Source organism: Myotis daubentonii, chromosome 7 (assembly GCF_963259705.1).
Source record: "Myotis daubentonii chromosome 7, mMyoDau2.1, whole genome shotgun sequence".
In the NCBI taxonomy this organism is placed as follows: domain Eukaryota; kingdom Metazoa; phylum Chordata; class Mammalia; order Chiroptera; family Vespertilionidae; genus Myotis; species Myotis daubentonii.
The window spans coordinates 86,907,107-87,050,070 of record NC_081846.1 but is presented as its reverse complement, the minus strand read 5'-3'; positions in this window follow the sequence as shown (position 1 = coordinate 87,050,070).

Sequence of the window (142,964 nt, the reverse complement as noted above, 5' to 3'; positions counted from 1 at the left end):
AGGCTGTGAGAGACAGAGAGTTACCTACAAAGGATCCCCCATCAGATTATCAAATGATTTCTCAACAGAAACACATCAAGCTAGAAGGGATTGGAAGGAGGTATACAAAGTGATGCAAAGCAAAGGACTGAATCCAAGAATACTCTATCCAGCAAGACTATCAATCAAAATTGAAGGGGAAATCAGGAGCTTCACAAACAAAAGAAGGCTAAGGGAGTTTATCACTACCAAGCCAGCAATGCAAGAAATGCTAAAGGGAATGCTGTAAACAGAGGAAATAAAAAGGGAGGAAGAAACATAGGCATAAAATACAGTAATGGCTACAAACAAGTACCTATCAATAATAACATTAAATGTAAAATGGATTAAATGCTCCAATCAAAAGACATTGAGTGAATGAATGGATAAGAAAACATGACCCATATATACGCTGTCTACAGGAGACCCACCTCAGAACAAGGGACTCACACAGACTGAAAGTGAAGGGATGGAAAAATATCTATCAGGCAAATGTAAATGAAAAAGAAAGTTGGGATAGCAATACTTATATCTGACAAAAATAGACCTCAAAGTGGAGACCATAACAAGAGACAAGAAAGGCCACTTCATAATTCTAATGGGACCAATACAACAAGAGTATATAACTCTGGTAAACATTTATGCACCCAATGCAGGAGCACCCAAATACATAAAAAAAAAAAACTTCTGGAAGATATCAGGGGTGAAATTGACAGCAACACAAAGTAGGAGATTTTAATACCCCATTGACATCACTGGATAAATCCTCTAAACAAAAAATTATCAAAGAAACATCAATCCTAAATGACTCACTAGATCAGATGGACTTAATCAACATCTTTAGAACATTCCACCCCAAAACTACAGAATATACATTCTTCTCAAGCACACATGGGACAGTTTCAAAGATAGACCACATATTGGGACACAGGCAAAGGCTCTCCAAATTCAAGAGGATTGAAATCATATCAAGCATCTTCTCAGATCACAATGGCATAAAATTAGAAATCAACTACAGTAAAAACAATCACAAAAAGTCAAACACTTGGAGGCTGAATAGCATACTATTAAACAATGAGTGGGTTACCAAAGAAATCAAAGAAGAAATAAAAAGCATCCTGGAAGCAAACGACAATGAAAACACAACAATCCAAAATCTTTGGGACACAGTGAAAGCAGTCCTGAGAGAAAAGTTCGTAGCATTACAGACCTACCTCAAAAAACAAGAAAAACTGATAATAAACCATATAACTCTGCAACCTAAAGAATTAGAAAGAGAGCAACAAGAAAAGCCCAGACTGAGCAGAAGGAAGGAAATAATAAAGATCAGAGCGGAAATAAGTGACATAGAGACCAAAAGAAAAAAAAAGATCAATGAAACCAAGAGCTGGTTCTTTGAAAGGATAAAGAAGATTGAGGAACCTCTTGCCAGGCTCACCAAGAAGCAAAGAGAGAAGACCCAAATAAACAAAATCAGAAACGAAAGAGGTGAAATAACAATAGACCCCACAGAAATATGAAGAATCGTAAAAATATACTATGAGCAACTCTACTCCAACAAACTGGTCAACCTAGAAGAAATGGACATATTCCTAAAAAAATACGACCTTCCAAAACTGAACCAGGAGGAATCAAAAAATCTGAATAGGCCTATAACTATGGAGGGAATTGAAGCAGTAATCAAAAATCTTCCAACAAGCAAAAGCCCTGGACCAGATGGCTTCACAGGAGAGTTTTTATAAAACATTCAGAGAAGAAATAAAACCTATCTTCCTCAGACTAGTCCAAAGAATTCAAGAGGAAGGAGCACTTCCAAGCTCTTTCTACAAAGCCAATATTACCCTAGTCCTCAAACCAGATAAAGACAATACAAAGAAAGAGAATTACAGGCCAATATCCCTCATGAACATACATTCCAAAATCCTCAACAAAATTCTAGCAAATCGAATCCAGCAGTACATTAGAAAAATCATACACCATGACCAAGTGGGATTTATTCTGGGAATGCAAGGATGGTACAATATCTGCAAATCAATAAATGTGATGCACCATATAAACAAACTGAGATATAAAAACCATATAATCATACCCATTGGTGCAGTAAAAGCATTTTGACAATATCCAACACCCTTTCTTCTTTCTTTTTTTTAAAAATATATTTTATTGATTCTTTACAGAGAGGAAGGGAGAGGGATAGAGAGTTAGAAACATTGATGAGAGAGAAACATCGATCAGCTGCCTCCTGCACACCTCCCACTGGGGATGTGCCTGCAACCAAGGTACATGCCCTTGACTGGAATCGAACCTGGGACCTTTCAGTCCTCAGGCTGACGTTCTATCCACTGAGCCAAACCAGTCAGGGCCCAACACCCTTTCTTAATAAAAACCCTCAACAAGGTGGGAATAGAAGGATCATACTTCAACATAATAACAGTGATATATGGCAAACCCACAGACAACATCATACTCAATGGGCAAAAACTAAAACCATTTCTACTAAGAACAGAAACAAGACAGGGATGCCCAGTCTCACCACTCCTGTTTGACATAGTACTGGAAGTACTAGCCATTGCGATCAGACAAGAAGAAGAAATAAAAGGCATCCAAACTGGAAAAGGAGAAGTAAAACTGTCCTTATTTGCAGATGACATAATATTGTACATAGAAAACCCCAAAGACTCCATCAAAAAAACTACTAGACTTAATAAATGAATTTGGCATTGTAGCAGGATACAAAATTAACACCCAGAAGTCTATAGCTTTTCTATACACCAACACTGAACTCACAGAAAGAGAAATTTAAAAAGCAATCCCATTTACCATTGCAACAACAACAAAAAATTAAGGTACCTAGGAATAAACTTAACCAAGGAGATAAAGGACCTGTATTCAGAAAATTTCAGAACACTGAAAAAAGAGATAGAGGAAGACATGAACACATGGAAGAATATACCATGTTCATGGTAGAGTCAACATCATTAAAATGTCCATACTACCCAAAGCAATCTATAAATTCAATGCAATCTCCATTAAAATACCAATGGCATACTTCAAAGACCTAGAACAAATTCTCCAAAAATTCATTTGGAATAAAAAAAAAGACCTCAAATAGCTGCAGCAATCTCAAGAAAGAAGAACAATGTTGGAGGGATCACAATACCAGATATACAGCTCTTAGGGCAATGGAAACTAAGGAGAAAATAAACAAATGGGACTACATCAAAATGAAAAGCTTCTGCACAGCAAAAGAAACCATCAACAAAACAAGAAAGCCCACTGCATTGGAGGACATACAGCCAATGTTATCTCCGATAAGAGTTTAATCTCCAACATTTACAGGAAACTCGTACAACTTAACAAAAGGAAGATAACCCAATCAAAAAATGGGCAAAGGACCTAAATAGACACTTTTCGAAAGAGGACATTCAGAAAGCCAAGAGACACATGAAAACATGCTCAAAGTCACTAATCATCCGAGAGATGCAAATCAAAGCAACAACGAGATGCCATCTCACACCTGTCAGAATGGCTATAATCAGCAAATCAACAAACAAGTGCTGGAGAGGATGTGGAGAAAAGGGAACACTCGTGCACTGCTGGTGGGAATGCAGACTCGTGCAGCCACTGTGGAGAACAATATGGAGTTTCCTCAAAATATTAAAAATGGAACTCCCATTTGATCCCAGTAATCCCACTTCTAGGAATATATCCCAAGAAACCAGAAACACCAATCAGAAAGGATATATGCACCCCTATGTTCATAGCAGCACAATTCACCATAGCTAAGATCTAGGAACAGCCTAAGTGCCCATCAGCAGATGAATGGATTAGAAAACTGTGGTACATCTACATAATGGAATACTATACTGCTATAAAAAAGGAGGAGCTCTTACCATTTGTAGCGGCATGGATGGAACTGGAGAGCATTATGCTAAGTGAAATAAGCCTGTCAATGAAGGAAAAATACCACATCATCTCACTCATTTATGGATAATAAAGACCATTATAAACTGATGAACAAAAATAGATACAGAGGCAGAGAAGCATCGAACAGACTGTCAAACTACAACAGGAAGGCTAGGGAGGGTTGGGGGAGTTCAGGTAAGAGATCAACTGAAGGACTTGTGTGCATGCATATAAGCATAACCATGGACACAAGACACTGTGACGGGGGTGAGGGCATGTGCTGGTGGGTAGGGGAGGTTGGGGTTGAAGGTCAATTGGAAAAAAAAGGAAACATATGTACTACTATTTGTAATACTTCAAACAATAAAAAAAATACACCTGCTAACTAGAATGTAATGGGTATATACAGGTCTTTGTGTCTTTAGCCTCAGAGGATATAATAGAAACACCATTTCCCAATGTTTCTGAGATTAGTCTCCCCTTGTGGTCCCTCAGTGTAGGTAGGTATGTGTTTCATTGTAAGGTACTGTGTTCCATTCTGTGTTCCCTCCCATCTGTGTTGATTGGCATGTAGTATTGGCAGGCAGGCCCAGGAGGCCTGGTGCAGAGGAGGCGAAGCTGTGCTCACCTCTGGTCTCTGCCTCTTGCTCACTGTGACCTTGGGCAGTCAGTTATCAGTTACCCAACCTCCTCATCCACAAGATGGATCCTAGAAGAGCCACCCTGGGGACCCGAGGCTGGGAGGGCAGCAGAAGGCACTGCCCATGCCTGTGTTGGTACAATTCCTGACTCGCAGTCCTGCAGGGGCAGGGAGACGGGCCAGAGCCGCACTGCAGCCTGAGGGCACGCTGTCCGAAAGGATGGGAGGACGGGCCCTGGTTCCCCCCGAGCTGGACTCCATGCCAGCCCTGGCGCAGAGCCTCCCTTTCTCAGGAAGGCCAAGTTACCAAAACAGATAAATCAACCTGTCACGAATCTCTCCACTCTCTCAGCCAACTAGCTCAAAGGGGGATTGTTACTGCGGATGAAGAAGGAAACAGCAGACACCTTCGGGAGCTCCTTGCCTGCAGGGACCCCTCCATGCCCCCTGCCCATCCCACCGCGTGTCCCCACTGAGCCCTGCAGTCGGCCAGCCCAGGGGCAATCACCACCTCCTGCCACCGGCTCCTGGGCAGAGCCCAAGCCCAAAGCTGCCTATCTGGGGAGGTGGGGCCCCATCCCAGTGCTGCCTCCGAAACTCAACCCCTGTCTGCGTAGCGGGGGGCCTAAAGCCCTGAGCCGCCACCTCCACACAGAGTGAGGGGCTGGTGGGGAGTAAGTGACCCCCAGGCGAATTCCAGTCAGCATGCCCATCGGAGCCCGAGGGGAGGGGCGGGGGTGACAGAGAGACTGGCCAGGAGGGAACAGGAGCCTCTGGAGACCACCGCTCCCTCCTGTTCCCTAAGTTGCAGAGACTGGGAAGGACCTCTCCCTGGAGGGGACGAGATAGGTTCCTGCGTTCACAGCCAGCTCTGCCCTTAGCAGCTGTGTGACTCTGTGAAAATTACTCAACCTCTCTGTGCGGTGATTTCCTCATCTGCAGGATCTTCCGGGTGGCTTTCGGTGAAGACACTCTAAATTCATCTGTGTGCCATGTGCTTGGCACATCATGACCCTGTCGTAAATACTGCCCTGAGGTGTGGTGTGTGTCCTGGGGCAGGTCTTCTCACTAGCCCTGCCTGCCGCTCTGAAGGCGGGTAGGATGCCCTCACTCTCTAGATGAGGACACCGAGGCCCGGAGAAGGACACAGAGTCTCGGGCATCACAGCTAAGGTCTGCAGCCCTATTTGAAAGTCTTTCTGGTTCTGTGCTCTCTGCAAGCAGGTGAGGGGACAGGAGGCTTGGACACGAGCCCAGTGCCCATGCCAGCTCCCCTCCCCGTGTGGCTAATCACAGCTTTGTCAAAGGAACTGTGACCAGCAGTTGTCCCTGGAGAAGGCGTCGTGGGGAGGGGAGTGGGAAGAAATGAACATGGGATCCATAGATGAGCCCCGAGTCAGGGGAGAGTGTGAGGACCTGAGTGCCAGGCTTGGGGCTTGTGAGCTGCGTTCCAACTGGAGGGTGAGCAAGAGGGAGACCCCCTCCCCGTCCACACTGCCCCCCATGGCCCCGGGAAAGGCAGGAGTGAGCCGGAAGGCATTTGTTCAAAACTGGGAAGAGTGCCCCAAAGCGGCAGAGCGGGAAGCCCTTTGTGGGTGGAGAACCCATGAGTCAGCGGCTGGGGTTCTCGGGAGGCAGGAGGGGGAGCGGCAGGGACACGGCTTGGCCACCTGGAACCCCAGGCAGCGACAGCTGCGCACACATGAAAGCTGACTGCAGAGTGTCATCAGCCAGGGAGTGCCAGCATCACGTCACCAGGGCAAGGGGGGCGTGAGGCGTGGCACATGCCCCTACCTTCCCAGGGGGAAAGCTGGCCACTGCCGGGGACATGAAAGCGCTGTCAGAGGCCCATGAGGCGGCTGTGGGTGGTGACACAGAAGACTCGCTTCTGTTGGTTTTGTGACGACGTGGAAGCCACAGATGTTCGCTCAAGATGAAAGAGAAGAACCACGAGGGTTCTCTGAGCATGACCTCCATCACCTCCCCACATCACCTGTCCTTACCTCCTACTTCTCTCCCCACCCCATCCCAGTGGGGCTGCACCCAAGCCTGGAGGTCAGGGGTCAGGGGTCAGGGGTCACATGAGACGTTGAGCCAATGGTGGAATCTTGGTGGTGGGTGGAGGGAAGAGCAGGTATTATAGGTCAAGGATCATAGTTCAGAGGGGAGGCTATATCAAGGCAAAGATGCGTGACTATTAAAAGCTAGAGGCCAGGCACCGGGCAGTTAGCAGGTGTCAGGGGCAGGCCAGTGGCTGAGGAATGGCAAGGCCTTGAGCAAGGAGCCACCGTTAGCAAGAGGAGAGAAGGGTGAGCTCCCACCAGGAGGGATGCCTTGCCAACAGCTCCTTGAATAGTCTCTCCCCCTTCCCTCTTGCCCCCCCCTCGACCCCCCCCCCCAGCTGCCTTGGGAGTGAGTGTCACTATGAACCGAGGCTCAGAGAAATTAAGTAAATCACCAAAGTTCTCCCAGCTTCCCCGTGGCAGGGCTGAGGGCAGAAGTGGCCTGTCTGGCGGCACAGTGGGAGGCCAGGCCTGCCAGCGAGGATGATGTGTGTCCTGAGAACAGACTCAGAGGCCGAGAGCTCATCTCTGGAGAGGAGAGGCATGACTGAGGTCGGGAATCGTTAAGGCATCTTATCAGAGGAATGTGGAATCCATACCATCATATTCTGGCCCAGGGATTTCCAAAGAAGCTCCAATGAGAATTAATGATGCCCATAACTACTAAGTCCTACTTTAAAGACACATTTTAGAGCTCACCGCTTTAGAATATGGGGCAGGCTGAAATCAGAGAAAAGTTTCAAAGTGAAGCTATGAGGTACTGGAGAACCTGGGGCGTTCCCGTGCACCGTGAAACCCTGAGGGGAGATGCAGGAGGCTGGTCGGGCTTGACGGCTGAGCTGCCGGGAGGATGGGCTGGCTTCGGGACTGGTAGGCTTCTCTTTGAAGGGGACAGCTTCTATTCTGCCTGATGTCTCCTTCTCCATGTAAGCACCCACCTTGCTCAGGGACTACCCTCCTTCGCTCTTAGACGCTGTGGCTCTGTGGGCTGCCCTGCTCCTAGCTGCAGCGTTAAGCTTGCTTTTCCTTGGAGTAGTTCTGAATAGAGTCGATGGAGAGGAGATCCTCGTGCTAACAACTTGAAGTACAGGGGAACCGCGCTCCTGGAACGTCTTCCATCTCAAACACTTCTCTTCTCAGCCTGACAACCCTTTCATGCTGATTCCTATATGATCAGTCACGCGTCTCCCGGTGACAAACGAAGGAGAATGCATGAGCCTGAGTCAGTTCACCACTGTTACAATCTCAGGATATTGTGTTGTGAATATTTTCATGATTTTTTTTTGCTTTTATTGCTGCTTATAGTTATTGTAAAATTTTCATTTTTTACTGTACATTTCCTTTCCTTTTTGTTAAATTTTCATTTACATTACATGTCATTTTGTTTTTAAAGTGTTTGTTTAAAGATTAAACAGCAAAATAGACATGTCCTGTAGATGAGAAAGGTTGAAACAGGGAATCATTTGGGGGTTTGGAACGGATTAATTCAATTTACATTATTTCTAATGGGAAAAGTGATTTGGTTTTTTTTTTTTTATGTTTTTAATTGATTTTATTTATTTTTTTTTTATTTTTATTTTTTTTGTTTTTTTTTTTAATTGCTTAAAGTATTACAAAGGGTATTGGTTTTTGAACAGCCTTCTGGAATGAATTAAGTTAGGGAACTGAGGTCCCACTATAACTAAATAACCTAGAATTGAACAGAAAGAGATTGTAAAGTGACGATGACACCAAGGCTGGGCTCTGGGGGAGCCAGCGCCATGTCGAGAGTAGCCCTATGGAGATGCCATGTGGGGAGACACTGAGGTCTCCACACACAGCTGGGGAGGAATGCGGCCTCCTGCTCACTCTCAGGCACCGTATGAGCTCAGAAGTGGATCCTATGACTCAGACAAAATTTCAAATGACTGGAGTCCCAGCAAATATCTTCATTAAGACCTCATTAAAGACCCAGAACCAAAACCTCCCAGCTAAGCCACTGAAGACTCCTGACCCCAGAAACTGTGTGAGATAATAAATGTTTGTTGTTATAATCCACAAAAAATAAGAAAAAATAAAATAAATATGATTAAAATATTTAAAGAGGCAAAAAAGAAAAAAAATCATAAAATGAGAGACAAATTTGAAAAATAACCAAATAGACCTCAAGAAATAAAAAAAATGTAGTAATTAACATTAACAACTCATTGCATCAGCTAAATAGAGAGAAGTAGGGAGTTGGTAGATACATCTGAGAAAACTTCAACAAAAAGATATAGGGGGGGAAATGTGACAGTGATGTTAAGAGAATGGTGGACAGAATGAAATGGTGCAGATACATATTCTCTCCAGAAAGAGGGAATAGTGAAGAAAGATTGAAGAAACACAGGGAGTTCCAAACAGGCAAAATGGGAGCACCTAGAGTCTAGGACGGTCCTAGACACATCATTTAAAAACTGCAAACAACAGATAGAGACAGAGTAATAAAAAAAGAAATGTTAATTAGGCTGACAGCAGACTTCTCAGTGGCAAAAACTGATGCCAGGAGATGATGGAAAAAAATCATCACAGAACTGAAGAAAACTGAACTGTCAATGTGATCACTGATGTCCAGCTAAACAATTATTGGTAAATGAGGATGAATTAGACAGTTATTAAACAAAAGTTGAATGAGTTTTTACTCATAGTCTCTCACTTAGGAATTAATAAAGGATTTTTTACACTTGATCTTAGCCAAAAGGCCGAGAAGCGATAGGAATTAATAAAGGATTTTTTCAGTAACAAGGAAGTTGAGTCCAGAAGAAGGGGTGTGATAAAAGAAGCAAAGTAAGCAAAGAAATTAGTGAGCATGTTGCTAAGTCCACATAAACACTTACTATTTTTAAAAATAAGATTTGTGGGAGGGGTTTAAAAGTCAGATGGAAGTGAAATACTGTACAGTAATAACATGATAAATGTTCAAAGGTTAATTGAAGTTAAACAATTGTAAACTCTGTTATAGGCTGAAGGATAAAGACACTGATTGGCCTTAGATACTCATGTGAAAGTATAGTGGTTTAACACTAAAATAATAGAAATAGAATGTATAACTTTAAAACAGGTGGAATGGGAGAACAGAGAGAATTCAGCACAACGAAGACAGAGAAACAGAAGGAAAAATAAGCAGAGGAAAAGCAAGTACAGGCAGTCCTCAGGTTACGTGGGACTTGACGTACATCATTTTATGGTTACGCTATCTCCCATTTATTTATATATTAAAAAAAAGCTCCGTCATTTCGACATATGTACGTACATATGTGCTTTATTTTTATTATTATTTATTTACCACAAGTAAAGGTCAGGAATTGTTATCTTTCTTTTAATTTTTTTTTACTGTTTCACTTCATTACTGCTGTGTATGTGCTCCATGTGAGTGACGTAAGTGCTTATGTAGGTGGGTTCCGACTTATGGCGAAAATCGTGTTACATAGCACCGTAGGAACGGATCTCCGACGTAACCTGAGGACCTACTCTATAACTAAAGCACGAGGCCAGATGGTAGAAGTAATTCCAAATAACGCAGTGATCATAACGTGTAAGGAAGTCCCGATGGATGCAGCCTCCAATCTCGTCCTGCCCAAGGGACATCGGCCTTCTGGTCCAGCTGTTTGCATCGCTGTCTGCCCACCGTTACTAGAGGGTCAGTCCCTCCAGGACAGGCGGCCGCACTCGAGTCCGTGGCTCCTGCCCGCTGCAGCAGAGGCTTGTGAAAAAGCACTGGCTTCTCTGAATTAAATGAGCAATGGAAGCTGGGGGCGGGGCCGGGGGGCGGGGTATGGAAATCTCAGGTCTTAGTGAATCACAGCCATGAAGAAGCAAGACACAAGACAGGGAATTCAAATGTTAATAAACACATTAAAAATTCAACTGCAATGGAAATAACAGATAGGCAATTAGAATGAAAGATAACATTTCATCGTTTTGCCTATCAGATTTTAAAATAACAAAACTAAATGTTGGAGTGGGTGCAGAGGCCATTGCATACTCTTCAGGATAGATATGGTTTCATACTTTCTGAAAAGTAGTTGTATTTCCAAAAGTTTATATCACTCAGGGTAGCGTTCATTGTAAGTGTCCACAAGCAGATCAAACTGGCTTAAAAAGAAATGGAAACACCCAGTTAAGCAGGTGTGTGTGTGTGTGTGTGTGTGTGTGTGTGTGTGTGTGTGTGTGTGTGGCTGGCTTCAGGCATGCCTTAATTGGGTGACCTAAGCACAGCAGAACCCACTTTCTCTGTCTATGATGTCACTTTCCTCCCAAGTCTACTCCTTTATGCGCAAAAAATAGTTGCGGCAGTTCCAGACCTTATGTTCTACTATCCCAGGAAAGAGGGATTCTCCCTTTCCTTAGTTCCCCAACGCCCACCTCACCACCCCCCTACCCCCCGCCAGGAAATGCTGCCTCTTGATTCACCAATGTTGCATGTGGTCAATATCTGAACCATAATTATTTTTTAAAAGTGCCAATGGGGAACAATAGATGGTGGGACATAGAATGGGGAGAGCAAAGACAAAGGAACCCGGAAACTGGAATAACTTGGAGTGGATTAACGGGGAGAGCACACACGGGGAACCTCAGCTCCTCTCTTCAGATGGGTCTCCTGCTCCTTCTCCCTCGTCTCTCCCTCCTGGATTCCCAGTTAGAGCCCTGGCATCCTAACCACGTTCCATGTGCCTCTCATGCTCTTTTCCACTTGTCCCATGCTTTCATTTCATTGCGCTTTCCTCTGGATATTTCCATTCATTGTATTTTCAGTTCACTAATTCTCTCTACAGCAGTGCCTAATTAGCTCTCAAATCCACCCGAGGTGCTCTCAATTGTCTCTTTTTTCAGTTTTAGAATTTCGAGTTTTTCATAGATAATGTTCTCTGGTAAAATTTCAACCTTATCTTTATTTCCTGGGGCTTATTGCACGGGAATTTAGAGTCTGTGCCTGCATTCTGCATTTCTTCAGGGCCTCCTGGAGGAACGTGGGCCCAGCTGGAACCGCCGCTCCGGGCTTCTCTCTGCTCAGTCTCGACACCCCAGTTCCTCACTCCTCGGAAGCTCTCTGAAGCCTCTAGCACAGCGGTTCTCAACCTGTGGGTCGCGACCCCTTTGGGGGTCAAACGACCCTTTCACAGGGGTCGCCTAAGACCATCCTGCATATCAGATATTTACATTACGATTCCTAACAGTAGCAACATTACAGTTATGAAGTAGCAACGAAAATAATTTTATGGTTGGGTCACAACATGAGGAACTGTATTTAAAGGACCAGAAGGTTGAGAACCACTGCTCTAGATGCTTCTTTTCTCTCTCTCTCTACTGTGCTGGTGGTTCTCAGCAGGAGTCCGCCATCGCCAGAGTGGAGATCATAATGGACTTCAGAATCCAGTTAGGTGTGTGTTCAAATTTCACGTCCGCCTTTTAATACCTGAATGGCCTTGGGCAAGCTGTTTAATCGTTCTGAGCCCAGTTATCTTCCTGGAAGAAGGAGTGAATACCTGCCCTGCAGGATTGATTTGAGGTTTAGAAGTAATCTATGCAATGTACATAAGAATGTCTGACAGTGGGTAGGTACTCAAGACATTTGGCTTTGTTGTTGTTGATATTCTCAAGGAGTCTGCAGCTCTGGCACTCTGCACGGCTCTGGGGATCCTGTCTGCACAGGGGCCAGGAGGCTTCTAGCAGCTGTGATAAGCGGCTGGCCTGGGGAGCCGTTGGTGGGAACCAAGCCCTCTGGGTTAACATCACTAGGGGTCATGGGGCTTGTCTGGGCCTGGAGTGTGGGGCTGTGAGATACAAAGAGAGCACTTCAATCATAATCAGGGCCGGGAAGGTGAGGCCTCGGAGGCAGTGGGTGAGAGGAGGCTGCGGAGGGAAGGGGAGGGTGGAGGTCAGACTCAGAGACGGGGCCTGGGCTGGGGACAGGCCAGGATGCCGGAAAGGGCTGGGTAGAGGGCACTCGGGAGCTCACTGGGGGTGACATGGGCATTATGTCCTCAGTCACTTGGCTCTGACATTTTCACTCAACCCCTTTAATATTTTGACTCTAAAACTATTTTAATATTTACACTTTAATAGGATTATGCCAACACTGATGAAATCTCATTGTGAAACTATTTTTCAAATACCATGCCAATTTAATTCTAGGTATTTATACAGTATGTTTTTGTTATTTTTTCCCTCTGGTATTTTATTGAAATTATATTCATTAAATAAGATCTTTTCTGTTTAATTTTTATAACAAAATTTTATAAGTAACTCAGAGGTCAGATTTTTGTGCATTTATTTTCACTTCTGCTGCTGTTGCTGCGTGTGTGTGTGTGTGTGTATGTATGTGTGAGTGTGTGTGTATGTGTGTGAGTGTGTGTTTGTGTGTGTGTGTGAATGAGTATGTGTATGTGAGTGTGTGTGTGAGTGTGTGTATGTGTGTATGAGTGTGTGTGGCCATTATTTCTACCAGTCCAATTTCTCTTGGGCATGTCTTGCAGATCTAAACATCACAAGGATGATGATTCTTGCATTAGTTGTTAGTCAGTCATACTTTCCCCCTCAATTGCTGATTTACACCTTGTGTTGTGCTTTGTGCTGATTATTTCTCCTGGTGATATGCCTTATTAATTGTCTAAAAAGCAGTTAGTTATATTTTGTCTTCGTTAATCTTCAGAAACTGGTGAACAATTTTGTGAAATGGAGAAACAAGAGGGGCAGTGAAAGAGGGGAGAGTGAGTGAGGAGGGAAAAGACAGAAAAAGCAAATGGAGGCAGATCCAGAGAAAAGTGGGGAGGGGCCTGAGACAGCCGGGTTCAAGGGCCGGTGAGGTCAGAGAGCCCTGCTTCCCAGAGGACCGCAAGAGCTTTAGCCAGGTGACAGGTCCCAGCCTGGCGTGGGTGGGCACAAGGCGAGCCCCAGTCTTTGTGGAAGACCCAGTGGTCAGGGGTCCTGCATTGAAGTAGAGCTCCGAGGAGTCAGGCTGGTGCTGAGACGAGGAGGGCTGACCACAGGGTGGTGGTGATTCCTGGGCTCCTGAGGCTGCCACCTGAGGCCATGCTCCACCAGGAGGCAGTGCAGCGTAGCAGAAAGAGGGTGGCTTCTGGGAGGCACCTGCCTGTCTCTCATCCTGCTTCCCAGTTACCAGTGAGCACATTGGACAAGTTATTCAGCACCTGTCACTTTGGTTTCCCTCATCTGAAAAGTGGGGACCCTTCCTCAGAGGGCTGCTGTGAGACCTATGCAACACGCACAGGTGAGAACTATGCAACACGCACAGGTGAGAACTATGCAACACGCACAGGTGAGAACTATGCAACACGCACAGGTGAGACCTATGCAACACGCACAGGTGAGACCTATGCAACACGCACAGGTGAGAACTATGTCTATGCAACACGCACGGGTGAGACCTATGCAACACGCACGGGTGAGACCTATGCAACACGCACAGGTGAGAACTATGCAACACGCACAGGTGAGACCTACGCAACACGCACAGGTGAGAGCTACGCAACACGCACAGGTGAGAGCTACGCAACACGCACAGGTGAGACCTATGCAACACGCACGGGTGAGAGCTACGCAACACGCACAGGTGAGACCTATGCAACACGCACGGGTGAGACCTATGCAACACGCACGGGTGAGACCTACGCAACACGCACAGGTGAGACCTACGCAACACGCACAGGTGAGAACTATGCAACACGCACAGGTGAGAACTATGCAACACGCACAGGTGAGAACTATGCAACACGCACAGGTGAGAACTATGCAACACGCACAGGTGGAGTGCTGGCCGCAGGAGACTCCTGCGAGCGGTAGCTCCTATTACTGTTATTCATGTTCCCTGGAAAGGCCGGCCTGGGCCAGGAAACAGATGGAAGCGCGATGTACGGAGAGTCTAATGGAGGCATTTGACAGGGTGTCTGGAAACCACAGGGACCAGTGCAGCAGCCCGAGGCTGGTCACAGAGGCCCTGACCACCCAGTGGCCAGGGGCAAAGAGCAGGAGTCGATGAGGCCTGTGTGCAGAGGACGGCTAGCCTGAGGGGCCTGCTGGCGAAGAGCCCCAGAGAAATAAGCACCCCTATCTCAACCTCCTCTCCCTTCTCCTGCTGGGGCTTCCATGGCCAGAGCAATAGGAAGGCAGAGGGCCGGGGTGCTTTGGGGGCCGGATTGGTTCCTATTCTGGGGCAGAGATGCGGGTGGGCAAAGACCAGGAGTGGACACTGCGTGCGCCTGCCCTTTCTGGACAGAGCGTGTGCCCTGGCCAGGGTCGGGGAGGGAGCCCAGGTCACAGAGCCTGTGGGGAGCGTGGGAAGGCTCATCGATCAGACCGTCTCCAGGGGGATGGGCCTTGGCCATCCGCTTCTCTTGGAAAGTCGGGGGTAATGCACTCTTCCTCTCCAGACTCAGGGTGCAGCCAGAGCCCCTCCCGCGGGCCCTCCGCACTCAGCGCGGAGCATTCAGACAGGAGTTCGCCTGAAACTCACCTTTGCTGTATTCACACAGAAAAACCTTAAAAAGCTAGTCCAGGCCCGGCCAAAGCGGCTCAGTGGTTGAGCATCGACCTATGAGCCAGGAGGTCACAGATTGACTCCCGGTCAGGGCACATGCCCGGGTTGTGGGCTCGGTCCCCAGTGTGGGCTGTGCAAGAGGCAGGCAATCAGTGATTCTCTCTCATCATTGATGATTCTAGCTCTCTCTCCCTTCCTCTCTGCAATCAATAAAAATATATTTTTAAAACAGCTAGTTGATAGTGTAAACACAAATAATTATAATATTCCCAAAGGAGGGAAGAAGAATGTTTAAAGCAGAGCCCGTTTCTGAAAAACAAGAGAATGAAAAACTGTTCTTTTTCATAATAATCACTCCATTCGCCCCTGACGGTGATGCTGGGACAAGGCCGCTCTCACATGGTCCTGTCTGGTCAGGGTCCCCAGCGGGTGATGCCTAGAGCCGTGAACAGGGAGGTGAGTTCCTCGAGGGTGGGAGGCAGGCTCTGTCCATGCCAACGCAGCGGAGGGCCGGGGGCGGGGGCAAGCTGAGGGGGGGCAGCAGTGGGCACACATGGGGAGTCCTCAGGGTCTACAGGTCTGGGTGGAACCTGCATGTCTTGGGGCCTGTGACCCTGCCAAGCTCTTACTTCCCATCTGTGAAGTTGATAAGGTGATACCCCTCTCAGGGGCTTTCTCTAAGGGTTACCAAGAGCCTGTGTGGGTGGCCCTATCACATAGTAGGTCCTCCGTTCCCAATTCCCTTCCCCCACTGCATGCTCCCCAAGGACCCACCCAGGCTCCACATCCTTTGCTTCGCCTGGGCCCTGCCTCAGGGCGGCCAGCCAGGGAGTGCTGGCTGGGAGGCTGGAGGCCGGGAGGTAGGGAGGCTGCCAGCCCCTGTTGTTTGGCTTAGGTCAACCCAGTTCCTCCCAGGCCTTGAGTCCAGCCTCTTATTTCTGCCGCTGACTCACGCGGGCAGTGTCGCTAATGGGAAGAACATGGTGGACTCTGGGACAAGAAAGGCGTCCTTTGAATGCAGCTCTGCCATTTACCTACTAAGAAGCAAGTTTCTTCGCCTTTCCGAGGCTCTGGACAAGCGAGAGGCCAAACCGGCTCTGCAGGTCGTGTCAGGCTCCTGGCCCAGCCCTCGGTCATTGCAGAGACGGGGCAATTGGGGGCGATTATTATTATTGTTTGTGCAGTGTGTTCATACATTTCTAAGTTGGTCAGGATCTGGCTTTGCCTTTTGGATTTCCTCCTTGATGGGAAGTTGCGGACTGTTGGTAGAATCTGCTGATTTGGGGGAGAGGTGATGGCAGCAGGGAAGAGGCGATGGTGGTGAGGGAGACAGGGTGGCTATGACATGGCCACGGTGGCCTGGAAGGGACCCTGGTCTGTCCTGCCCAAGCCCTGCTTCCAGGCAGGGTGCACTGGGCTGCCAGCTCTCCGGAGAACGAGTGTTCCGAGGTCCTGCTCCCGCACCCTCTGTTCCAAAGATGCAAGGGTGGCCCCCAGAGCTGTGTCCTGTCCAAAGGCGCACGGACACCCCACACCCTGACCTCTCTGGGGAAGGGATGAACACTAAAGCTCAATGGCTTGCCCAAGGCACCATGGAAAAAGCGTCCATCATCTTAATGGTACCTTGCAGATGTCTGGCCGACCCGCAGCCTCTTCCTCATGAACCCCCTCCCGGAAACGCTCTATGTGCGCTATTCCTGGCATGTCCTGTGGTACAAAACCGCGGTTCATCTTTTCAAGGAGACATGGGGAGGTTGAAAGTCAAACCCATTGGAACAAACTTGGCTTTGGAGATGAGTCAAGTGCTTATTATGCAAGTCCTGGCTCTCCCCGAGGAGAAGTCAGCATGATGAGCAAAACAGAGTTCGGGGGGATGTGGCGATAAGGATGAAAGGGAACAAGATCTATGCGGTACACGCTGTCTCCGTGGGGAGGCCGTGGCTGCTGGGCAGTCGCCATCTCCTGGAGGAACGCAGTCTCCGCCTCACCTGGGATAACCCAGGTAGGGAGGGGCTGTGCGGCGTCCCTCTGCTCTGAAGAGGCCTGGGGAAGGACTTGGGGTTCAGCTAGGCTTGGTTTGGGAAGGGGGAGGCGCATCCCCCCGCAGGCCCACAGCCACCGACTTCACCCACCAGGGGTGGTGGAGCAGGGGACGCTGTCTGAGGGCGGCTCGGACTGGGCTGCAGCAGCCTCCACTCTTCCTTGCTGGGAACGTGAACTGCTCTGGCCTCAGCTTCTCCATTAGGGCAACAGGGATTAAAGAGAGGTGCCTCCTCCACCTGAAAGGGGAGCTGGAAGCAGAGGTGGTAATGCTGTCTCTTGGCAGAAAATGTGTACCAGCCTTTCAGGGGGGCTGTCTGGGCCATGACCCTGGTGTCCTTTGGGGAAGGAAGGCAGGGCGTCACCAAAGGATGTGGGTGCTGCGGGCCCCCAGGGCCTCTTCCACCTGCAGAAAAAGGAAGATGCTCAAGTGTGTAGCTTTCGGATGTGTGGAGGCCCCAGCATGGCCACTGCGGGCACAGCACCAGGGCGAGGCCAGCATGCCCTGTGCAGGTGCCTGTGGGTGAAGATGATCTGGGATGGAATCTGCGTGTCTTGGGAGATCAGGGGGCGCATTCATTTCCCAGGGGCTGCTGCAGGGGCTTGTGGGAAAAGGAGAGACTGGTCAGGGTCTCCCATCTTTTGAAAAAGGGAGCTCCTGTGCTTTTACGTCCTTCACAGGTCAGTCTTCTTGTGATTTCCACCGGACACAGGCTCCCGAGCTGAGTGAGTTTAAACTGTTCACAAGAGCAGTTTATTAATTTGTCAAGAGCTGGCTGGACTCAGCCGGGTGGTGTTCCCTTGGGGTCTCTCGGGGTTGCAGTGTCGGTGGTGGCCGGAGATGGGGTCACTGGGCAGGTTGTCCAAGGGGCCATCTCACGGCAGGTCTGGCGCCCCCTGGGGAGGCTGGGGCTGGGGGCCCTCCTTCCACATGGCCTCGCTATGCAGGCTCCCCCAGCACGGGCTCGCAGGCACTCCGACCTCTGGCGTGGAGCCTGCTACCTCCAGGTGCGCGGCCCAGAGACCCTGGCAGAGGCTGAAGGCTTCCTGTAACGTAGCCTTGGAAGTCCAGTACCGCTTCCCTCACATTCTATGGCCAAAAGGCCAGCCATGTCCAGCGGGAGGGGCCGAAGGCTGTGCAGTCGGGAGCCATGCTCATTGGAGGCCAGGCCGTCTGGGCGCCTCGCTACTGCAGCCCTGGCTCCCATGCCACCTCCACAGCCCGGAAGCGCTGATGTGGGGCCTTCGCCAGAGACCTGTCTGAGCTGCATAATCAGGCCGAGCAGCATGGGCCGAAGGAAGCCCACCTTCTTGTCTCCGGTTGTTTTTATAGGAGATAAAGGCTCTATTCCCTAGTGACTGCGATGAGAAATGCCTCCCGCTCAGGGTAACCACTCAAGTCCCCACTTCCACCTGCGCTGGGGAGTCAGTCCCACTTCCAGACACACCTTTGATGTGATTTGACAGGACATCCAGGGCCGAGGGTCGCATCAGCTGGTCCCTTGGGCAAATGCACCAGCAGGAGCCAGCCCGTGGGCGAGCAGGGAGAGGCATGGCCGCGGTCGGTCCGCCTCGCAGGATGCGCTCCAGCAGGAGGCTGGCTTCCTGGGTTTATTGCTGAAATTCGGGCTCAGGTAACAGTGAGACTCAGACACTGGAACTTCCGCCAGGGCTGGGAGGGCCCAGCTGGAAACCTAATCCCTGTTTTGCTGTCGCCGTCATATTTCCCAGGAATGTGAAGGGCAGCTACAAACAGCCAGGCATAAACCCCGCTTGGGAAAAGTAGGGCTGCAGGGGGCGTAGTGAGGGGCGCAGTGCCTCTTCCTGGAGGCACCGCGGTGCCTGAGCATCCTCCTCAGGGCCAATGACCTTGCGGGTACACGGAGAACATCTGGGCAGAGCTGCCTCATGCTGCAAACGAAGGTGGCGGCTTCGTGGGGATGTGGCAGGAGTCCAGGGGCAAAGGTGCAGGTTACTTCCCCTCTTACCGAACTGTGTGGAGACCACAGGGAGGCTCCTGGCTCTGAGGGCAGCACTGGCATTTCAGGGTTCCCACCTCATCTCTCATTTCCTGGGGACCCACCCCGTCGCCTCCCACCAGGAGAGGGAGAAGGCCTTAAAGTGCAAGCGCTGTTAGGAAACCAATGAGTGAAGGGAGAGGGTGGGCCGGAGGCAGAAGGTCTCAGAGCCCCATGAAAACAGCTGCCACTTTATCTTGGGAGGGGACCCCAGGGAGCCCTTGAACTTGATGTCATTTCTGTCCTGCATAGGGAGAGGCGCGAGCGAGCGTGTGCGGGGAAAGAGAAATGCCGAGAAAACAGTTAGCCTCTGTTAATATTTGATAGGCAGCCAAAGCACTTTTGTTCCCAAGCCCGGCAAGCTACCCGTGAAAAATAAATTGCTTTTCAAGAACATTCATCACAGCAAGTGGCTCGTTTCCTTGTCCTCAAACAACCCCATTGGTAGGCCCTTTCTCCTGTTAAAACCTTCTCAGATGTGGTAAAATCAATACGAAAACAAAAGGGAGGTGTGTGTGTCTCGGCGGGCGGGGGGGGGGGGGCCCTTGTGGAGAAGGTGGAGGTGAGGGGGAGCCCTGTGGCCAGCGAAGCAGCCAGCACTGGGACCTTGTGATGTGGATGCCCCTTCTGCGAACAGGGTCTTGAGCCCACAGGTGTGATGCTGAAATTCAGGGACAAGTGCACGACCCTCATCCTCTGTGTTTCTCTCAGAGTCCCTGGCCTGTCTCTTGCTCTGAGGGACTCTCCTGACCACACATTTGCAGGAGTGCGCTCCCTCTCCATGGCTCTACACCCATCATTTTGCATATCCCTTACAGCGGGTACCCCAAAATGTAATTATTAATGCATCTGTTCACTGCCTACTCCCCAGCTAGAGGGTCAGATCTGCCAGGGCAGGGACCATGCTGGCTTGCTCGTTGCTGTATTCCTTGGCCCACTAGACACTCTACAAATCCTTGTGGGAATAAGCAAATCCAAAATGTGATGCTTAGGGCGAAAGGTAGCATCCAACTCAGGATATCGCTTTTCTGAGATTGTTTTCAGCAACAAATTCCATGATGAACTGCCAGACCAGCCAGGCCCCAGGGCTTGCGCGATCTCGGTGTGACAGAGGTGAGTTAGCGAGTTTGAGAGGACAGCTTACTACAGGAGGAGGCCACTGGCCTTTGGTTTTACTGTGTGACCTTGAGTAAGTCACATCACCCCCTGAACCCTGGAGTCCTGTTAAATGAGTTAATCCGTACCTTGTGCATTTTCATAGACATAGGGGATGTTGCGGACTGCGTGTATGAGTACCTTCCCCAACCCTACTCCCAAGTTTGTATGCTGAACCCCTAACCTCCAGTTGGTGGTATTAGGACGTAGGATCTTTGGGAGGTAATTAAGTTTATATGAGGTCATGAGGGTGGGGACCCCATGATGACATCAGTGCCCTTAGAAGAAGAGGAGGAAACACCAGACCTCACTCGGTCTCCGTCAAGGTGAGGACACCGCCAGAAGGTGGCCATCTGCAAGCCAGGAGCAGGCCTCACCAGGAACTGAGTCTGCCAGCACCTTGGTCTTGGACTTCCCAGACTCTAGAACAGTGAGAAAGAAACGTCTCTTATTTAAGCCATACAATTTATGGAATGTTATTATGGCAGCTTGAGCTGACTAAAACAGGAATCATGCCTGGTATAGGAATGCAATATATAATGATCACTTTCATTATTATTTTGACAAGTGTAGATCCTCTCAGTACAAATGAAATATTAATAAGGTATCCAGGGATTTCTGAGCACCTAGTCCATGATCCTCTGGAAAGTTCCCAGGGTTTGGGATGTTGGCAGGAGCTCCCCAGGTGAGTTGGGATTACTAGTGCTTTTCTTCTATGAGATCATGTGCTGAGTCAGTACCCAGTCTGAGCGTTGGGCCAAGAGGTCTGCCAGGAGAAGGAGGAACCAGCTGTGAAAATGCAGCAGAGCTTTGGGGTGTGTGTGTGAGAGAGGAGGGGGCATGCAGACAGGTCTGGACCACAGCCTCACTCATGCTGGTTTTTAGTAGAGGGTCCCCCAATAGCTCTACCGCCAGTGACGGCATTTCTTCGGGCGGGCGTGGAGAATAAGAGTATCACTGGACTCATTAACTAGCAACAAGAAGGGTTCCAGTGGGTCTTGGGCACCTAAATAGCATATTTTGGGTTTGCTCATTCAGCCAGTCAGCATGTACTTATTAAATGTCTGCTCTGCAGGAGGACAGGCGAGCAAGCCACATGGTCCCTGCCCTGGTGGAGCTGACACTCTAGTTGGGAGTAGACAGTGCCCCGAGGAGCGAACAGCTCCATACTGGGACATGCACCACAGAGGACATGCAGGAGGACTGATGGAGCGGTGGGAGGAGAGCGGCCTGCAGGTGGATGCAGGGAACCGAGGCCTGAAGGAGAAGCAGCAGCCGAGGCTGACTGTGGGGAAGTACTCGGGGTGTATGAGGAGCAGAAAGGAGGCCGGAAGCGAGGTGGTGGGTGAGGAGGACACAGAGATGGTCCAAGGGGCCCTGAAGCTACTGGGGCCCCGGGGAGGGCTAAGGAAGAAGCTCCGAGGGCCCATTGCAGTCCTGAGCCCCGGCTGCCCCGCCTTCAGACGGGCTCACAGGCGCTCCAAGGGGAGGGCTGGGAGGCCGGAGGGGGGCGTCTCCCAGCTGCCAGGGCCGCCCTCCCATGTTGCCCCAACACCACAGATTATCTTTTCTCCTCGCCCCTTTGTGCACCCAGCACCCGGGCTGCACAGGCCCCACCACCTTGGAACGGGGACACCCTCTTAACTGTACAGTTTGGGGTTGAGAATAGATACTGACAAAACTCCGTCTTTCTTACTAGACAGAAAGGGCTCCTTTTCAGACCCTACTAAGAATAGCCTAGTTTATTCATGCTTTCTGCGCTGGGAAGCAGCCGGGCAGTGACTGGCCTGGTGCCCTGCCTGCGCAGCCATGAAAGCCAAGGCCAGGCCAGGAGAGAGGCTGGGCGTTCAGAGAGGCTGGGCCCAGCCTGGGGTCCACCACCCATCAGCAGCTGGGCCTTCTCACGCTCTCACTGGCTCTCACGGGGCTGGCCCGCCCCTGCACGGCCTGGCAGGTGTGGACGCAAGGGAGGCACCATCTGTAGGACACACCAGGGCCGGGGAAGAGGTCGGGGGCAGGAAAGTGAAGATGCCGCCGCTGACCAGCAGAGAGCTAGGCACCAGGTACGGGTGTGAGGGAGCCCAGTCCGAGTGACAGTTGCATGGACAGACACCTCCCATGTGTACCAGGCTTTCCGTTATTCCATCCAGTCCTTAAATATGCCTGCCAAGTGGGTGTTACAGATGATGAGGAAGGTGATGGCAGACAGTGTAAGGGACGTGCCCAAAGTCACACGGCGAGTCCATTGCAGAGGACGGATTTGATAGCTGTTGTGTGGTTCCAGGTGCTGCACCACCGTGCCACCTGGTGGGGCTGGGTGTGTATCCTAAGGGTTAGGTGGGTGACGACAGCCCGCTGTGCCCTGAGGGTGCACTGAGGTACCAGCACACTGGGGATTACTTGGTCAGCTCCCTCTGACCAAGTAATCCTTCAAACCAGGCTGCTGTTTGAAGACGCAGTGGGGAGGTGGGTCGAGGATGGTGCTCACAGCGATGAAGCCATAGGAATAAAAACTAACCGGAATGGCCTTTGAACTTTGCTATGAGATCAGCTGCTTGGTCACCTCTGACATGGGCACCACATCTTTTTCCCACAGCATTTTACATTTGAAAATCCTTCTACCTCCATGGTCTCACTTAACTACAGAATCAAAACAGCTCTGTAAGGCTGGCACAATTCTAATTTCTCAGAAGGGTAAACTGAGGACTAGTGAAGACTAATGAGTACCATGAGATTGTTTCCTGTGTTGTTTATATCTGACGTATACTTTATATCTTCCATAATTCTCACAGCAGCCCAGGAAGTGGGCAATCATTGTTTGTCTTACTTTTATGGAGGAGGAAACCAGACATCAGAAGAGGTCAAGTAACTTCCTTAAGGTAGCACAGGTGTTTAAGAGCCAGGCTCTACCTGACTCCAAATTTACTCTTTTTCAGTTATTCTACTGTTCCTTCAGATTCTGAGCCAACCCGAAGAATAGGTGGAGGCAGTAGTTACTGAGCCAGAAGGAATGGAAGGATGACAATAATACCTCATGTCCAAACATATCCTTTGTTTCCCCTTCAACTCATATCAGATGGGTGAAACATCACTATTGAAACTCATTTTGTTGAGTTAAACAAAGCCTGAGTCATGACAGTCTTAAAACTCAAGTCTCCCTGTATGGGAGGAAGGCATTAATTCCTTAGCATGATTGAGAGAGAAAATATTTGGATATTCTACTGGAGCTATTCAATGATCTAAAGCATATACTTATTTATATCATTGTCTTGACCATATATTCACATTTGTGCATCTCTTACATAAGGACAGCCCCATGCCAGGTAGCAGGAAAAATCAGACAGCCAGAGAGGATTGCTTTGGGGTAGAATGTATTTAGTGGTAGCAAACCTTTTCTCATGATGCCTTAACTAAAAAAAAAAAATCACCTGGTTAAGCTACATAAATCATATTTTAAAGACACTGGACATCTGTGGAAGAAAGCATGATGAGACTGAAATTCCAGAGATGCAGAGCTCTCCCCAGGTGAGTTGGGATTCCTAGTCCTTTCCTTCTAGGAGGCCATGTGCTGAGTCAGGATCCAGACTGAGTGTGGGGCCAAGAGGTCTACCAGGAGAAGGCGAACCCAGCTGTGAAAATGCAGCAGAGCTTTTGACAGTCATGTGGACTCGCCTGAATGACTAGAGAATAATGGAGCTCCAAACTTTTCTTGTGGAACACTGAGCACGAGGGTAGTATAGGATGCTGGGCCTGGGCTATTAAGGCACAGGTTTTCAGTCCTTGGGAGGAAAAATACAGCTAGAGGAAAAGGCCTTTAAGAGACATCTGGTTAGCATTCTCCTCAAGACCTGCCAGGTATTTTGATTGCGTGTGAAGGGAGGCGAGGAAGCTAAGCTCAGAATCTCAGAAGAGAGGAACTTTCAAGGCTAATGGGGCACAGACCTGCCAATCCTGCACAGACCTGCCAGTCTCACTGTCTCAGAAACTCAGGAGGACCATGCCTGAGAAAGAAGCTGCTAGGAGGAAGCGTCACGAAACATACAACATGTCTCACCCTTATGACATCTCAAGCCAGAGGTGGACTAGCGAACACCAGAGTTCAGCTCCAGCACAGCCCAGTTTCTGATTAACTGAGGTGATCAGCCCTGCAGCTCCTCTGCCTAACAGAAGATAGGGAACGCTCTATGATTCTTTTCTATATAATGTCTGAAACTCAAATTTAAAAAATTATGAGTCATGTGGATAGGTAGGAAAACCTGACCAAGAAGCATTAGGAAAAAATACAATAGAGACAGAATTACAGAGTGTCCTAGTCAGGTAGGGCAGCATAACAAAACACCACAGACTGGGCGGCTACACAGCAGACATTTATTTCCCTCAGTCCTGGAAGCTGGGAAGTCCAAGATCAAAGAGCCAGGAGACTTAGCTCCTGGAGAGAGCCTCCTTCCAGGACTGCAGGTGGCCACCTTCGCACTGTGTCCTCATAGTGTCTCTGGTTCTTATAAGGCACCAATCCTACTATCAGGGCCTATCTTCATGACCTGATCGAAACCTAATTAACTCCCAAAGGCCCCACCTCCAAGATATTGAGGGTTTGGGCTTCAGCATATGAATTTTTTCTTGGGGGGAAGGAGCACAGTCTATACACAGTTTGAAATAAAGAGTTTGACTTCATTTTTGATATTTGAATGCTGACAGCGTTCAAGCCCCATCACTCCCTCTTCCTTTCTGTCTTACACCTGGGCCAGCTCATAAGAAAGCCTAGATGTTCCCTCCATGATTAGTCTCAGCATGAAGTTCCAACTTGCAAGCCCTGGCTCATGCATGGGAACTCTCACCCCAGCCCCATCCTCCAATGACTAAAAAGCCAGTCCCCTTTCTCTGCTCCCTCTAGCAATTTTTAGACCCGCTTGGGAAGCTCCCAGGCTCTCCCCAGAAAGTCTTATATGTGAGGAATAAATCTTTTCATATCTTCTTGGTGTCTGCTTGATGTCATAAGTCTTGTCATTCGAACTAAATTTTGGTTGGAAGTGTTCATCCTACCATTACAATACAGATGATTTAACTATTGAAATTATCAGGCAAGAATTTAAAAATAAATATTACAAAGAGAATGTGAAAAGAATATATAAAGATGCACAAAATAAAAGGAAAGAGAAAATTTCTCCAGAGAATTGGAATCTTTAAAAATTTAAATAGATATTTGAAAACTGAAAAATTTAGTATCTGAAATTAAGATTTCTTTGAGTGAACTTAATGCAATCTAAACACAGCAAATGACAGTATTAGTTAGCAGTACAACATGGGTATAAAAAAGACTCAAACTGAAGCAGAGAAAGAAAATAATGAAAATAACAGATAAGAATCCTAATATATAAAAAGCCAGAGGCCATCACGACCAAAACAACCAGATGGATGACCGAACAGCAGGCTGTGTGGGGCGACCACGCTGGCGGGGGCGGGGGGCACTTGGGGGCGACCAGGCTGGCTGGTAGGAGGAGCAGTAAGGGGTGACCAGGCCAGTGGGGGAGGGGGGGAGTTAGTGTCAACCAGGCCAGCAGGGGGGCAGTTAGGGGTGATCAGGCAGGCAGGCGGGTTAACAGTTAGGAGCCAGTGGTCCTGGATTGTGAGAGGGATGTCTGACTGCCGGTTTAGGCCCAATCCCCAGCAGTTGGACATCCCCTGAGGGGGTCCCAGATTGGAGAGGGTGAAGGCTGGGCTGAGGGGGACCCCCTGCCCTCCTGTGCATGAATTTCATGCACCAGGCCTCTAGTATAAGACATAATGGGACACAGTCATAGGTCTAACAGGTATATAGTTGGATTCTCAGAAAGAAAGGAGGGAGAGAGAATAAGAAGCAATATTTGAAGAAATTAACAGGCAAGATTTTTCAAAATCATATAAAGACTTCAACTCAGAATCATAAGGCTCAGTGAATCCTAAGGAAAAGAAAATCAAATAAAACTATACATCATTGCACATCATAGACAAACTGTGAAAACAAAAGACAATGGGATAATATTAAAAGCAGCTAGGAAAAAGAAAACAAATTACATTCAAAGGAGCAACACTGAGTTATGACTGACTTGTCAGAAACTATGAAATCCAGAAGACAATGGAATGACATTTTTTTAACTGCAGAAAGAAAAGTTCTACACACACTATGCGATTTTTCTTCAAAAATGAAGGCAAGCTATGTTCTTCTCTCCCTTCCATTTTCTTCTTTTCCATTCCTGAACAATTTAGTTCTAAAGCTATTAGGTGGAGCAGAGCAGGTTGTGGTGTGTATGTGTTTATGTGTATGCTACAGAGAATGAAGGAAGCCGGGGGGGGGGGGGGGGGAGGTAGGCCAGAGCAGGATGTAAGAGCTCAGACAGGATAAGAAGGGCATTCTCATGGAGAGCAAACCAGATGTGGAATGCCAGAGGTTGATGAGCAGCGCGTCCCCATTGAGGAATGGAGGTTCAGCTTGGGTAGTCAGAGAGGGAGTTACAAATCTAGAAAAGAAGAAAACTAGAAAAAAAACACCCACCCGCGATGTTGGTTTGGAATAGAATGTACCTGAGTAAATTTCAATATATATAAAATAAATTTATATGTACTATAATACATAATATATATGTATATTTATTACATATAGGCACACATATTCTCCAGGCCTGTTCGCACAGAACAGAGAGGAAATACACATAATTAACAATGAACATATCTCACATTTAGATTTTGGCTTCTAACTACTAGTTTCTAACAAACAAGTCAGGGATCCTTGGAGAATGGCCAATTCCAGGACTGGGGCAGTAAAAGTATAAAATGAGTCTGGAATATCTTGGAACAAAATGCAAGGAAGTGCGCAGACTAAAGGATATAGAAACTGCTCACATTGATCAAATCAGGTACTATCTGAAAATCAAAATAAATAATAACAATGGACTATAACTCTTTGAATAAAATAGGAAACCACAGTCTATACAAATATAAATAAAGACAGATAGATAGTTAAATAATAAGGTTCAATGAGGACCAGGACTATTTACATAGTTTCAAAGTATTTCTCCACAAAATACTTGTTAATTTTAAAGGTGAAAAGAATAACTTAATATTGTTTAAAGGGCTGGCAGACCCCACCTAATCAAATGAGCAAAGGGAATATTACCAGTAATGGCGCAAATTGATATGCACTGCCGTATGGGATGAAATGGGAAGAACTCAGCATCACTTCTGTGATGTTCCTGTGAAAAATGTATAATCCCAATGTAATGCTGACAAATCAGATTATTAGACAAAGACACACTGAGGAACATTCTATGAAATATCTAGGCTGCAATCTCCGAAAGTATCAAGGTCATTAAAGGTTGAGGAGCTGGTCCAGACTGAAGGAGACCAAAAAGGCATGCTACCTCATGACAACCAGAGTTGATTCCTAAAGAATGATTCCCCCTCTAAAGGCATGACTGGGACAATTGGCAGATCTTAAATGGGGTCCTGGATAAGATGGGAGTGAATCGTTCTTGATTTTCTGATTTTGAAGTTTGTGCTGTGGTTATACCAGAGAATACTTTATAGGAAACGTACCCTGAAGAAGTCAGGGGTATGAAAGCACCAGGTTGGCGAAATACTCTCAGATGGTTCAGGAGAAAACAATTCTCTGTATTGGACTTTGCACTTTCCCATAACTTTGGGGTTATTTAAAAACTTGAAAAGGCTACAAATCTTAAAAATGAAGGCAAAGCAAAGACATTGTCACACTAACGAAAGCTGAGAACACCACCAGCAGACCCACCCCACACGAACTGCAAGTGCAGTGGCCCCGAGTGGGAACGCAGACCTGCAGGACCGAATGCAGAGCACCAGGAGGGCAAGGGTGAGGGCAAATGGAAGAGGATGGGCTGAAGCAGCAGAAACTGCTGCTTGTGGGATTGAAGCATGTGCAGAGGTAAAACAAACCAGTACAAAACAGGCCCTAGCTGGTTTGGCTCAGTGGATAGAGCATCGGCCTGCACACTGAAAGGTCCCAGGTTCAATTCTGGTCAGGGCCACCAAAAAAAACAAAAACAAAAACAAAATAGTACAAAATATAGGATGGGTACACATGAATGTGAGCTGTTTTAAGTTCTTCTATTACTTGTGAAATGGTAATGGTATCAATTTAAGGTAGACTCCAAAAGTCGATGCATCTCTGAGTTACCTGCTAAAAATTAATAGAAATATAACTAAAAATTTAACAGAAGAGGTAAAATGAAACACACACACATGAAAAATGAAGGTTAAAAAGAAGACGAGATTGCATTTTAAAAAGAAACAAGGTGGGCCCTGGCTGAGAAGCTCAGTTGGTTAGAGCATTGTCCCAATACACCATAGTTGCTGCTCCATTCCCAGTCAGAGCACATATAAGAATCAACCAATTAATGCATAAATGAATGGAACATCAAATCGATGTTTCTCTCCCCCACCTCTTAAATAAACAAATAAATAAATAGAAACAAGATGGTAGATTTAAACCCTGCTCAACACTCCTATTAAAAGACAATTTTTAGCTACATAAACCAAGAACAATCATGTGGTGTGATGAGTTACACTTTAAGTATAGGACATAGAAAAAAAGTAGAAAGTAAAAAGATGGTAAAAGTTGTATCATACACTCACCAAAAGAAAGGGGTGGCTCTATTAATATCAGATAAAGCCAGAGTACTAATGAGGGTTAAGAGTGAAGTTTCATAGCAATAAAAGGGTTTTTTCAATAGGAAGACATGACAATCGTAAGTTTGTATGTGAACTTCCCAATACACAAAGCAGAAAGTTGACAGAAGAAGAGAGTCAAATAGGCAAATCTGTAATCAGAGTTGGAGATTTTAACAAATCTCTATCAGCAACTGATAGAAAAAGCAGATAAAGAAGTCAGTAAGTATATGGCAAACATGAGCAACAGAATTAGCCACTTTGACCTAATAGACAGTTCTGAGACATTGCACCAGCAACTGGAAACACACATTCTCTCCAAGTGCATATCAGACCGTATGTTGACCATAAAGGATGTCTTAACAAATTCCAAAAGGCGAAATCATGCTGAGTATGATCTCTGACCAAAGTGGAATTAAACTACCAATAAACAAAAGATTATTAGAAACCCCAAATATTTGCACATTAAGCAGAAAATTTGTAAATAACTAATGGGTCAAAGAAGAAATTACACAGGAAATTATAAAATATGTTGAACTGAGTGAAAATAAAAATACTACATAAAAATATCTGAGGTTAATATCCAAAGCAGTGGTTAGAAATAATTCATGGTTTTAAAGACATAGGTGATAAGTAGTTAAACCTAGTTATTTAAATTTCCATCTCAAGAAGTTTCAAAAAAATATTAATTTAAACCCTAGGAAAAAAAGACGGAAGGAAAGAATAAAAATAAGAACCAAAATCAATTAAATATAAAGCAAATATACAACAGATAGCAAAACAAAAAGTTGGATTATTAAAAAGATAATTAGATTGATAAACCCCAAGATAAAAAAGAGATAATATAAGTTACCAATATCAGCAATGAAAAAGATTCCACAGATATTAAAATTTAAAAAGATCCTATATAATAAAAGGGTAATATGCAAATTGACCAAACTGCAGAACAACCAATTGCTATGACACGCACTGACCACCAGGGGATAGACACTCAATGCAGGAGCTGCCCCCTGGTGGTGAGTGCACCCCCACAGAAGGAGCTCTGGTCAGCCAGAAGCCCTGAGCCGGGCTCACAGCTGGCGAGCACAGCAGCGGTGGCGTGAGCCTCTCCCGCCTCTACAGCAGTGCTAAGGATGTCCGACTGATGGCTTAGGCCCGCTCTAGTAAAACAGTCAATAGCCCATTGACATCAGGGAGCAGGCCTAAGCCATCAGTCAGACATCCCCGGAGGGCTCCTAGACTGCGAGAGGGCACAGGCCAGGCTGAGGGACCCCCCCACACCCCCCAGCAAGTGCTCAAATTTTGTGCATCAGGCCTCTAGTATTATTATAAAAACTTTATAGCAAATTTGAACATTTTGATGAAGTTCAATTTATTTATTTTTTTCTTTTGTTACCTATATTTTTGGTATCAAATTGAAATTGTTGCCAAATTGATGGCAAACAGATTTCCCCCTATGTTTTCTTGGAAGATTTTAAAAGCTTTAACTCTTAAGCATAAGTCTTTGATCTATGTTGAGTTAAGTTTTGTGCATGGTGTGAGGTAAGGGTCCAACTTCATTCCTTTGCATGTAGACATCCAGTTTTCCCAGAACCATTTGTTTAAAAGACTCCTCTCCCCATTGAATGATCTTGGCAACCTTGTCAAAAATCCATTGGCTACTTCTGAGAGGGTTTATTTCTGGGCTCTCTATTCTATTCTATTCTGTTCTGTCAGTCTGTATGACTGTCCTTATGCCAGTACCATACGGGTTTAATTACTGTAGCGTTGTACTAAGTTTTGAAATCAGAAAGTGTGAGACCTCCAACCTATTCTTCTTTTTCAAGATTGTTTTGACAATCTAAGGAGGCCTCTTGCAATTCATATGAATATGAATTTGAGGATCAGCTTTTCCATTTCTGTGAAAAAGGCTGTTGAAATTTTGATAGAGGTTGCAGTGCATTTATAAATAGCTTTGGATCATGTATGCAATTTTTGAGATACATAGAATAATATTACCTATTATGTGGAAAGAATAAACACCAAAATCGAGATAATGGTTTTCTCCAAGGGTGAAAGGGTTAAGTTTAGAGAGTGGTGGAAAAAACCTGAGACTTCAATTAAACCTGCAGCGTATTATGTCTTTAAAAAAATTGGAAGCAAACTTTGTTAAAATTATCACTACTGAGCAGGTGGTAAATGGATGTGTGCTATTTTGTTCTCTACACTTTTCTGTAGTTTTCTGTGATTTCTCATTATAGAAAAGAGATGAGATGGGTGTCCTTGACCAGCTGGAAGAGCAGACTTAGTAGGTGAGAAAGAACTGGGGGGTGGGGTGGGGGTGGAGGTGGAGATCAGGGCCCGGGCGCTCAGGCCTTCAGAGTCCCCGTGGGGCTGGAGCTCCAGGTGGCCCCGCCTGAGTGAGGCCCAGGGGGTGGGAGAGAGGAGGCCACCTCCTGGGAGGCTTCTTGCAGCCTTAACTCATCTTTGCCACGCAGCCTCATATAGTCACAGGTTCTGGGGATTAGGACATGGGCCATTTAGGAAGGCGTTTACCCTACCACACATACCAGTAGGGAAATGGACAAAGATTATGAATAATCAATTCGCAAAGTGCAAATAGCATATATATCTATGAAAAGATGGCCCTTTCCCCAATAGTCTTGGAAATGAAAGTCAGGACAGCAATGAGATGCCGTGTTTACCCTCCTGAGGGCCAATGTTACAAAGGTTAAGGCTGTCCAGGCCTGAGGAGGGGCAGGAAGAGGACACATGCCTGCCCGGTGGGGAGCGGGACACTTGGAGGAAAGGGATCAGTAGTCTATCAAGATGAACATGTCCTTACATTCTGACTTAAAGGAATGCATTTCCTTCAGAAATAACACACTGTCACTCCATTAAAAAAATGTCGGTGTGCCAGGCACGGAGGGCGCAGCCACAAACAGGACAGACAAGGTCCTGCTCTCACGGAGCTGGCGTTCTCGTGGGAGAGGCAGACCGCAAAGAAACAAAGAAAGAAGCTAGACAGTACTGGGCTGGGATCAGGGCTGTGCCCTAGTTCCCTGGGGCTGCAGCAACAATTAACCACAACGGGCTGGTGTGGAACAACCACAGTGCTGGGGCCCCGAAGTCCAGAATCCAGGTGTGGGCAGCACCGGCTCCCGGAAGCCCTGAATAAACCGTCCTTCTCAGAGAGGTTAAGGAAGCTGCTCAGAGCCACACCGCAGTCCTCCTCACATCCAGACTGCTTCTTCCTGGAAGCCCTCCCTGACTCCAGAGTCTGTCTCATGGCTCCTGTGCTTGGAGGCCAATCCTCCCCGTCCGTTCCAACTCTACGTGCTCAACAGACCTTTGCTGATGTCTCAGTCCGGGAAGTGGACCGAATCAGAACCTCCATTCTCTGAGAGGCCCAACTAGACCAGAGGAACCTGGGACCCCTGGCTGCAGCGCTGGCTCCCTTTGGCTGCCTGGGGCTGCGGAGCCCTCAGGCCCTGTTTTCCACAGCGTCCCACGGGGCTGGCTCCCACCCCAGGTCTTCATCCACCCAGCAAGCCAGTCCTGCCCGTGTGCGCTGGCAGCCGTCTCCAGAGGCCAGGTCCTCAGCTCTTCAAGGCAACACATCCATGGGGAGCAAACATTGCATCTCCCCCAAACCGTCTTTTTTGTCTTTTAAATATTTCTCTCTTTTTTGCTTTGCCAACACCTCCCCCCGGTCCTCCTCCAGCACAGCCCCCTTCACTGGGTTAGCTAGGAAGGCTTCCTCAGCCTCTCCACCTCCCCCAGCGGCTCTCCCTGCCTCCCCCAGCGGCTCTCCCTGCCTCCCCCAGTGGCTCTCCCTGCCTCCCCCAGGGGCTCTCCCTGCCTCCCCCAGGGGCTCTCCCTGCCTCCCCCAGGGGCTCTCCCTGCCTCCCCCAGCGGCTCTCCCTGCCTCCCCCAGCGGCTCTCCCTGCCTTGGGGCCTCCTCAGGCCCCATGCTCCCCTGCGAGGCCCTCCGCCTTCCCCTTCTCTGTGGACTGCGTGCATGCTCCACGTGGCTGTATGTGTGGCTCACTCGCTGATCCTCCAACTGCGAGGCGGGGAGCCGGCTTTCTAAAGAAGGACAGTGACAGCAGCCGAGACGAGATCATTACTGCTGAGCACCTGCTCGCACACACAGACCCGGTGCCTCGCCCACAAACCCCTGCCAAGGAGCACCTTCCTCCTCAACTTTGCAAGTGAGGCTTGGGGGGTTCAAGTGATCCCCTCAGGGGCCCGCAGTACCTGAGTGGCTGCCTGGATTCAAGCCCTGGGCCTGTCCACTGTGCGAAGCTGAAGCGGGGTCCTCTGTGCGTAGCCTCCCACTCCCCCCTGAGAGGCAGACCTGTTACCATCACTCCCTTTTCACAGAGGAGAAGACTGAGGCTCAGAGAACGGCTAGGCCCACAGGAACCTCCATTTCCCTCTCCCCACGCCCCCCTCTGCTGCCCACTGCTGCAGCGTCCTCTCCCGGCTCCTCTGTTCTTCTGGGAACAAGGACTGGCCTGCGTGCTCCTCCTCCACAGGACTCCATTCTGACAGGCACCATCCTGGGGCCGTGGGGCGGGGTGGGTGCTCTGTCTGTCTCCTGTCCCCTATCCACCATCCCTCATCCACCTCACAGCCGTGCCATTGAGGAACTCACGGTCCAGAGGACAAAGGTGGGCATGCACACATGTGCACACGCATGCACACATACATGTGAACAGTCACAAGTGCACACAGAATAGTCACTATAGACAAGCTTAACACACAGCTGAGGGGCGTGTGTGCTGTGCCCTGAGTCTTTGAACTTGCACCAGCAATAGGGCGTCAGAGAGCTCCTTCAGCAGCCTGTCCAGGCCTCTGGCCAGATGCAGCAGGGGGAGGGGACAGGAGCAGACCGCGGGCAGCGCTCAGGGGCTGAGCTGTCCAGGTTTGGGGGGAGCCGGAGGCCGGGCTGGCCGCAGAGCCCTGGATTCCCGGGGAGAGGCTGGCAAGGAGCGTGCTCAGGAGGAGGCCCCAGCGCCCTTCCCGTGCTCTGTGGCATGGGAAAGGGGCGCCGCATCTCTGGGCTAGGAAGGCCCCTTCTGCAGAGCACACGGTTCAGCAGCTGCGGCCACCAGGGCTCCGGGCTCCCGAGCTCCCCTCCCCATCAGCCACAGTGCAGGGGCCAGGCCGGGCTGGTCCCGGCTTCCCTGCAGCCAGGGGACTCTCCAGCGTCCAGCTTGCTGGACATTCTCCCCCATTGGGGAAGGAGTACCCCTTGTCCCCAGCAGGAGGCCTGAAACTGGGCTGCCTCTCCCCCTTTCCCACACCTTCCCCACGGAAGCAGGATGGAGGTTCTTCCCGAATGGAGGAAGGAGTGCTGGTGCCTGAGTCGCTGTACCGATACCGAGCACTCAGGTTGGAAGGGAGGACCCGAGGGGGAAGCCAGAGGAGAAGCCCAACAGCCTCCCCAATGCCTTTGTCTCCGCTGCGTCTCGGCTCAGAGCCACTGGCTGAGGGAAGGGGGACAGACCCTTCCCCACCCCACCCCCAGGAAGGAGCCCCAACGGAACGGAACGGGGGCATAAAGGTTTGGCTTCAGTTTGCAACCTACCTCTGGTCACCGGAGGGCTCTGGGCCAGCACCCCCCATTGTTCCTGTGCGCCCAGAGGTGGGAACAAGGCAGTTAGTGTGGGGAGAGGGCTGGGTAGGATTGTGCCAAGTCCTGGGGGCTATAATCTAAACTTCCTCAGACTGGGTCAGCAGCTTCTTCTTGAGAATTTAAAAACGTTACCGTGAAAATGCACTTAAGCATGTTCCCGGATCTGTACAGCCCAGTCCCACCAGGAGTTTCAAGGCACTCAAGCGTGTATTTCTTCCCAGTCTGTGGCGCTGGGGTCAAGCAGCGCAGTTCTGATGGTCCTGGGAGCCTGAAGGAAGTGGCAGCCAGATGTCATCCAGGCACAGGGCATGAACACGGCTCCCCGGGAGCTCAGGAAGGCAAAAGCGGGGGAAACTGAGTCACGACATGACAGAACTAAGCTGGGAGAACCTTCTCCTAGCAGCTAGGAGTGTTTCCACATTGTCAGTGGCGATTTCATATCCACCAATCATGTCACCTGCCATCTGGAGGTAACGCTGTCCGTGTCGGGGAGCAGCGAGGCTGGGAGGAAACATGGTGGGCAGTAAGGCCATGTGTTTGGATAGAATCAACGTGTGAAGGAGACTGAGGGTGGTGGCTGGGTTTCTAGGACATCTGAGTCCCAAGGGTCTGACAAAAGGAGGACATTGTTGCTAACAGCAGCCACTGTCGCCTGAGCCTCGGGTGCCAGGCAACCATGCTAACCCTCCAACAACCCAGCAAACACCCCTGCTGCTCCCACTTAGCAGATGAAGATAGTGGGTTCAGAGAGGTTAAGGAAGCTGCTCAAAGCCACACAGCAGTCCTACCCACCCCGGCAGCCAGGAGTCTTCCAACCCCAACTCGGCCATCTCCTCTGGGTTGCTCCTGTCTTGAGTTGGGCAGCCTGCCTCCCGAGACGTCTCGGGGCCCAGGGGAGAAGCAGATGCATGTGCCGCACCTTTGCCTTTGCCAACCTGCCGGGCAGTCCAGCTCGTAATTAGGTAATTAAGTCTTCTAGTAAACACTGGAGAAGTCCAACCTGTTCTTATTTCGTTTCAGGAAAACAAAGTCCCTGCAGCTTTCCAGTAAGTTCAGAGGGTTTCTGGCTCAGTGGTGAGTAAACAGGAAAAGCAGTCTGGTCCTTCCCACATCAGCCACCAAACCAGCAGGTGTTTGTTCTCCAGATGGTTTGGTGAGGGCATTCCGCTCCCTGGGGGCTCTGCTCTGGGAGTCCCGGGCAGGACCTCAGGGTTAGAAATGTCAGCCAGGGTGTTTGCCACTGTCCAGGCTGGGCTCTGCAGGCCAGTGAGGGGCTGCGGCCGGCAGGGCTGGGGGACTCCCGGACTTTCTGGGTCCTCGGTGACCAGCACGCTGATGAACCATGGGAAGGGCTTGTTGAGCAAGCATGTTGAAGCTGCCTCACACAGATACTACCTATTTCGTAACTACCAATTAGTACTTCTAATCCCTTCACTTGCAGGCAGTGGCTTCTGGGGCTCCATTCCTGACTGCTGTCCTCATGCCGGCCGGCTGGGCAGAGCTCTGGGTGCAGGCTGGGCCCCTTGGGAGCACGGGGAGAAATGGGAACGTCCGCACCTGTGTGTGCGGATGTGCGCGCACATGTGTTTGCAGCTGTGAGCCACTCTGCTGCTTTCTTTGGTCTGCAGAGGCCGGAGGGCCACGCAGCGTCTCCCGCACCAGGTGCCCAGGCATCTGTGAGCGAAACTGAGGAAGGCAGGGCGGGGACAGTCAGCCTCTGGAGAATACAATTAAAATCAGCCCAGCTCTGTGGCATGTGCCCGATTGCAAGGATCCTGTCAAGTTCGGCATCTGGGGAGGCGCCATCGTGAGAAACAGACCTAGGAGTTTAAGAAGAGGGGGGGACAAGCTGGCCTGTTCTGAAGATGGAAGCCATGTGGGCGGAGGGGCTGGCCCTGCGCCTCCCTGGTCCCTGAGTGTGAGATTGGCCCCCTGCCTGCGCAGGCTCTGGGTGCTGACGTCTGGGTGTGGTCCATGAGGACTGGCCAATGTCCCCATTGCTGCCGTGCTGTCTACATCTCTCTCGCCTCTCCCTTGTCCCTCTCGGAAGAATGTCTTCACCCCTGAGAGCAGAGGGCATGTGGCTCTGAGCAGTGAGGTCGCGCGCTATGTCCTCGCTGCCGGAGGCCGTGCCCTGCTGTCACCTCCCCCTCTTTGGGAAGGGAGGGCAGCCGTCCGGGAAGCAGAGGTGACGTCATGTGACTGGCATCAGCGGCGGGGCAGCCGACCTGTGGGGGTCCAGGAGGGGTGCTGGCTCCTGAGCAAGTGAGCTCTCTCTGCTGAACAAACATCCTTGGGCTCTGGCCCAGAAAGGCACCAGGAACCCAGGTGGAGAAGTCCAGCCGCACCTGGGAGCCTCCTGGACAGGAAGGGAGTCAGACGTGTAAACATTACAAGCGCTTGCTGCCATGGAGGAAGTAGCTGTGTGACCTGGGGCCGCTTCGCCCGTCTGCCTCAATGACCTCGTCTGTAAGATGAAGATACTAACGTCTCTCCTAGAGTCGTCATGGGGATAGCCTGAGTTAATATCTAATACCTCATTACGGTCAGGCCAGCGTCCTGAAGAAACCAGCGGAGGGCCCACGGGCAGCTGGTAAGGGGCACAGGGAAGGTGCTGCTTCTCAGAGAGGCTGGGCGTTCAGAGGAGTTTGCCAGCGGGGGGCGGGGGAAAGAGCATTCTAGGTCCACTGGCCAAGGCACCAGGAAAGAGCTGTGGAGAGAGAAGAATTCAGTCAAGCTGGCATGGAGAGGGTCGGGCAAGAGAAGTGGCCGGGCCTCATCCAGAACCTTCTGGACACACGGGCCCAGCCCGGGCCAGCTGGTCATCTCTGCCCCACAACAGCGCTGAGTTGGGGCCATTCCTGTGGTCTGGATGCTCTCCGGGATCTTCTTAGACAGACAGCTCCTGCGGCGCAAGCCTGTGCTGACCCTCGGTGGCCTGGCCCTCAGGCTGCACAGGGCCATTGCATTCGGCCTCCGAGAAGTTTGTCAAGCAGATCAGGACCTCACCCTGCCTCTGCTGAGCGCCTCTCCCCCTGCAATGCCCTGCCTATGCCTCCACTTGCCCCAGGCCTTCTAATTCTTGGGGACTCAACTGCCCCTTGCATGAAACCTTCTGAGATGGCTGAGGCTCCCTCTGTCCTAGTGTGTCTCCTTCATTCTACCTGGGCTGGCCTTGCACTTCCTTGTGTGGGCCCTGCGACAGGGCAGAGCTGGGGGGAAGCCTGCAGCCCCGAGGGCCCCGCCAGTGGGTGCTCCGTACCCCCCATCCCACAAAAAGCTTATGGACAGGAAGTGACAGAAGCTGCTGAGGACCTAGTCTAACTCTCCTGGCAGCCAGCAGGCAGCCCAGCATGGCTGTGCATGAGTCCTTGTTCCCATCCTCAGGCACTGGCTGCAGGTGGCTGTGGGCAGTGCTGCGCTGATGCTGGGGCCTGGTGTCCGGGGCACTCAGCCAGCGATCCTGGGCAAATGCCAGGAGGAATGTGCAGAATCCTCCCAACATGTCAACCTCCGACCTGGTCCCGTGCTTCCTGGACACAGTGTTGCATTTTGTCCACAGAGAGGACAACAGCCCTGACGGAAATAGCCGCCCCGAGGCCGAAAACAGCAGCCTCCCACGGCTCGTTTGCTTGCCTCTGATGGACAGGCATGTTTGGGCTGTGAGCGCTGGGTGGTCTCAGGACAAGGCTTTGCCATCTGGTTGCTGTCACGAGGGTGGGAGTGTGTCATCGACCTGTGAGTCAGCGTCTCCTCCTCTCTGCCCTGTCAGTGCTCACAGGGGGGCGTTGGGCCCACCACGTGCTCCCTGCAGCACCCTCCTGCAGAGAGCATGGAAGCAGGGTCCAGCTGGGCAGGCGCACTCCCAATTAGCTAAGGGGGAGTTTCATCGAGGAGGGTCACTATAAAACCGGCCGCTGTTTGTAAGCAAGTTTTATTGAATCCTTAACAACGTGGCAAGCAGATCAAAATAACTTGGTTATTAAAAGATTCCTCCCTCGTTTAAACCTTCCATCCGGAACTCAGTGTAGCTCACTTCACTCTTCCACTCATAACTGGGAGGACCTGAAGCCGGGTGGGAGGGTCTGGCCTCTTCTGACATATCCTCCCTCCCGCCTCCCCCACCCGGACTTCTGGACACGGCTACCCGAATGCAGGGGGCAGGGAGAAGGCCAGAGGGGAGGTTGTCCTAGGATCCTGGCTCCCTGCTGGAGGCTGGAGGCATGGTGTCTGGAGGCTCCCGGGGCAGCAGGGGGCTGGCCTGATCGTTGGCCGCTCTCTTCGAGTCGTGGGTACGTAGTGCCTCTGTGTTTTCACATGTGCGTCCTGGTCACCAGTTCTGAGTGACAGGAGAAGTCCCTTCAGCACAGTGTTCACCAAGGTTTGCTGAGACACTTAGCGAGAAGCTGAGGCAGAGAGCACGGTGCGAGGTTAACTGGATTGTACGGGAAGCTCTTTTCCAAGAACGTTCACACACGCTTTCTCTTTTCATTGTGGCTGCCTGGTAAGGTAAGCGTGAGCGCTAGCATCAGTCCTTTGGGACTGAAGCACTTCTTAGCTTGTCTGAGCTTCCGTTCCCCGATCCTAACATTGGGGGTCATAGAGTCTACTTCATAGGGATGTTGATAGAATTAAATGTGAAAGGTTTGCCAAGTGGAATCCGCAAAATGCTCTGTGGAGGCACCGCCTACCCTACAGAGGGCAGGGCGGCGGCAGCAGCAGGGGGCAGGAGGGGAGGCGAGGCGGCAGAGCCTGGGCTTTGGAGCCAGGCGCCGTTGACTCAAAGCCCAGGCCGTCACTTACTGGCTGTGTGATTTCAGGCAGGTCAACAGACGCCTTCACCACCAGTTCCCTCCTCTACCCAGTGGGTGCAATAGGAGCACTTACGTCGCACCTGCATCCCTTTCGGGTTACGCGGCACTCAGTGGCGGTGCCATCCACCAGTCGCTCCTGACAAAGCCTGCAGTCACCTTTGAAATCGCTTCTCCACACCCACATCCCATCTATCAGCATGTTTTGTCGGTTCTATTTCTAAGCATCTTTCAAACCAGCCGGCTTTGGAGCAGGTGGGGCCCTTCCAGAGACGCGGCCGCCCTGGGGAGCCGGGCAGCTGGAGGCAGCCCTTTTCTCCCCTTGGCTGGCTGATGGAAACCCGGACTCAGGACGGCCTACGCTGAGACGCCAGACAGTTCTTGTAAAATACAGTCCCAAAGTGAACTTCTTCTGCACGAGTCCTGCCCATTTTTGTTCTCCAAGAAGGCCCCCTTTTCACCAGAAATATGTTGGTGAGGGGCATGCTCGCATCTTGGGAAAGGGCCGTGTTGGCTGTTCTCGGAAGGCGGAGATGCAGATCAGAGAGGAGGTGGGTGACCTGACCGGGCACTGATGTCAGGGATGGAGGTCCTGAGGGGCACTTGACCGCCAGAGGCAGTGGGTATGGTGACCATTAAGGGTGGGGGGGGGGGGTTGCTGCGATGATGGCCTCACCCACAGGGATCGTGGTTATGGCTCTTTGGCAATCTACTAAGATCCTCTCCTAGGACGTGACTTAAATCATGATGATAGAGAGCTGTGGCCTCTTGTTATTCAATCCCTAAGCCTGATTCAAGGCACAGACCCAGAACCATGCAATAAACCCATCGTCCTTAAAGCAGGGCCTTATAGTAGTGTGAGCCCTCCTGGCACCACGTGAGCTGGGTCATTGGCAGGGCGGTTCTGCATTGGAGAAAGGCTGTTAGACATTGGCTCTGAGTGGAGACTGATTCTTGGAAACTCAAAACATCGTTGTGGTCAGCCAGCTAGAGGACTGGAAGCTAAGGTGTTAACTGGGATTTTGACACAAATCCACCTCCGCGAAGGCAATGGGAACCAGAACCCAGCCCACGCTTATTGGCTAAGGTCTGGAGTGAATAATTTGCTTGGACATGGTTGGGGATTAGCAGGGTCTCCACACGGGCTCCGTGGCTTGTGGAATAGTGGTTATAACAGCAGGGAGGGGCCAAAAGGAAGCCTCTGGAATCCCACCTCCCTATCAACGTTATGCGCCCATCCGAGTCCACAGCCTCGGGGAACTGCAGACATGAGCGCCGACACCGAACGTTCGAAAGCATCCAGCAGCAGCGGTTTCTGCTGTGCCGCACGCCGCGGCCTGTGTAGTGCGTGCAGAAGACAGGTCCATCTTGGAGGGAAACGGCAGGTCATTGTAAGCCTATTCAAGTGCTGACTTCCATTTCCGCTGTTATTTCAGATGTGGCATCTTGATGAATTTGCACAGCCCGTGGCACCACGGCTGGTAAACCCCTTCTTTTCGCTAATCCCCGTGAGCATAGAGGCATCAGGAACTTGGAAAGGCCACGGTGCATCTCCACAGTCCGCCCTCGGACCACAGCTGCCTCTGCGGCACAGGCGCTCTCACGCAGCCGCCACGTGACACAGCGCTCGTCGACTGCGCTGCTGACATCACACTAGCAGACCATGGAGAGTAGAAAGTAGCAGGTACCTAAATGTTTTTGTAAGACATATGTGTGCTACAAGTTCGGCAATAGACCCATAAAAACACAGGGGCGTGGCCGCCTCACTGAAACTTCTGGGATTCTAGTGTCTTGGACACATTGGAATATTCCCTCCGAAGTGAAAGGGAACTGGCTCACTATATCTCCATCAAAGAAGGCGGTATGATGCTTTGTGAAGTCCTTTGCAAGAAACATGGAAAGACCCAAACACCAGGATTCATTACTTATGAGTCAGATGACGCCCTGCCGTCCTGGGTGCAGCTCGGTGCCCCTTCAGCTGGCCTGGCTACAAGGAAAGCAGCCCTGCTCTTCTGGCTTTACCACCCTGTGGAGCCAGCCGTGTGGAGTGTCTTCAATCAGTACTGATTGCACAAACAGCAAAGCCTGAAGACATCGCAGCCAAGCCATGATCTACCCAACAAGCAGCTATTCTGCTGACAAGGAGCCTCGGCTTTACACCGGGCATGGTGAGACCTGGTGCCTGGCCAGAAGATGCCGACGGCCAGAGCCTGTGCTTCCTCCTGCTGGCTGGGCGTTATCCGCTCCACCAGGCTGCGCACCCGCGGCCGGCAGCATTCCATCACCACCTTACAGGGTGCTGCCGGACGGCCCACGCAGGTCCTGGCGCAGCGCTGCACCCAGCATACTTGGTGCTCAGTCAGAGGTGCGCTGGTAAATATTAACAGCCCTCTTGGTGGGACAGGGGCATGCTTTGTCGTGTTTGAAGATGTCCGTGGTGTAAATAATACCACCGGGGCTATTGGCAGCTACCAACGTGATGTCATGAGCACCGAGCTGGAAATGATTCCTGGCCGGAGGACAGTACACACTCTCTCTGCGCATGCCACCCGGGATCGCTCTCTCACATCCTCCACGCAGCAAGGCTGTTTTCAGAAAACATCCTAATATATAAAAAGCCAGGGGCCATCACGACCGAAACAACTGGATGGACGACCAAACAGCAGGCTACATGGGCGACCAGGCTGGCAGGGGGGTGGCAGTGAGGTACGACCAAACGACTGAAGAGCAGGCTGCGTGGGTGACCAGGCCAGAATGGGGGGGGGGCAGTTAGGGGTGACCAGGCCAGCAGGGGGGACAGTTGGGGGTGACTAGGCCAGAAGGGGGGGGCAGGTAGGGGCAACCAGGCCAGCGAGGGCAGCAGTTAGGGGTGACCAGGCAGGCAGTCAGGCAGCCAGGTGAGCAGTTAGGAGCCAGTGGTCCAGGATTGTGAGAGGGATGTCTGACTGTTGGTTTCGGCCCAATCCCAGCAGTCGGACATTCCGCAAGGGGTCCTAGATTGGAGAGGGTGCAGGCTGGGCTGAGGGACCCCCCCCCCCCGCAAGAATTTTGTGCACCAGGCCTCTAGTTTATGAAATAAAATGAATAATTATGGCCAGAAAGAAGTACAGTGAAAAAATTTTATTGTAATCATGCCTGTAAACATTTTTAAATAAAAAATAAAATTATTACATAGCAAAAAAAGAGGGGGAAATAATGGAACATGTGTTTTCTGGGTCAGCGTTTAAGGAGCTTAGAAGTCCCCACTTCATCTTAATAAGTAAAAAACTGAAAATGGAAATATCAGCAACTCTTCTTGTCTGTTAGAGAAGTGAGGTCACAGGGCAAACTGCTGTCCCCACATTGGAGAGACTCATAGTTTCCCTGAGCTGAGATCTCTGAGGGAGGCAGGGCTGAGGGAGGGAGAGCAAGATGGAACCCACAATTCCTGGAGGCTCCATGTGGACAGCTCAGAGCGTTCCAACTCCCAGGGATCGGGGACCCAGGCATTGGGGGTGGGAGCACAGTTCTGTGAGTTCACTGCTGGGACCTCTACCAGGTCCTCACAGTGAAGATCTGGGGACGGAGCCATTCTGAAATGCAGCCGACCATCCTGAAAGGCCAGCCCACAGGAGGGGTTGGTTACCAGAGCCTCACCTGCTGGGGTGTCAGACCCTCACTGCCCCGGCATGAGAAGAGAGAAGTAACGCATTAATGCTTTGAAATCACATCGGTGTATTTCCTATTTTTTGAAAGAGGGATTATACTTTTATCTAAATATTGGTCTGTCACAGTAATAAAGAACATTAGTTGCTGATTTTGAGCCTCAACCATTGCAAGTTTGTCAATAACTTCATCAGAATTGATATTTGAATATTAATATTCAGTGAATAGTATGGTCACAGCTGACAATCTCTATGTTCAGTGTGGATCGAAGAACACTTTTTGTTTATCTTAACTTCAATTTCTTACACATGAAACATATAAACAAATCATTTTTGTAAAAATATTTTATTGGAACAAAGCCATGGCCTTTATTTACATTTTATTTATGATTGCTTTACAACAGCAGAGTTAAATGTCTGTGACAGACCCTGTGGCCTGCAAACCTAAGGTATTTATTATCTGGTCCTTTAAGAAAAAGTTGGCCAGCTCTGACCTAAAGGATTGAAACTAAGAGGTAACTGTGTACAAAATTAAAGTGTGTAAAATTTGAATGTATTTTACCAAAAAATCTAAAGTACTTTTCTCAAAAACATTTAGAATTATCTAATGCAATTAAAGGATGAAAGTGATATTTAATGACTATTAAAATCTTAAATCAAAATTATTAAGGTAAAGCTAAAAATTTTAATTTAATTTTTCAAAAATTTAAGTAAATTATATTAAGTGTTTTTATAAAATGAAAACTACCCACAGTTCTGGCATTCTATGTTTATCCTAGCGGCCAATATAAAGAATTGGTATTATACTCCATGTTATTTCTAATATAGACCTACCTATATGCAAATTGAAGAGCAAAATGAATTAATATTGCAAAGTATTTCTCAACCGCTCACGCAAAATATGTAATTAGCACGTGCCTTCAGATGAGTTCAAACAGGAAGGGAAGAAAATGGATGCTCAATAATCTTTGGTTACTAAAAATGTGTTGTAAACCACATATTGCCTTCATGCTAAGAGGATGTAACAAGTTAAATCATTTGTATTTCCTCTCAGAGAGGACATCCCACGGCTCGAATCCTTCACACGTTTGAAGCAGTGTCTGTCTCTGACACCCGCTGCGCTGTGATCCTCAACCTTTGTGAGTTCAGAGACCTCGTGTGTGAAGGACACCGGGCAAGAGATCCAGAGGTGCACTCCCCAAGGCCTGAGCGATGTCAGCCTTGAGAATGGATTTTTGGGCTATGGCTGCAATCTGGCAGCACTGAGCACTGGGTCTTATGTGTTCTCGTGTGTGTGTGTGTGTGTGTGTGTGTGTGTGTGTGTGTGTACTTATAATATACTAGAGGCCCATTGCATGAATTCGTGCACGGGCGGGGCTGGCAGGGCGGGGGGCCTCGGGCAGTTGGCTAGCCAGCCCTGCCCCCCGGTTCGCACTCCCAGTCAAGGGGACAATTTGCATATACCCTACCCCCTGCCTTTTATTATATAGGATAAGGTCACCTTAAGCATGATCACGAGAGCAGCAGCCCCTCTAGCAGGGCGTAGGGTATATAATATATACCTTTATCTGCATACTGTCTCTGATCTGGTAACTGCCCCGGGGTCCACAGCAGGATGTCAGCAATCAAGCTGTGATATACATCCTGACCCCCCAGGAACAATTGACTAAAGAAAGGGCCGACATTTGACCCAAGCTACCCAATCATATTCTTCCCCTATTCCTCCCTCCCTCCCTCCCTCCCTCCCTCCCTCCCTCCCTCCCTTCCTCCCTCCCTTCCTCCTCTCTCCTTCTTTCCCTCTCCCTCTCTCTGTAGCTTGGAAATTTTACTGAGGGTCAAGAAACCAAATCAAGCTAATGACAGAGTTCTGGATGAAGACCATGAACTCTAGCTTTGGAGTCCTCAACGTTGTCCCAAACAATCCTGATTTTGTCCTCCTGGACTTCTGTGGGGATGTCCAGTTCCTTTCTCGGATTCTACCAGGCCTTTCGGAATCCTTCCAATGATTTATTTTTCTTTTGCTGGTTTGGTCTCTATAACTTGAAATCAAAAGAACTCTAACACATCATGAAAGAGATGCCCAAATTGCAAGGCTGGGTCGAGCATAAACCAGCCTGTGGAGACATCCTCTGGCCAGACTTCTTTATGAGGCCACAGTTGTTCTAATAACAACCTTCTGTGCCACCACCACTCTGTATGGAATGCAGTCAGATAGACCTGAAATTGTCCTGGCTCCACCACATACATGTGGTGTGACCTTGAGCAAGTTCCTTAACCTCTCCTTCTCCTTCTGTAAGACCATCCCTCAGAGGGGTTAGGTATCCAGGCATTGCTACCTGGAGAGCATCTTTGTGTGAATGAGAACAAGTGCCCCTCTGGGCACAGGGCCTGGCGAGTGGACTGCAGGCTGGACCTGCCCCTTGCGGCCTAGCTGTCTCGGTGCCCTGCAGTCTGTACCTGGGGGCTGGGGGCCCTGCCCCTGTGACCCAGCAGTGGGGAATGCACAGAGCCTGTGTGCAGTGACTGTAGCCCTCTTCCTTTTCCTTCCGCACCAGCCCAACCACAGACAGCCCAGTAACCAACTAGTGAGATGTGGGTGTTGGGACAAAAGGAATGAAGTGATCACAGGCAGGAAGGCCAGGTGGTCTCCTCACAGGTGGCTGGGCACCATGTCAGCTGCTCACTGACTTTTGCGATGATTTCATTCATCCGGCCTGTGTGAGCACCTGCATCCAGGCTGGTGCTGCCGACCAGAAGGAAACCCAGATGTGCAGCACGGATCCCAGCTCCCCAGCTGGAATCTGGAGAGGGAGGCAGACGGACTCGTGGGAAAGTTCCACATCACATAATAGTTGGCTCCTGCGTGTGTACCTCCTCATTACTCAGCACCTTCCCTCTAGCCTCTTGATGCAGCCTCATCCCAACCCCACGAGGTGGGCAGGGTGGGGCTACTGCTGGTTTTACAGCCAATAAAGGCGAGGCTCCCAGGACTAAAGCATGTCCACCTAATAGTCTGACCTGGGGACTGAAACTCCTGGGCTTGGTTTCAGGTCCGAAGCGGAGGGGAGCAGCCCTCTGCACCCCCACGGCCCCCCTGCTTGGTTCCACACCCACAGGAAGGGAAGAGAAGCTGCTAGATGGCTGAAGCCAGCAAAGGGCCACCTTTGCCTGGGCAGGACCCTGTGCGCCTGGAGGTGTGCGTGGACGGGTCTGCCCTCCCTCTGCGGCCTCTGCTCTCTCGGCTCAGGAGGCGGGCCTGGAAGGTGACTTGTGGTGCTGACCTTGGGGAGGGTGTAGGATGACGGGCTAGAAAGATAGACTCATGTTTCGAGGACAGTAGTGTGTTCTCCACCCAGCTCCCCGGAAGCTCTGCATGTATATATTGGAGAAGAGACCAATTTTTAATAAAGTGGCTCTTTCTTAGTTTTCTGTTGGCGGATGTCACAGGGCGCCTGGGAGGCGGCCTGAGGTGGAGGCCGCCTGCGGGAGGCTCGTTAGGGACGCTGGGGGATGCACGCTGTGGACCGGAAGGGAAGAGGCAGCCTCCACAGAGGCCGCTCGGACCCTGAGGAAGCTCTGAGGTGCCACCCAGCCTTTGTGTCCCTGCACCGCCAATCAGCGGTTGATTCCCTTTCCCCAAGGAGGGCTGCCCTGGGTGACAAGTCTCTCTCCCGCTAGAGCAGTGGTTCTCAACCTTCCGGCCCTTTAAATACAGTTCCTCATGTTGTGACCCAACCATAAAATTATTTTCGTTGCTACTTCATCACTGTAATGTTGCTAGTGTTAGGAATCATAATGTAAATATCTGATATGCAGGATGGTCTTAGGCGACCCCTGTGAAAGGGTCGTGACCCACAGGTTGAGAGCCTCTGCGCGAGAGGGTGGGGGCAGGCAGGTGGAGGGGAAGGAGCCCTGTGCTCCTGAAGGGAGAGCTGGGCAGTGTGGCCTGTGACCACTTTGCTGGTGTGGCCCCTGTGGGCTGGGCTTCCCTGGGAACAGAGATCCCGGAATAAGCTGCGGGCTGGGAAGCGTTTGGAAGAGGAGACGTTATTTAGGGTGCAAAGAAGGTGACCTGTGGAGTGAGCTGGGATGACCACAGGGGCCCAGGGAAAGCGTGAGGGGACTTGGGAGTCCTTTTCCGGAGGGAGCCCTGCCTAGGAAGGGAGGCCTCCCTGCTGGCCCTGGGAGAGCAGGCTGCAGGGGGAGGCCCTGCCTAGGAAGGGAGGCCTCCCTGCTGGCCCTGGGAGAGCAGGCTGCAGGGGGAGGCCCTGCCTAGGAAGGGAGGCCTCCCTGCTGGCCCTGGGAGAGCAGGCTGCAGGGGGAGGCCCTGCCTAGGAAGGGAGGCCTCCCTGCTGGCCCTGGGAGAGCAGGCTGCAGGGGGAGGCCCTGCCTAGGAAGGGAGGCCTCCCTGCTGGCCCTGGGAGAGCAGGCTGCAGGGGGAGGCCCTGCCTAGGAAGGGAGGCCTCCCTGCTGGCCCTGGGAGAGCAGGCTGCAGCGGGGAGGGCGAGGGCGTGGAGCAGGCCTCGCTCGGGAAGGTGAAGCCGAGTCCTGCCCGATGGAGGGTGTGGGAAGCCCTCCCATCCTCCGTCTACCCCCAGGAGACTGGCTGCTACTGCAGAGACCCAGGGGCCCCTGGGGCCTGGGCCTTGCGGTGGCAGTGGGAGGAACTGCGGGGCAAGCCCAGGACTGGGGCCGGTGGGAGAGAGAGCAGCAGTGCCTGCCCGCTGAGGGCACAGCCCACTTCCTCCAGCTCGAGTTTTCCCAGCGGGAAGCTCTGGGGCCACGGGGAGTGGCCCATGGCCTTTGGGGTCCCTCCGTGACTCAGAGCGGTTTCTGACTCACTGACGAGGGCCCTGCTGTGTGGTTCCCCCTGCACCCGGGATGCATAATGAGTGGGGATTTAATCCATATGCTGCGGGCTCCTTTCCCTGAACTCATCCGCAGGCGCCTCCCCAGGAGCCTTTGATGTCCAGTGGGACTCGCAGCCTTTTTATGAGATGTGTTATGCTCTCTCCCCACCACTCCCCACCGCCCGTTGGCCTCTCTGTTTAAGCAACAGAAGTTGTGATTTTCCCAGTCTAAATGGACTCAGACTTTGAAAGGTTCCAGTTCTAAATTCTAAGCTCGTAGGGTTCCCTTGGCCTCCAGCCCTGGCAGCTTCCACTCCTCCAGCGGGGACCTTGGGCCCAGTTCAGGAAGCCCCCAGGCCAGGGTGGGCAGAGCTGGGGGGCAGGAGGCAGAGGCCTGGTCCTTTCTCCTGACCCCCCGGCAGGGGGCTGGCCCTGTGCAGAGGTGGCAGGGGAAGGGGAGAGGAGGGGGGGCTGGGGTAGTGGGGGTGGTGGTGCTGGTGTGTGTGATGGAAGGAACCCCTCCCCCACCCACCCTGGCCCTGCCCCTCCCCATCCCAGTGCCTCTGTAATCAGTCACCTATTTGTTCACCCCTTTGGGCCCAGGCCTCCTTTTATCCAAATCCTTAGTAGCGCTGCAAGCGTTTTGATTGGGCAGCGGTTAACGCATTACCATGGGTTCATGGTTCAGCTGCGAGAGCATCTCGGGCAATGGGGCCCAGGAGGGTGCGTTCTGACGCCAGAAGAGGAGTCCCAGTTGGGGGAGAGAGTTTGGAGAAGAGAAGGAGCGTGTTAGAGCATGAAAGGCAGCTCCTGGGACTTCCGACTTGCCGTGGGCTCCTGTGGGTGGTGGGGGAACGACTGATAGGCTGCAGTGCATGGAGGCCCCAAACTAGAAGACTTTTCAGAAGAGACCTGGCTCCAGGCTGGCAAGGTCTCTGAGGGCTGCCCCTCAGGGCTGTGAAATGCAGGGCCCCGTGCGGCCAGGGAGCCGAGCACTGGGCCTCTAGTTTATGAAATAAAATGATTATGGACAGAAAAGAAGCAGGAAAGGTTTCCGAAAGAAGAAAGAGGTTGGGTCTAAAATTTGGAGGAGCCCAGGCCGAGCTAGTCAGTTGGCTGAGCTAGTCATCCCATGCACTGAGGGGTTGCGGGTTCGATTCCCAGTCAGGGGTTCTCTTGGGATAGAGAGTAAAGGACACATAAGGGGGGAGCAGAGGAGACCCAGAGATGGGGTGGCTTACGTGGTGGAGAAGGTGTACTTTGCCCTAGAGGCGCCGAGGGAGGCCACACGGGAGAGGCTGGAGAGCTGGAGGCTCTTGGCTGGCGTGTTCTCCCCTGGCAAGCGCACCTGCTTTGTGTCTCCTGGACACATCTTGTTCAAAGTGTGTGGGCACGTCAGCAATGCTGTGACCCCACGTGTCCTCACCATTTCATGTCATCACAGTCCCACCCAGAGATGAGACAGGGACACAAAGTCTCCTCCTTTTCCTTTTATGAAGATTAAGAAATGGAGGTTCAGAGAGATTATGTGGTTTGCCTAAGGTCACACAGGGATCAAGAGGCAGAATCGGGGTTCGAACTGCTTGTGCCAGGGCTTGGTGCTGCTCCCGATGTCCTGGGTGGGCCTTTGCATGAGCTCCCCAGGGCCTGCTGGTTCTGGGTGTGTTTTCAGACAAATCTGCACGCAGAGCAGCCGCTGTGCACAAGCACCGGGCCAGACACAGCCGTGCGAAGGTGCATCAGAAGTCTGCTGTCCTCAGGAGCCCACTGTCAGGTGAGGCAGACACGCCACAGACACAGAGCACATGGTGTCATCAGGGCCAGGAGAGCGGTGAGCACGCCTGGGATGAAGGGGCAGGGTAACTGGGACCTTGTGCTGCAGGAGGAGAGGCCTCGGCTAGGTTGAAGGGCAGAGGGAAGCAGGGAGAGAAGAAACGGGAGCCATCGGGAACAGCAGAGCCAAGGCACGCGCCAGGAGAGAGCAGTACGAGCAGGTGAGCAGGTGGAGTGTAAAGGTGAAGTACAAGGGAGGAGCCGTCAGGAGCAGGAAGGTGGGAGCTGGGTCAGTGCAGGGAGATGAGCCTTCTGGTCGGCAGGGTCTGGACTTTGTTTTGGAGGCAAAGCAGACAGGCTCATCAGGGGCGGGTTGCCTCTAGAATGGCCTTTCCTCCCAGGGAGAAGCAAATTGGGAAGGGGGAGGGGGAAGGCAGAGGCTGAGGGTGTAGCAACGCCCCACCCCCACCCCGTGAGGGAGGCAGTGGGGGCCGAGAAGACAGAAGGTGGTGACCGGGTGTGGGGCTGGGCTTCCCCGATGACTCCTGGATGGACACAGGCGAAGAGCGGTGTGGGCAGGTGATCGTGGGCACGGGTTAGTGGCCAGGCCAGGGGAGCTGGTCAGGGGCTCCTGCAGGGCGAGGGGCCCAGAGAAAGGCCCCATCTGGAGGTACATGCCCAGGGCTTTCTGCAAATGGGTGGGAATGCACATCCTGAGCTGGCCACGGGGGTCCAGGAGAGAGGGTGATTGTCATTAGGGGAGGCCTGGGATGGGGATGGGGATGGGCTTTGGCTGGGTCTTAAAGGCGGGAGCACGGGGCATGGCACGGAGAGAGACCGAGGCCCTTGAGGGCTGACACTGTCTTCCCTGCCAGCCCAGCCAGACGCAGCACAGTGGCGTGAACTAGAGGCAGGTTTTGTCCCTTTGGAATAATGGGCTTTGTCCCAGGTCCAGTGGCTTAAGGATGCGGATAGAACATGGCAGCTTCAGCGGACCGCCCTCCTTGTGGGCCCGGCGGGGAGGGCGAGGGCGAGGGCGAGGATGAGGGTGGGGGCGAGGGCTCCCGAGCAAGAGGAAAGCCAAGGTCACCTCACCTCTGCTAATCTCTACGAATATAGGGCTAAACACCAGCCACAGTCTTACATTGCAAACATGGCAGTGCAGCTAAATTAAAGCATCGCTAATAACCAAGAGTGCGGCAGCCAGCTTTGCTGGTCCCTCAGGAAACAGGTCCGACAATGGGGCGTTTGGGGACCAGGACAGAGGGCAGGACGCCCCAGTGCAGGGTGCTCACCATGGGAGCGTCAGGAAGGGTGCCGTCCCGCAGCCCAGCGTGGAGGGTTCTAACCTCAGGTCCATCGCTGTCAAATGGGCATAAACATCCCTGGGTCGACCGTCTCACAGACTGTGAAGTGAATCAAATGAACTCAAATATGAAAAATGAATTTTAAAATTAATTACAAAGCACTTGGGCTTCCAGGCTTGCTCGGTCCCTCTGCCTGTGGACCCGGAACTCCCTGTGGGCTGCATCACTCAGGGCCTCTGGGCTGTTCTACTGCCTTCCTGGGCTCCTGTTAAAAATCAAAGGAAATGAGCTAAGAGCAGATGACAAGACAGGGAGAACTGGCTGTAAACGGGAACAGATTTCTCCACACGCCACCTTCCACTCAAGGGTCGCGTTTGACTTTCCACCCACAGCAACTAACGATGTGGGGAAATATGACCTTGGGGGACCCGCTTCTGCCTCTTCCCGTGCAGACATGCCTGCCGGCCTGTGAGGGCCGCCGGGGAGTAGCAGGGAAGCCTCTGGCCTGTCACCTCCCGCTTTCCTGGCAGGAGGCGGTTGCGGTCCCAGAGGGCGGGGCTTCTGCCTCACTGGCCTCTGGGGGTGCTCCTGTCTTTGGGGGGAGCCGGGAGGCCCGCAGCTGCTTGCGCTAAGTGCTTCCAGAGAGGCGGAGGCCCTGGCTTCCGAGCTGAGGCCAGTCTCGTCTGCCAGGACTTCTTCCCTCCTGCGGGCGCTCCGGCGAATGTTTAAGGAGCCCCAGCCGATGAGAAGGCCCTATGCTCCTCGCCCATAAGCATCAGTCCAGAGGGTGAGGGGTCCAGTGTGTCTGGGTCACAGGCCCCCTCGGCTGTCAATGTGCAGCCCTGGCCCAGCAGGGGCTCCCGCACTGCCATGTTCTACAGGCCAGTGTGGTCACAGGTGTGTGTTGCTGTGGAACCCGAGGGCCAAGATAAGGGCTGGATTTCAAGTCTTCCTTGGACTCAGCGTGCTTGGGGCCTATAGGTCCTGGCACATGGTGGTTCTGCAGCCCCTCCCTGTGCTCTCTGCCCTGGGGGCCAGGCCTTTAAGAGCCCTCTTCTTCACCAGGAAGACTTGGATTTGCTGGTGTCCACACACATTCCACCCAGGGTTTTAAGGTAAATACTAGTCTTCTTCTTCTTCTTCTTCTTCTTCTTCTTCTTCTTCTTCTTCTTCTTCTTCTTCTTCTTCTTCTTCTTCTTCTTCTTCTTCTTCTCCTTCTCCTCTTTCTCCTTCTCCTTCTCCTCCTTCTCCTCCTCCTCCTCCTTCTTCTGTTTGTTTTTGTCAACCTAAAATTTATTTAAAGTTCTTTTTTAAAATGAAAGAGCTACAGGAAATTTATACTACAGAGAAGTGTCATTAGATAAATATATTAATAAGATCTGGTAGGGCTAGAGGAGACGATGGATGGCCATGTCATTCTCTCAACTACAAGAATCCAAGTTCTGGAGCCAACTTTCTGTATGTCCACAGGAGCCCCATGTGTGGCACAAAGCCAATGTGATCTGTACATGAGCTCTCAGGCAGAACCAAGTGATCTAAAACATGTCTAAATATTAAGCAATTGAAGAAATTGAGAAGCACTGAAAGTGATTAGACTACCATTTATTCTTTTTTACTTTTTATTGAATTTATTGGGGTGACATTGGTTAATAAAATTATATAGGCTTCAGGTATACAATTCTATAATTCACCACGCCATGTCAAGTCTCCTTCCATCACAATTTACCCCCCAACCCCACCCCGCACGCACACACCCTCTTCTACCTCCCCCAACCCCTTTTCCCTCTGGCAAATAATGTCTATGAGGGTTTTTGTTTGTTTGTTTTTCTTAAAGCCTTCACCTTTACATCCTAACTATTCTAAGCCAAACATGGTCCTTCCAAGCTCCTTGTCTGTGATTGGTTTAGAAGCAGGCATGTGGCACAATTCTGGCCAATAGGATGTGAGAGGAAATGAGCTAAGAGAGGAGGTTGGGGAAGGGTTTCCCACTGATTAGGGGACACAAAGTATACTCCCACCTTCAGTGGTGCTGGGTCTGCGGACACACCTGGAACTGGGCAGCCATCATGAAACCATGAGGGGAGCTCATCTGAGGACAAAGCTAACATCCCAAGGGACCCACAGGAAGCGCTGGGGTCCATGAATCACTAAATTAATCAAACCCTGGTGCTGTCTTCCTCAAGATTTCTTGTGATGTGAACCTTTCTTCAACACCATTTTGATTGGGTTTCTGCCCGTTGCAGCAGCGGCATCCTCCCTGAGCCCCTGTCTCCACATGCTTCAGCCCCTTTGACCTCTTTGTGAGCCAGAGATTAGATTCAGGCGGCCTCATACCCAGTGGAGAAACCAAAGCTTCCAAAGTGTTGGGGCTGCATTGCCTGGGATTACCCCAGAGCTGTGTGGTTTGGTGATGTGGGTACTGGCTGCAACAAGCCCTACAGCTCCCCAAGGCCTTCTCCAGAAGCGAGGTGGGCCCAGGGCCCCCTCACCTGGCCATCCAGGGAATAGGGACTAGAGGTCCTCGATCTACCCCTTGCCCAGTGAGCGTCATCCCTCTTGAGTTGGCTTCCATGTGACCCTCCCCTCCCAGGGACCTTGCAGCTATTGCTCACCTTCCTGGAGATGAGGGCTCCCCCACTTCTGCTGGCTCAGGGGAGTCTGCCTCTCTCCCTGCCATTCAGCCTAAGGTGGGTGTCACCTGGGGTTCCCTCCAGCCAGGGAAGAGCAGGGCTCCTAGCAGCAGGACTGTGGTCTTGGAACAGGCCCAGTGGGTGAGGAGAGTGCAGAGGGAGCCCCCTTGGCTCCTACTCAGGAGTTCCCACCAGAACCAAGATGCATATGGAGGAGTGGGGGCTGGGGGCAGGGGGGCAGGGCAGCTTGGAAGCACGAGAGGTGGCTGCTTGTCAAGGCTGGGGTTCCAGGTGGGGACAGGCTTGACATGGGGAGGAGCCTCTGGGGGTGGGAACCCCATCTTATTCACCCTTGTTGCTCATCTGCCTGACTTGTTCAGTAGGTGCTCAGGTGTGTGTCCAGTGGGTGCACTCATTCATTCATTCATTGTACCACCTAGTGTTGGGCAAAGCGATTAAGTGCTAAGTAGGACAAACAATGTTCTTGACCTCTGACCTGGGCCCTTACGAGCAGGTTGGGAGGATAGACATAAACCAGGAGCTAAATAACAGATTGACAAACCAGCTGACTGTGGGGGTATGTAGAAGTTTGGGGTGTTAAGGAGTACCTTGCCAAGGGCAGAGCCAGAAGGATGAGCGGAGTTGGAGGTGCAGTGCTCTGCAAGAGGTGGTCTGGGGGAAGAAGCAGCCAGACAGAGGCAAGTCTGCATGTCTGGGAAGTCCTGAGGGGCCCACGGCAGGTGATGTTGAAGAGCAAGGGGAGGAGCTGGCCCCTGGGCCCTGTGGTCTGCGGCCTGGGGTCTGGGGAGATGGTTGGGTGGTCCTGGGCTCCAGAATGTTAGACTGAAGAACTGGGATCCTTTTCTGAGGACGGTCAGAATTAGTCCTAGATCTAAACAGACTGTCTGCACCTGGGACAAAGGACGCCTGTGGACAGGAGACTGCAGCGCGCTGAGACCAGGTGACAGCCACCACTCGCAGGCGCCCACTCCTGCAATTACTGTGGTGGTGATTTCTGATGTCCAGGGCCTTCCTGCCTCGCTCCTTCCCCCCACCTCTCACCCTGTCTGTCTGGCCAGAGCCTGAGCTCTACCTCCAGCTCATTCCCGGGTGCTCCTCTCCACGTGACCTCCTCCTGGGAGATGATGGACACCAGCTGGGGACAGCAGGGAGCGCACCGGCCTGCGTGGGGGGCTTCCCAGTCCCACATCCCTCCCTCTCATGCCTTGGCACCCGCCAGGCACCTGTGCCTGCCCTGCCCGGGTCACCCTGAGCTCCAGCTTCCAGTCCTCAGGAGCTGGCCTGGCTCTTGCTCCCCAGGTGACACCCCCCGCACCCCGGCCAAGTCTCCCAGGAAGGGCCTAACCTGATTCCTCTGCTGCTGCCTGCTCCCTCCCTGGCGGAGGACTGATGCCTGAGTCACAGGAAGCGTTAGTTTGGCACTCCTTAAGGAAAGCAGTTAATAAGAAATGAAAAGAGGCCCAGAGGGAGAGCAGAGGCCTGGCTGGAGTCCCTGTGGAGCTGGCACCTGCCCTGACCCGCCAAGCTCACAGTGGGACGGGGCCATGCTGCCTGCAGAGTGGATGGCTGATGCAGGGGACCGGGGGGTGGGGGGACTCAGGTCAGCCTGCTCCTGAGCCCAGTGTTGGCCTGCAGTCCTGAGAGGGATCACGTGGTACACAGAGAGGGCTAGGGATGGATCCCAGTGGGCCATTAGCTTTGTGACCTCTGCAGGGGGAGGGCACAGCACCATTCAGGGCCTTGGTTTTGTCACCTGTGGGATCAGAGCAACAACAGCTCTCTCCTGGGACAGATGGAGGGTAAAGGTAAGACGTGTGCCCTAGGCCCGGCCCTTCTCCTGCTCCCTCTTCCTGTCCCCTTTCCCCCTCTGCTTTAGTGTATAACCTCGTTCTCCCCACTTAGATTCCAAATAGGAACCACGGCCAAAAACGCGGGAAAGCCCGTGGAAGGAGGTGGGGGTGTGTGCAGGCACCATGACAGACCTGTGAGGGCGGGCGGGTGTGACCTGTGAGGGCGGAAGAGTGTGACCTGTGGGGACGGGAGAGCGTGACCTGTGGGGACCAGCACAAAGACCCTCCAGCTGCCTGCTCGCCGACCCTGATGGGGACCCTGCGGTTCTGCTTCCCACAGTCCCAGTGACAGGCAGGCCTGGCCCCACATGCAGCTTCTGGCAGACAGCCTGGCCTCGGGCTCCAGCACGGCCTCTGGGGCCCCAGTCCTCATCGGTGAGCGTGGCCCCTGAGGAACCCTGGGCCTCCGACCCCGGAGAAGCCAGTGAAGAGAGGGACCCAGGGCAGGGGGGCTGTCCCTGGTGGGATCTGGGGTCATTGGTGTGTGTCTGTGGGTCTGTGGGTGTATGTCTGGGTGGTGTGCATGTGGATGGCAAGTTTATATCCGTGGTAGATGTGGTACATATATAATTGTGGTATATGTGGTGTAGTATAAATGAGTCTGTGTGTGTAGTGTATGTTATGTGTGACTCCACATACCATAGTGTGTGCATGGGTGATGTGTGTGTGGGTATGTAGTGTCTGTGGTGTGTGTATGTTTAGTCTGTGTGGGGGGTATGTATAGTGTCTGTGGTGTGTGTGTGGGTGTCTGTGTGGGGGGTATGTATAGGTCTGTAGTGTGTGTATTGTCTGTGGTCTGTGCGTGTGTTATGCATGTGTGTGCACATACACCCATGGTATTGGTATTATAGGTCTGCGATGTGTGTATTATGTCTGTGGTCTGTGCATGTGTTATGCATATGTGTGTGCACTCACCCATGGCATTGGTGAGAATAGAATCCTCCCTACATGTGAAGTCATGATGGTGTGAGTGATGTCATGGAGTCACTTTCTGTGTCCGCACTTTTCTGAGTCCCCCCTCCCTCTCTGGGCAGCCCCTCTTGCTCCTCTTTCCACGGCAGTCCTCCTTGACCACCTTCCTGCTGCCTCTCTCTTGGGGATCAGCCTCAGGGCCCAGGACTGGGCCATCCCTGCCAGCTCCCTCTGCCTCTTGGGTGGGCTCAGGGCTCCCTCCTCATCCCTCGCAAACTCAGCACGCCCTCCTGGCCCGCAGCAGGGCGTTGGCCACACCTCCATCTGGCTCACCTGTCCATCTCCAAGCCAACGGAACAGCCTCCTCTGGCCCGGCCTCCTCCTGGTCCAGGTGGTGGCATGCTTGCTGTTCCTCGATGTGGCCTCCATGGCCATCAGGGGCTAGCGTCCATTTCCATAATCTCTAGAGAGGGGGGAGGGAGGGACGGATTTATAGTGGGGCATGTTATCTGTGAGGTGCTGATGGATCAGAGGTCACTGGAGACACTGGCTGGGACCAGGATGTGGGGAGGAGCTAACAGGGTCACTCTCAGGTGCTCGTGGAGGGCCCACACCGTGCCAAGTGCACCACTGCGTGTTGGTTGGTGGCGATTAAGATCATAGAGATGAAAATGAGTGTGAGGAGTGAGGCCTGGGATGGGCCCCACTGCACCCACATTGAAACACTGACAGAGAAAAGAAATACACACCCACTCACCCCCCTCCTCCCACACACCTTCTGCATCAAGACCATCCATCAAAGACTTCCACCCACACTCCGAAGAAAGCCTGCCCCTCCCCCGTGGCTCCCACAAGCTTCATGATCTGCTCCTCCACACTTCCCTGCCCCCCCCCCGCCCCCCCGTGGGGCACACGGCCACCCTGCAACTCCCACCTCGGGAACTTGGCCCTTGCCGTCTCCTTGTCTGGGGTAGTCTTTCCCCGCAGCCATGTGGCTCATGCCCTCATTTCATGAACATCTCTGGCTTCCACTGTCTCCTCAGAGAGGCCTTTCCTGACCACATCATATAGAACTAGACGCCCAATGCATGAAATTTGTGCAAGAGTAGGCTTTCCTTCTCTCATCTGCCAGCACCAGGTTCCCTCCGGCCGAAGGCAGACACCCGGGACCTGGGCAGCCATCATGAAACCATGAGGGGAGCTCATCTGAGGACAAAGCTAACATCCCAAGGGACCCACAGGAAGCGCTGGGGTCCATGAATCACTAAATTAATCAAACCCTGGTGCTGTCTTCCTCAAGATTTCTTGTGATGTGAACCTTTCTTCAACACCATTTTGATTGGGTTTCTGCCCGTTGCAGCAGCGGCATCCTCCCTGAGCCCCTGTCTCCACATGCTTCAGCCCCTTTGACCTCTTTGTGAGCCAGAGATTAGATTCAGGCGGCCTCATACCCAGTGGAGAAACCAAAGCTTCCAAAGTGTTGGGGCTGCATTGCCTGGGATTACCCCAGAGCTGTGTGGTTTGGTGATGTGGGTACTGGCTGCAACAAGCCCTACAGCTCCCCAAGGCCTTCTCCAGAAGCGAGGTGGGCCCAGGGCCCCCTCACCTGGCCATCCAGGGAATAGGGACTAGAGGTCCTCGATCTACCCCTTGCCCAGTGAGCGTCATCCCTCTTGAGTTGGCTTCCATGTGACCCTCCCCTCCCAGGGACCTTGCAGCTATTGCTCACCTTCCTGGAGATGAGGGCTCCCCCACTTCTGCTGGCTCAGGGGAGTCTGCCTCTCTCCCTGCCATTCAGCCTAAGGTGGGTGTCACCTGGGGTTCCCTCCAGCCAGGGAAGAGCAGGGCTCCTAGCAGCAGGACTGTGGTCTTGGAACAGGCCCAGTGGGTGAGGAGAGTGCAGAGGGAGCCCCCTTGGCTCCTACTCAGGAGTTCCCACCAGAACCAAGATGCATATGGAGGAGTGGGGGCTGGGGGCAGGGGGGCAGGGCAGCTTGGAAGCACGAGAGGTGGCTGCTTGTCAAGGCTGGGGTTCCAGGTGGGGACAGGCTTGACATGGGGAGGAGCCTCTGGGGGTGGGAACCCCATCTTATTCACCCTTGTTGCTCATCTGCCTGACTTGTTCAGTAGGTGCTCAGGTGTGTGTCCAGTGGGTGCACTCATTCATTCATTCATTGTACCACCTAGTGTTGGGCAAAGCGATTAAGTGCTAAGTAGGACAAACAATGTTCTTGACCTCTGACCTGGGCCCTTACGAGCAGGTTGGGAGGATAGACATAAACCAGGAGCTAAATAACAGATTGACAAACCAGCTGACTGTGGGGGTATGTAGAAGTTTGGGGTGTTAAGGAGTACCTTGCCAAGGGCAGAGCCAGAAGGATGAGCGGAGTTGGAGGTGCAGTGCTCTGCAAGAGGTGGTCTGGGGGAAGAAGCAGCCAGACAGAGGCAAGTCTGCATGTCTGGGAAGTCCTGAGGGGCCCACGGCAGGTGATGTTGAAGAGCAAGGGGAGGAGCTGGCCCCTGGGCCCTGTGGTCTGCGGCCTGGGGTCTGGGGAGATGGTTGGGTGGTCCTGGGCTCCAGAATGTTAGACTGAAGAACTGGGATCCTTTTCTGAGGACGGTCAGAATTAGTCCTAGATCTAAACAGACTGTCTGCACCTGGGACAAAGGACGCCTGTGGACAGGAGACTGCAGCGCGCTGAGACCAGGTGACAGCCACCACTCGCAGGCGCCCACTCCTGCAATTACTGTGGTGGTGATTTCTGATGTCCAGGGCCTTCCTGCCTCGCTCCTTCCCCCCACCTCTCACCCTGTCTGTCTGGCCAGAGCCTGAGCTCTACCTCCAGCTCATTCCCGGGTGCTCCTCTCCACGTGACCTCCTCCTGGGAGATGATGGACACCAGCTGGGGACAGCAGGGAGCGCACCGGCCTGCGTGGGGGGCTTCCCAGTCCCACATCCCTCCCTCTCATGCCTTGGCACCCGCCAGGCACCTGTGCCTGCCCTGCCCGGGTCACCCTGAGCTCCAGCTTCCAGTCCTCAGGAGCTGGCCTGGCTCTTGCTCCCCAGGTGACACCCCCCGCACCCCGGCCAAGTCTCCCAGGAAGGGCCTAACCTGATTCCTCTGCTGCTGCCTGCTCCCTCCCTGGCGGAGGACTGATGCCTGAGTCACAGGAAGCGTTAGTTTGGCACTCCTTAAGGAAAGCAGTTAATAAGAAATGAAAAGAGGCCCAGAGGGAGAGCAGAGGCCTGGCTGGAGTCCCTGTGGAGCTGGCACCTGCCCTGACCCGCCAAGCTCACAGTGGGACGGGGCCATGCTGCCTGCAGAGTGGATGGCTGATGCAGGGGACCGGGGGGTGGGGGGACTCAGGTCAGCCTGCTCCTGAGCCCAGTGTTGGCCTGCAGTCCTGAGAGGGATCACGTGGTACACAGAGAGGGCTAGGGATGGATCCCAGTGGGCCATTAGCTTTGTGACCTCTGCAGGGGGAGGGCACAGCACCATTCAGGGCCTTGGTTTTGTCACCTGTGGGATCAGAGCAACAACAGCTCTCTCCTGGGACAGATGGAGGGTAAAGGTAAGACGTGTGCCCTAGGCCCGGCCCTTCTCCTGCTCCCTCTTCCTGTCCCCTTTCCCCCTCTGCTTTAGTGTATAACCTCGTTCTCCCCACTTAGATTCCAAATAGGAACCACGGCCAAAAACGCGGGAAAGCCCGTGGAAGGAGGTGGGGGTGTGTGCAGGCACCATGACAGACCTGTGAGGGCGGGCGGGTGTGACCTGTGAGGGCGGAAGAGTGTGACCTGTGGGGACGGGAGAGCGTGACCTGTGGGGACCAGCACAAAGACCCTCCAGCTGCCTGCTCGCCGACCCTGATGGGGACCCTGCGGTTCTGCTTCCCACAGTCCCAGTGACAGGCAGGCCTGGCCCCACATGCAGCTTCTGGCAGACAGCCTGGCCTCGGGCTCCAGCACGGCCTCTGGGGCCCCAGTCCTCATCGGTGAGCGTGGCCCCTGAGGAACCCTGGGCCTCCGACCCCGGAGAAGCCAGTGAAGAGAGGGACCCAGGGCAGGGGGGCTGTCCCTGGTGGGATCTGGGGTCATTGGTGTGTGTCTGTGGGTCTGTGGGTGTATGTCTGGGTGGTGTGCATGTGGATGGCAAGTTTATATCCGTGGTAGATGTGGTACATATATAATTGTGGTATATGTGGTGTAGTATAAATGAGTCTGTGTGTGTAGTGTATGTTATGTGTGACTCCACATACCATAGTGTGTGCATGGGTGATGTGTGTGTGGGTATGTAGTGTCTGTGGTGTGTGTATGTTTAGTCTGTGTGGGGGGTATGTATAGTGTCTGTGGTGTGTGTGTGGGTGTCTGTGTGGGGGGTATGTATAGGTCTGTAGTGTGTGTATTGTCTGTGGTCTGTGCGTGTGTTATGCATGTGTGTGCACATACACCCATGGTATTGGTATTATAGGTCTGCGATGTGTGTATTATGTCTGTGGTCTGTGCATGTGTTATGCATATGTGTGTGCACTCACCCATGGCATTGGTGAGAATAGAATCCTCCCTACATGTGAAGTCATGATGGTGTGAGTGATGTCATGGAGTCACTTTCTGTGTCCGCACTTTTCTGAGTCCCCCCTCCCTCTCTGGGCAGCCCCTCTTGCTCCTCTTTCCACGGCAGTCCTCCTTGACCACCTTCCTGCTGCCTCTCTCTTGGGGATCAGCCTCAGGGCCCAGGACTGGGCCATCCCTGCCAGCTCCCTCTGCCTCTTGGGTGGGCTCAGGGCTCCCTCCTCATCCCTCGCAAACTCAGCACGCCCTCCTGGCCCGCAGCAGGGCGTTGGCCACACCTCCATCTGGCTCACCTGTCCATCTCCAAGCCAACGGAACAGCCTCCTCTGGCCCGGCCTCCTCCTGGTCCAGGTGGTGGCATGCTTGCTGTTCCTCGATGTGGCCTCCATGGCCATCAGGGGCTAGCGTCCATTTCCATAATCTCTAGAGAGGGGGGAGGGAGGGACGGATTTATAGTGGGGCATGTTATCTGTGAGGTGCTGATGGATCAGAGGTCACTGGAGACACTGGCTGGGACCAGGATGTGGGGAGGAGCTAACAGGGTCACTCTCAGGTGCTCGTGGAGGGCCCACACCGTGCCAAGTGCACCACTGCGTGTTGGTTGGTGGCGATTAAGATCATAGAGATGAAAATGAGTGTGAGGAGTGAGGCCTGGGATGGGCCCCACTGCACCCACATTGAAACACTGACAGAGAAAAGAAATACACACCCACTCACCCCCCTCCTCCCACACACCTTCTGCATCAAGACCATCCATCAAAGACTTCCACCCACACTCCGAAGAAAGCCTGCCCCTCCCCCGTGGCTCCCACAAGCTTCATGATCTGCTCCTCCACACTTCCCTGCCCCCCCCCGCCCCCCCGTGGGGCACACGGCCACCCTGCAACTCCCACCTCGGGAACTTGGCCCTTGCCGTCTCCTTGTCTGGGGTAGTCTTTCCCCGCAGCCATGTGGCTCATGCCCTCATTTCATGAACATCTCTGGCTTCCACTGTCTCCTCAGAGAGGCCTTTCCTGACCACATCATATAGAACTAGACGCCCAATGCATGAAATTTGTGCAAGAGTAGGCTTTCCTTCTCTCATCTGCCAGCACCAGGTTCCCTCCGGCCGAAGGCAGACACCCGGGACCTGGGCTTCCCTCGCAGCCCCGGCTTCATCTGGAAGGTTGTCCAGAAGGATGTCGGTCTAATTAGCACATTACACTTTTATTATTATAGATATCACCCGGTGTCAACCCGCTTTCCCCGTATGCCATTTTAGTGTCCCCGAATGACCATGAACGCATTATCTAACTGTGCTTATCCGTTTGCTGTGTCTCCCGCAGCAGAGCCCCTCCCGCTGACACTGCACGCGGCGTTTTCCACTGGGTCACTGGCATTTGGCTCCTAGCAGGGCTGAGAATGCACCGCGGGTGGGTGCACGCAGCACGGGGGGCTGGGAAGATGGGCGCCCTGGGAGCACTGTGTGTGCCGCCGCAAGGCCAGGTTTCACAAGATAGGGAGTGTCATGCTGCAAAATGCATTTCAGATGGATCGAGGTTGCAGAGGGAAAAACAAAGCTATAAAAACACTGGATGAAAAGAGAGAATGTTCTCATGATGCTGGAGGAGGGAAAGCCATCCGAAGCAAGACACGGAATCCAGAAGCTATAAAAGAAGAGCCTGCGGATTTGACTACATGAAAATAAAAAGCTTATGCATGGCAAGCACACGATAAACAGAGTTAAAAGATATTTGACTGCCTGGGATAAAATATTTAAAACATGTGCAAGGGCAACAAATTAATATCACAATATATAATGAGACTCCAATAGCCAGTAACTAAGATACATACAGCCCAGTAGAAACAAGTGGTAGAGAGGAGTAGGTGGTCCACAGAATAAGGGATACCCATGACCAGTGGACACGAATAGATGCTCGCCGCTGACCAGCAAGAACCAGCTGGTGGGGCTGGAACTGACAGGAGGGGCCATGCCGCCCTGGTGAGCGCTCCTGGGATATCCCACACGGGAGGGCGTGGTGCCTGCCAGGAAGGGGTGGGCAAGCTGGGCAGACTTGCGCCATTCAGAACGCACGCTCCTCGTGACCCAGAAATTCCACTCTTAGGCTATCTTCGCAAAATGCCAAAGATGGTCAGTGCCTCACGGAGTGTTCTAGCACAGGACCACGGCACCGCCTCCCTGCTCCCAGCAGGGTGGTGGCTGCACGAAGACCATGCCAGCATAACAAGACCCTCCTCTGGCCTGAAGAAGTGCCCCCAACTTACTCAGTGAAATAAAAGGGAGACGCACAGCCACAGGAGCGGCCGGTCCCACTTGGTTTTCCTCAGGTCCCGTGTGTGGGGCAGCGGGATGTGTGCTCACACGTCACAGACAGCGGTGGGGACAGAACTGGCACCTGCTGACAGGAGGGGGTTCCGGGGAGTGAATGGAACTTGAGGAGTTACTTTCCACCTTTCTTGTTTCTTTATGATAGAATTTTAGCAGCTAAAATACCTTATGATTGTTAAGAAACATAACAGTATTAAGGAAGGGGGCTAGGGATGTGGGGCCCTTGGGTCAGTTGGGGAGGCGGGAAGATCTGGGCGGCTCAGAGTGCCCCTGGGCTGGGCCTGCTCCAGGCCTCTCCACAGCGTGGCAGGTCCCACTTGTCCGATCTGTTAGAGGTGAAATCCAGAGTATCTCCAGGTAGGAGGCACAGAGCCAGGGCGGACCCCGTTGGGGGAACCGTGACCCCTCCCCCTGCATGGTCAGGGCTGGGGTACCCGAGCAACATGACTCGGCAGAACCTCAGCCGCAGCTGAGTCACCCTTTCAGCTCAGCACCCACGGGTGTAGGCAAACAGCTCCTGTGCAGTCTCCGCCGGCCCCACTGACTTCAGATTTCTCTTCCCATGAGGCAAGGGCCCCCTTTTCTCATGGAGCCCCCACAGCACCTGCCCCATTGCAGGGTGGCCAGGAACCCGGTTCTGGACACACTGGTATCGAGATGGATACGAGACCGCAGGCAGACGTCAGTGACGGGGAGAGGCCTGGCCGGAGCAGGCCCCTCTGTGGGGCTTAGACGTGTGAGCCGGTGTCCAGAAGAGCGATGAGCCTGGGAGGGCGCCCTGGCTTCCCACACCGAGGAGACTGCAGCAATTGCAGTGACAGCCATAATAGGCACCGAGCCCCAGGGGACAGGGCGCAGGGAGGCGACGGGCTTGCCCGAGGCCACCTAGGTCTGCTTGGCTCCAGTCTGGCATCTCCCACAGGTCACTCCGCTCACTGTTTCTGTCAGACCTAAAATCTCTGTTTTCCGCCCTCCCACACACTCCGAGTGGCGAGTTAAGACAGCCGGACTGTTTGTCTTTATTCCGCCTCTAACCTTGGCTCATGGAGCTGATCAGCTGGAGGTTTGGGAAGTTGGACAGAACTTGGGACAATCCAGAGGCCAGCGATGGAGGACGGCCTCCTGGGGACAGTGGGCAGCCCCTCTGTGGTTCATGCCCGTGCGGGAGCTGCCTGGAGAACGAAGCTGTGGGCTCATCACTCTCCTCCAGGTGGCACTGCCTCACTTCATCCTCAATGCCCACAAGGTGGGCACCAGGACTCTTGCTCTCTGTGGTGGGACCGAGAACACAGACTGCCAGGAGGGGTGGGCCAGGCCTGTGATGTCACAGCCTACAGCCGCCAGACAGTTAGAGGCTCCGCATCAAAGGTCAGTGCCTACACCTGCACTTTCCTACCAGTGTTCACTTGGGACTCACACTGACTCTGAGTTGGGTGTTATTGGCTTTATGTCACAGACGAGGGAACAGAGGTCCAGGAAGGTCAGTTAAGGTCACCCAGCCAGTAACTGCACATCTTGCATTCCAACCTCAGTGCCCCACACTGCTGCCTCTGGGCACAGCCCAGTCAGCCACCTAGGGAGGGGCCCGGGAACTGAGCACTGCCAGGCGGGTCTCTGCCCAAGATGGCACCTACTTCCTTGTTTGATAAACTTGTGATGACATTTTTTACATTTTGGCATTTTTGAAATTTTCATGCATCTTACAATCTTTGCCAGGCCCTTCCCAGCTCACACATCAAAACTTGCAGGAAGTACCCTGGCTGGTTTGGCTCAGTGGATAGACTGTTGGCCTGTACACTGAAGGGTCCGGGTTCAATTCTGGTCAAGGGCACATGCCCAGGTTGCGGGCTCGATCCCCGGTAGGGGACATGCAGGAGGCAGCCAATCAATGACTCTCTCATCATTGATGTTTTTCTCTCTCTCTCTCTCTTCCTGCCCCTTCCTCTCTGAAACCAATAAAAATATATTTTAAAAAAACCTTGCAGGAAGTGTCCAGTGTCCGTGGCTTGGGCGAATCCCTGCAGCCAGTAGTGGAGCACACTTACAACGCACGCTGGCAGCTGTGCTTTGGATGGTGCAGAGGACAAGGCTGTGTAGAAATCCCGACTTCACCCAGGAGCCAACGGCCAGTGTGCAAACACGCCTTCCCAGGTGCTCATGCCTCATCTGGAAGGCGGTAGAGAGAAAAGGTGGCCTCTTGCTCTTCCTGGGTGCCCAGAGGTAGCAAAGTGGGTGAACTGGGTGGTTGCTCTCACGGTCTGGAGGGCTGATGATGAGCCAAAGCAGAGCCCCCATCCTGTGCCCTCTGCTGAGCTAGAGCCCATAGCCCTTCATGAGTGTGGCTCACTGCTCTGTCCTCAAGGCGCCTCCCAGAGCCCAGCACATTTGACCAGTGTGTTTGCTGAATGAATGAAAATTGCACATGGCTTTTGAGTCTCTACCACGCAGGTTTGAATTATATATACGTCTGCCACTTCGTCTCTGAGCCTCAGTTTTCTCATCTGTAAAATGGGGGTGAGATGCCTTTATGATAGGGTTATTGGCAAGATAAATGAGATGATGCATATAAAGTGCTGGACTTAATGGCCAATGAGCAACAATCAATTGATGGGAATAGTTAGGTATATTTTTGAGGAGAGCAGTTAGGATTTTTTTGTGTTTGATGATCTCAAATACATCCCTAATCCCTCATACACAGGCATGAATGGCTCAGTGTAAATCCATCCTCAGTGCAGGGGCAAATGCCACAGCTGTGCCCTGCATCTGGGCAGGGGGCTTCTCACTAGCTCTGGGCGTGGGGGAATCTGTACTGATCTTGTGCTCACCCCAGGGAGTGAACTGGGCAACCAACATCTGAGGTCTGTTCATGGCACTAGATGGCTCCTCCAGGGCAGGGTTGTGGCTTATTCAGCTCCTGTGGGCTGGTGCCCAGCAGGTGCTCACCATGTTTTTGATGGATAAGTGAGTCCCTATCCACAAGAGCAGGACCCAGAGAATGGGCCTGTTCTCTCTCTCTCCCTCTCATGCATGTGTGTGCATGCTCAGGCACACAGAAGAACACACATAAGCACACACATGCACACAAACACATAGGCTCACTCACCTGGCTGGAGGCTTTTTGCAGGGGTGAGGCATACAACGTCATCTGTCTCCCCACAGCCAGCCAGAAACTCCTGCTCCAAAGTGGGAAACCTGCCTTTGCATTTCCCCCAGCAACCAGCGCAGAAAATGCTAGGAGTCACTAAGTGGATGGATGGATGGATGGATGAAAGCATAAAACTGATCCAGGGTAATTTATTGGAATGAATTCCACACAAGAATATAGGCTGGGTAGTGCCATAAAAAACAGGTTTGCTGAAAAGATGCCAAAGAAACAAGATCCAAGCCTACTGATCCTCGCTGATGAGCTGATTGTAAGCGTGATGAACTGCTAGCGCAGCTCCATGGTCCCGGGGACCCAGGCTCTGCTAATCCTAAGAGAGCTTTCATCTCGAGGTGTAAGGTGGCTGCTCCACATCCTGCCATCACGCCCACATTCCTGCCAGCAGGCGGGGGAAAGGGAAGGGAAGGGAAGGGAAGGGAAGGGAAGGGAAGGGAAGGGAAGGGAAGGGAAGGGAAGGGAAGGGAAGGGAAGGGACTCCTTTTCCTCTGAGGGCATAGCCCGGGGAAGTTCCTCCCATGGCATCCACTTACATCTGCCTGGCCAGAACGTAGTCCCAAGGCCACACCTGGTTGCAGAGAGGCCGGGAAAGGGCTGTTTGGCTGGGTGTTCATGTGCCCGGCTTAAACTTGGAGGGTCATTTACTAAAGCAAGAAAGGAAAAGTGGGTATTGGGGCAACGCGTTTGCTCTCCCACATGTTTTGAAAAAGATAAAATGGTCTGTTTGTTGTCAGGCATGGCGGGGCAGAAGGGTCCTGCCAGCTCTGAGTGTGAATCTGGGGGAAATGGTGGGAGAAGCAGAGAGAGAGGTGTTGTCTTGAACGGATGAGGCCACTGAGCGGCTCCCGATGGGTGGCGTCTCTCGGGTGCAGGGTGGAGACGCTGAGAGCCCTCTGAGAGGTACAGAGAGGAGCAGAAGGTGGCAGGGGCCGCTAGCCTGCAGTCGGCCCTGACACACGGACAGATGCCGAGGACGAGGGTGTGGGTGGAGTGGGGGCCAGGCTCACAGCCTCACCAAGAGCAGCTGAGATTCATGCAACCCCGATCAGAGGAGCCACACGGTGTTGTCAGCAAATCTGAATCAGCTGCCAGCACTCACAAAAGGACAGGTTTTCCCGTTTCCCATAAATATCAGAGGCTCAGACGGGGCTGGTCAGATTCTCACTGCGGTGGCTGCAGGCTCTGGCTTCCCTCGTCTGCACCCCTCCTGCCGATGTAGAAACACCGAAGTGGGTGACCATCCCATCTCCACCGAGGGGCTCTGTCACGCAGGGCCCAGCAGGGCACCTCCGTCCCTGGAGGAGTCTAGCTGGCAGTGGCTGTGGCTCATTCCCAAACACTCTATGCCAGGCCTGTGCCCACGAAAAGGGTCCAATAATATAAGTCAAAGCCTCACTCAGCCTGTGGGTGGCTGAGCATACATACGTCTGACACTCAAATTTGCCCCCAAAGCTGGAGCCCCCGGGTGACCCTGATTCTTGCTTCTCTGATCTCAGAGAAGTCCAGGCGCCCAGAGTCACGTTCACCCTCAAGGGTTCTTGCCACTGAGCGGCTGGACATTTTCCTTCGTATTCAGGGGTGCTATGGGGTGTGATTCGGCTCATGCTGCAGTGGCCGAGTGTACTTCTGGGACACTGAGTCTGGCCTGGACTCCAGGCCGTGGGGGTGGTCTCTGGGGTGGAGGAGGCTGTGAGATGAAGGGGTCTCCACCTGGGGTGGAAGAGCTGCTCCCACAGGCAGAGAACCCCCCAAAACAAAAACAGGTTGATTTAAGCCAGCCACTGGTTACTTATTAGCTCCATTGTTTTCAACATCGCCCTTGGCCGGAACTCAAATGCGGCTGTATTTTGCAAGCGACTCTGTGGACACATCCGGGGTTGATAATGCTGCAGTCCAGGATATTTTGGTTCTTCCTTATTTAAAGGGACGATCTTGCTGCCACCCGGCCCAGCCTCACCCTTCAGATCGGAAACTATGTGACCCTCACGATGAGGTCTCGGTGGGACATCTTGGGCCAGATTTCCGAGCTAAAAGGAACATAGGGCTGTGCCGGCCAAGCACACAGTGGAGACCGCTGGGGGTGATGGCTTGTCCTCTCCCTTAAAAACAAAGCCTGCACTGAGCAAAGAGTTGCTTTCAAGTCAAATATGTGTTGGCACATGCGTGTTAGAAAACATGTGTTTTGTTTTGAAACTAGACTTCCCTGGAAAGAACAATGGCTCAATCAAAGGAGACAAGTGTTTGGTGGGGCAGCAAAGAACACATTCTTTTGCCCCAAACGTCCTGAAGCTTGGTGAGAAGCCGCTCACCGCGCCTGGCTCCCTGGCTTGGGTCAGAGGACAAGGCTCACAGCTTGTCGCGAGCTGTGTGGTTGCCACCTGGGTCCCTCAGAGGCCCTGGTGCAAAGCACTCTGGGAACAGTGCTCAGATTGGTCAGCCTCTGTTCCTGCCTGCCCGTGGCACTGCCTGAGGGTGCCCAGGGCCTGGCATCGCTGGGTAATCCTGGAAGTGAGGGGTTCTGAGAACATACCTGCACACACACAGGACTGTTGCGGCCTGCTGCTCCCCTGCTGGGGGCCCGCACCTCCATGCAACCTGGCTCTGACCACAGCTGGGGAGACCAGACTTGGAGCCTTGACCCAGGGCAGCTGTCAGTAGCCTGGCTCGAGAGCATGGCCCAGAGCCCAGTGTCTGTCCAGCCAAACTGATGCTTCCTCTTGGGGCTTTGGATGCAAAACACACAGAGAGGGATCCAGAGAGAGACTTGCTGAGCGCCGCAGCGAACAGAGGTTCCCAATTCTGAAGGGCAGGGAGTGGAGGGTGCGGAGGGTGGGAGAGAAGGAAGAGCAAGGAGCTGAGACACACGACAGAGTCCGGGGCCCAGGGACACACAGAGCTGCCTTGCACAGGCCGGACCCCGTGTCCTGAGCTACCTGGTCAGGTCTACACTTACTGTGCGTGAGGGGCAACTTCAGAATTGGACTCTGAGCAGAGGGCGAGGCATGAGCAGCAGACATGTGCACAGACAGCCTGTTCCTTTCAAGTCGTGGTCCCCTCCCCACCTCTTCCAGGAAGCTCTCCCTGACCACCTCTCCACCGGTCTTCAGCCCTCTCCCTCCCTGGGGTCCCAGAGTAGCGGGGCTGATGGGCCCCTCTCTAGTCCAGTCACTGAGGGCTCTTTGGGCGGATTCAGACTGTAAACGTGGCCTCTGCCATTGTTTCCTCTGTAAAGCTCATGATTCCGGCAGAGGTGGCAGGCTGTGTTACCTGCCTTGAGGCTACAGGGAGGGGCTGGCTCTGCAGGGGAAATGGCCATTCGGTCTGGAAGGTTAGGAATGTCCCAATGCAGGAGTCCAGCCACGTCAGCTGCCCTGCTGCCCTTCCCAGCCGCTCCTCAGGCACCCCAAGCCTGTGCCTCCCCCTGCGCCGAAGCTCCTGGGAGTGTTTGCGATAGAAAGTCCTACGTTCTGGGTTTAGTGAATAAAAGCAAAGACACAGCAAAACCAAAACAACCGCAAAACTGTAGGTTTCTCCCTGCCCTGCACACGCTGCTGGGCCCGCTCAGCCTTGCGAGGCTGTGGTCTTAGGTCCAGATTCCGGCCGCCAGCAGCCGAAGCCTGTCGCCAAGGGAGCGGCTTTGGTGCGACACAGCCTCCTCCTCCCTCTCGGCCGCTGGCCGGCTGGCCCTCGCCAGCCCAGGCTCCGGCTCCTACCGCTCTCCAGGCGTCCTCGGCCCTTCCCTGTGAGTTGTCCCCTCCGCTGTGTCTAATCTGTTAATTCCAGGTGGATGTTCTCCGATTGAGTTGCTTTTCCGGTCTGGCCCCGGAACGAGGTGCGCAGCACGTCTATCTATTCTGCTGCCATTTTGAATCTTTATAGCCACACTCTTCCCTGCTGCTCCTCTTCTCCTGTGTCCTGGCCGCGGGCAGGATGAGGTAGGAGGAACCCCAGGCCGCCCTCACACACCACTGGGCGGGGAGGACAGGCAGGGCTCTGGCTGCCTGGCGCACGGCTGTGTGTCCCTGGGCTGGGCCTGCGTTGCTCCCCAGCCAGGGCAGCTTCCACATACTGCCCCACCCCCCCAGGGAGCACAGAAACTGAGTCCCCGTGTTCCTTAAATGGGCTCAAAGATCTAGTCCACAGTGAGGACCTGCTTTGTGCCAAAGCCTGTGCCAGCCCCATGGAGTGGTCACCGAGGTGCCGAGAGGAGGCACAAAGGATCGCAGTCCCAGAGGGTTTTCTGTATTGACTCTGGGCTCTGCCCTGGGCTGGTGGGTGGAGCGGGGCAGACAGGAGATGCTGGAGAGAGATGAGCCTAACAGACACAGAGCGGCATGGAGTATGCTGTGATCACAGAGCCAGAGGGCCGTCAGAGCGTGAGACCCCCGAGGGGCAGGGGGCCTGTGCAGGGACAGAGAGGCCATGCTCCCGTCTAAAGGGAGTAGCCACTCTTCAGCACCAGCTGCTTGGCTGGACACTGGTGGGAATTGGCACCTAGGGTGGCCCAGAAGCTGGAAATGCAGGGTGTGTGTGAGTGTGTATGTGTGAGTGTGTGAGTGTGTGTTTGAGTGTATGACTGTGTTTGTGTGTGTGAATGTGTGAGCATGTGTGTGTGAATATGTGTGTGTATTTGAGTGTGAGAGTGTGTGTATGTGTTTGAGTCTGTGAGTATGTGAACATGTGTGTGTGAGTGTGTGAGCATGTGTGAGTGTGTTTGAGTGTATAAGGATGTGAGGGTGTGAGTGTGTGTGAGAGGGTGTGTGAGTGTGTGTGTGAGGGTTTGTGTGTGAGTGTGTGTGAAGGTGTGTATGTGAGTGTGTGAGGGTGTGTGAGAGTGTGTGTGTATATATGTGTGAGAACATGTGTGTGAGAGTGTTGTGTGTGAGTGTGTATATGTGTGAGTGTGTGAGCATGTGTATGTATGTGTGTGAGGATGTGTGTGTGAGGGGGGGTGTGAGGGTGTGTGTGAGTGTGTAAGCATGTGTGAGTATGTATGTGTGTGAGGGTGTGTGTGAGTGTGTATATGTGTGTGTGTGAGTGTGTATGTGTGTGTGTGTGTGTGACACTGACTGGAGCTGAGGAAGGTCTGCTGCGGGCAGGGTGGAGTGCCGGGCTGCCCTGAGCCTCTGCAGCAGACGCCCCGGGACTGAAGGATATGACGAAGTAGATGCCTGGGCGGGTGGCAGAGGGCAGGACCCAGGTGTGTGACTGAGGCCACTGCAACCTGCGTCGAAGGGGTCAGCCTCTCCGTTCCAGGTGCCAGTCATTTCATTCTTGCAAGAAGTCTCTGAACGGCTGTTGTGACTGTCCCCTTTCTATGGCTGAAAAGCCCGGAGTCGGGGAGGCTAGGTCGCTGGGCAAGGCCACGCCACTCCTGCTCATCCGCAACTTTGAGAGGCTGTGCTGAGCCTGAGGGGATGGAGAGCAAGCCCTGCAGGGAGCAAAGTGTAGCTCAGATCAGGGCAGTGATTACCCCAGGGTGAGCAAAGGTGGAACCAGGCCTCCGCCTGTCCTCTTAGCCCCAGGGCTCCCTGAACAATAGTGACTCAAGGTGGAGCCCCATCTCTGGGCAGGGCCTGCTGGGGAGCGGTAGCCTGGGGGACCCCCTGTGTACTGGAGAAAGCAGTCACCTGCTCAGGTGTCTCCTGGCTCAGCCTGAACTTTGTCCACCGGGTGTCCAGTGGACATGCCGGGCCACCTGCGCTGCACGTCTGGTGGGAATGCAGACAACCTCAGGCTGGGGCTCGGCCTGAGCGCATGGCGTCTGCGGATAATTAAGGACACGTGCGGCCTGCATTTAGGCCGGCGCACATCTGTCCAGCATGGTCCAGAGAGGTCTTTGCCTCGAGGCAAGGGGCTGGCGGTGGCCTCAGGTAACCTTCCCACTGGGAGAGCATTGACTGGAGGAGCTCAGAGCCGCTGCCCTGCAGCCCCAGAGGGGACGGACCCTGACGCCCTGGCGGGATGGCTGCCGTGCCCATTCTTCCCTCAGCCTCTCCTGGGCTGCCTGCAGCTTTGTCCTCCCTGATGTCTGTGTCCACCCCACTGCCGCTCCTCCCCTCCATTCAACCCTGTCCTGGCTCAGCTGCCGGTCTCAGAAACGCATACCCACTGAGCAGCAGATCGCTCAGAATGGCTGGCAGGATGCTCCTCCCGGACTTGATTGCATTTCAAAACCACCGTGGCCACTTTAACCGAAAGAGCCATATCTCAGCACGAGCAATTGGGGATTTGGGAGATACTCTGAGACGTTTCTAAGTTCTACTTCATTTTTTGTAGTGTCTGTCCTGATAGCCCCTGTCAAATAGTGTGTATGTCTTCTCTTCACCAGTTTTCAAAGCCTTTGAATCCACTTAAAAAATATCTGCCCTAAAAGCGTTGGATAAAGTGTAGTCTTGCTTTCATTTCGGGGCCTTGGCAGGACCTGGGCATCCCTGATACGGTCCTCAGTGTCAGAGCCCTGGGCGGAAGGGACGCCCACCATGGTGAGGAGCGGGGCTCCGGGCAGCGTCTCTGGAGTCTGAGAGCTCGGTCAGGGGCAGGGAGCGAAGCAGCCCGGTCGGTCTCTGAGCCAATCAGCCTGCTGCTGTCCGCGGGCGCACAGACTGGTCCGCGGGCGCACAGACTGGCCTGCGGAGGCCTGGGCCACCCGGTTGCAAGCTAATGACGTTGATTAGGTCTCAAGTCAGCCCATAAAAGCACTTTAAATCCAAAATGCGCTTGAAGCTTAAGCCATTAGTTCTACAATACAAGACTTTACTCATGCATTCACTAACTCAATCAACAAAATATTTATCAAGTGCCTGCCATGTACAGTGTAGACTAGTTAGGTTTGGGGTCTGGTTGCTGTGACATAGACCCAGAACGACAGTGACACAAACAAGACGGAGAGTTACCTCTCCATCACGGTTAATTTTATGTGTCAACTTGTCTGGCTTAAAGGAGGCCCAAATCGCTAACATCGCCTGGGGTGGGGCGGGGGGAGTGAGGGCGTTCCGGGAGGAGCTGGGCTTCTGATCAGTAGACTGAGTGCAGCTCATCCCACCCACACAGGTGGGCATCTTCAGCCCAGGAGGGTCGGGATGGAGCAGAACCACCCATCTCTCCCGTCCTCGGTCACCAGTGTGCCTGGCTCTTGGTACCCCAGAGGCTGACTGGGACTTAACACCATTGCTCTCCTGGCTCCCCACCGTGGGCTGGGACTGGCGCCACAGCACCAGCCTCCCTGGGCCTCCAGCTGGCAGACAGCAGGTGCTGGGACTTCTTGGCCTCCATCATCCCGTGAGCCAATTCCTGTCGTGCATCTCCTCTTATGGACGCACCTGTCTATCCTATTGGTGCTGTTTCTCAGGAGGACCCTGACTAGCACAGTCTCTCTTGTCAAAGTCCCAGCCTGTGTTGTTGCTCAGGCCCCTGCTCTTCGCTGCTCGGCAGTTCTGGAGCGAAGCTCCTGTTGGCATCGTCCCAAGTGGCCCCCATGTCCTACCTGGATCCACCACGGGAAGGGAAGGAGGAAGGGCACAGCCCACCGTGCATGTGCATGTCCCCTCACATTCCACTGGAAAGGCCTGGCTTATGGCCACACCCAGCTGCAAGGGAGGCTGGGAAATATGGTCTTTATTTTGGGTGCAGGTAGGTAAGCTAAAAATCAGGAGGCCTGTGCCTGTGAGATGATGTGAGGATCAACAGTGGGGGACAACGGCCAGGCTCTGACACAACTGGAGGATAAAAAGGATGCACCTCAGCCCCGAGGGAACTCCAGTCCAGGAGGGGAGGTGGCTATTAAGTGGCAAATGAGCCCGAGGTGCTGCTTGCACTGTGATGAGGGCTATTGCAGACACTCCCGAGGGGGTCGGCTCCTCCAGGAGGACCTCAGAGCAGAGACGAGGCTGGGCTGGCTGGCGGGAGGAGACGGGGAGCAGCGAGGCAGGTCCCGCCAGGCAGGGGTGGCACCAGGATGCTGCGCAGGAAGGAAGGTGGCGCTGAGGACTGGCAGTGAGGCTGCTGTGGCTGGAGCCCAGGGAGAGGCAGGAGAGGGTGGGTGACAAGGGGAGAGAGCTCACTGGGCAGGCAGGACCTTGTCGTTGAGGTGATGTTCGCAGACGCCCCTCTCAGGGCGATGGGGAGCCACTGGAGGAGGTGACAGAGGGGGTGGCACAGCTGCACTGCAGTTTCAGATCATCCCACTCCATTGCCTGGCCTCTCTGGCGAGGTTACAGGGGCTCAGGGGGAAGTGGTCCCACTAGCCCTGGGCACAGAGGGTGGACAGAGAGGCTTGCTGGGCTCTTCCATGGGCCTGGCAGCTCGTGCCAAATTGGCATCCCAGAATGTCGGACTAGAGAAGATGGAATACCCAGAGCAACTACTTGAGGGTACAGATGAGGAGGCATGGACAGGGGCCCCGGCAGGTCCCCAGCACAGTGGTGGCAGAGCTGGATCCGGAATGGACTCCTCATGTCTCCCTGGGTGCTGACAGGGCTGAGAAAGGCTGGTAGGGCTGGGGTCACTGGGTCAGATGGGTGCCATCTGGCTCCTGGGAGGTGCCTATCTGAAGCAGCTCCAGAAACGTAAACCTGCGAATTAATTCCTAATTCCAGCCTAAGACATAAAATCACACCACACACTGAGTTGCCCACAGTTGCCTGGCAGCTGCCTGTCTGATCTGCTCACAAACTGGCATTAATGGCACCGAGCAGATTATCATGGTGATCGGGCACCCAGCAACTTGATGCCACGGCCTGTCAGTCTCCACCAGCTGCTCGGCTGCCCGGGCACCCACATTTCCCCAACTCTGCTGGGAGAGCGGCTCTGGGCCCAGCAAGGAGTGCGTCCTCCCGCGGCCACCAAGTGCCACCTCTGGTCCAGCCTAAGGGATAGGAGAGTGTGCGGGGAAGCACGGCGAGGAGGGCAGCACTCAAGATTTCAGGGTTCGCACGGCCTGAAGACTCAGTGGGGCTCAGGGGCATCTAACGTCTGAGCAAAGCCCACACTGCACCCATGGAACTGAGCCCAGAGTGGTAGGAGCTACGCCCAAGGTTGCAGAGCACAGGGCTGGGGCGTGGATTCCCTCCCTGTCAAGCTAATGCTTTTCCTGTTCCACCATATTGAGGATCTATCTTTCCAAGATATTTACTAATCTGAGTCTCTCTTTTACAGTTTCAACAACTACCATTTCCTAGACACCTACTGGATGCCAGTCACTGTGCCAGGCACTGGGATGCGGGAAGCAATTCCGTGGAAAGGACTAGAGGGGGGAACGGGGCCACTCACCGTGGTTAGTAGCCTGTGCATTAGCGAACACTGGGAAGGGGGTGGTGGCAGGGAAGACATCTCTGGGGGATGAGCCACCATGCGGGCTGCATTAATGGGGCTGAAACACCACAGTGACCATGGCGTAAGCAAGGTGTTTCTCTCTCCTGCGGTGCTCTGACCTGCAAAGGCCTCAGGGACTCAGGATTCTTGCACCCCGCCCCCTCCCACCACCACCACCACCACGGCAGAGAAAAGCCCTAGTCCTCATGAGCCAGGACGATGACGAGAGCTCCAGCCACCACATCTGCACTCCAGGCAGCAGGAGGGAAGGGAGGAGGCAAACATATGTTCACAAAGATGCCTGGGTAGGAAGGTTCAGTGTCCAGAACTACCAGGGGTCTGAGGTTTTACCCAACATGAAAACAAGCAGCTGAGCCTGCCACTGCTTTAGAATGGCTGGCAGGAGATGTGAGAACCGTGGGTCAGAGACGAAGGGCTCTTTTACTCACAGCACAGCAAGCACCAGCATGTTTGTGTCGGTTCCTCTAGTCCCCAAGTCCAGGGGAGGATGGTGGAAGGGCCCAGCTGGGTGCAGCAAATGCAGTGAGGTGCATTATAGGAGAGAACCCTGAGCTTAGGGAACCTGGACTGCTTTTTGTTTGTTTGCTTCTTAATCTGTTTTTATTGGTTTTACAGAGAGAGGAAAGGTGAGAGAGCGAGAGAAAGAGAGAGAGAAACATCGATGAGAGAGAATCATTGATTGGCTGCCTCCTGCACGCCCCCTACTGGGGATCAAGCCTGCAAACAGGCATGTGCCCTGACTAGAAATGGAACCCGAGACCTCTTGGTGTTCCGGACGATGCTCAATCAACTGAGCCACACCAGCCAGGCAAGGAGCCTGGACTCTGTAATAGGAAATAAGTATACTGTCCTTTGCACCACTGGGAGACACTTCCTTTTCCAAGACTATTCGCAATAGAAATGTCCCTGGAAAGAACAAAAGACAGTCAGTGCTCACTACAAGATGTACAGAAATGTGAGAGAGCCACAGGGAATTGTTTCCCAAACATGGCACCTTTATACACGAAAGCCCCAAGCCCTAAGCAGCCCTGGGGTCCATCGACAGGAGAACGGATGCATTCACACAGCAGACGACTACTCAGCAATGGAAAGACACGGCGGGGAGTTGCAACAACAAGAATGACCCTCCGGAACGTTATGCTGCCGAGACATCTCAGATGCAACGCAGCGCACCCCGTGTGATTCATTTCAATGAAATCCCAGAGCAGGGAAAGCTAACAGACGGCGGGGAAATCAGAACAGGGGCTGCTTAGCTGGGGGAGAAGGTCAAGGACTGACTGGGAAGGGGCACGAGGGAACTTTTCTGAAGTGATGATCCTCCTCCTCATGATGTATTCGTCAAGATTCTCCAAATGTATACTTAAGGTTTGTTCATTCCATTACACGTACATTTCACATGAAAACATTGTAAACACTGAAGTATTTACACTGATGTTTGCAATTTACTTCTGAAATGAATCAAAAATAGGACATTTGTGATGGGTAGAAGGATGGATGGATGGGTGATAAACAAGTATCATAGACTCTAGACCAGGGGTGGGCAAACTTTCTGACTCGAGGGCCACAATGGGTTCTTAAACCGGACCGGAGGGCCGGAACAAAAGCATGGATGGAGTGTTTGTGTGAACTAATATAAATTCAAAGTAAACATCATTACATAAAAGGGTACGGTCTTTTTTTTTTTTTTTTTTTTAGTTTTATTCATTTCAAACGGGCCGGATCTGGCCCACGGGCCGTAGTTTGCCCACGGCTGCTCTAGGCGATGGGTATGTAGGTGTTCACTATATAATTCTTCCAACTTTTCTTTATATTTGAAAATTTCTATGATAAAATGTTGGGGGGAAAGAGAGGGCAGAAGTTCCCAGAAGCTGCCACATGATATTTCTGCTTACATCCTATTGGCCTGATGTAGCCACATAGCCAGACTCAGCTGCAAGGGATGTTGGGCAATGTAGTCTTTATTCTAGGTGGCTTTGGATCCAGGTAAAACTTCCAATACTGAGGAAGGAGAGAACAGATCAACCAGCAGCCCCTGCCCTGTGCAGAGCTGCTCTGAGCCCATACAGTGCCTTTGTGTCAATTATGAAAAGGCACTCCTTCCTCCGGGCACATGGGCCTAGCGCCTGGGTGATTGGAGTGGAGCAGGGGCTGGCTTCAGCCCTCCCGGACCCCTAGCTGGATGTCCCTGAGCCGGGTGAAAGCGCACAGCATATCCCTAGACTTGCAGCACAAAGTTTGGCAACTGCGTTTTTTTGTGTGTGTGGTTTTTTTATGGGCTTAATAAAATCAGTTTAAATATTTCAGAAATCTAAGAACAAAAATGGATGTTTCTGTGTTGGTTTGGTTTCCATTAAGAAAGCTGTGTTGGTTTGGCTCAGTGGATAGAGCTGGGCCTGCGGACTGAAGGGTCCCAGGTTTAATTCTGGTCAAGAGCACATGCCCGGGTTGTGGGCTCAATCCCCAGTAGGGGGCGTGCAGGAGGCAACTGATCAATGATTCTCTCTCATCATTGATGTTTCTCTCACTCTCTCCCTTTCCCTTCCTTTCTGAAATCAATAAGATATATTTTTTAAAAACGAAAGCTATGCCCTGACCGATTTGGCTCAGTGGATAGAGCATCAGCCTGTGGACTCAAGGGTCCCAGGTTCGATTCCGGTCAAGGGCACATGCCTTGGTTGCAGGCACATCCCCAGTGGGGAGTGTGCAGGAGGCAGCTGATCAATGTTTCTCTCTCATTGATGTTTCTAACTCTCTATCCCTCTCCCTTCCTCTCTGTAAAAAAATCAATAAAATATACTAAAAAAAAGAAAGCTGTATTAGAATTTAGAATTTCAGGAAGACTATTTATTTACTGGGTCCCACAACCAAAGCCTTTGCCTTTGGAAACCTTAAATGTGTAACAAGAACAAAAATGCATGTTTCTGTGTTGGTTTGGTTTCCATTAAGAAAGCTGTGTTGGTTTGGCTCAGTGGATAGAGCTGGGCCTGCGGACTGAAGGGTCCCAGGTTCAATTCCATAGACACCTGGAGAAATGATGTCTGTTTGCAAGGCCTGAGGGCTTCCAGCTGCTTCTTGCTGCAGCGGAGCGGTCTAGGTGTGGATGCTGCCACCGTGGGGTGAAGAGCTCGCCCGAAGTCTCTCAGAGCGAGCAGATGCCTCAGGCGTGAGCTGTAGCCCGACAGAGCCAAGACCCTGCCGCTCCACATGGGTTCCCGCTAGTCTATCAGAGTGTCAGGCTCCACATCTTGTTTGAGTTTGAAACTTGTTTGGAAGCAAAAGATGAGGGTTTGAAAATGGGGGTGAGGAGCATGGCATACCCCGGCCCGGTAGGCTGTCAGCACTAATGCCCCTGGAGGACAGGTAGGATTTGGGTTTGGGCTGCCATGAGATGGATGGTGCCTGGGGTTTTTGTGGAAGGCGTGGGGTGACACTATGCTTGGAGCAGCCGGCACGGGGCACCACCCTGACCGCCCTCAGCTGTGCCCTTCACTCTCCCTCTGCCCCCACTCACCAGTCTCACCCCTCCTGGTGCCCTGGCCTCCAGGCCACACCTCTGCCGGGACCTCCTCCCTGCCTTCGCCTTCGGGCTCTGCTCCAATGTTACCGCCTCAGAGGCCAGCCACTCCCTCCCTCCCTCTGCCTCCTGCTCTTTTCTCCTCAAGGTGCTTTCACTGGGTCGCCAGGGCGGGGCGCCGCCTGATTTGTTGGGGACCCCCCACTCTTGGAGCGTGCAGGCACTCTTCTACCTGCTCCCCAGTTCTCCCTCAGCCCCTCGCGGATGGAGAAGGCCGGCAGGCCTGCGGAGTTGCAGGCTCCGCCTTAGGCTTCCTGCCTGCAGGCCAGTGAGTAAGCTCCTGACTCTCCCTGGAAGGCGCCGCCTCATTGAATAGCAGAGGCCGGGCCTGCACCCCGGGCACTGCTCAGCCAGGGCCAGGCCAGGCCAGGTCCCCTGTGTGATGCCTGCACCTCCCTTCAGTTTCTTCAGCTGTGCAACGGGAACACCCGGACCTGCTTCTTCAGGCGATTTTGAGGATTAGATGCAGGAATGGAAGCGAGGCGTTTAGTCTTATTCAAGGCTCCATCGCATAACCATGGGTCAGGGGCACGTAAGCTAGATCAGCAGCGACTGAGGGTCTTATTCTCCGGGCCCCTGACTTATGCGATGAGGAACTCCCTGTTGTTGCCAATTAGGTGTGGCGGCGAGAGGGGCTGGGGAGCCGCGTGGCCCCAAGGTTCCCACCGCCCTCCCTCCGGCGCCCGCCGCCTGCGCAGCCCAGCAGCCCAGCAGCCCAGCAGCCCAGCAGCCCAGCAGCCCAGCAGCCCAGGCCGGGTCGGGAGGCCGCAGGCCGGGTCGCCCAGGGCTCAGCCGGCTGCGGGGCGCCTTTGTGTGCCCCCTCATTTCCATTTCCCCAGATAAACACGCAGCGGGGGCCGCGACCTCGCTGCATAGCAAGTGCTTGGGCTCCGCCCCGAGTGGGGCCGGCGACTGAGATGATTTACTCCTGTTTTGCATATTAATTGATCTAAACGCCACCCGTTCTGGGAACAATTAAGAGGCCCTCTGGGTCCGGGGCCGCGCCTTGGTGGTGGCTGCCAAGTGGCTAGCGCCCCCCTCAGGCCCAGAGCAGGTGGGGGTCGCGGGTGGGGGGTGCGGGAGGGGGCTGGATAGGGGGAGGGCAGCGGACCCACCAACACCGGGGGGCAGCACCAATCGCCCTTTGTGCGGGCGCCCGCGGGGCATCCGACACCGGCACCCTCCCCACCCTCCCCGCAGGCACCCCTGCCACCAGCACCCGAAGCCCGGGGGGGGCGGGGGGGGACCAGGAGAGCCCCTTCCTTCAGAGACGCAGCTGTCCTCCTCGGCCACGGCCACTGAGTGGCTGTTGTCTGACCCTCCCTTTCCAGGGGAGCTGGCGGCCCAGGGGGAGCAGGTGGAATGGCCTCGCAACTGGGTCACGAAAAGCGGGCTGTCCCTTGGCCTCGCTGCAGCCCGGCCGGGCTCTGTGGTCAGCCTTTAGTGTTCGAGCCTCTCCACCCCCCAGAGCTGAGGGTGGCAGTGCCCGGCCGCCCAGTGACGCTGCCTCACCACACGTGGCCCTCAGCCTCCTTAGTCCCCGGCGGAAGGGGCTGGAAGGGCTGCTCCCAACACATTCCTGATGCTCCCTTCCTTCCCTGGGGCCTCCTCCTCGGACCCTGCCCTGGCCCTCTGGCCAGACACCCAGTTCTCACCCCGCACCCAGCAGCATTTTCACAAAATGCATGATGCCATCTCCACCAAGACCTGTGCCCAAGCTCCCTTTGCTGCCATCCAGGCCTGTGGTCTCCCTCCCATGTGGGAGCTAGAGGTAGCTTTTCAGGGGGTAAATCAGATCGGGTTCCTGCCCCTCCCAGCCCCACCCGGTCCCTTAGTTCCTCCTTCAGCAGCTCGCCTGCCTACCCCTATCCTCTTCCTCTCTCTCTCCTTCTCCTCTCTCCTTCTCCTCTCTCTCTCTCTCTCTCTCTCTCTCTCTCTCTCTCTCTCTCTCTCTCTCACACACACACACACACACATCAGTCTCTGAGTCCTGTGGATTCAACCCAAATTCCCTCTCCCTTAGGTTCCTCTGCCAGGACTTCTTGCCTGAAAGACCACAACAGCCTTGAAACTGCCCCTCCCCGCAGCTGCAGTCTCATCCCCGCACCCCACCCCAGGGCTCCTGGTCCAGCGGCCACACTCCCCTTCACCTGCTCTGCTCACTGGGTCCTGTTAGCTCCTGAGAACTGGGAGCCCATGGTGCCCCATCCTCAGGGCTCAGGGCAGTGGCTCAATTGATTGCTCCATCAGGAATGAGAGCCCAGACACTTAGACATTCCAGGGGAGATCTGAAGTCAGATTTTATGTGAAATCTTCCAGTTTTAAAATATTAGATCAAAACAAAAAATGTTTAACACGGGTAGAACCAAACCAATCATGCGTAGCAAATCTGGTCCAGGCCTTCCTACTGGCAGCCACTAACGTGAATTCCCCGGGCCTGACAGTCATCATCATTCACTCAACCAGCCACAGGTTGGGGCTGCGCACTATTACCAACATTGCTGGAGTAGAGACTCAGTGGACGAGTGTTCCCACATCCTCCGCCTTCTCCTGGTCCTCTAAGGATTTCATGTTAGTTTGTGATTCATGTGGAATTTGTTTTGGTGTAACATGCAGTGAAGGCATAAATTAAATTCTCTCATAGTTGGATAGCCAATTGTCCCAGTACCAAGAATGGATTAACCCTGTTTTTAAAATGCCATCTTGATCATATAGTAACTTCCTGTATATATTGGGTGACTACAGTTTCTAAAGTATCTGTCTCCCCATGTACTTGTACCACAGTTTTAATTATTTGGCTGTATACATAGATTTCGAATCCATGTAAATACCTGATGGGGTTAGCGCTGCCTTTACATTTCTTTTTCAAACTTTTCCTGGATAATTGTGCTTGTGTATCTTTCCATATTAACTTGATTAGTGTAGTTCCATGAAAAACCCTGTTGGTATTTTCATTATGATTGTGTTGGTATGTAGATTAGTTTAGGGAGAACAGACATCCTGTAATGTTGAATTTTTTTAGCTAAGAAGTGGTATAAATTCATGTTTGTACCCTTCAGTAGCATTCAAAATGTTTCCTTCACATAGGTTTTGCACATTTTTTTTAAAAAAGGTTAGTTTCTAGGTTATTTTCCACTTTTGCAAATGGAGTCTTTCATCTATGGTATTTTAGTGCTGGTTATTGTCGGTATATTTGAAGGCTATTGATGCTAGTAATTAATTAATTACTCAATTATTTCAGTCATTTTTAATGAGTTTTTTTATTAAATATTGTGAGTTTTCCATGTAAATGGTCAAAGAATCTCCAAACAGTGATAGGTTGCCTCCTCCTTTTCAATTTGTCACCCCCTCCATGGCATTGCCTGGGGCTTTAGAGTGGGGACCTGAGGCAGTGTTTCTACTACCTCCTTCCTGGTTCTGGGTTAAAAGACATAAATGTCCATTTATAGCATTACCTACCTAGTCTAGCTTATTAAAAGTTTTTTTAATCAGAATGGAGATGGAGATAAGGAGAAGACCCTAGAACAGGGGTGGGCAAACTTTTTGACTCAAGGGCCACAATGGGTTCTTAAACTGGACCGGAGGGCCGAACAAAAGCATGGATGGAGTGTTTGTGTGAACTAATATAAATTCAAAGTAAACATCATTACATAAAAGGGTACGGTCTTTTTTTTTTTTTAGTTTTATTCATTTCAAACTGGCCGGATCCGGCCCGCCGGCCGTAGTTTGCCCACGGCTGCCCTAGAAGCTTTCAAAGACTGAAAGGGTTATATAAAGAGCACTGAGAACCCAAATGGTCCTGGACTTCAAAACATCAACACAAGGGCCCACGAGCCAGTGAGAACTGCCTTCAGCATTCCGAGGAAGATGAGTTCCAACCAGGGTTTACGCATCCAGCCAAACTGTCAACCAATTATCCAAACACGGACCTCCCATATGCAGTTTCCAAGGAAGCTACTGGCGTGCACATTACAGCAAATGAAGGGAGTAAACCAAGAGCGAAGATGGCTTAGACTCTAAGAAACAAGGAGCCATCACAGGAGAGCGATGAAGGGGATTCTCAGGATAATGATGAAGACAAACGCAGGACTTCTCTACAGACATCCAGGGAGGAGCAGGAGCACGGAGGGCTTCAGAGAAAAATGAATCTGACAGGTTCCCAAATGTGTGTGAATATTTTGCTAGAAGTTTAGACATGTTTGTGGGAAGAAGTAGTGATGTTACGTAAAAAACGAATTAAATGAAAAACTAAAGTAACTACTAACTTCAGGAAAAACGAGGAACTGCAGAAGACAGCAATTATAACCATAATATAGTATCTGTGTATCAGTGTATAGTGTATGTGTAGGTGTAATAATGTGAAAACTCAGTATTGGTTAGCAATTGTGATAGAATTATATTGAAAGGGAAAGTGTGGGCTTGTGTGTGGTGTCTGGTGGAGCATCTGAATCTTCTACGGGAGGAAGTTCATTAAAAATCCCTAACAATAATAGTAGAGAATGGTAGTCAGAAATATGGAGGTAAATGTCAGGGGAATAGCTAAAAGGGTTAAAAGCAGCAGCTCTAAGGAGGCAGCCCGTGGTAAGAGGAAGAGACAGGACCACTGCTCTCATTACCAGCTTCCCGGCACCTTTTGACTTGAAATTTTCCTGTATGAATATTTTAATAAAAATAGAAATCTAGTTTTAAAATGTTCACTGCCTCTGCTCTTAGCAAAATCTGGACAGGCCCAGATGCTGGTCCCCGTTCTGCAGAGTCCCCGCTAACGTGGCTAGGCTGGTTTCTCAGTCTCTCTGACTCTCTGTTTTCTTCTTCTAGGACGTTGAGATCATGCAAGTACCTGTAGCATAGAATTATTGAGATTAAATGAGATCACACCGGGGCCTGCACATAGAAGCACCCAATAGAAGGTATCTACTATCATGATTATCGTTTCAGTTTTACTGTCTTTAATTCCTAAGTGACTAACCATGTGAAACTCGGTTAACTTCACCTTCAAAACTGAAATGAATTGCTTTAAGCCTCTGAGCAGGCACATGGGGTAGTGAGTGCGGAGTACCTATCCCTCTAAGCCTCAGTTTGCCCCTTTTTAAAATGGGGAAGTCTGTTCAGGGTTTTGTGAGAATGAAGTGAAGAGAGACAACAGAAGTCTCTAGCAGAGTAGCAGGGACATGTTTCTCTACCTAAGCAAAGCTAGCTGTGCTGAAGACTAACAATTTTCTTAAATCATAAAAGGCGGTGCCCCCCAAACTTATACCATGCTGGATGTCAATTTCATCTCAATAAAGCTGAAAGAAAAAATCGTAAAAGTACAACATGCTGACGATAGAAAATTTAGAAAAGTAATCTTTTCTAAATTGTCTCCTGATGATATTCTTTGTGTCTTTTTTATATATTTATTATATCAGTTGCTATAGGGTTCATCATACTGCAGGGCAAACCATACAAAAATCCCGGTGGTTTAACAATCCAGAAGTTCATTTCTGCTCAGACCCGGATCATTAGAGTCTGGGTGACAACCAGGGGTGCTGTTCCCCACATGGTGGCTTCTTCGATCTTCTGGGCCCTCCATAGCAACCACGCCCCTATGGCTGCCAGGGAGGGGAGTGCCAGAAATTCAACACTGCCACCCCACGTGACAGCGACGTGGTTACTTCCCTCTCATCTCATCAGACAAAGCAGGTCACAAGGCCGTGTCTGATGGCAAGGGCTGAGAAAGTGAAATTCTCCAAGTGCCTGGAAGTCAAGGGGAGTTGGGTATGGGGAACAGCAGTCACGTCTACCCCACACATAACTGACATCTCGTCGTGTGTGGGTTCTGCCTGCTACTTTTGTCTCTTACCATTATACTAATGACATCTTATTTGAACGTGGTGAACATGCAGCTTTAATAAAAGACTTGAAGTGTTATGGTGACATGATCTCCCTCTTCCTTTTGCTCTTCCTCCTCTTATTCTCCTAATTTAGGGAGCCGTGTGGAGGCCCAGGCCCAGATCTCTGCATGCCATGGCTCCGAAAGGGTCCCCTGCCCCGCGCCTCCTGGCTGACACAGGACAGACAGGGCCTGTCAGTCCTTCCAGGGAGAGCGTGCGCAGCTCCGCAGTGCCATTCCCTCCAGAAGTAACACGTTCGGAGGTGAGGCCAAGAGAACCTGCTGAAAACTGCCGGTTAACAGCTCCACTCAGGGGTGCGGCTGCACGAGGCTCTGCCGGGGCCTCCATGCGTGTCAGCTGGCGGTGTGAACGTGCAGTGTTAAAAGTGACACCAGAGTGGTGGAAGCGTCACTGTCAGCTTTTGCAAGAGATGACACCCAGGCCTGCGGGGCTGGGGGAGAGCTCAGGAGCTGCGGCCCCTCCTTGCGTGGGTGCCAGGATCCAGGGACCCGTGGGGAAGGGGCCGGGAGGAAGTGAGCTTGGCCAGCCCCCTGGAGGGGAGGGTGTGTCTAGGCCTGTGAAGTGCGGGGAAACTGAAGCTGTAGGATGATGAGGAACATGTCAAGGTCAAGGGGCTGGGAGCCGGAAGGGAAGGGGAGGGCGGGCCCGGAAGCCTCACTCTGCAGGGCTGCTCAGTCCATTTCCTCCCACAACTTTTGCCAGGTGCCCGCTCTGATCAAGGAGACAGAACAGTTGTGATTTTCACAAAAGACAACCTCTAAGCTTTGCAATCCGGGTGTGAAAACGTTACTAAAGCACTGGGAACATTTAAAGAGGAACATCGAGTGCGCTTTCACCTGGCGCTGGGCGGTGTGGGAGCCGGCCAGGGCTTTGGAGCCGCTGGAAGAGGGAGGATTGTTGAGGGCTCCTTCCTTGTCCCCTGCCGCCATCCAGGAAGCCCCAGAGAGGAGCAGAGAAGGCGAGCAGGGAGAAGGGGGGATTATTTAATCCTCCAGCAGTATGTGAATGGGGCCAGGCAGTCATCTCCATCCATTTGCAGATGGGGAAACTGAGACGCAGACGGCCTACCCAGCTTTCCCTGGGGGCAGCGCTGCCCTGGAGCGAAGACAGCCCAGCCCGGTGCACGCTGCAGAAAGACTTGGACGCATGTTCCCTCACAGGCCGTGGATGCAGGTGCAGGATGGGACCTGTGTCCCACATCGGCCGGGGGCTGGACAAAGATCCACTGTGAAGCGAAACTCATGGACACTCACCCTTTGGGAGTGAAATAAAACCACTCACCTCTAGTGTTACAGTTTACAAAACACTCTCTTGTTAGTTCATTTTCTCCTCACCACAACCCGTGACAGACATTATTATGACCAGTTGACAATTTAGGAAACTGAGGCTGAGAGAGAGAATGCACTGGTTCTCAGTGCTCGCTGGGGATGGGTGGAGCCCAGGTGGACTGGCCCCCATTCCAGGCGCTCCCCTACCTCACCAGTCATGCAGGACAACCCAGACGTAGCGAACTGACTTGCCCTGCCCCAGCTCTTCTTCCAGGGTGATGTGCCCTAGAGCTGACGGACCAGGAGGACATTTAGACGGAGCCACCCATTGGCCGGCCAGCAGCCAGTCAGAATCGTCTGTAGATCTGGCCTAAGTCGGCAGGAAGGCCCAGGGCTCTGTGTGCGGAGGCAGGTATTGGGGGTGTCCGTGTGCAGTCTGCATGTGCCTGTGCTCACAACTGCTCCCATTTCTCCCTCCCCCCCCTCCCCCCATGCCCTCACACACCCTGGAATGTGTGAGCCCTGGAGACCGGAGACCTTTAACTTCTCTACCCAAGGTGAGCAGGCTTTCCTGCTCCATGGAAGTGGCCCAAGGCACCACGGGAAGCTGCCCTGCGGAACCAGGGAGCCTGTGGGCCCCGCCAGGCATCCCCTCGCTTCTGCGATGACTCCTCTCCAGCTCGCTTCTCTCATGATTTGAGAAATGTTTGTTGAGTGCCCCCTGTCTGCCAGGCACCATGTTTAGGTTTGCTCCCAGCTATGGCCCTGGGAATCTATTCTGTTAACCTGGATCTGTTGCCCTGACAGCTCTCAGGCCAGTTTTCATTCCTTCTTCACATGCACTTCAGACTCTGGGTCAAATGCCACCACCTCCGTTTAATTCCTGGAAAGTTGGGTTTGGGCCTGTCCCTCTGTGGGGCTTGGCTGTGTCCCAGCCCTGCAAGCATGGCCTGGACTTTGAGATCGGGTCACATAAAGATGGCCGCCCAGAGACTGAGCATGAGCCGGGCTGAGGTGCTGCTGGCAGAGCAGGGCCTCGGGAGCCAGAGCCCATTTCACAGCCTACAGATACTCCCCCCCCCGCCCCCCCCCGCCCCGCCCATTGTGCCCTAGCCTCCTTCCAGCTCTCTCCTTTCCTCCTCGGCCTCCTCCCCCAGGTCTTCCTCTCGCAGCCTGGGTGCTGCTCTGATTCTTCCTCTCCCCCACCACAGCTTAATCTTCCCTGGAAGCACATCAGGACCTCAGTTGACAGATGAGAACACGGAGGCTCGGAGCATGCAAGGCCGCTGCCTGCGCTCGGGCGTGGGAAGCACCGAGGCTGAGGGAAGGTCCGCGCAGCGTTCACCTGCTCAGCCCGCTGAGCTCACCAAATGCCGCCGGGCCGGCCTCCCACCCAGTGGAGCCCCCACAGCCCCTCCAGCGCCTTTCCTCCCACGAGGCCACGCATCTTGAAGATGTTTATCCAATGCGAACCCAGATGCCGCTGGTGGCCTCCACGTGTCTGCGGTGACAAGCAAGGCTGCGCGTCTCCTCGTCTGTCCCTTCAGGAGCTCCTTCCCGTGGACGCCGCTGCCTTTGCTCGCTGGGTGTGGGTTTCCCACTCACGCTCCGAGCGCTTTAGCATTTCAGGAAACTCACCCTTTGCCATATGTGCTGCAAATATTTTTTTCCAGTTTTTTAAAAAATTTTTTTACAGTGGGATTTGAACATAATATGCAGTTGAATTTTCAATATTTATTTTTTGGTTTGACATTTACTGTCAACCAGTCAGCCTTCTGCAGTGTTAGGGCTTCAGGGACCTGAGGTTCCCTCTCACCGCCCTGAGCCATGTACTCGGCTCTGCCAGCCCGGGTTGTGTTACCTTCCACCTCCTCCAAACGGCGAAGGGCAGCGTGAACCGCTGCCCCTGAGGATGCCCGGTGAGGGGCAGGCACCGCAGAGACCTGTCTGCACGTCCATCTGCCCAGGCGGGTGGGGCACAGCAGCGGAAGGCCCAGGACACCTCGGGGCAGGGCAGGACGGCAGAGCGTGCACGGGGGGGGGGGGGGGGGGGGGCGCGCGACGGGGGACGGGGGGGAGGGCGGTGAAGGTGGGGGGGGGGTGAAAGAGGGGGAGGGGAATAGAGGAAACGTGGAGGGGGCTGGAGGCGGGAGAGATCTGCGCCTGGAGAGAGCGCAACGCGTTCCGGGAAGAGCAACGTGAGAACAAAGTGTGCGAGCAGAGGGTCCGTTTGGAGGACAGTAAGAGTCCGCCTTGGCCCTGAGGAAGGAGAGGAGGGGGCAGGCTGGGACACGGGGTCCTGGGCTGGTAGCGGGGCCCCTCAGCCCTCGATCCGGTGGGAAGCGTCCAGGTCCGGGCGCAGGGAAGGGCGGGAGCTTCCTGGCGCAGCCCGGCGGTGCCCTCCCCGAGCCAGGGGTGCATTTCCCAGCCCAACTGTCACCGCGCTGCGCAAGCCAGGAACGAATATTCCCAAAGCGCCAACAGAAGGAAGTTCTTCATAGGAACGGAGCCCGAGGGCGTGAAGGGAAAACAAGCCCTGTTCACACGCAGGCAGCGCATCCGTTCGGCACAGCCCGGGGGCGGGGGCAGGGGCGCAGCGACACCCCGGGCGCCGCGAGCTCCCAGCGCGCAGAGCTCCCCGCGCAGCTGGTGAGCGTCCCGGGAGCTGGAGGCCCTTTTGCTGCTGAGCCCGCGCCCCTCTGTGACCCGCAGGCTCCCAGCTCCCAGCTCCCAGGCCAGGGGCAGGCCGCCCCTCCAGGAAAACACTCCCAGAGGGGCCGCTGGCCACAGCCTCGCCCCTTACTGGGCGCCCTTGGCTTGGTCTCAGCAGGAGCTAGGGAGCTCCCCGGCTGGGCCCCCAATGCCCTGTCTCTGTGTCCCTGTGACCGGGTGACTTCCAGCGAACGGCTCCGCTCCCCTCTCGGTGCTTCCCTCTCTGAACCCGGGTCAGTAGCAAGCACTCCAGGCGGGTCAGGGACTGAAGGAGCCGGTGGGTACTGCTAGCCACCGTCAGGGCTCCATAAAGGAGAGGGGGTTTGAGGACTGGAGAGCAGAAAAGATCTTTTTAAAGAAATTTCTCTTTCCTGCACTGGGGTTTGAGGTCCATTCCTCCACGTGCTGTGGTTGCTGCAGGAGGCTCTCCCACAAGAGGTCATCCCATGGCACCCTCTATCTAACCCCACCAGGCCTCCCTTCACCCACAAACAGCTGTCCAGCCTTCATCATCCTTGGTGCCCATTCCTCAGGGAACCTAGACCCCATCCAGGCCTAGATCTGGTGGTGCAGGACCAGCCATGCTGCTTCCCCCCTTCCCCTCCCACCTTCCCTCCCCCCAGCACCTGGCCCTTTCAGGCCTGCATTGTTATTCACTCTCCCCCCAACCTGCCCCCTGGAACTCAGTGCCAACTTTCTTTTTACCCTCCAGTCTCTCCTCTTGATTGGCAGCTCCTGGGATAGGTGCCTAGCCTCCTTCATTTTGCTTCTCCAGCACCTAACGCAGTACCTGGCACACAGTAGGTGCCCACTGAGCATAACTGGCAATGTGAATGGTGTCCTGGATGGTGTGGGTGAGCAGCACCCCCAGGAACCTCTTTCCACAGTTAAGGAATATCTGTAAGCCTACAGCTCCACCATTGGTCAGTTCTTTGGGCAGGACAGGCTACATTATTAGCAGAGTCCATTTATATGGCCCTCTGTTTAAAAGTTAAGAATTGCAAGATAGCAACATCAGAGCATTAAGCTGTGCACGGAGCCCTTCTGAGTGTGGGCCCTGCACCCTGGCATAGGCCACACAACTGTGAAGCAGCCCTGTGTTTGGGTCTTGATAGCTAGATGCTTTGTGTATCTCCTATTAAAATATTACCTCCCCCTCCACCCCCCTCTGGGGCAATGCCTGTAATGTGTCATACTCAGCTGAACAGCAGCCTTTCCCTTGTCAGGGAAGAGCTGAAAATCATGGAATCAGTGAGTGGGGATGTGGCCATTGTTCCAGACAGGCCAATGAGGCTCTGATTGAAAACACAAAGAAGGCCCTACGTGGATTCTCCTTCAGGGTGACTATTAAGCTCTCAGCTCCTGCCTTTGTCCTGCTAGTCAGGTATTTCCTGGATTCTGTGGCTATTTACTGAGCTCACTGTGTGCAGGCAGTGCTCCAAGCCCCAGGGATATAGCAGTGACCACTATAGATGAAGCCCTGCCTTCCTAGGGCTGACATTGTAATGGGGAAGACAGGCAATCAATATAAATAAGGATGCACACACACAAAATTAAATACCTCGGAATAAATGTAGCCAAGGACGTAGAAGACCTGTACTTGGAAAACTATAAGGCACTGAAGAAAGACATCAAAGAAGATACAAATGAATGGAAGCATATACCATGTTCATGGATAGGAAGAATTAACATCATTGAATGTCCATACTACACCAAGCAATCTATAAATTCAGTGTAGTCCTTGTTAAAATACCAATGGTGCATTTCACAGAATTAGAACAAATAATCCAAAAATTTATATGGAAATACCAAATAGTCTCAGCAATGTTGAGAAAGAAGAAGAAAGGTGGGGTTATCACAACACCTGATATAAAAGTATATTACAAGGCCATAGTAATCAAGAAGCATGGCACTGGCATAAAAACAGACACAGATCAATGGAACAGAATAAAGAGCCCAGAAATAAACCCTCGTCTATATGGTCAATTAATATGTGACAAAGGAGACAAACATACAATGGGGTAAAGACAGTTTACTCAATAAATGGAGCTGGGAAAATTGGACAATATGTGCACAAAAGTGAAATTAGGTCAAGTTCTTAAACCATATACAATAATAAACTCAAAGTGGATTAAAGACCTAAATATAATACTCAAAACCATAAAACTCCTAGAACAAAATATGGGCAGTAAAATCTTGGACATTTCTCGTAGCAACCTTTTTTCTGATATATCTCCCTGGGCAAAAGAAACAAGAAAAAAATGAACAAATGGGACTATATCAAACCAAAGATTTTGCACAGCAAAGAAAACTCATCAGCAAAGTGAAAAGACAACCCACTGAATGGGAGAACATACAGTGGGGCCTTGACTTACCAGTTTAATTCATTCCGTGACAGAGCTCGTAACTCAAATTACTCGTATGTCAAATCAAAAAGTGAACGAGTGAGACACGTGATGCTGGGCTGATGTTGTGGTGTTCACTGTGACTTTCGCTGCGCCAACTAGCGGTGGGGTACCTGAAGCTGGCTCGTAACCCGGATTTTAGCTCACAACTCAAAGCAAAAAATCGGCCAAGAGACGGCTCGTATCTCGAAAAACTCGTTAGTCGGGACACTCGTAAGTCAAGGCCCCACTGTATTTGGCAATAAATGATACATCTGATAAGGGATTAATATCCAAAATTTATTTAAAAAACAAGAACAAAAAACTCATACTATTCAAAACCAAACCCCCCCCAAACAACCCAATTTAAAAATGGATAGAGTATCTGAAAGACACTTCTCCAAAGAGGACATACAGAGGCCAATAGACATATGAAAAGATGCTCAATGTCACTAAATGTCAGAAAAATGGAAATTAAAACTACAATGAGATAGCACCTCACACCTGTCAGAATGGCTATCATCAACAAACAACAAACGACAAGTGCTGGAGAGGATGTGGAGAAAAGGGAACACTTGTGCACTGCCGGTGGGAATGCAGACTGGTGCAGCCACTGTGAACATCAGTATGGAGTTTTCTCAAAAGATTAAAAATAGACCTACCTTACGGCCCAGTCATTCCACTTCTGGGGATTTGTCTGAAGAAACCCAAACACTAATTTGAAAGAATATGTGCATCCCTGTGTTCATTGCAGCCTATTTAAAATAGCCAAGCTATGGAAGCAAATCAAGTATCCATCAATAAGTGAGTGGATAAAAAAGTTGTGGTACATTTACACAACGGAATACCATTCAGCCATAAAAAAGAATGAACTCTTAGCATTTGTGACAGCATGGGTGGGCCTAGAGCAGTGGTTCTCAACCTGTGGGTCGGGACCCCTTTGGCGGTCGAACGACCCTTTCACAGGGGTCGCCTACGACCATCCTGCATATCAGATATTTACATTATGATTCATAACAGTAGCAGCATTACAGTTATGAAGTAGCAACGAAAATAATTTTATGGTTGGGTCATAACATGAGGAACTGTATTTAAAGGGCCAGAAGGTTGAGAACAACTGGCCTACAGGGTAGTCTGCTCAGTGAAATAAGCATCCCGAAAAAGACAAATACCATATGATTTCACCTATATGTGGAATCGAAAGAAAAAAATAAATAAACAAAATTGAAAGACTCATAGATACAGAAAGAGCACTGGTGGTTGCCAGAGGGGAAATGGGGTTGGGGACTGGGTGACAGTCGAAGGGACTAAGAAATATAAATTGGCAGTTATAAAATAGTCACGGAATATAAGTAAAGCATAGGGAATATAGTCAATAATATTGTGATAACTATGCGTGGTGCCAGCTGGGGTACTGGAAATATGGGGGGAACACTATGTAAAGTATATGATTGTCTAACCACTAAGCTGTACACCCAAAACCAACATAATAGAAAAATAGAAAAAAGGAGACAAAGATACAGTATAATGTCAGGTAGTGCTGAGTGCTATCTGGCAAAAAAAAATTAACAATACCACCCACCCCTCCAGCCCCCCCCCAAAAAAAAGACAAAGGCAGGTTAAGGGGACCGAGAATGGGGTGGTGTGATGGGAGACAGAGTGGCCAGGAAACGTCTCCTTGAGGAGGTGTCTTTTGTGTAGACTTGGATGAGGTGAAGGGCAAGCCGCACGCAGGTCCGTTTGTTCCAGATGCAGGAATAGCAAACGCAAGGCCTGAGTGGGGAATGTGACGGCAAGAGCAGCACGCAGCACGCAGCAGACAGCAGTGGTTTGGGAGGAGATGAGATCTGCGAGGTCATGGGGACCCAGAGCAGGCAGGGGCTTGTCGTCTCCATGAGGAGTTCGGATCTGATACCAACTGGCCAGAGGGCAAGAACCAGAGGTGACTCCCCAACTGCTTCCCTTTGGCATACTCAGCCTCTGTGTTTCAGCAGCGTCTTCTGGGAGTCATGGCAAGACTCTGGGGACACAGGAAGTGAGGGGGCGCTGGCCTCAGATTTCCCTTCTGTGGTTACTTGCTTTTAGACTTGGGTCTAATCTTAAACTCTCTCAATCTTAGACTTTATTGCATGCTGAAGCTTTGTTGGGAGGCTCAAACGTGAAGCACCTAGTAGGAAGCCTGGCACGCAGTAGGTACTCATAGGTGCTTGGTAAGCATTAGCTACAATTTTCACCCCATTCCCTTTCCCAGCTGGTTCACTATTGGCTTAAGCACAGCATCACTAGAATCCCTAAGTCTCCACCCTCTTGGGGGACAATGGTATTTTGTTATGTGCATTGTCTGCAAGGTTCCTTCCTGAGGGGGAAAAGGAAAGAAACTTAATTATTGCTGAATACCAACCCGCTGCCTGGCACCTGGAACAGATGATTACATACCCTCCCCCTGGCAAGCCGGGGAGTGGGCACTATTGTCCCATCGTATGGTAGAAAGCTGGGCTCAGAGGGCCTCAGGGATGTAGTGACACAGCCAGTCAGCGGCAGGCCTGCAGTCAGCCTGAGGCTGGCTGCTCCTTCTGGGGCTTTTACCAGGAAGGGAACCCAACAGCGAATGGTTGTGGGCTTAGCGGGACTCTGGGGCCCGATGCCCGGTCTGAATGCTGCCCACGTTTCTTCCAGGGAAGTCATCTAGACTACAGTCTGACCGCTGTGCTGCCTCAGGCTGTCCCTCTGTAAAATGGGGAGAAAAGCAGTCTCTACCTCACAGGGTTACTGTAAGAAAGAAAGGAGATAATTCGCGTGTACTCGGAGAGCAAGTCTTACCTGGCGTACACTAAGCGCTCAGATAGTCCTAAATGTCATGTTATGGGAAGCTCAGAACCCGGCGTCTTCCTAGCCATCCTCTCTGAACCAGACCCCAAAGCCTCCTCTTGCCTAGGCAGCTCCAGAGGCAGCGCTGGGGGAAGGCCCCGGCAGGTACCCACCCCTGCTCTTCTCCAGGGGCCCTGCACCGGCCTGTCCTCCGAAAGGTAAGGGTGAATTCCCCTCTCCCTTGGATTCGGAGCCAGCAGTAACCCACCTGGGTTCCGAGCCTGTGTCAGAAAAGGCCCTGGTGGGCCCTGCTTCTCTTGGGCTGCTCCCCGTGGGGCCGCCAGATACCACAGGAGAAGTCGAAGCACCAGCCACTGGGAGAGACCTGAGCACGCCCCAGAGAGCCGGCATGCCGGGAAGTTGTGCTGCACCCTCCAGCCAGCCAGCCACAGTGACACCACGCAGAGCCCTGCCCAGCTCCCACGGAGCCCCCCTGGAGCAGCAGGTCCTGCTGTCTGGCGGACTGCAGGCCCGGGGTGCAGCTGAGGGCTGCAGGGCAGGTCCAGGGGGCTTCAGTGCATGAACACAGGGACTGGCCTAAGCAGAAGGGTGGCCTCACCCAGGGCTGTCTGTGGGACAACCCTGGGACAGCTCCCAGCCTGCCGGGCTGTGTGCATCCCTTTCCAGCTCTGTGTGTCACTGGCTTGAAAGTGGCCATGGTGAGGGTGGCCTCACCACAGAAATTGGCGAACGCTGCAAGTCAGGCTTCTCCCACCACCTCCCCGGAAATTGCTCACCTACTAGGCACAGCTTCTGTCCCTAGGAGCTCCCCTCTCCTTAAGGGAGACAGACCTCGTGTGCCCACATCTCCTCCACAGACCCAGGTCATAAGACTGATAAGACCGGGGGTGGCTGGCCCTGGTTTGCCAAGGAGCTGGGTCCTCTGTCTCTTGCTACTCTGACATTAAAGTAAGCCCAGGGCTCTCTCCTGCGTTCTCACTCAGTCCCAGGTGAGCAGCACTCCTCCCATTTCATAGTTGGGTAAACTGAGGTCAAAGGCCTGTTGAAGTCCGTGCAGCTTGTTGGGGGCGAAGATGAGTCCACTAGGCTGAAGGGGCCTTAGAAAGCCTACGCTCTGACCTCTCCTTGTCCGGGCTACAGAAGCCTGGGGCAGGAGGGAACTTATTAGAGTTTCCACAACAAATTAGAGAAGAGCTGGGATGGGAATTCTGGACCCCTGACCCCAGCCAGGGCTTCCCTCCCACCCCCCGCCCCGAGGCTTCCCTGCCCTGGCATCCCTTCAGCAGCCACTCCCATCTTCTAACAGACCCTGGTTCCTCGAGTGCAGCCAGCAAACCCCTTGCTGTGCAGGTCAAATACACGCACCATGTCCCTGACCCCAGGGCCCCGGCCCTGAGCCCTGCCTCCCACGCTTGGCCGGGGAGTTAGCCTCTTTGCCTCAGTGCTGCTGCACCTTGTATTCTGCTTATCTCCGTGCAGAGTCAATATTTGCTATTTAAATGAATGCTGTTTGCCTGTGTTTGAGGTTTTGCATTTTGGACCACGGAAGGAGAATCTGAGGTCACTGAGGTGGCCTGGAGCTCCCAGCAGCCACTGGGCCCACAGGGTGGCCTAGGGCAGAGAAGAACTCTGCTTAGGATGCGCCCTACCACTCTTGCTCTCCCCGCGTTTATCCGTGTGGATATTCATCCCCATTCTCTTACTCAAGTTTACGCCCTTGCATTCAAGCAGACTCCTCTCTGCCGGCCTTCTGCAGGCACTGCTGGGTCTGGGGAGCACACAGTGAATCAGCACAGCAGGTGGCAAAGACGGCTGCGCTCCCGCCAGCGCTCACCTTTCCATCTGCAGGGTCTCCCGCCAGATTGCAGGTCCCAGCATGCACTGCGACCAGAAGTGCTCCAGTGATGAATTTTGGCCAATGAAATGTCAGCAAAAGAGACAAAAGCCACTTTCCAGACCTGTCTCAGAATGATCTAAAAACTTGCCCATTTTCAGCTGGAACCAGCAGGTCCAGGGGAGAGTCCCAAGGCTGTCCCAGACAAGGCAGCCACTAGATACACGTGGCTGTTCAAATTGAAATTGGTTGAAATTAAGTAAATGAAAAACCCTGCTCCTGAGCCGTACTAGCCACATTTCAATTGCTCAGCAGCCGCGCGTGCACAGATCTCAGGAGGCTCTAACGGAGGCACAGTTCCGAGGCCTGAAAGATCCCGTGGAAGGCCATCCACCAACCAGGGATATAATGTGGAGTCGGGTGTGCGGGAGAAATAAACTCACCAAGTTCAGACCCGGAGGGAGGGGTTTGCTGTTTACACCCATTCACGTGCAGCCCTTGCCTAGAGGAGCTGCCCACCTAGTGGAGGGAGCCGACTCGGCAGCCGGTGGATCGGGCGCTGTGCAGGGTGCCCATAGAGGGGCATGGAGGTCAACCTGAGACAAGGAGGAAAGGTCGGGGAAGGGGAGACCCAGGAGGGACAGAGGACGGACGCCCAGTCCTGAAGGTCCGCCAGGAGTGGGGCGGACAAGGACCTCCTGCTGTTTCCATCTCTGGGAAAGACATCATCACCCTGATCCTCTTTTGGGTCCCATACTACCCCCTCTTGATTCCTCCTGATTAGGAGAGGTGACTTCATTGGAAAGAAGGAGACATGTCTGAGGTCAAATCATGCCCTGGCCATGGAGTCTGGGGGAGTGGCAGCTGAGGCGGCCAATGAAATGCAGGGGCTGCAGGCAAAGGCACAGGATGCACTCTGCCCAGGGCTTTCTCTGCAGGTGGGAAGCCATGCCGACAGGTCTTTCCCTCACCACGGGGAGAACCCAGGTCACTGAAGGCCCTGGAGAAGAGAAGACAAGAGGGCTCCCCAACGGTGCACCCTGAGCGCAGGCCATGCTGGGCTGCTCTGTCAGGAGGGTCAGATGCCCTTTGCAGCTGGAGCGAGCTTTGGTGGAGAGTGTGACTATTTCTCGGGTGGAGGGAGCTCAGATACACTCATATCCACTCATAGCCGGTGGAGCCACTTCACTCACTCACAGGCCAGCTGAATGCTAAGTGCACCACAGCCTCGGGCTCAGCCAGCCGCCAGCAGTGGGGACTTTCCCTTTATTTACACGTGGGTGAGAGAGCCAAGGGCCTCAGGCACTCTGGGCCCCAGACCAGCCGCTGGTCTCTAGGAGAAGGGAAAGTAAGGACACGCCCCGAGGATGGGGTGGGCTGCACACAAAGCTCAGGACAAAGTAGGGGTCCCCTACAGCCCTCCGAAGTCTGAGGCAGACAGTGGTCCTTACGGGGACAGCTGGCTTGTAGTGAGGGGCCACCCACTTCCCCCCCAGGCCTCCTGGACCCGGAGCCCCCTGCCCTGGGCCTGGGCTCGCCTCCCGAGGGCAGACTGGGCTCCATCCTCTCCCAGTAAAGCCCAGGATCTGAGGATGTGGGGATGACGACAGCACAGGAGGCAGGGGGCCCAGGCCCAGGAGGCCACTCTCACACACAGCCTTACGCGGCCAGATGCCCATCTCAGGGCCTCGGGCCCTGGTCCTCTAAAGCAGGGCTTTTTTGTTTGGTTTTGTATGTTTTTAGCTGCTGTGCCAGTCAGAGTTACAGTAGGAGACAAATTACACACTCAAGGTAGAAGGACTTGAGAGGTTATTAAAGGAACAAAGTGAAGGCCGAAGTGTAGGTCACCATGAAGGATCTGCTCCCACCCCTACCTAGGCCTACATCAGCAGTTCTCAACCTGTGGGTCGCGACCCCTTTGGCGGTCGAACGACCCTTTCACAGGGGTCGCCTAAGACCATCCTGCATATCAGATATTTACATGACAATTCATAACAGTAGCAACATGACAGTTATGAAGTAGCCACGAAAATAATTTTATGGTTGGGTCACCACATGAGGAACTGTATTTAAAGGGCCAGAAGGTTGAGAACCACTGGCCTAGAGGAACAAGGGCTCAGGGAAGTCACAAATCCCAGCCAGAGAGCCGAGTGGACGGAGCTCCTGACAGAGGGTTCCCGCTCGCTCCCGCAGCTCTTGGTCTAGCCCCGGACACGTGCACCGACAGAGAAGCGAGGCTGAGGGACAGGCCGGGCTCCCTAGCAGCCACGCAGGATCCCTTCATCCGGGAGCCGGGGCAGATGCTCAGTGTCCTCTCAGTGCCTCTGTTTCCTCCCCTGGGAAATGGGGATAATCGCAAAAGCTGCCTCTCAAGGCTGAGTGCGTTAACAAGTAGAAGGACCTTAGGAAAGTCTTGCATATGTCGCCTCAGCATGTCATCAGCCACAGGCACTGTGCTCGCGGACCCACCCATCTCAGGCAAGCCCCAGGAACCCGGGCCTGCCCGTCCCGAAGCCTGTGCTCAAAGCCCCGCCCTCGGTGCTGTCCTCTGGGGAGCCCAGTCCACACGCAGGTCTGCGCGACACAGCCATTCACGCCCCAGGCTGCTCTTTGCTGTAAAGTTGTTGGCTGTTTCCCTTTGAGAGACAGTCCGGTGCAGTGGAAGGAGTGCCCATGCTCCCATCTGAAATGTGTGAGCGTAATGAAAAGAGGCTCTCCGGCGTGTGCTTAATGCTCGATGACCATGGGCACCGGGACGGCCCGCAGAACCTCAGGACATGCTACTCCCCAATGCGCTTCACCGTCAGACTCTGTGCCTGCAGTGCTGGTCACAAATCCCCGCGTTTAACCTGAGTCCGGCTGTCGGGGTGAACTCCAGGTCCGTGGACTGGGGTGGGGCGGGGCGTTCTGGGAAGAAGGACTCTTGGGTCTAGAAAGCAGTGTTTGTCAGCACCATGGCAAAGCCCAGTTTGGGGTCACCCAGCCCTGTCAGAACCTGGGCTCAGCCATGCCCTGGCTGGCTGACCTTGAACCAGTCCCTTCACCTCCCTAAACCTTGCTTTCGGTCTCCATCAAATGCGATGGAAGCGCCAAACTTGCAGGGCAAGGTTGGGAGTTAAAGTGAAAGGGTGTGTGCTGCGCCTGGCAGGAGTCCGCCTCGGCACCTTTGGGTCCCACCGTGGTGAAGAAGGGGATGCCGAGAAAACCATGTCCCCAAGGCGGGCTCAGAGCAGGGGCCGGCGCTGGCAGAGGAGGGGTTAACGATGACTGTGTCCCGGAACAATAAGTGGCCGGTGCTGGATGCGCTGCGCTGTGATGATGGGGCTGACAGGGGCTATTTTCGGAGCCCAACCGCACGGAGTAATAGGATTGGAGCGGAGGCGAGCGTGACCAGAGCTGATGTTCTCAGCTACCGAGGCAACGGCCAGCCGGCTGCGCCAAACAAAACACCGCGCTGCTCCCCACCCCCACCCCCACCCCCACCCCAACAGGTTTTATCCTGACCTTCACGCAAGCCACCCTCGCAAGCAGCAAGAGAGAGATTGCTGGTGATTTCCTGACTGTGCGCTTCAGAGCCACGGCTCCCGCACTCTCGGGCTCTCTTATGCCCACGGCACAGTGGGGAAAGTGAGGCAGGGTGTCTGGGAGGGAAGTGAGCTGCCTCCAGCCATAGACCTGGGGTTCTTCATCCTTCCATCCAAGACGCCTGCTCGGGGGAGGATTCCTTTCCGCTCTCCAGGCCTGGGGACAGTGTCCCTCTGTCCCTGCATCGCCACACCCACCAAAGTTGCTAAGAAGGGGAGAGCAGGGGACCCAGGTTGGCATTAAGACCTGCTGAAGAGGGAGCAAGGCAAAGGCATCTTGACATGTGCCCAAAGGCAAGGGGTGGGGGACAGCAGGAGTTTAGTCCCATCGTTGTAACACAGGCCTTCTCGCTCCCATGTCCCAGGTGTTGGCTGCTCACTAGGAAGTGGCACCTCTGTTCCAGGTGCCAGGAGGGTCTGGGGCTCGGCTGGGGCCACCTTCACTCACCCCTGCCTTCCCAGCACCTCCCCCAGGGCCGATCTGTATCTGCGGCTGGGGAAGAACACATTCAGAAAAGGTTTGACGGCACCTGATTTTCTTCTTTTCCTCGTGACCTTCCCACTAGCCTGCCAGAGGCACCAGTGCCTCGGGGAGGATTAGGTTGAACACAAGACAGAAGAGAAAGTGAGCTCCAGGCCAGACTCATCTCCAGGCGACAGCGTGAGCTGTGGAAGCCAGGCTCTGCTGCAGGAGAAAAGGCTCCTAAATTCCACACGGTGTCTTCTTTCTGTCGAGGGCCATGCCTGGAGGTCCACGCTGTGCAGCAGACTTTGAGCTGGTGAGGGGCGGAGAGGGCGCAGATGTGACAAGGAGGTGGGCTGGAGCCAGACAGGAGGGGCATCAGGAGGGATAGATGGGGCTGAGAATGTTGTTGGCTCCATAGGACCCAATGCCATTGGCAGCCCAGGCTGTACCCCAGTGGAGGGGGAGGAAAGGAGCTCCATAGGTCAAAGGGGTGCTGATGCTCCCCCCTGCCTGTCCCCTACAGCATGAGCAGGGGAGAAACGGCAGGGAGAGAGGCTCAGGAAGCAGGACAGGGGCCTGGACTGGCAGCCCCAGGCCCCCAGGCTCCCAGGCCCCCAGGCCCCCAGGCCCCCAGGCCCCCAGGCTCCCAGCCTCCCAGCCTCCCAGGCTCCCAGGCTCCCAGGCTCCCAGGCGTGTGGAAGGGAACCAGAGGGAGCAGAGAGTGGCTGGTGACCTTACCAAGGGGTCAGCTTTATAGCCCAAAACTTCAGAACCACCACCCTGAGGGGTGGGGAAGGGGGCAAAGCCAGGCCTCCAGGCAATAGCCCCAAAGTGAGGAATGAGCACCAGGGCCTGGGGCAACGCCCTGCACGGACTGTAGGGCGTTTGTCAGCACGATGGCCATCGCCTGCACCCCAGGGCCCAGGATGGCCCGCCATAAGCACCCTGTAGCCGAGCAAAGAGGGAGAGGGAGCACCAGCGTCCTCCTGAGAGCCAGAGACAGCCTGTATGTGGCCAGAAGAAACGAGATGAACTTGAACTAGGAAGTTTAACTCTGGCTTGTCCAGCAAGATGAGGTCAGGTGGGGTGTCGTTTTTGTGTCGTGTGCATCCACCTGAGCACGGAGTACATTTGGAGCCCCTGCCCAGCTGTGCAGCCCAGAGCGGCCCTGCTGGTGGGACTGGCCTCCCAGGCAGGTGGTGTGGCAATACCCGCAGCTGGGCCGGAGTTCACCCCAAAGCCATTTCTGAGGGTCAGATTTGCTGAGCAAAGGGAGAGTGTAAACAGGACTGCAGGGGGGTTGTTTAAACACTTTGTGCAAACAAAGTCCCCAGTCCCTGGGGCTCCCCTGGAAGCACGGATTGACAGGAGAACAAAGGATGCGCTAATTTATCCTTTCATCGACGCCCCGCCCCTCCAGACCTCTGCCCCTCCCCTAAGCCCTCTCCTCCTCACTAGTTAACCTTGGTAAGGCGGAGGTGCTGAGAGTTCAGCCCTCTGTCGTCCTCCCTCCCACCCCTGTGGTGAGTGGAAATTAACGAGGTGTCCAGGTGACCGCCCGCCTCTTGTTTAATATGCGGCAGAGGTCAGCCGCAGAAGGGCAGCGCATGTCCTCCGGGGTCGGGCTTGTCCAGGGGGGAAGAAATGGCTGACCCGGGGTTTTATGTTTCTATTAATACCCAGCACAAATGCACAGTGGCTCGGCCTGCTCCTGCCCAAAACCCAGGAGCTGCTCCCTCCCACCCCAGGCCCCCGCCTAACCTGGCCCAGGGGTTCCCCACTTGCCCAGGGTCCAAGAGCAGGTGCCAGCCACCCACTGAGGCAGAACCTCAGCCGTTTAACAAGCGTTCCTGGTGAAGCTGCTGGCGGCTGCGGAGCTCGGGCCTCGCGGGCCCAGGTGGTGCTGGGCATCTGGAACCGGCTGAGGGCTGGGAACCAGCGGAAGGAGAACCGGCCCAGCCTGCAGGCCTGCTCAGTGGGGTCTGGAGCCAACTCCACCGCTGAGCAGCTCGGACCTCGATGAGATAATCCACTTAAAACACTTGCAGAGGGCCTGCCCCCAGAGTGTGAAGAGGAGTGAGAGAAAATGGATGTAACAACTGCTTTATTGAGGTGTAATTCACATACAGTAGAATCCACCTGTTTGAAATGCACAGGCCATGGTTGCAATATATCTGACGACATGCAGTTTTATTAGTCACAGCAGTGCTAATACTGACCTCCCTTCCCTCTACGCAGATTGCCCTGGCCCCATGGAAGCCGGGATCCTGCTTCAAGGTTTGAGCACTTCTAGGCAGGAGAGCCCGGGGGGATGGCCCAGCGCTGGCCTCTCCTTCGCCTTCCTGTGCCCCCCTTATTAGCAGGACCACATCCTGGCCAGGCACGGTGCTGGGCAGTGTCTGTGCCCAAGCCCTGAGGTCCCTGGAGGGCTCTTGGGTAAATGGGTGACAGCGGGGACAAGAATGCAGGGAGCCCTCCACCCCCAGCTCTCCCGCCACCTTGCCCTCACCCTGACCCTGAGGGTGAGCAGGGAGTGTCCTGCCCTTTTACTGTGGCTCCTTCATGTGGCATCTAGGCTGCACGGGCAAGTCCTCTGAAGACCTTGATTCAGAGGCAGGAGAGGGGGAGGCCAGCGTGGGGCTATTTTTACTTCAAGATGCCCTTCAGCTAAGAGTCTGCTCTTCCCTCCTTTCCTTGGGCCCCGATCTCTGCGCTCATCATGCTCTCTGGCCCGGCTCTGGGATGTGTCAGCCTGCTCCTCTGTATCGGCATGCATGCCAGAGGCACGGGACCATGTGTGTATGTGCAGGATGGGGGTATGTGTGTATATGGCATGTGTCTGCAGGACTATATACATACATGCAGCATGCATGCAGGGATGTTTGCATATGTGCAAATGCACATGTGTCTGCAGGACTCTGTGTGTCTGCACATGTGTGTGTATATGAATATGCAAGAGCGCACATCTGCAGAGACACTTGGATAATTCTAGTCTGATTTCCAGTGTGCATGCACGCATGTGCTGAATACATGAGCTTATGCTTGTGAACATGCAAAGGTGTATGTGCAAGAGCATCTGTTTACACAAATTCTTAAACCATGGCAAGGGAGGAACCACAGCTGTCAGGCCAGTGTTCAGAAATGCAGGCTGCCAAGTGGATCAGGCGGCTCCCACCTCTGGGGCTGCTCTGTGCCCTCTGTTTATTAATATTCTTCATGAATATTAATCAGTCATATTGAGTCCTGATCCGACTAAGTGCTTTGCTACGTTATCTCACCTAATCACAACCTTAGGGTGCATTATCACCCCATTTTACAGACAAGAAGTCCAAGGCTGAGGCAGTAATAACTTGAAGAAGCAGAACCAGATCTGATTGGTTTCCAAGTCTTTGCTTTGTGTTCTCCATGTTGTCTGCCTACGACGATTGCAAACACACACACACACACACACACACACACACACACGTGCGCACACGTGCGCACACGTGCGCACATGCACGTGCGCCCAGCACATTTTAATAGTTCCTACTTAGTGCCGGTGGGTTGCTATTGCCGTCTGGGAACACCTGGAGTGTAGACTTTGCTCAGTAGATGGTTGAAGGTTGGCCTTGAGTGCAAATGCTCAACTCAGAATCTTTGTTCAAAAAGGCGGGCAGGGAGGTGGGCGTGGGGCTTTGGGCGCATTTCGCTGAGGGTCCCCAGGGGGAGAATGGCCAGGCGAGCTCAGCTCTCCGTTCATCCACAGGACATGATGGTCCTCTACTTAGAGGCCCCCGTCCAGCCCTGAAGCCTTGGCAAGAGAACAGCCCCACGTGGCAGCCAAGATGTGAAGACCCCCTTGCCCTCACCTGTTCCCACCAGCCTGGGAGGGACCCAAATCTGCCCTGTCATTCCTCTGCCATCCAGACCCAAGCAGCTGCAGGGAGGGAGGAGGGGGGACTGGAGGGACTCCGCCTGGGAGCCCCTTGAAAAGTAAATGCTGTGCTTTGTGCCTGTTGAACCAAAGAGACTTGTCAACCCACTAAACCACCCATTTCTCCTGTTGGCCATAAAGTGAATTAGCCCTGGAAATAGTGGGGCTATAAGCTGGCTTCCAGGGCCCCTTAGGAAAGGTCATAGGTCATCTCAATCATAAATCAGTGAGCGGGGAGGCACGCACTCAGGTCAGAATGGTCCAGGGCAGGAGTCTCAGGCTCTGGGGTTGGGAGGGGGGTCAGCACACCACCTCTTAGGAGACTCCCACTTCCCCTGCAAGAAGGGAGCTATGCGCCCACTTTAGATGGAGAGCGGTGCCGCATTCGGCAAAGTCGATGCAGGGTGTGAGGGGGGACCTAAGCCCTCTCATTCCCCACCTCTTGCTGGCTCTCTGTTCTGCTGCTGGAGGCAGCCTCCTCCTCCTCTTTTGCTCTCCTCACACAGCTGTGGGTCAGTTGACCAGGCAGGAGGTCCCAACCTGGGTACAGAGCTCAGGAACCTGGGTCTCTGGTCTCGGCTCTGTCACAAGGCAGCTGGTGATGATGGGTAATGCCTTCGCTGCCCACCAGCCCCAGGCCCTGGGCACCGTGGCTGCACACCCATCAGTCTAGGTGAAAATGACCACCAGCTGTGCACCTCAGGCCTCACAGAGCCCCTGTCCACCTCTTGTCCTTTGCCTTCAGGACTGAGCGGTGGTTGGAGAGGCTGTGATGGGGCTGATGGGATGATCATGGTTCCAATCCGGTATGCCCTCCCTAGCAGTGCCTGTTCAGTCCTCTGGGCAGCAGACCCTGGGAGTTGGGAGCTGGAGAGGTTTGTTGGGGGCGACGTCTGTGAAAATGTGGAGGGACAGGAGTGGGCAGGACAGCCTCAGAGCAGCATGCAAACATGACCCAGTCTCAGCCAACTCTGCAGGGAGTTCCGGAGCAGAGAGGAATAGCCAGGCCCTCCTGCAGCCCTGCTCGGTCCCTGCCGGGAGGGGGGCTGCACCCGAAGTGCATGGCCTTGACCGGGAGTGGAGGCAGACCCTGAAGGTTCTGCACGGAGGCTGGAGGCTCCTCCCTCCCACAGCTGAATGGTGGGTTCTCTGCACGGCTGCCACCCAGCTGTGTGACTGCAGGCACGTGACTAACAGCTCTGACCCGCCTCCTGGTCGTGGATGGTGAAGAGGCCTCCCCATGGCATCTACAAGGCCCCGCGCACAGTGGAGGTGGCGTGTAGTGGTCACTGTGGCTACCGCCATGTATTTAAATCGTTGTTGGTAAGCTTTCTCCCCAGTTGTTGAGATTTAAGTCCTGGAGGGGAGCTTTCACTCCTGTCTTCTCCCACCCTGGGCTGTTGGCTGAGTCATAGAAGGCTCTCACCAATAATGCCTAGGTGTGTGTGTGTGTGTGTGTGTGTGTGTGTGTGTGTGTGTGTGTGAGCATCAGGGGCGGGGACTGGAGAAGACACAGCTTCCGTGGTACCTGGTCTATTTCCATCCCCAGGAGCCAGCCTATGTGATAACATAATTCTGGGTCTATCATGTTATGAGATGAATTGTTTTCCCTGAAAAATGCGTATATTAGGGCCCTAGCCTCCAGTGCCTCAGAATGCAATGGTATTTGGAGAAAAGGTCCTTTAAAAGGTAATTAAACTAAAATGAGGTATTAGAGTGGGCCCTGACCCCATATGACTGGCACCCTTAGAAGAGGAGAAAACTTGGACACAGACAAGCACAGAGGGAAGATGGTGTGATCACACAGGAAACAGACAGACATCTACAAGCCAAGGAGAGAGGCCTGGGGTAGCTCCTTCCCTCGCGTGGCTCTCAGAAGGAACCAGCTCTGCTGACACCGTATTCTTGGACTTCCAGCCTCCGGAACTGGGCGACAGTAAGCCTGCTGTTGAAGTCCCCCAGCTGTGGTACTGGGTTCCGGCAGCCTGAGCTGACGGACACACCTGGGGAGAAGTGCACCTGCTGGAGCACTTTCAGTTGCAAATAAGATGTGTGACCAAGAGTGGCTCACAGAGGCGGTCAATTAAATGTGACGGCAGGAAGCCTGAGGCAGAAGATCCCACAGCGCTGTCAAGGGTGCGGCCCCTTCCCAACCCTGCCTCTGTCTCCCAAGTTGGGCTTCTGTCTTTGGGCTACTCCGGGAGGGTGGTCCGGGAGGGCCTCTCTGAGGAGGTGACATTTGATCGAGACTTGCAGGTTGCGAAGAGGCTGGCCCTGGGCAGGGCTAGAGAATGACCTGCTTTTGCTGTTGGGGAGCCACTTGGGGCGTGGGCTGGAGAATTATTGGCCACTGGCTTTGACTCCCAGCCCAAGGCCACCTTGTCCGGTGCTTGCCTGCAGGCAGTGCCAGGCATCCATCCAGCATAGATACTCATCAGATTTGACTGTTTTTCATTCCTGGCAACATCCGTTGAAGGATATGCAAATAAGAAAATCAACTGAATTTGTTTCACAAAGAATGACATTTAATCAGCACAATAAATACTTACATATATATAGTAGTTGGCTGCATAAAATGACAGTTAAGGGAAAAGAAAGGGTAGAAGAAAAAGTTTGAAGGGCAGAGAAATAAAAAAGGAGAGGAACATGAAGAGTTCCCGGTTGTCATAGGATGAATACAGAGCCAAGGGGTTTGGAGACCTGAGGTGGTTTGTTCACTTATTCATTCATTCATTCATTCATTCATTCATCCATTCATTCATTCAACAAGTATTTATTGAGATCCTACTAGGGTACAGGGACAACACTAGATGCTGAACACATGGGAGTGATCAAAACATACTGCCCCTGCTTACAGGGACTTCTCATGCACCGAGAAGACAGCCATGAAACAGCCTCACAGGTAAATATATGGTTGCAAATTGTAAGAAATGCTGTATAGAGGGCAGGAGGTGGAGAGATTTTTCTGGAGAAACTGAGGAAGCAATAGGATCAGCAGATGAGCAGGACTTAACAAGGCAAAGAGGTGGGTTGAGGGCTGGGGTTTCCGAAAAGGGGAGCAGCTGCTGCAAAGGCTCCATGGGAGGCGGGAACATGGCTCCCCCCAGCACCAGGAAGCCCCATGAGACGGGACTGCAGAGATGGAAGGAGCAGGAGGCAGAGCCAGGCCACACGGAGTCCTCTGGGCCGGGTGAAGAGCTGAGGACAGAATCGGAACCGAGAGTTTAAGATTACTTTGGCTTCTGACTAGAGACTGGGCTGTGAGGGCAGATGGAGGCAAAGATGGAGAGGCCTTGGAGCTTGTGTGGGCAAGAGAGGATAGTGGCCCAGACTAGGGGTGGGTTTCTCCACCTTGGCACGTCCACACTCTGGGCTGGGAGAGAGGCCCACTGTTGTGAGGGGCTGCCTTGTGCTGCGAAGGGGGTAGAGCGGCGGCCCCGGCCTGTACCCACCAGAGACCAATAACGCACCTCCCCCCAAGTCGTAACAATCAAAAATGTCTCTAGGCATGGCCCAACGTCCTCTGGGGAGCACCCTGTGGGGAACCTTGGACTAGGAGGAGGATGGAGAATCAGGGACACGTGAATGGCTTGAAAGAAAGTTGAGGGGGAGGTGAACAGGACGCGCAGTTGAATGTGCGGGGAGCGGGAGAGAAAGGTTCTGGGGTCACTGCAGGCCGCTGGATGGGGCTGTGGCCGCTCTCGGACAGGGGAGCAATGAGGGAAACCAGTGTGGGGTGGGCATGGGGAACGGAGGCGCCTCTGGGACCTTCTCTGAACCGGCAATGAGGCCTCAGGCCTGTTTCTTCCTCTCGCTTGGGACAATGTTTGTGCTACACCCAGAGAGCAAATATGTGAAGGTGCCACTTGTCCTTCTGAGGCAGCCGTAATGGTCAGTTAGGATCTCTGAGCCTGGACACTTCTCTACCCAGTGCTCTGGACAGCTACCGGCGGAGGCAGAGAGAGAAAGCCCATTGCCGTCCCTGAACCTGACACTTATTTCAACCTTTCCAATGTGCCCAATGCTGACACTTTTTATTATATATATATATATATATATATATAATTTAATTTTTTTACAGAGAGGAAGGGAGAGGTGTAGAGAGTTAGAAACATTGAGGAGAGAGAAACATCGATCAGCTGCCTCCTACACACTCCCTACTGGGGATGTGCCCGCAACCAAGGTACATGCCCTTGACTGAATCGAACCTGGGACCTTTCAGTCGGCAGGCTGATGCTCTATCCACTGAGCCAAACTGGTTAGGGCTGCTGACACTTTTTAATACGTGCCAATGTGTGCTTGATGAATTCTGAGCAACGGTGTCTGGAGCAGGAGTGAGGATTCCCAACCTTCAGGCCAAGTCGCATTCTTACTCTGCCATCTCCCCAGAGGAACAGGGACACGATGGGAGTTTCCCATTCCTGCCTCAGTGATGACGCAGGGCCTTTGGAAGTCCCGGGTGGCAGCCCCCAGAGGCGCTGGGAGTGACCCTCTGTCTCAGCCTTTGCCTCCGTCTTCCCTCGCTCCGTCACGGCGTCTCCGCAGCTGTCATTCTGACACACGTGCCCTGCGCCTCATCCCTGCACTCTCTACTACACCCTGTCCAATCACAAGGCAGAGTAAAAGCAGATATTCTTTTTTTTTCATTTTATTCAAAAGCATTTATGCTTCCTGTTAATGCTTTCAATAGCAGATGCATGAAATGTGAATTTTAAAATATTTGTCTTCCTTCCAATTCTAATGGATGCAGCAAGCCCACTGTTAGCATCACCCCATATTCCCCTTGTGTGTAGAACTATTTCCCCCAAGGAGCTAGCCGAGGGTAACCCTCTGGGAATCTGACTATTTGGAAATAGGTCTTTGCAGATGGCGTGTAACGAGGTGAGGTTACTGAGTTGGGGGGCCCTAGGCCAGGGGCTGGTACCCTTAAGAGAAGAGGGAGATGTGGACACGGACACAGGTGGAGAGCCCTGGCGATGCGGCAGGGAGCGGAGGGATGGCTCCACACGCCCGGGACCGGCGGGGCTGGTCAGCAGCGCCAGCAGCAAGGCAAGAGGCGCAGAATAGGCCCCCCTCCCAGTTCCCAGAAGAAACCAATCCGCTCACACCTTGGCGTCAGACTTCTAAGTCCCTGTTTTGGGGTACCGTGTTACAGGCGCCCAGGGAAACCAGTCTGCGCCCGACCCCAGTGCCCTGGAAAGAAGTTGTTGTCTATATCTGGCTTGTGTGTGGACTTTTCCTCTCTGGTTCAGTGACTCCCAGTGGAGAAACAGCCCCTCCTCCCCATTCACCATCATTCACCACCTTGCCCTTGGTCCCAGGCTGCACACCTGCTCTGAGGCCCCAGGCTCCTGGGCCAGGAACTTGGGGAGCAGGATGTGCCTCCAGGGCCGGCCCCCCAGGGCGGCCCGCAGCGATCTTGGCTTCCAGGAAGCCACTCCCTTGCGCAGGATCTGACCTGCACTTATCCCACTTGCCACACTCACCTCGCCCTGGCCCCAGCCCTGGATCCTGTCTTTGTTTAAAATGTTGATACTTTGTTCATCATGAATGGGCCAGGTGGGGACTGTGGTCAACGGGGGAGGGGCCTTTGCCAGCACCCAGCTCAAAGGTCTCCTCAAGAAGGTGTTTGTGGACCCAGACTCCACCAGGCCTCCCTGCCAGAGATCACCTAGCACCAGCACTTCTCCCTGCCAGAGACCACCTAACACCAGCACTTCTCCCTGCCAGAGACCACCTAGCACTTCTCCCTGTCAGAGACCACCTAGCACCAGCACTTCTCCCTGTCAGAGACCACCTAGCACCAGCACTTCTCCCTGCCAGAGGCCACCTAGCACCAGCACTTCTCCCTGCCAGAGACCACCTAGCACCTAGCACTTCTCCCTGCCAGAGACCACCTAGCACCAGCACTTCTCCCTGCCAGAGACCACCTAGCACTAGCACTTCTCCCTGCCAGAGACCACCTAGCACTAGCACTTCTCCTTGCCAGAGACCACCTAGCACTAGCACTTCTCCCTTGAAGTTCTTAGTATCATTGTAATTAGCTCATTTATTGTATGATTTGTTTATCAGAGTCAGCCCCCCAGATGGAGGGGCATTCCTTAAGGGCAGGACTGCATCCCAGCACCTACCCTGCCTGCACTTCACGTTGCTCGGTTACCATTCACTGAGGGATGGATAACTGGGTAAGTGATGGGACGCCTGACTTGTGGAGCTGACTGACGGGAGAAGTGAGGCGATCATGTGTGAAAATGAATGAGCGTCACTCATGTTACACACTAAGACCACTGCGTGGAGAAGGAGCCGGTGAACGAGCCAGCTGTCCCGTGGGTTAGCCTGGGTCCTCGCAGGAGGGTGCATTGCTCAGGGCTTTGTAGCTCAGTTCCTGAGTGCTCGGGGCTGACCGGGCATGAGCCTGTCTTGTTTCTCTAGCCCGGCCCCACAGGGGGGCGCAGAGTCCCCCTTGCAGGTTGAGCGGGCCTACCATTTACCAAGTTATGTGTTTAAACATCACTTCGCTTTGCTTCCCTCACGGGATCAGGTGGGGTACCTGTCCCAAGTGCCTCTCCGGGGCCCTGGCAGCTTTCCTCCCTCCCCAGCCATTACCCACCGCCCACCAGCAGGGGCTGTGGCCCAGGGCTGCTGGTCCTCCCAGTGGGCCCCACAGGGAAGAGACTGTTCCTTGCCAAGGGCGAAGGTCAGCCTCTGGCCAAAGGCACTGCACTCCTGGCCCAGTGTTGCCTGAGGAGGCCAACTGTGCAAAAGGCCAGGAGGCCGTGGGGTGAGAGTGGGAGAGCTGACGTTCCCGAGGGACTCGAAGCAACAGGATTTCCTGGCGCGGACGATTACTTTCTCACGTTACGTGGCCAGATTTGCTTCCTGCTATTCTTAACCGTGTGAGCATGACAAAGACGTTTCTCTAATGGGAACAGTGAAGACGTTTTCCAGGGAACTGGTGAGGCTGGATGCTGGGGCTGGCGTAAGCGACCTCACACCTCTGAGCCTCAGTTGCCTTTTCTGTAACAGGCGGGGAAGGTGGGTGGTGAAATGCCGAATCAGGACTCACGGAGCTGGGTGGGGACGTGAGTGGTTCCATGGGCTGTTCCGCAAACTGGAAAAGGGCCTTTGCGTTTCCATCTCCTCCCACAGCCCAGCCCCGCGGGCACCTTCCTCAGCTGGGAAGGCCTCAGGGGCCCAGGGGGAAGACCCCTTCCCTTCGGGCTCCGGCCCCCACGTCCCCTCCACTTGTTGGCATCTGTTCTTTAAGTTCCTCCCCCACTCCAGCCGCCCCCAAGTCCCGCAGTGGCCTGGTCTGCCTCCATGCCCCTTCATAGCGGCTGCCAGAATCTTCCAGATCCCACTGCAGGCTTACCGCCGGATACCCTTAGCGAGGCTGCCCTTGGACGCAGGGTCCCTCCTACACGCACCCTTTGCACTTCTCTGCCCCAACCCGGGCCATGCTAGCAGGAGCCCTGGCGCTGCAGGGGACAGTCTCTGCGGCCATGCTAGAGAGTCGGACCCGCTCCCCAGGGACCCAGGTTACCTCTCTGAGTCTCCAGGCCAAGGTTTATAGCAGAAACGACCACACCACGTCCTGTACTGCCCGGGAGGACGCAGACACAGAGGAACTGCAGGCCTTCGACAGCGGCGGTGCCCTCGGCTGGAGGTGCCCTGGAGTTCGCGGCGCTGGGTGTGGGGACAGGCCCGCCAGGCCGCTGGCCTCTGTCCGACCTCGGCCGCTTCAGGCCTGGCTTCACTCCTGGCCCTCGATACTGCAGCTACGTGTCCCCAGATTCTTCTCCCCAGCCCCCAGGGGAGCCAGCCGCCTGGCACGAGACCGCTGCTGCCTGGGTGCCTTACCTAATGCCAGGCCTCGCTCCTCACCTGTGAAGTGGGCCTGGGGAGGAACGCTTCGCTCTGAAGTTTGTGGTACAGATAAGATCTGAGAGGGCCTGCTAAGGGAACAGAGTAGAGCTCCCACAGGGGGACCCCAAAGCTCTTGGTCATGAGGGGGCTCCACCTCGGTCAGCCAGCCAGTCAGGGAAGAAGGGAGCTCGGGTGGCCAGGGCAGCTCAGGGACCGGCTTCCTCCCCAGCCTCCCGTCTCCAACTCAGCATCCACCAACTGACTGTGGTTTCGGGACCAGGACTTCTCACTTTTTTACTGCAGGTATGAGGACCCCGATACAGCGCCAAGTACCATCTCTGCTTTCTGGGAGAAAATGAATTCAATAGTGTCTTAGAGTTTGTATTCCGTTTATTACAACAGCATCTGCCTGCGTGTGAAGACTATTCAGACACGGACGGGTGAGACGCATCTGTTCTGCCGGCAGACAATGCTGGTGCCCTGGCGGGCCCTCTGCAGGCCCCAGCTGAGTGCCGGGGACCGGAACCAGTGTGGGCTCCAACAAATGACGTCTTACCAGAACCCTGCTGCTCTTCAGGCAGCAGCTCCCCACACTCCTGCCAGGGTGTCGTGTGATAAGCCCATTTTGCAGATCAGAACACAGAGGCATCAAGAGCTGTGTTAACTGCTAGTGACTAGCAGAACATGGGTTAGGTGTGGGCAACCCCAAAGCCCATGTTTTCCCCACCCACCCTTCCACGTGACAGCTAATCACTATCCTCCTTGTCTCCATGGCTGGGGACTGGGAACTCCTGACCAGCAGAAAGGTATGGGCCACCAGCTGCAAGCTAACACTCCCCGAGGAGCCAATGTATCTGGTCGTTTTGTGGCCATTACCTTGTTTAATGCTTCAGGAACTCAGTGAATTGTTCTAGTGTTACAGACGGGAAAACCACTTCTCAGAGAGGTTCAGTGACCTGCCCAAGGTCACACGGGGGGAAGTACCAGGCTACTGTCTGTCTCAGGGTTCCTGTTGGCTCCTTGGCAGCCTGTGGGCTTCCTGGGGGCTATGATGGGGGCAGGGGTACAAAAAGCCACTTGAGCTATAACACTTTCTTCAAAACACGGTGGGGTGAGAGAGCAAATTTAAAGAAATTTTTAAATTGCCCCAGATCTGGCCCTACAGTAGGATGAATGATCTGTCTCCTCATAAAATAATGCAGGGCCTCTGGACTGAAGGAAAGTGTGGATAGAACAGGGCTGTTGTTTTTTTAAGTCTCAACTAAAAAAGAAATGTTTAATGCGCCAAATATTGCAAACTCAGTCCAGTGCACAGGTTCCTCACGCAGAGGCCAGCTCACCCAGCACACAGCATTATCTTGCATCAGGAAGTCAGAACCCAGCGAGCGTTACTCCCCGGAGCCAAGAACTGGATGGTCCGACGTGACTTGGAACCACAGAGGGTCTTGCCTCAGCTGCTCAGCCCCCCACTGGCCCCTCCCGTCTCTGAAGACAGTCACCCCTGAGGAACTCTGCTGGACACACGGGCTCATACTCAGACAGTGAGCGTTGTTGCTCGAAAGCATTGCTGCTGTTCCCAAGAACAGGTGGGACACTCCTGCCTCTCGTCTGCCCCTTCTTCCAGAGTGCCCCCAACAACTCCGAATCCGGCGCCGTGGCCCGGGGGCAGGCGGCGGCAGATGCAGAGCGTGCCCTGTGCTGGGCAGACATCTGCCACCCTTCCTGTTTGGTGACTCTGAGCAGGTCACCCCACCAGCCTCAACCTTGGCCTCCCTTCTGGAATCTGCGGAGAGTGGGGGTTTGTTCCGGCAGCTTCGGGCCTGCTGCTCCGGGCACCGTGCGGGCACGTGGCGGACATGCAGGAGCTCCCGTTCCTGAGAAACTGCTGGGCAGAGGAAGGCAGGGGGCAGGTGGGGGCGTGGGCCCAGGCACCCTCGGTGGTGGCTCACTTTAGTGTTCCTCAGCGAGCATCCTTTACAGCGAGCCACCTCCCTCTCAAAAGCGTGCACTGGCTCCCCGGCTCCCCTGAATGTAACCCGATTCTGTAATCTGGCCATCGAGACCCTCGTTTCCCAAAATGCCTTTTCAGCCAACTTTTCTACGCTTCACTAAGCCACTTCATAAATATTTAAAGGAAGAGTGAATACAAGAGTCTAGCCTTATGTGGCTAAAAACCTGGGCCCAGTTCCCAAAAAAACTCCTAAGCTAATTGAGAGCAAGACTTAAGATACCAGAAAAAAGGGAAAATAGCCACTTATTTTTTATTTTAATCAGGGACCAGTTCAGATCCCGGTCTAGTCCTGATTCTGCCCCACAGTTCTTGCTCCATATCACTTCCGGGGGTACCACTCGTTAAGCACAAGGCAGGCACCGTGAGTCACTAATGACCACCCCAGGCCAGGCGGGGGTGGCGGTCTGCTGAGGATGCCCACCCCGCGCTCCTGTGAGCACCTCTGCCGTCTCAGTCCACACCCCACTCTGGCCAGCAAGCACAGAGGAGGTGAGAAACGGTGTGTTTGGGGGCGCAGTGAAAAGCAAGCTGCCTGTTAACCAGCACGATGACATAAGAAATGGGCTTCATTGCTGACATGAGGGATTGAAGACTTGCAGATGGGCTGTGTTATCTGGAGACCCGCCCCGCTGTGTGCACAGTGGGAGGAGCGGCGAGGCCTGGAGCTTGGCCTCCTGGGCTGGCGCCTGAAGCTGGAGCCCACCGCAGGGAGGACTCCCAGTCACCTGACCGCGAGGACTGCGAGGCAGCGGGATCCCACCCAGAACTACTGTGATCGCTGCTGTGGGTCATGCGGGTGGTGGGGGAGCTGCTTGAAGGGCAGAGCTGAGATTGCCCAAATGCAGAGACCACTTGGGGTGCTGGAGAATAAACGCTTCTTTTCTTTTCTTTTTTTAAAAAAAATATTTTTATTGATTTCAGAGAGGAAGGGAGAGAGAGAGAGAGAGAGAGAGAGAGAGAGAGAGAGAGAGAGAGAAACATCAATGATGAGAGATAATCTTTGATCAGCCACCTCCTGCATTCCCACACTGGGGATGGAGCCCGCAGCCTGGGTATGTGCCCCGACCGGGAATCGAACCGTGACCTCCTGGTTCATAGGTCGACACTCAACCACTGAGCCACACCGGCCGGGCTAAACGCTTGTTTTCTAACGATCTCTGTGTGGCAGGATTTGGACTGAGACTTGTTTCCATTATAACCTGGTCATGAGGTTGTAGGGAAGGAGCTGACCAGCCCTGACCCCAAGCTTCTTCAGGAGGCTACCCTTACCTACCCCAAACACCCAACCGTTGTACATGGCTGAAGAGTCTTAGCCAGTCCATTCTCTTTTTAAATTGATTTTAGAGAGAGGAAGAGGGAGAGAGGGAGAAACATCGATGTGGTAGAGAAACATGGATTAGTGACCTCCCACATGCAGCCCAACCAGGATCGAACCCTCACCCTCGGCATGTGCTCTGACTGAGAATCGAACCTGCCACGTTTCGGTGCCACACCAGCGAGGACAGGCAATCCGTTTTCAACAGGGCCTTTGGCACTGCAGGCCGTCCCCTCGGCCAGGCTGGGCTACTCCGTGGTCACTCTGTGTGGTTGGCAGATATGAGTCCCTCCATGATACTTGGACCCAAGAAATGCCACATGCATGTATCTAAATGCGATTGCATCAGTCTCCGGACACCCACTCACCAAACTGGACGGAAATCACGGTACCAGTCGTTTGCTGGTAGCCCAGCCCTTTATGGAGGTGCTTTGGAGGCCCCCCCCAGCAACCTCAGTTAGTGGTGCTGCTGCGCTGCGGAGAGTCAGGGACCCCCCCCTTCCCCCCTCCATACCTTTAGGACAGGCCTGTCAATCAGGTCCGCCAGCCTGGCGCCTCCCCAGGTCAGCATTGCCCTCCCAAGAGGGGCGTCTCCTGCTGACCCCTTCCCCGCAGCAGCCCTCACGCAGGCGGTGGGCCTCCATGCTCGCACCCAGAGAGCCCAGCCCAGGGCAGCCGTTTCCATGGCGGCTGGGCCACCGGAGTGTTTCTGCATCTGTGAGGCGGGGCCGGGGCCCTCTCTCTTCGGTCCCCTCCGCCTTCCTCACCGGCCGCCTGACCGGGGCCACACCCTTCTCTCCCACGCGCTGTCCCAAAGCCGCTGCTGCTCCTTTCTCCTCGGAACTTTATAGCCGAGTCCTCTTTGTTGGGGCTCAGACTCCAAACCTACAGGGTGACTGGCAGAGTTTGGAGCGTGGGTGCCTGGCTGCCTCAGAGAGCAATTCATCAACAGTGAAAAGGCTCAGGCAGCAGCACATTTTCAGAAAATCCCCGTTATGCAAGGATTTTTATTGAACACACAGCAAAGCCCTGAAGAGGTGATGTGGCTGCCATCACCCCCACTTAACAGGGAAGGAAATGACTTAGAAGCATTGATTGTCAGGTGGCTAGTGAGGGGAGAGCTTCGGTTTGGGTTCCAGGTTCTGACCCCCATTCTGTAGCAGCTCTTAAAGTAACGGCTGACTACTTCTGGGCCTCAGTTTCCTCACCTGCCTCCCCCACAGGCAGGCTGAACCCAGCGAGGGCGCCTGGCCTGTGGCAGCTGCAGCTGTGGCCCCAGCTCTGGCCTGCACGCAGTCCGCCCTGCAGGCGTTTGACACATTTATGCTCGGCCTCAGGCTCCTTGTCATGAGGAAGTGACCCGGATCTGGGGGCGCCTTATCTTGGGGCTCTGCAGTCATAAATGAGCCGACAGCTCCCCAGCCCCGTCTCAAAGGTGGCAACTCCAGTAACTACCTCTGAGATATCAAAGCGGCAAATGACCCTGAGGACAGCAGCCCGGCCAGCAGGACACACCGCTGCTCCTCCCCAGGCCCCGCTGGCCTTTGAGTGCAGCCTCTGACACTGTATATCATTTTTAGTAGCTCCTGCACCCCCCTCCCACCCCCACCCCCCCACCCTCTGTGAGGGACCTTGAAGAAGGGATGCCTCGACCTGGCCTGTGCTGGAGCGGAGGCGGCGAGAAGGGGAGCTTCCTCCTGCCTCCAACGCGGCCGCCTTTGTTTCATTTAATCTCCAGCCTGCTTTTTCCGCTGTTTAATCTCAGAGTGAAAACCACCAAAAGCAACTCTTTTTTTCCTCCTCTGACTGCTAGCCTGGCCGGTAACACGTCACCAGGCAAACTCGTTTGGCCCCAGGGCCTCAAGTCCTAAAAGGCATTCCGTGGGCGGCATGAGTCAATTCCCATCTTGCTTGGACAGTGTATGCAGCACTTGTCAGCTTCCCGTGCGGCTGCACTGTCCCCCGGAGGGGACATCTGGACTGAGGGACTGACAAGTGGATTCCACAGCGGTTCCAGTCCAGCGTGGCCCACAGCCGCTCACGAGGACACGCCATGTCTTTCTGCCCATTCCCACGTACACACGCCACGCCTCAGCTCACGACTGCACTTCCGGCGTGTGAACTCTGACAGCTCGGGCGGTGCAGGCCTCACCAGGAGGGTCCTCACCGCACCTCGCTGCCTGAAGCGCCTCACTGCTCCCGCAGGGCTCCCCACCCCCCCCACGCGGAGGTGGCTGGTCTCTGTCCCAGGGAAGCCCGGCCGAATGGCACACCCTCCCCACCCTCTTGCCTAATTTACTGGACTTTTGAGCACATTTATTTACTGTGCTATCGACACCACACCAAACATCTGGAGGGAACCTGGGGGGAAATCCAACCAAGAATTTACATGTTTATTTTGCACTGTAACTTTGAAAATCAAACCAAGGAAAGTTCACATGTCCAGCCAATTTCTTCGTCATGTACAGCCCTAACCAACATGTAAGCCCATAGAGGCTGACCCTCCTTGCCTCTCTTGCATGGCACGCCCTCACTCGGTGCCTGGTGAGCTCTTCTCTCCTGCGTAGATTCCCAGGGCCAATCCGAGCCAGGGTCCACACTGCCCTGCCTGCTGCCCGCTGCCCACTGCCCGGAGCTGCCCTCACCTGAGCATCTAGGCACCACAGAGCCCCAGGCCCGGGGGTTGGCAGGTCTTCTCTGGGCCTAACCTGTGCCCCTGGACTGGCCTTCTGCCTTGTCATGCAGTAAGTCACTTCCTTTGCCCTCTCCAGAGCTCACCTGACCTGGTCTCCATCAGTCACGGTCCGTCGGCCCAGGGCCAGTGACATTGAAGTTGTCAAGGTGGAGCCTCTCTCCTGACCCATCCCGCTCTCCAGCCGGCAGGAGGTCCCATGTCCTCTCTCACTCTGCCAGGCACTTCCCTACCTTTGATCCTGGCTGAGGCCCACCCTCCTGCCCAGGATGGCTCTCTCCATGCCTCTGCCTGCGTGAATCCTGCCGTCCTCCACACAGGGCCGGCCTCCAGCACACCTGAGCTGTGTGGGCACCCAAGGCCCCCCACAGCGTGGCTGCATGCTCTGCTGCTGCCGCCTGGAAACTCTTCATTGTTTCATCTTCTATCTTGTGTTTTGTACGGGAGGCCGATGGGGCAGCGGAGCGCACATGAGCAGCGGAGACATGCACTGCGAGGCTGGTTTTGCACGTAGGGTTCGTGGTGCCCCGGGCCACAGGACTCTGGGGGCCCACGGGGAGTGGGAGTTCGGGTGCAGAGGTGCACAGCATGAGTGTGAGATAAGCGTCTTATGCCTACGACTGAGGCAGGGAGGGCATAGTCAGCCCTGAAAGGCTGCGCTCTCAGGGGTAGGTGGCCTTGAAGAACATTGAGCCAGAACTTGCTCCCAATGCAGAAAGAAGCCACAGTGTTCAAGGAAACACGGGCAACAAGGAGCCCTGTCGTATTCCTTCTGACTCCACCACTTTCCTAGACCGGCCCGCCACGTGTGCTGGAAACTTCGCTCCAAATAACGGGGAAGGCAAGGCAGCCCAGGGTGTCCTTCTCCTTCCCGTCTTCCTCAGCGGCAAGCTGGAGGTTATAGCGCGTCGGTAAAATGTGTGCATAACAAGAAGTGAATGGAGCAGCCAAGTTAGTGTTGTGGCGTGTGCCCACTGCTCCAGTAATAATGAAATACATATGCATGTACAAGCTATGAAATACAAACTGTATAATTTTGGTAACTCTGCAGATGAGTTAAGCTTCTTATATTGACATCTAAAACCGGCATTGCATAGTGTCAAGATGAGAGTAAACTGCATGCTAATAATTTAAATTGTTTACTTTGTTTACAGACACCAAGACAAGTCGAGAGAGAAAGCACAGAATAAAAGAAAAAGCTTTAACTCTAACACCTTTAGTGACACCTTGTCCTGCCTTTCCACGGGGTCCTGTCCTCATGGGGCGGGTTACACACCAGCCTGCCTTCAAGCATGACACAGGTGAGCCCCTGTGTGCTCGCTGCACCCACAGCCACTGCCCTGGCCCGGACACCGGAGCCCTCGCCGCTGTGCCCACTGACGTCATTCCCAATGACTCCTTCCTGCCCCTCCCTCTGTTGTCTTTTCTAATGACATCTGCCCACCCCACAGGGTTTTCAGGAGGCACAGGCGGGCTTTGTCATTGGAAAGCTCACAACTGGAAGCTACCAGTGCTGTACGTACTCACATCGTGCATAGCAGGTGCTCAGCACATGCTTGTTGGATGCCATGGCCGGCCGGCTCTTACACCTCTGAGCATTTTCACGGTGGGTGGCACCGTGGCCTGGGGCAGGACGGAGCACCGTGAGTGTTTGCTGGTGAAGATCTGGCTTCAGCATTTTGTTCAGGAAGCTCTTTCTCTGTGGACAGCACCAGCCAAGTTCTGGCACTTGCTCTGGTCTCCGAGATTCCGCCTGGAAGACAAACATGGTGGAGCGCTCCAGAATAAGTGTGTGAAGGCACTTTAGACAAATCCCCTCATTTTCTAATGGAGGAGTGGAGACAAGGGAGGGCTAAGTGGCTCGGCCAAACCACAAATGAAGTGAAGAGTTGTTGCCTCCTCTCCACCCATTACCTCCTCCCCTTGCCAGCCTCTTCATGTGGCCTGGGGGATAGTCCCCGCCTGTCTTAGGGGTGTCTCCACCCTGACTTGGGGGGTGGGGAATGGCTTGTGACTCTGGGTGAGCCAATAGGCATGTCCCATCCTATGGTCAAGGTGCCTGATTCGAGGGCAAGCCTGAGACCTACAGTAGGCCAGTCGGTGTGAAACGGGCCTTTTGCAGGGTAGGCAGGGACCAGGGCGTGAGGCGATGTGGCGTGGGCTGCTGCAGCCATCTCTGATATCCCGGCGGGACTCGCCCGGGAGCCAGCCAGTACACTCCAGGAGGAGGGCCAAAGGGAATGGCCAAGAATGGCACCGGAGCTTGGGAGGCACTGGATCAACCCATACCTGAAGCTGACATAGCTACGGAGTTCATTATGTGAACCAACAAATTCTCTTGTTCAGTGTGTTGTTTTTAAAGCTCATTTGGGCATTTCTATTCCTTGCAACATAGATGGTACTGACAAACAATAGAAAGGTGAGGAGACTCATTCAGGACACGGAGGCAGGCCTCGGGCCCAGCTCTCCTGACTCCCCACCCGGGGTGACTATAGCAATGACGCAGCCATAAGCCCCTGGTAGGCATTTTTTGAAATGACCATCTGAACTAATGCTACTGATAATAGGCACGGAGGTAACGCAGTGGGAGCAATAGCAAATGTGACAGAGGCTCTGCATTATTACCACATGGTGAGTGAGTCAAGCATTCCAATCACTCTCCTGTCAAGACCCGACTCTTCCTTCCATGTGACACTGTAGTAATTCCCACTTAGAATCATGTCAGTGGGTAGCATCCGCCCAGGCAGAGTGTCCGCAGACCACAGCGCCACTGGGAGCCTCCTGGGGCCACCAGGAGGGAGCACAGGCAGCAGGGCATGGTGCTGAGCTCAGGACAGTTTACACTCAATCAGCTCCAAGTGATGGGCCGTAATGAGCACTGTGTGGTGAGAGCATCGGACCTTGGCCTCCTAGAGGCTGGAATTACCATAACTAGGCCAGCCACTCATCTTACCAGCTGCACAGCCACAAGACGCAGACCCTTGGCCACACCAGTTCTGCTCCCCTCCAGGCCACTGGGTCCCCATGTCCGACAACCTTCTTTCGTTGTTGAGGAGAAGGGCCACATGCCTGCAGTTGCCCTTTCGGACTGGGTGCTTTTGACAAGCGCCAGGAGGAGAGGAAGAGCCCCCGACACCTATCTGATCTCTCCAGGTGCGTGGAGGGGTCTCTTCCCGAAGACCTCCTGACCGGGTGGCCAGATGAAGGAGCTTGGGGGGCACGGCAACTGCACAGAGATCCTGCGGGGCCCCAGGGCAGCTTGGCAGGTGAACGGGCCCCTGGTGAGCTGATGACGGGAGCCTCCCACCAGCTGGAAGCTGGCAAAGCTGGGGAGCCCTCTGGAGAGAGGCTGGATCCTGATGACAGGCAGCTGTGGCGCTGGAGGCCATGGCATGGAGGCCTTGGGCCCGGGCCCGGGGGCTGGAGGCAGATGCTATGCTCCCAGGAGCATTCCTACTGCAGGCAGATGCTATGGCAGCATTACTACTGCAGTCAGCAAAGGTTTCCTTAGTTCTTTTGATGAGTCCCTTGGTCAAGTCACCTAATCTCCCGGAGCCTCTGTTTGCCGTCTGTCAAATGGGTGTGTCACCTGTTAGGGGTGTTTTGGGCGGTCACTGAGCTCGTGGACCTGGCACGGGGAAGTGGGCTTCATGTAAGTGTCCTGCCCCCTCACCCTGGCTCAGCTCCCTTGCCTCCCTCTGGTTTCATCCAGTTGCCCCGCCCCATGCACCGTCTGCCTCGTGCGGGTAAATGAGCCCACATGCCTGTCACTGGGCCCCAAGTCTTCCCAGCGGACATTCCTCACTACGGCAGTAATGCTGCCAGCTCCAGGGACAGGATTGCACCACAGGGCAGGCTCCTCACCAGGAGGCTTAAAGGGCCAGCTCACAGACTCCTGGTTCCAGCTGTGGAGGGCCTCGGGTCCGGCCAACTGCGGTGACAGCAGGCCTGGCCTCACGTGAGCCTGGGCATGTTAGCAGCAGCAGCGGCGGCCGCGGAAACAGACGAGCAGCAATCCCACGGAGGAATGACGATGAGATGAGAGGGTCAGGGCCCAGGCTCTTCAGTGAGACTCATTTCTCTGGGTTTCCCATCTGGCTGCTTCTTGGCTGTGAGGCCTTGGGCAGTTAGCTCCTTTCCTGTCCACCTCAGCCTCCTCAGTGCACAGCGTGTGTGGGAACCCCATCTGCCTCCCGGGTCTGTGGGAAGGACACTCCGTTGACAGCACCATTGTTATCTATCAAGTGCCGCACACGTGCACCGTGTCACGGGCTCCTCGCCCCCAGCTTCTTGAGAAGGGGACTGGTATTACCTCTAATCCTGGAGAAGGAGTTGCACTGTGCCTCTGGCTTGTTTCAGGTGCTTTGTCAGTGGTCACCGTGGGACCATGGGCATCTGCCCTGCGCGCCGTACAGGGCAGGGGCTGGGTGGGGCCTGAGCATCAGCGGTCCTGACGCTGTGCCAGCCACTCCCTCCCAACAGCCATCCTCTGAGGCTGCCTTCCCCGGCACGGTTCGCTCACAGGTACAGGACCGCAGTTGAGCGGATCTTTGTTGAGCCCCACTGGCTAAGGAAGGTCCCTTTATCTGGCCAGCTCTGCCAGGATCCCGATTGTAGAAGAGGAAACAGGATCAGAGAGGCCCTCAGCCTGCCCAGGTCACCCCGCGGGTGGGTGTGGGAGCCAGGATCAAGCCTGGCTGACTTTGAAGCTGGTATTCTCCCCTCACCAGCCAGCATGTATGGCTCAGTCTAAAGCATCCCTCATCCCCAGAAAAAGAACAAAAGAATTCAGCACATGGCCCGTTCTCAGGCTGCAAAGGAAGGCACTTTTATTTATGACAACCGGCTGGCCAAGATCAAAACGACCAGTGGAAGAAGCCGGTCTCTTATGAACTAATTTGTCACCAGATCTCCCAAGAGAAGGGAGTTTTTACCTGTCAGAGGAGGGAGAGGCCCACTCTCCCTTCTAAAATGCCTTTTGAAATTATTAGGGGAATTTAAAACAGTAGAAATGTTTTCATGGTGAAAATAATATGCTATTAGAGAAAATGTAGGAAATACAGAGAGGTGGAGACGGGGGAGCCCCTAACCTGCCACCCAAAGAGAATTAGGAGCCTGTTTGTTTCTTTCTCTGTATAAACTTAATTGCTTTTCAGCAAACATTTATTGAGATCTTCCCTATGAGGCTGCCAGAGTTGATTGAGGTAAAGTCTGGGCCCTGGGTGTGCGTGGGTATGAAGTCTTTATTGTACACTAGAAGCCTGGTGCACAAATTTGTGCATGGGTGGGGTCCCTCGGGGTGGCCTCAGCTCACGCCTCCAGCCTTGCAGCCCCGCAGCCCTGCCTGGCACCCCGCCTTGGCCTGGCTCCCCCGCTTCACCTGCTCCACCATCCGGCCTGCAGGGTGATTGATCGGGCCCGGGCCCCCCACCCAGCTCCCTCAGGCCTTGGAGCCAGGCAGTGGCAGGGGGTGGGGTCTGCGGGGAAACAGGCCCCTGCTCACACTTGCCTTGACCTGGCATTGCCTGCTCACCTGCTCCACCATCCCGCCGCAGTCGCGCTCTTGTTGGGGCCCATTGGGGCTGGCAGCACCTCCACTGCTGCCCGCTGCCAGTGCCCTGTCGCTGACTCCTGCCATGTTCCACACCGCCCCCGTGGTCAGCGTAAGTCATAATGAGCAGTCAAACTCCCAGTTGAGGGGACAATTTGCATATTAGGCTTTTATTACACAGGATAGTTTTACACAGTATTCCACGTGAGGTCTCCTCAGCCACTGCCACGCACACCAGCTCTGGGTGGGCGCCCAGCCTTCCTGCAGGCGAGCATGGTTGGTGGTGGGCTGTGCTGCTCCTCCCTGCTGGGGCCCTGCGCTCACACATGCGCAGCTCAGAAGCGCAGCGCACTCCGCCCACAGGCCACCCTTTGACCAATGAGGATGGGAGCCGATGGACAAATGCTCCTCCTGTCCTCTCTGGATGGACAGCTCATAGCCACGCTGTATAAGGCTCCAGGGGGTGGAGCAGCAGTTCCCACAGTGATGATCCAGTCAGGAATGTACCCTTGAGTTACCTTTTCCTCCTCCCTTTCTCACTCTCTGGACTGTCTCACTCTGGTTCCTGGTAACAGTTCCCAAATAAACTACCTGCATGCCAGCTCCTGGCCCTGCTCCCAGGGAGCCCAGGGTAAGGCTGTGAGTGATCATGCTGTATATGCAGCTTTTTTTGAAAAACAAATTTAAAAATGTATTTGCATATTACCATCCACAATGGCAGTACAACTGCCATTATCACATTCCATTCCTCTTTATCAGTTAAAACATAAAGGAAATGGTGAGAGAAAGATATGTTACCATCACTAGTTAAGTATATTTACTTGCCTTTCATTGATTTGTTGAAAACAACCTGGGAGAATGGTTTCAAACTTTAACTTTTTATGTAGTAACTAGAGGCCCGATGCACGAAATTTGTGCAAGAGCAGGCCTTCCTTCCCGCCGCTGCCAGCACCAGCTTCTCTCTGGCACCCGGGACCCGGGCTTCCCTCACAGCCCCAGCTTCGTCTGGAAGGTCATCCGGAAGGATGTCCAGAAGGACATCCAGTCTAATTAGCATATTATGCTTTTATTATTACAGATAATTTTAGATTTATAAGAGAGTTGCAAAGGTAATATAGAGAGTTCCTGTTATTCAGAATTTCTTGTATTGCTTTGTCTGCTTCACACTCTCACATGCTTTCCTATGTGAGGTGGGAGGCCATGCCCACAGCCACCCCAGGGAATGGGCTGCAACCAGTCTTGGTCAGCCCCAGACCCCTGCCACCTACAAGCCAGCGAATGGGCACGCAGCCAGGTACAGGCTATGCCAGCAAGGAGGCCTAGTGGGTTCTCCTGATTCTGAAAGACAAAGTCCCTGTTTCTCCTCTGAGCATGGTTGTGTCGAGAGGTGATTCCTAGAACAGCTGCTGCATCTTGCAACCTGAGACCAGCTGCAGGAGGAGCCCAGAGGAACACCTGAGTGCGGAGCCGGAAGGTACGGCCTGCACTGCCCACCTCTAGCTGTGAGATAACGCGCTTTTCTGCCATCTCCCAGCCTTCCCAACTGTACATCTTTTGTTAGAAATTCTTTATAAGCATCGTCTTAATGTCTACCTGATAACCTGTCTAATGAATGTTTTAATTTATTTAACTAAACCCCTCTTATAAGACATGCAGATCGTCTCTTGTGTTTCACTGTTATGAGTGATGCTCTGGTAAGCACTTTTGTGCACAGAGCTTTTTAAATTTTATTGCATATGCCCTCTGTGAAACTATTGGATTACAAGACATGAACCTCTTAAGCCTCTTGATACATATGGTCAAACTGCCAACAGAATATCACCCCGTCAGCCCATCAGCCAGGTAAGAGTATATAACCTTATGTCATCAGCAGCAGCACTGGGTTTTCTGATCTCTAAAAAAAATCACTGCTTCTTTGATAATTAAGAAACAGAAGAGTGTTGATTGTGTTTCCCTAATTACTTGGCCCCTTCCCTTCTTGCTCAGGGGTCTACTGCCTCTTGATGTTATTGTGTCTTGAAGACCCGGTCGGGAGGAATCTTGGTCCCTATTAAATGCTGGTCCCCAAGAGGAGGCCAGCCCACATTGTCCCCCTCCCGTGCTGCTTTTCTCCCCACGTGACTCCACGCTGCTTCTCAGCTTCACACTGCCCCAGGCCCTGCCGGAGTCCCACAGCAAGGGTGGGAATGGAAGCAGCTCATCCCCTGTCCACTCCTGGGACCGGGCACTGCGTGGAGGAGGAGTCCAAGACCGTCTCTGCTCCTCAGAAAGAGCCATGATGGCTTAGTGGTGATGCTGTGAGTACAGAAGAGGAATGCCCACATAATGCCACACATTGTCTTCCCTCTACAACAGTGGTTCTCAACCTTCTGGCCCTTTAAATACAGTTCCTCATGTTGTGACCCCCAACCATAAAATTATTTTCCTTTCTACTTCATAACTGTAATGTTGCTACTGTTATGAATCGTAATGTAAATATCTGATATGCAAGATGGTCTTAGGCGACCCCTGTGAAAGGGTCGTTTGACCCCCAAAGGGGTCGCGACCCATAGGTTGAGAACCGCTGCAGGGTCCTGCTCACAGCTCAGCGCCATACCTGCCAAGCTAAACCCTGGGCAGCATTGCAGATCAGGGCCTGTCCGAGCTGGAAGAGAACGCTCACAATAAACACCTCCCAGCAGTGTTTCCTGAGCTCTTGTAATGTGCAGCCTCCATGCCATGGGATGCAGGGACCCAGATCAGGGCCTATTGCATTCAAGATGCCCTCACCATGGTGAAGTCACAGCATCTTTAAGGCCGGAATGGAAGGTGCAGGCCCGGTGGCGTGGCAATGGTGCACAAGCTCATGGCCTCTAGTGAGCACTTTGCAGAGCTCTTTGAAAGAGCAAGGCTTTGCCCCCCAGCTCTGCCGTTACCCTGGGACAGTGACTCACTCCCTTGTTTTTTCCCACCTGTGATAGCTCTTTTGTCAGCACTAGAGACCTGGTGCACAAAATTCATGCACCAGGGTGGAGAGTGGGGTCCCTCAGCCTGCCTATGCCCTCTCACAGTCCGGGACACCTCGGGGCATTCCGCCTGCCGGTTTAGGCTCAATCCATGGGGAACCGGGCCTAAGCTGGCAGTCAGACATCCCTCTCGCAGTCTGGGACCCCTCGCTCCTTATTGCTCAGCTCACTGCTCCTTAGCGCTGCCGCAGAGGTAGGAGAGGCTTCCGCCACCACCGCTGCACTCTCCAGCTGTGAGCCCAGCTTCTACCTGAGTGGCCACTACCCCTGTGGGAGCACACTGACCACCAGGGGGCAGCTCTTGCGTTCAGCATCTGCCCCCTGGTGGTCAGTGCATATCATAGCAACTAATTGTTCCTCTTGTTCTGCCTTAAAGGTCGCTTAGGCTTTTATTATATAGATTACTCTGTGCTTCTCTTTGAGAAACCCCATTGTATTTGTAGACCCCAGGCCCACGGCTGTGTTGTGCATTATTAAAGGGGATGCCTAGTGAGCACTCAGCAAGTCCGAACCTTCTGTAAAGGGTGCTGTGCCTGGCACCCAGTAGGCACTCAACAAGTGAGTTTCTCCTTCCTCCTGGTTAAAGCCTGTTTGGGACCATACCATACAGGAAAGCACTTAGCAAGCAGTCAAGGTCACCACCAACATTAAGTACTAGTACAACTAATCAATCCTTCAGTGTCGGGTCCTGCAATAACAACACTTTGGTATTCATTCACGCACGCCCAAGCCTTTCCTGAGCTCCACGGTGTGCAGGTTGGTGAGGGGCGGGTGGGGTGTCTGTGAGAATAAGGCTGGTCCGTGCTCCCAAGGAGCTCACATTACACTCCGGTCTGAGATGGTTCCAGTCAGGCCAAAGCAGCAACTCGGTGCCCCATCTGGAAGGATGGGCCCTGAGATAGGGTACCAGAGGTGGAGGCTGGAGTTCAGCCCCCCACCTTCCCCTCACCCTTTGACTGGCCCAAGCCACAGGGCCACACGTGCATGGTGGGGACAGGTGGCGTGGGCAGGGCAGGAAGCTGGGAGCACAGGGCTGTGGACCGGAAGACGCTTCAGTTCCTAAACCATCACCTTAGACCCAAAACGGCTAGAGCTGGAAGGGCTCAGAGAAGCTGTCCTGGCTACCTCCATAATGACAGCTAGGTAAACTGAGGCGCAGAGGGGGAAGGCCATATGGTCAATTAGGAGCAATCACCCCCACTCTCATGAAGGCTGCTCCCACTATTCTGAGTGGCCCCTGAGCCCGCCAACTAGAGGAAAGCCTACCCTTAGGCAGGTGGGAGACACAGGGAGGGGCAGCAGAGAGAAGGGCAGGAGGAGGAAGGCACAGCTCCTGGTGGTGGCCCTGGGAAGACTGGGCCTGATTTGCTCACAATCAGGGTCTCCGGATATAGGACTGGGTCTTGCTCTCCATGGAGCCCCAGGAAACCCGACCTTCGGGTGTTACTTTGAACCCCCAGAGCAGAAGCAGCCATATCATAGCCCCTCTCCCAGTGGTGTGTGAATGTATATGGGGGTATCCCAGGCACTGCTCCCAGCTCCCCTGTGATAGGGAAGGTTCTCCAGCCTTGGAAAATCCCAGGGTCCATTGGGGCACTTAAGGTTTCAGGATGACTCCCCTCCCGCCAATGACACAACCAAATGCCTACCACTGCTCTTTCCACAGGGGCAGAGGGAAGGGCTAGTTGTGAGCCCTACAAGAGGGACAGCCAGCTAGCATGTGATTTCTGCAGGGCCCCCTGTCGTGGGTGAGCCCCACCCCTCCTCAGCCCCTACAAGATCTCCATCTCATCATCATCATCATCATCACCACCACCACTACCATCTGCTAGGCCAGACAGCCTCCTTGAAGGAGGTTCCACCAGCCCATGCCCAGACCCCTCCCTCTCCCTCTTGTTGGGGTCCAGTGGGACCCCTACCTCTCACATGGACCTCTCCTCCCTCGCTCTCCACAGTGAGGTCCAAGAACTGACAGCATGAGCACCATCCGGAACAACTGAGAAATGCAGCTGGATCAGAAGCGACACTTAACAAGATCTGTGCCCATTAAGGAAACACTTTATGTCAGAGCACCTGCAGATTTACAGAAAGTGTGGGCAGAGTGCAGAGTCCCCATGTTCTCCACACCCAGTCCCCCAGGCTGATTCTGAGCACATTAGAGTTTGAAGAACCCTGCTCTTCTCTCTGCTTCCTGCCCCTCCCATTCCCAATCTATCCCCCTCCCAAGCCCAAGGCTGAGGCCAACAATAGTTTATCAGAGCTCCCTCCCCCCGCCCCCCCGAACTCTAATGTCAAGGTGCTCTGAGAGGCTTAGGCCACCGTTCATAGGACGTCTGCTCTGTCCCTGACACAGTCGTACTCTTCAAAAAACATCTTCACAAGGCAGGCACTGCCAAGCCATTTCCCGGATGAGGAACTGAGACACAGACTTTAAGCAAAACCAGAACTTGAACTCAGATCCGCATGCCTAAGCCAGTGGCCTTCCGCTACCCACACTGTATCAGGAACCGTTCATCCCTGTGCGGCCGCAGGCCTGGTCCCGGAGCTCTGGCCCAGCCAGCTGTGCGTTTCTCCATCAGCCCTCCCAGGGGATCTTCTGATCTGGAGGGCTTTGGGGGAGACGCCAGCCCGGGGACACTCCGGGTCAAGGAGTGGTCTCAGCTGCACATGGTCCAGGGTGGCTGCCCACACCCACGTGCCCGAAAACGCTGGTCTGCCCTCACCCCGGAGGCCTTGCTCAGCCCAGTGGACAGAACGTCCTGGCAGAGGCAGGCTTCCCAAGCACTCAGCGACCGGGACCTATCCCCCTTTGAGGCAAGACGGCGGCAAGGCTGGGAGCAGGGAGACCGAGTGGGTCAAAGGTGGCCCTCGGAAGAAAACTGGCCATTTGAGGACTTTACCAAGTCACTTCTTCCAGGAAGCCTTCCTGAATGGAGGCCCACCCCACTGTTCATGGATGCCCAGTGTCGACCAACCATCCCGAGTCTCCCCCCCGAGGAGCCAGGAGACAGCTGGTGGGTGAAAGCATGTGGACTTGCACGTGGTGCCACCACCCACCAGGTCTGCAACCTTGACCACATCACATGGTGTTGCTGACTCAGCTTCTGCACCTACAAGTGGGGTTGCAGTGTCTACTGACTTGCCACGGCTCCAACATACCCCAACTTTGTGATTCTTCTGGCCATAAACAAGACCACAACAGTAGCCACTAAATCTCACGTTCATACATCCTTTAAAAACTGGTAAGGACACTGGAGGGGGGAGATCTAAGACCTTGAACTTCGACCACATGGCAGACTGAATTAATGTGGACCCCCTTCTGATGCAAACATAGACAACCACTGCACCCAAGCTAACGTGCCATTTAAAAAATGTTTTAAATGCAGAGCTGCCCTTAGAGGAGAGGGAGCTCCCAGTGCCAGAGAGAACAGGCACCTTACTCAGCTGGGGCTGATGCATCTGCTCAGGGCGTTTCCAGGCAGGTGGGGCTGTGGGCTGTGGGCTGGGGTTTAATGCCCAGGTGGGGGGCAGGAGATATGGCCTCTGGCCTGTCAGATGGGAAGCTGGGGAGGAGACCCTTGCAGAAAGCTAAGACTCCTAAAAGGCAGCCACGGTACCTGAAGTGGAACTGGAGATCTCCACCCACTCGCCCGGAAGGGAGCGAGTCTCCTGTGCTCGGGGTTCTGGGTGGGATTTAAAACGCCTGCCTTCCGTGAGAATTTGAAATCTCAAGCTTCTGCCGGTGCAGGTATGGGGCTTAAAGGCATATGGGCAGGCGGCTTCAAGCAGCAACCCCACGCTGAGAAATTAACACAGAACCCAGGCGACAGACTGGGGAGCCCCTGGAGGCCTGCAGTGGGGAGTCCCACCACTCTGCAGAGCTTGTCCACCACTTGGACATGGGGGCACTGGAGGAAACAGCCGCACTGGAGGTGAGCTCCCAGTGCAGAGCCAGGAGCCCAGGCAAACACAGGGAGGGGTCCGCAGACACTGCACAGGGGGCTGTTTGCACCCCGAGAACAGGAACAAGAGAACCGCATAAAGGAGACTACAAAGGAAGTGCACTTCAAACAGTCACAGATCAAAGGACAAGGAAAATTAATAAAGACCTGGACAGTGTAAAAGCTGCAATGTGCACACGCGTCACCTAGAACGTCTGCAAATGACAGGGACAGCCATGGCAATTAAGAACAGGTGAGCGGCCACAGCTAGAAACAGAATTGGTGAACTGGAAGGAGAAAGTGTGGTAGGTGGGAAAATGTTTTATCGCATGGAAGCCTGATCAGGGCAGGGAATCCATGTCTCTGAATTACAGGCTAAGCAAGAAAAATGTGACCCTGTGTGTGTGTGTGTGTGTGTGTGTGTGTGTGTGTGTGTGTTGGGGCGAGCACAGATAACATGGATATGGTGGAGTGGGTCTGTTAAGAGGTGAGCGCCATGCCCTTGCTTTAAGATGATGTCTTATCTGGTAGAACATTTCAGCATGTTTCACGATTTAGGTGGCCGACTTCATGTATTTTCGACAATTCTATCAAATCTTCAGCAATTACACTGCCCCCCTTCTGGGATGTCAGGACCAGATATTGGGACATTGGGGGTACACAGGATCCCTGTTAATGGCTTGCCCGTGTTCTCACATCTGAGGGAGGGAGCCAGGGCTAGCGGGCACCGCTGGCTGGCTGGCTGATAGGAAAGTGGGAACATCAAAAAGGCACCCCGTGGCTCCTGGCCTCGGTGCTTCCCCCGTGCCTCACCCTGTCCACCTTTCATCTTTTCATCATCATCTTAACAACCATGCAAAGGAACCGCTTTGAAAGGTTGCTGGGGGAGGAATCGCCACTGTGCCCGGCCTCCCACCCGCTCTCTGTCCCACCCGGACCATCCCACAAAAGGAAAAAGCTCCACTTTCCCCCCCTGAACTAAGCAAACACTACAGCCAAGTTATTGTGTCTTTTAAAGATGTTTAAGAACGAGTTTTGTAAGACATCAAAGGAGAACGTTTTCACTATGAGCAAAACGCACCCGTTTCAGAAGACAGGCACCCAGCCTCTGCAGTAGCCTCCGATGAGCAGTGCGCTCAGCCTTGGTGCCTGAGAGCCCGCGTGACCTCGGGGAAATTACTTAACTTCTCTGAGCTCAGCTGCCCGCCTGACAAATGGAGTGCCTTCCTCCTGGGGGTGAGGATTAAGTGAGACGGCGCCTGTGAAACATCGCTGCGAAGCTAGAAGTGGCCTTCTTGTTGTGCTTATCGTATTCATATCAGTGTGGCTGGTCCGTCTCCAGCACGTGGCTGCTGGGGGTGGGGGTGGGGGTGGGGCCCAGCCATCACCACCCCTCCGCTGGGTGGTGTCCAGGATTCGAGATGCTGTATGCACTGCCGCCCACGTCCTCTCTAGACCTATGTCAGCCAGAGCACTTCAAACTCATGAGTCATGTCACTGCCCTTTCCCCACCCCAAGGCCTCAAGGCTCCCCAGCCCCACTTCAAATAGAAGCCAGTCCACTTCCTAAAGCAAAGGGCCAGCCTCTCTCTCCAGCCTCAACTCCTGGTCCTCTTCCCTCACTCACCATGTCCCAGCCACACTCAACCTCGGGGCCTTTGCATGTGTTAGGTCTCACCCCAGAGCCCTCTCCCTAGCTTTTTGCAAGACTGGCCCTCACCTTCCTGGTTTCTCGTTGGGCAGGTGTTCACTGACAAGTCTGCTAGTACACAGACCCTCCTCCGCGCGCCTGTGCTGTCGCCTCAGCAGTCTGTTCCTTTCCTTTCACCCTGGTCACGGGGTCATTACGCACGAGGCGTCACTGCATGTGCTGGCTGTCCTCCTCCCCCACAGGACTGTGCATTTCATGAAGTCAAGGACCAGGTCTGCTTTGTCAAGGTGTCCCCGGCACTTAGGGTAGCGCCTGGAGCAAAAGGGGAATCAACAATCTGGGTTAGAGGAGACTTAGAAACAAAACAAAACTTCGTATGTGCTCAAGTTTGGAACTAACTGGGAGATAAAAATTCTGGCAGATGAGAGAAAAATGCCAGTTCTGATGAAGAGGTACACGGAGATGGTAGTGCAGTGTGTGGCGGCAAGGGAATTCGCCCCAAATTGGACTCCCCCCTCCAGTTGCTGGCAGCTCTGTAAGTTCAGCCACATGCCGAGCTGGTGAGGGGTGGACTGCCCCTTCCTCCCACCAAGCCCTCCAGGCAGGTGGCTGCTCCCCCCTGGAGTGAGAAGGAAGGGGTGGGGCAGGAGGCCAGGTGATTGGGGGGTGGGGGGTTCCTTGATGGAGCCCCGGGGGGGCGGGGGGAGGTGCCTTCTATCCTCCCGACACATAAGACATTGAGGTGGATGAAATGGGTGAAGGCTCAGGAGGAGACTCCGTCAGTAAAAGTGGAAGACTGAGCGAATGGAGCCCTAGGTTGATTTAGGGCGCACGAGGGAGGTCAGGGGGCTGCCTGGAGGAGGCACCAGGTGCGTCCTGAGAGAAGCAGGTGGAGAGGTGGAGAAGGTGTCCCCAGCGAGAAGTACATGGAGACCCAGGGTCAAGAGCAAGTCACAGTGTCCCTGGTCCCCGGCTCGGTCAGCAGCTGGAGAGCCTCATGGTTCCCAGCAGGAGCCGTGAGAAGGAGCAGCCGTGTTTGGGAATGTCTCCTCCCTGCCCCCCACATCCCCTCTCCTTTCCAAGCGGATATTCCGGAGAGATCAGGCTCCTTGATTAGGGGATTGAGTCGTGGGAGGATTAGAAGCGCTCAGGGTGCAGTAGCTAAGCGGGGACAGAGGGACGGCGCCGAGCTGTTTACAAACACCGACGGGAGGAAGCTGGGCCGAGGAAGGGCCGCCAGGAGGTGACAGCTGACTCAGAGAGAAATGGGCACAGCAGCATCCATGTGCCATGGCTTCATATGCGCATGCCCACACCTAGGGTCTGTCTGTGGAGGACTTTAGAGTAAATCTACTGCATGCATAGGAGGGACAGACACAAACACACACTGCATGCAAACACATGTGGCTCCCCGACCTGTTTACAGACGAATCGAATCTACGGTGCATAGGAGCACAGGTTCTGTACATGTGGGTGTGTATGAAGTACATATGGAGTCATGTGTCCAAGGACATATCTAGTTACATACATGGCATATAGCCATTGTGTGTATGTGTATAGCCAGACCCACATCTGGTACGCACACATATGTATGTGGTGCTTACATACAGACTTGATACCAGTGCACATACAACACACCCATATGACATACACCATGTATCAGGTGGGTGTATGTGCCCCCACTCCAGTGTGTCATATGTGTCCCCATATATCTGTGACCTAACGCCACCCAGAGAGGAGGAGAAACCGGAATAGGCTGCCCCTGAGAAGTGTCAGCGGAGTGTGGTCGCCCTTCCTCCCCGGAGCACACGTATTTCCGTGAGCGGCTGCAAACAATGACCCTCCTCTCTCCAGCAGCTGCCAGCGCGAAGGGGCAGGCTCCCCTAGAAGCAGGTGATGGCGTCACAGCCAGAAGGAACAACGCGTCCCCGATGGGGGCCTGGATGAGACGAAAGCCTGGTCTATAGCCGGAAGCAGCCCTTGGTCCGGACAGGGACTTCTGCGGCCACTAATGGTGTCTCCCTAACTCGCTCTGGCGCTGTCGGATCAGGTCCAGCAGGGAAACCGGGCGTGAGCCTTGGCCACGAGGCTGGGGAATCCCTGTTCTCCTCGCCGTCGCCATGGCCCAGCCTGACCTCCAGGACCCTCTCAGTCAGCAGCAAGTTGAGTTGTCCCACGTGGACACTTACGGGGCTGGTCGTGCGGGCGGCAGGTCATTGCATGTTCCGCAGGCCGCCCCCAGGCAGCAGCGCCGGCTTCTCTAGAGGGACATGGCCATCACCCGGCTCGTCCAGACTTCGGGGCTGTTGGGAAACCTGACCGCAGCTGCTGTTCTTTCCAAGGCAGCATCTGGAGCCGTGCTGTCCAGGGAGAGGCCTCAGCCTGTGGGGAGCCTGGCTCACCGGGAGGGGCCCGAGGATGACAGCTCAGAGGGACAGATGGGGCCAGTGGACTTGGGCGTTGTCTGGTGGGGCTCTGCCTCCTTCACCACTTCTTAGCTTGCCGTTTTGCTTTTCCAAAAACCACTTCTTGAGTGACATCTGTCTCAGGGTCAGCGAAACAGCACAATTGTGTTGAAAGTGATTTCTTCCTGAATGGTGGAGCCCAACATAAATGCTACCTGATGGCGGAGACCGGGACAGCAGGGCCACCTGATCTCCTAGGTGTGCTTTCCTGCCTGTAAAACTTTTAATGTGGGACATACAGGGTGTGGCGATTGTTACATAAATGCCTCCATCAATCCCACTTCCCGGTGCACATGCCCCTGGGGTCCCCTTCCACCTTGACTCTGGACTTGACCATGTGTCTTGCTTAGGAGGGAGACATCAGCCAGCATGATGCCGCTGAGGACTGCGAAGTGCTCGCACACTGGGGTGGGCCCTCTGGGACTCCTACTGCCCTGGTGTAAGAGGGCGGGGCTGTCCTGCCGAAGAGGCCGCTTGGAGAGCCAGGCGCACCAGCCAGCAGCCTGAGCTCGAGGCCAGACAAGAGCGGGAGGCCCCATGGGCCTCAGCCCAGGTCAGCCTCCACAGACCGAAGCTGCGTGAATGAACCTGACAAGACCGGCCCCAACTACAGAGTCATGAGCAAACCCATGCTGCCAGCCACTAGGTTTGGGGCAGCCTGCTATTTGGCAACAGGTAACCAGTACACAGACTATTAGAGGCACAGGAAGGCCCTGTATTCTGCCCAGAGTTAGAGAAAGTTTATGGCTGAGTCGAGTAGAGGACTGCAGCCCTCAGGGTTCTTCCTGCACCCCCAGGCCCTGCATCTGTTCGTTCTGCCAGGCCTGACATTTCAGGGGCCCAGAAGGAAAACACTGCCTTGGCAGGCATCACAGAATGGTACTACACAGAATAGTTAACACATTGGTATTCCAGAATAGGGTATGGGGAAGGGCTTGCAAGGTAGGTGATGGGATTCAGAAGAGTCAGGAGGGGAAACTACCCCCTTAAATAGGGTGCCCAGCTGGCGGGGCTCAGTGGTTGAGTGTCACCCTATGAACCAGGAGGTCACAGTTCAATTCCCAGTCTGGGTTTCGGGCTTGATCCCCAGTGTGAGGCATGTAGGAGGCAGCTGATCAATGATTCTCATCCTTGATGTTTCTATCTCTCCCTCCCTCCCTCCCACTTCCACTCTGGAATATACATACCTGTATATTTCAGTATATGTATATGTATATTAAAGAGAAATGGCATGCGGAGGGCTTGAGCCGTGAAGTCAGAGGGAAGTGGGATCAAAACCTGCCTTCTGCTTAGTGTGTTTCTTTGAGCAAGTTGCTTAACCTGGTGAGCCTCAGTTTCCACATCTGTAAGAGAGGCAGAGTGTGCCCTCCTAGCAGGCACCCTGGGTAAAACAGCCCCCAACTGGGAGCATCAGAAGTCCTTCTCTCCCGGCACCTGAGCACCTCCCTCGGGCATCCGGGGCGGCCTGGCGGCTGCTTCTCCAGGGCTCATGCACAGGTCTGAGCTGTTCGGATCAAGCTGGTGACAGAGGCACAGGGTCTCCTGCAAGTGTGAACCTGGGAGCGGAGGAGGGAGGCCAAAGGGAAGGGAGGCCCACCCGGGCCTGTTTTCTGTCTGTCCATCCAGAGTGCCTGGTTCAAAGGCAGCCGCAGCCCCTCAGAGGTGTTGCTGATCCCGGGACCCTTGACTCTGTCAGCGAGACCCCTGGCTGCGCCCCCTACACCTTTGATGGCTAACCTGTGGCCAAGAGGTCAGACACGTACATCAAAAAGCTGTGCTTCCCCCGACCAGCCAGCGCTGAGGTCCCCTCGCAGCCAGGCCTGGAGGAGGGAGCAGAGGCCGGCTCCTCCTCAGATTGGGCCCCTCCATTGGTCAGCTGCCTCCATCCTGCGTGAGGATGGGCACTGCCAAGTGGGCACCAGGGTGTCCTTCCTGGTCCCCGGTCATTCATTTCGTTACTGTCTGAGTCTCCTGGGCCTCAGCAGAGCACCACCAACGGGGCGGCTTCAAACAGCCAAAGTTTACCTCTCTTGTGCCGGAGGCCACGGGTCCAGACCGAGGTGTGTCTGAGCTCTGGGCGATCCTTCCTCCCTCCTCTTCACGTGGTGTGGCCACCACTGCCCGGCGCACCGCTCGTCTCTGCCGCTGTCCCCTCGCAGCTTTCTTTGTGTGCTGTCACTGCGTCACCCCCTCTTCTTATAAGGACACCAGTCTTATTGAATTCGGGCCACCCTACTCCAGTCGGGCTTCCCTTAACTTGCTTATACCTGCAAAGACCTTATTCCCACAAAAGGGTCCCCCGTTCACAGGTATCAGAACTTAGGACTTCAGCGCACCTTTCCAGAGGATGCAATGGTACAAAACGTGTTGAGCCCTGTGACAAGCATAGTAATAGCAATGCAATCATCGTCATCATAAAGAACTCCCTTGTCCCAGAGGCCGACCCCAGCATTTTGCATATATTGATTGACCCAAATCCTCATGAAGCCCATGAGCAAGTAGGGTTGTCACCGCTACTTTGCAGTTGGGGAAACTGAGGCCCACAGAAGTTACCGGTGGTCCCAGGTCACACTGCCAGGTGGTGTAGGCGCCCAGCCTGACCACCACCCCCCGCTGCCCCCTCTGCAGCAGGGGTTCACTGGCATCCTGTGTGCGGGTGCCAGCCGGGCACTAGGAGCTGCACCCCTCTCCTCTCCTCACCTGCTCATCGCAGGATCCGGCCACAGGGTTCCTATATTATGAATGACACGGGCTGGCCTTGGCATTCATGTTGCTTCCTCTAAAGTTTTTCTCCATTGACTTATAGCCGCCAGGGTGACATGCGCCCTGAAAACATCACCAGGACCTGAGCCCCTTTGAAGCAGGAACGGAGGGTGGGTGCCACCCTGTGCTCTCGGCACGTTTCTGACACGTCGGACAACTGGATACGGTGACCTGAGGCATAGACCCCATGCCTGGGCCCACACCCCCATGCCTGGGCCCACACCCCCACGCCAAGCCTCAGAGTCCATTGGTGGTTAAATCAGAGAAAATCTCTGAGGTCACAGAGCTTGGGACCTGCCAGCGTCACAGAGCAGGTGGACCAGGGCCCAGGCCTTGCCTCCCAGGGCCAGGCTCTTCCCAGCGCACCCCCACCCACCATGCCACTGCTCCGGGCACAGTCACCAGCAGTAGACATGTGTCCTTTCTGAGAAGTCCCTTGAATGGGGACAGGAGGAGGCAGTTTGGGGACAGTTCACTCCGAAGGTCAGGGCCATGTTTGGGGGTAGAATTGCCCAGCTCTAGCTGTGCCCGCCCCCACTGCCATGCCAGATGTCTCCTGGAGACAGCCGTGTGGTTAGCCTGCAGGCCGGGGCAGGACTGATCTGCTGCCCTCCCTCTCGGACAGGGATTTCACACCCAGGAAAATAATTTCCTGGTAAGGAGATTAGAAGGCATCACTCGCTCTCTGGACAGGATGGGGCCAGGGTGAGGCAGGAGAGGAACAGCGGGAGAGGCCGGGGGGCAGGAGGGGGCACGGGAGGAAGTGTCATTGTCAATCAGGGCGCTGACCCATCTAATCCAGCCTCCTGGCTCTGCTGATCCCAGGGACAGATGCTGGTAAAAAGGTGCAAACACGGTGGGGCTGGGCCCTCCCTGCAGCCCTGCAATACGGGCCCTCTGTGGAGAGCGGCTTAATCTTGCCAAGAGCTAAGCTGTCCAAAAGGCACTTTCTGAGGCTCCCGTGCGTTTCCGCCTGCCAGGCCTCACGTGCAGGGCTGCAGGAAGGCCAGGTGCAGCAAGTTTCCTCCCGTTGGGGTGACTCATGCACTTGGTGGGGGCTGCGGTGGGAGTGGGGGAAGAACCTGAAGTCTCCCCAGACCTTGTGCTGGCCTCTGGCCTCATTCGCTCATCCACTCAAGAAGCACGTACCTATCTAACCGGTGCCAGGATCAGATGGGCTCGTGATCCTGGGAAAGCTTGGTAGGTAACCGCATAGGATTACACCTTCACCGTCCATGTATCCATCCCCTCCATCCATCTGTCCAACTATTGTCCATCTGTCTATCTGTCCCTTACAGACGGGGCTCCCAGATTGTCCAGGCACTGAGGCAAACAGACGTGGCAGCAAGCCTCGCCCAGGTCCTGCCCGGTGGCCCACAGTGAAGCTGTCAGCTTGCCGAGGAGCTCGTCCTGTCCTCACCGGGTCCTCTTCCATTCAGCCTTACGCACGTTTTTAACGAACATCCCTGTACCAAGAAGCCAACAGAGCAGTGTCCAAGCTGGCTCTGACCACTAGGTACCTGCCCAAAAGAAGAAGCCACCATGAAGACCAGCTGAGTGTGGAGGGCGACAATGAGACGCTGCAAGGAGCAGGTGGAGGAGGGAGAGACCCTAGCAATCAGGGCCCAACCTTCCCTTCAATGTCCATTTGGATTTTCCAAGAGATTCACTGGTGGTGCCAGTGGATAAACGGACATCGCATGGCCCAGCCGGAATGGCTCGGTTGGTTGGAGCCTCATCCCGTGCACCGAAAGGTTGCCGGTTCGGTTCCATCAGGACACATGCCTGAGTTGTGGGTTCAGTCTGTCAGGGCACATACAGAAAGCAAAACGATAGATGCTTCTTTGTCACCTACTTTGGACTTTTATATGACTGAAATCAAATTCTGTGTCTAAAATTACCCAATAAGAATTTGCATAGCCCACATATAAAGCACAGACAGGAGGCATCCAGGGCCTTGCGTGTATGTGAGTGGCTTGCAGCCTTCTAATTACTTCACACAACTGAGGGGGCCCTTTGAAAAATCCTAGTGGGCCTCAGCAGGTGTGTGCGAGTGTGTGTGTGTGTGTGTGTGTGCGTGTGCGCGCGCGCGTGTGTGTTGGTCGCCTGAGGACCCATCTGTTCTGAGCTACACGGAGAACACTTTCTCCCAGTGTGTGAGCACAGCCCAGATTTTCTGATTGCCGCTCTTAACCCTAAGAAATGGACTCCGTCACCATGCAGTGTGGGCTCCGGTCTAGGGGATGCCGGCTCCTCGCCTTTGGTTCGCATTTGTTGACCCTGAGCGCCAGCTGTCCTCTCCCGGCTAGTGCTGCTCCTTTACCTCTGGACCAGCCGCCGTGAGCCATGTGTGCACAGTGAAGGCGGAGTGTCTATCCACAGGAACGATGATTAGCGATTTATGTATCAAGGTCATGTTTATTCTCCCATTGTCAACAGTGGTCATTATTTATTTGAAACGGGGCCTTTCTCATTTACTGGGCAGCACTGCTTTGAGTAAGAGCGTGTTGAAGGCTTAATAATTTTCATATGGCTGGGACCAAACACAGAGAGGGCTGAGGCTCCCTGTGTCAGCAAGGAGAAGGGTCTTCCCACGGTCTGCTGGCCCCAATCACAGAGAGGGAAGCGCAGCCACAAGACAGGACAGCGGATAGCCCGAGAGCACTGGTGGCCTCCAAGGAAGCTTCTTGGCCCAGACAAATGACTCCCAGAATCCCAGGGGAACTGGCAGACGTGAACTCAAATCCCCTTAGGGGACCTTGGAGAAATCACGAAGAGCTGGAGGTGGGACACGTGCTCCAGTTTGCCATCCCCCAAAGGGGAAGCAAATGCATGTGTGTGGCTACAAGGAATGCGAGGCAGGGTGGTATTGGGGAAGGAGAACAGTGTTACAGGGCTTAGAACTAGAAAGAGCTGGGGTAGAGTATCTACTAGTTTGTGTGACCTTGAGCAAGGCCTTAAAGCCTGACTTCCTCAGCTGTGAAATGGGGACAGTAACTGTGCCCTACAGGCTGATGCTGAGAGTTGCATGAGGTAATACGTGCGACTTTCCAGGGAGCCAAAAAACATACCACTTTCCTCCCTCTCCCCCTGCACGGCAGCTACATTCCCTTCTGAAATATGGAGCTGGGTTTGGAAAGAATTAGGAAGAAATGCGTTTCTCCTGAGAGAAGATGTGACAGACTCTTCCTCTCTCGGGCATATGGGCTTCAGAGGCCAGAGGAAGTGGCCAACAGAAAGTATGTTTGCTTTAAGACAGCATTTATAACGCTCCTGTTAGAGGCTCTGGGACCAGTGACACTCCACCCGGATTGTCTCCACTGGGCTGGGGAGGCAGCGGGGAGGTGCTGAGGGCATGTTGGGGCCAGCTGCTGGACTTCTGCTGGCTGAGCGATTGCCTCCAAGGAGCAGGGCCGCCGGCCTCCCGCAGCCAGGTGGAGGCCTCCAGCAGGGCCACAGAGCTCAGGAAATGTGATCTGCTCCTGTCTCGGAACTTTATCATCAAGCATTCAACAAAGACCTAGACCACGTGTTTATCAAGTATTCAGGTGACAGGAAGAGCTACTAAGTAGAAGATAAAAATTATCAGGCTTTCTATAAACATATTTCTTTCTGATCCTCCCAACCACTGCATGAGGTTGGGACAGTTTATTCTCATTTGGAAAAAGCTGGGCCTTGGACGGGTTAAGTGAGGTGCCCAAGGCCACACAGCTAGGAAGTGGAGGGACCTGGGATGGACCGGAGGCCCTGAAGAGCCTTGGCGTCCCATGTGAAACACCAGCGCCTTTGGGCACATCCAAAATGCCCAAGACCCTCTGGGAGGAGGCAAAGGAGGGGCCATTTTCAGACTTTGCTCATCCTTTCATCCAACTGCTACTTGGCGAACACCCCGTAGCACCAGGCACCAGGTCCTGTGGACAGAGCAGAAAGTGTGCAGAGGGGCCAGGCCCTTACAGGCCAGGGACACGAGGGCTGCAGAAGGAGGGCCATTAGACAATACACGGGAAGCTGAGTCAGGTAATTTCAGGAGATGGTGATAGAACCCAGCTTTCACTGAGTGCTAGACAGCGTTCTAAACTCAGCAACCCCACGAAGTAAGGGCTCTCATTCTTCTTGCTTACAGGCGAGAAGAGCCCAGGCAGAGTCTGAGCAGCCAGTTGCTGGCTCGGGCTGAACGATGGCCCTTTACTTCGGAGCCAGCACAGTACTGCTCGGCATTCTGCAGACACAACGGGTCTGGGAGGGCTCAGGGCAGACCCAGGTCCCACCAAGCGTGTGGCCAGGGAAGACCATGGGTGGGGGTGGCGTCTGCACCTGAAGGAGGAGCTGGGGCCCTGGGAAGCCCAGGGGTGGGGCTGGCTGTGCGGATTGAGGAGCAGAAAGATGGTGGTGAGGGAGCCCGGGGTCAGGGGGACAGGTAGGGACAAGTGGTTGCAGACTGTGTAGGTCATGGCAAAGAGTGTGGACTTGTAAGAAACATGCTTCTGACTTATCTTCATAGAAAGGAAACAGTATGTGGCCAGGTGGTTACTCAATGTCCCCAGAGCAAACAGGCTGTGGGGGGTGGGGAGAGGGTACGAGAGCTGCAGACCTGGCTGGTAGCACATTTTCCGGGAAGACTCCCCTAATCAGTGGTTCTCAACCTTCCTAATGCTGCGACCCTTTAATACAGTTCCTCATGTTGTGGTGACCCCCAACCATAAAATTATTTTCATCGCTACTTCATAACTGTAATTTTGCTACTGTTATGAATCGTAATGTAAATATCTGATATGCAGGATGTATTTTCATTGTTACAAATGGAACATAATTAAAGCATAGTGATGAATCACAAAAACAATATGTAATTATATATGTGTTTTCTGATGGTCTTAGGCTACCCCTCTGAAAGGGTCGTTCGACCCCCAAAGGGGCCGCGACCCACAGGTTGAGAACCGCTGATCTAAACAGAGAGGTGGAGACAGCTAGAAAGATCTCAGCCCAATATTTTAATGGCCCAACGGGAGACAGCAAGACCTAGGCAACGTATGAGGAAACAGGTGACCTCACAGGACTCAGCCAGTGAGGAACTGGAGGGGGGACTAAACAAATAGGCTGTGTTCCCTGCCCGCGTGTGCTCCTGTGCCATGGCCACCCACTCTCGAGAGTGTTAGCAAGTCTCATTTCGCATGCTTCTGTTTCCCAGTCCGTCATTTGACAACCGGACAGGTGAGCCAGTTCTCAGACTCTTTTCCCCACTGTGAAAAGTCCAAGTGGCCATTTATGCAGGGGAGGAGAGTGGTCAGGGCCCATTTCCCACTGAGTGCGGGTGCTACTTGGGGAGCCCCGAGCCTGGGGCTCACCGCTCCTAAATGGAGCCTCAGGACTGAGAAGCTCTGCACCCTGAGGCAGCCCACAGCGGGCA